Source organism: Clarias gariepinus, chromosome 20, assembly GCF_024256425.1.
Source record: "Clarias gariepinus isolate MV-2021 ecotype Netherlands chromosome 20, CGAR_prim_01v2, whole genome shotgun sequence".
Lineage (NCBI taxonomy): Eukaryota > Metazoa > Chordata > Actinopteri > Siluriformes > Clariidae > Clarias > Clarias gariepinus.
The window spans coordinates 23,271,977-23,416,155 of record NC_071119.1 but is presented as its reverse complement, the minus strand read 5'-3'; the positions used below and the strand labels follow the sequence as shown (position 1 = coordinate 23,416,155).

The following is a 144,179-nucleotide window of genomic DNA, read 5'->3' as shown; positions in this document are numbered from 1 at the left end:
CTTGAAAGAAATCCTGTCCTTTTCTGCCGTGTTCTGTGAGGGAGGTGCAAACTTTCGAGCTGGTCAACAGACCATTAAATTCGAACGTACGACCTGTACCGACACTGAAATATCGCTGTAATAGGTTTAAGGGGTGCGCAAACTTTTGCACACTGTAGTGATAGTGGTGAACGAGAGCGAGACGGGACTCACGGTTCTGCTCCTCGCCGAGCCCGACCAGGCCCTCGAGGACCCGGACCCCCTCCTGCAGGGCGTGCAGCTCGGCCGGGGTGGAGGGTCGCGAGCACTCCGCCGCCTTCAGCTTCTCCACCAGCACGGGGGCGAGGGCGTGGATGTAGGGCGTGGAGAGGGTGCGCGCTGAGTGCTGGAACACCGACAGCAGCAGCTGGTAACCCCGCGCCTGCACCTACACACACACACACACACACACACACACACAGGATATATAAATCATACGTATCATTATATAAGAAATGAATATCCGTGTGTCTGAGCGACATGTGAGCCTGATAGTGAAAGAGAAATAGTGTGTGTGTGTGTGTGTGAGATAGAGATGTACCAGAGGGTCGCTGGAGTTGAGGGCGTTCCTGAAACGCTCCATGCAGCCGTTCTGTAAGCTGGTGACACCGAGCAGCTCCGAGCCGGCAGACACGAGGAAGAGGGTGACGGCCGTCAGCATGCTCACCTCGTCCACACTGGGCCGGGACTCATCTGAGTGACAGAGACAGAGAGACAGAGGAAGAAACGGAGATAGAAAGAAACAAAAGGAGAGAAGAGTTTAAAATTTTAATAGATTAATAAATATGACGAATGTTTACCTTCGTATTGCCGAAGCTTAGAGATAAGTCACAAAAAAATAACAGGAGTAGAGAATAAAATGTTTTTAAAAACTATTAAAAAAAAGAGTAATAATAAATCAATCTACAGTGGAACCTTGGATTGCGAGTAACATGGTTTGCGAGTGTTCCGCAAGATGAGCAAAGACTTTTAATAAATTTTGAACAAGTCTTTTTTTACAAGCACAGAGTATCATGTATCACGCGTGCTGCTTGTTTTGATGTCGAGCGTCACGTGATCACAACTGAACTATCGATTTTTCCCTCTCTTGTGCTGTGGAATTGTGGTTAAACTGTCTTCCCTGCTGGGTCTTAGTGCTCGTCTCTTACTGGTATAATCAACATGCGTGCACGCGTGTACTGTTTACTATAATACTGTGACACCGTGTGCGCGCATCATTAGACAATGCAACACTTATCTGTTGGGATTTATTTTTACTTTTTTTGAAAGGTAAAGTACAGGTTAATTTGTTTTATTTTTACTTTATATTTTGTATTAATTATTTTTATGTATTTATTTTTTTGAGCTGTGGAGCGAATAATTTGAGTTTTCATTATTTCTTATGGGGAAAACTAAATTTGGTTTACGAGTGTTTTGGAATACGAGCCCACTTCCGGAATGAATTATGCTCTCAATCCAAGGTTCTACTGTATGTAAAATAAAAGAGTATGAGAATTTAGTAAAAAAAATATACATATATATACTCAGGGGAAGTGAAGCTCTGTCTCTATTTTGTTGCACTGCTGTCACGGTCTGTCTGTGTCCCCCAGTCTCTACAGCCGTCTCTCTCTCTGTCTGTTTTCGTATTTCTCTCTTTTCTGGACGTACATGAGCACACACTGTTTCTTCTCACTGTACGTGCTGACTGAGAGTGTGTGTGTGTGTGTGTGTGTGTGTGAGAGAGATGATCTCACCAGGCTGTGAGTACTCCAGCACCGATGCCAGGCTGCTCCTCACCAGGCTGCTCCACTGCTGCTGGATGTGCTCCACGCGGCTCAGCGGAGACGTGATGATGGTCTTGATGGCCTGCAGGGACGCGGAGACAGGCGGGGACACCGAGCCGTCTGCCGACTTCACCGCCGTCTCTCTCAGGACCCCGCAGATCAGGAACAGCACCGTCGGCAGGATGGTCATGCTCCCTGTGAAGGAGACCAGAGCGCTCTGAGTACCATGGGGTCATGGTAGAGCACTGTGTGTGTGTGTGTGTGTGTGTGTGTGTGTGTGTGTGTGTGTGTGTGTGTACCTGCAGGAGAACACAGAGAGGGCAGTTCCGCCAGGATGCCCACAGTGACGGCGAGCAGGCGGCTGCTGTGCTCAGAGAGCTGCTGGGGTTTGGTGGGAACGTGACTCGGGGAGTCTGAGGCCTTGGTGTTGATCTGAGGGAGGTGACGAACCAGGAGGAACACCAGCAGCTCCATGGCGGCGAACACCAGAGACTTCCCAGGCTGCAGCTCCCCGGAGTCTCCGCCCTCTCCGCCTTCCTCAGCGCCTGCGAGAGACAGAGAGGTCTGTTTACGGCTCAGAGGATGCATGTGCTTTGTAAACAGTGTGTCATGTGATGTAAATCTACTGTAGGTGATGTAACCATATGGTGTAGTGTTAGATTATAGGATCAGGAGGTCATAACAAAAATCGTTGTTACATGAAGAAACTGATGCCACAAGATGAAACGCGATGCCACTATAGGAAACATGAAGTCACGAGATGAAGCGTGATGCCAGAAAAAGGAACAGGATGTCACAAGATGAAGCAGGATGCCACATGAGAAAAAAAAAAACGTAATGCCACAAGACGGAGCTTAATTCCACAAAATGAAACATGATGCCACATGGCGAAACGAGATGCCAGATGAGGAAACAAGATGCTACAAAATGAAGCGTGATGCCACTAGACAAAGCGTGATGAAACATGATGCCACATTAGGAACGCAATGCCACAAAAAGGAACATGATGCCACAGAACCAAAAAAAAAAAAAAGATGCCACAAGACGAAGCCTGATGCCACATGAGGAAATGCCACAAAAAGAAGATGAAAAAGAAGACGCCCCAAAACAAAACGCGATGTCACATGACAAAACACTACGCCACAAGACAAATCGTGAGACTACAGGACAAAGCATGATGCCACAGGATGAAACTTGATGCCACATGAGGAAGCGAGATGCGGCAAGACGAGATGTGATGAGTCATGATGAAGCGTAATGTCACATGAGAAAACAAAACGCCTTAAGACGAAGCCGCGAAACAAGACGCCACGTGAGGAAACGTGGTGCCACGTTACAAAAATTACCGCATGACGAAATAAGCGAGATTCCACAAGACAAAACGAGGGGACACATGAGGAAGCGAGATGCCGCAAGACGAAAAGTAATGCGACCACGACAAAGAAATAAGACTTTGGACGCCATGCAATGTGAAACCACATAATCAAACATGACGTCGTGTGCCGTGATGTCTTGTGGTGTGTTCTCACTCTCAGAGCCCCTGAGCTTCTCGAGATGTTTGTGAGCCGAGCGGATGGTCTCCTGCACCACAGCCGTCACCTGCAGCTGCACACCGGGAGGGTCGCGCGTTAATAACAACCTGTGCAGGACGTTCAGCAGCTCCACGGCCAGCAACTGCAACACACACACACGATCAGACATTATCATAAAGATATCAGAGGTCTGGATGAAAAGACAACATGTGATTTGTTGGCTCATTAGCTCATCTGTATTCATTCTTCCTTCCTTATTTTCCTTTCTCCGCTGCTTCGGCTTACAGAGTGTCTCCTGTGTCTCTAAAGAACCCTGGCCGTGTTATTAATGTAAGTTATTGCTCACCTGATCCTCCGCGATGTGTTTACGAGCCCGAGGACACTCGAGCAGCGTGCTGAGGGCCAGCAGACATGACATCACCCGCTCTATGGGTTCCTCGGGCCTCGGGAAGCACAGGAACTCGATACTGATACCTGACAAGACAGAACGCGCATTCGCTATGTCATATTTATGGAAGAAATTAACCTAGAGTGAACTTTTCGATAGATAAAAAAAAGATCCGTACCCAGGAGCAGGTGCATCCTGTCTTTGACCAGCTCGTCGTGGCTCTTGCTTGGGGCTGGGGGACCCTGAGGGAACCCGGGAACTCCAGGGACGGTGGCGGTCTGAGGCTCGTCGGAACAGTCGGGGGCCCCGAAGTCGGTGGCGCTGAGCCAGAGGGCGACGGCGTGCAGGATGGGAGCCCACGAGCTGCGGTAGTGCAGACGCGCCGTGTCGATGGTCTCGGGAGTGTAGAACGCGCCGCCTGAAAAAAAAAAACATTTTGTCTTTGCGCCACTAAAACCGAATTCAGAATGTGTGTGTATGTGTGAGGTGAGCGCCACCTTCAGGAGGCAGTTGGCTGGCGAACTCGGGTGGCAGCGTGAGCAGGGCGTAGTCCCTCAGAGCGGCGAGCCACAGGCGACTCAGACACGGCAGCTCGGGCTGCACCAGCGTGATCAGACTGTCCGCAGGGAGCACGCCGCCTTCGTCTCCTACGTCCTCGTCGTCCTCGTCATCTTCGCTACTGCGCGCCGGGCGTGGCGGCCTCGACTCTGCCTCCTTCTTCAGCTTCATAGCCACCACGTAGACCTGAAAGAGAGAGACAAAGTCAGATGGTAGTAGAGACGTGATTGGTTTTATGATTTTATTTCATGTTGAACGTTTGTGTGTGTGTGTGTGTGTGTTGGGGTGTATAGTGGTCACCTCAGCCCAGGCTTTGAGCACAGCCAGTTTCTCCATGGTGGTGGCGCTCTCGCTATACAGCTGGCTGGACGAGCCTTTACCCGCCTGCACTTTGTCCAGAGAAGACACCAGCAGGTTGTGGACGCGGCGCAGGTCATTTAGGTCGCTCACCACGCCGCTGCCGATCCAGGCACTGCAGACCTGAGACAACGACGCAACAAGCGTTAAACCGGAGGCTACGAGCTGAATGTGTTATTTTAAAATATTAACAGTATATAATAGAAACAAAGGGAAAATATCTAAAAATATAAAAAATTGTAATCAGAATATTTATAAAATTGTAAAAATATACATCAAATCGGCTTCTAGGAATCATGGTAAAATCCTATCAGGTGTCTCCAGTGATTCCTAGCCCTAATAAACAGGTAGTCCCCGACTTATGAACGAGTTCTGTTCCAGGAGCACGTTCATAAGTCAGATTTCTTCTTAAGTATACACCTTTGATACGAATACACAATGTAAAGCATACCAATCCACTTGACTAAATCTCTGTCCTCTTTTCCCACACTGCCATCATGTGGGCAAAAACCGTAATCGCGCCTAAGAAAATAAATTTTATACAGTGTTGTCTTCCCGCCTTTAAATTGGGAGGGGAATCCCGGACACCGTTTTGTCTCAGAGCTGTTTTCTACTGTATTGGACTGTGAACTCTGTCTAGTTGATGATTTTCCGAAATTACAGCTTTACAGGACAGTCATCATACTCCCGGACCGATTCGTTGAAACTGACTCATTTCTACTGAACACACACACACACACACACACACAACATACGGACAGTTTTATACATTTACTTACACACTAAAAATATTATACATGGTTGTAAATATTGGTATCTGGTGCGCTCAAGTGTCCATTTTTTTTCCAAAACACACGTGCGCTACTTTCACGATTTGTTCACATCCACTGTACAAACGTTCTAGCACTGCGAGGACAACTTGTGTTAAATTCAAAAAGGGGGTGGATACAAACTTCTGCACTTTTTTAACATATTCGGTGTAAACTGCTTTAACATTTTTGTCACGTCTTGTGATCATGAGCGACTGACTATCTCCGAAACAGCGTGCTAGGAAAACAAACAAATGCCTACACACACACACACACACACACACTCCAATGGCTTTTATTGGGATTTCAATCAATCACAAAGATGACATCCTTATGGCTCGTAAATCCACGACCACAAGGACGAGCAGAGACGTGCAGACGTGTTCTCGCGTACCTAAAAACCCACCGTGTTGCTGTTTAACGCTCATGCACTAACAGGAATGTAACGTGTGGAATGTATCTCTCTCTCTCTCTCATGCTTTACCTGGCAGGCTTTGGCTGTGATGTCAGAGGGCGTGTCAGGCGAGAAGGCGGGTCGCAGAGCTGCACCAACCTGAGGGCAAGGAAAAAAAAAAAGTCAATTGTTTAAAAATAACAGTCACTTGGTCTAATACGTTTTTGTCGTTTCTATAGTAACGGGTCTTTCACAGGATCTTATGATGTATGATTTAACCTCAGCAATAATAATCTGTATATTTATCAGATGCTGAGATCTCGACTGCACAGAACTGATTAAAGGTTAGAAAGTGAACCCACGTTGGCCTGGTACTGCTCTAAGATCACATGACCAGGAAACTCCGGCTCGGGCACAGAGGCAAACTTCTTGATGATGTCCTCGAGGGCCTGCAGGCCCGCCATGCGCAGCTGGTGACTGTGATCTGTGGCAGCCATGAAGGCCATCCGGATCAGATCAGACAGATGCAGCACCAGCAGATCACCTGAAGTGAGGGAGGAAAAAAAAAAAAAAAAAAAAAGAGATTAAAGTGATTTTGAAAAAAAAAAAAAAAAAACGGCTGAAAATAATGACAATAATGAAAAATATTGATTGACGAACTTTTTCCCTGTGACTAAGATGAGACGATGACGAGACGTCACAGATATCAATGAACAGTGACGGTGACGAAATCAGCAGGCCATATCGTTTACAAAATATAAAACATCTGTCTTTACTTTTCAATCAACATATAATTTTGAACATAATTCACTGCGATAGTGTTCATTCTTTTACGGCAAAAAAGCTGATGTGTAGTAATATCGGAGGGGAAACAGTGTGGGAAACATTCGCTGGGAAAAATACCACAAACCTGAAGAGACTCATCAAGGCACAGCATAAAAATCACCTAGTTTTAAGCCTCTTTGTATGTTAACATAATTATGTTGTGATGCATTTTATTTTATAGTTAAACCGTTGCCAAACATATTAATCTAATAGGTTAGCAAATGACTGTGACCCAAAGGAGCTACAGTATCACTACAGCATTAATATTAAATAAATGAAAATATGCACACACAGCAGTTGTCATGATGGTAAAAAATAAACATAATTAGCTAAAAAACATCAGATAAAAAGATACTTTTTAAAATGTTAAGATGATTATTTTGTGAAAAACTTTTAAAAATGGTTTTGGGTTGTACTAGATTGACTGTTACGATTTTCATTGACTAAAACTAGACTGAAATACGTACAGTAAGGGTTCCTCAGACTAAAACTAAACTAAAATACTTAAGGGTTCCTCAGACTAAAACTAAACTAGAACTAGACTAAAATACTTAAGGGTTCCTCAGACTAAAACTAGACTAAAATACTTAAGGGTTCCTCAGACTAAAACTTGACTAAAACTAGACTAAAATACTTAAGGGTTCCTCAGACTAAAACTAGACTAAAATACTTAAGGGTTCCTTCGACTAAAACTAAACTAAAATACTTAAGGGTTCCTCAGACTAATACTAGACTAAAATACTTAAGGGTTCCTCAGACTAAAACTAGACTAGAACTAGACTAAAATACTTAAGGGTTCCTCAGACTAAAACAAGACTAAAACTAGATTAAAATTCTTAAGGGTTCCTCAGACTAAAACTAGACTAAAATACTTAAGGGTTCCTCAGACTAAAACTAGACTAAAACTAGACTAAAATACTTAAGGGTTCCTCAGACTAAAACTTGACTAAAACTAGACTAAAATACTTAAGGGTTCCTCAGACTAAAACTAGACTAAAACTAGACTAAAATACTTAAGGGTTCCTCAGACTAAAACTAGACTAAAACTAGACTAAAATACTTAAGGGTTCCTCAGACTAAAACTAGACTAAAACTAGACTAAAATACTTAAGGGTTCCTCAGACTAAAACTTGACTAAAATTAGACTAAAATACTTAAGGGTTCCTCAGACTAAAACTAGACTAAAACTAGACTAAAATACTTAAGGGTTCCTCAGACTAAAACTAGACTAAAACTAGACTAAAATACTTAAGGGTTCCTCAGACTAAAACTAAACTAAAATACTTAAGGGTTCCTCAGACTAAAACTAGACTAGAACTAGACTAAAATACTTAAGGGTTCCTCAGACTAAAACTAGACTAAAACTAGACTAAAATACTTAAGGGTTCCTCAGACTAAAACTAGACTAAAATACTTAAGGGTTCCTCAGACTAAAACTAGACTAAAACTAGACTAAAATACTTAAGGGTTCCTCAGACTAAAACTAGACTAAAACTAGACTAAAATACTTAAGGGTTCCTCAGACTAAAACTAGACTAAAATACTTAAGGGTTCCTCAGACTAAAACTAGACTAAAATACTTAAGGGTTCCTCAGACTAAAACTAGACTAAAATACTTAAGGGTTCCTCAGACTAAAACTAGACTAAAATACTTAAGGGGTTCCTCAGACTAAAACTAGACTAAAACTAGACTAAAATACTTAAGGGTTCCTCAGACTAAAACTAGACTAAAATACTTAAGGGTTCCTCAGACTAAAACTAGACTAAAATACTTAAGGGTTCCTCAGACTAAAACTAAACTAAAATACTTAAGGGTTCCTCAGACTAAAACTAGACTAGAACTAGACTAAAATACTTAAGGGTTCCTCAGACTAAAACTAGACTAAAATACTTAAGGGTTCCTCAGACTAAAACTAGACTAAAATACTTAAGGGTTCCTCAGACTAAAACTAGACTAAAACTAGACTAAAATACTTAAGGGTTCCTCAGACTAAAACTAGACTAAAATACTTAAGGGTTCCTCAGACTAAAACTAGACTAAAATACTTAAGGGTTCCTCAGACTAAAACTAGACTAAAATACTTAAGGGTTCCTCAGACTAAAACTAGACTAAAACTAGACTAAAATACTTGAGGGTTGCTTTGACTACAACTAGATCAAAATGTCCAGGCGTTTAGTCGACTAAAACTTGACCAAACAAAAATGGGATAAAATTGACTAAATATGATAAAAATTAACAAGGACAATTATTCCGGGACTAAAACTAAAATTAAAAGAAGCTGACAGAATGAACATTAGTTTGAACGGGTACATGAGGAATGTGAATTTGAACGTTTACGACTCGAGCGTCACCTTTAGGGTTTTTGGCTTTGGCCGTCCGAGCTGCAGCCAGGTCGAAGTGCGTTTTGTCCGCATTCTCGCACAGGTGGATGATACGGCAGAGACAGTCGGCGGCGAACACGCGGGTCACCCAGCGCGGGGCGACGGACGGTTTCGACTTGTCGTCCTCGCCCAGCCCCGTGAACATGATGTCATCGTCCATTTCGTCCTTCTTCTCCGAGTCTTCCTCCTCTTTCTCCACCTCGAACGCCACGGCGCCTCCCACCTCTGAGACGAGAGAACGACGGCAAACGGGTAAAAAATCTAAAGTCTCAACCATCACATGCAGACGAAAAGATGGAGTTTTAACTCTCATGGGTTATGAACCTGACCATTATGGCAGAATAATTAAAACTAAGGATCAGACATCGATATAGGAAATTTTGCAGGTAAAAAAAAAAAAAAGAAACATTACTGTTAAAGCCTTAGCCCCGAATTTTTTAAAATATTTTTATTGACTTTTTTATATTATTACATATGCCATATTATATAAACATAAATATTATGAGTAATTATGATTCTTAATTAACTCATTAAACCTGTGAAAAATTTTATGACTTGAACAGTCAGGATTTTCTTTATTTGTTTTCTTTTTTCATTTCTATTCTAAAATTTTCCAGTTTCACATAAATATATGAATCTCAGAGAAAATTTTTAAAAGTCCCCTTAAAAAGTCCCAAAGTCTTTTGAAACATTCTGTACATAAAAAAAATAATAAAACTACTCACACAGCTTAAATTTGTGATACATTTAACAATTATAATGGAAATTATAAATAAATAAATAGACAAACAAACTAACCTGAGAAATGAAACAAAGCTAAAACTAAATAGCAAATTAGGAAAATTTGAAAATCAAAAAGAGAGACAACGCAGAATAGTAATAATTAAAAAAAAACATGAAGACAAAATACTTAAAATACGTTCAACGGATAAAAATAAGTAACATTACAATTAACATTGAAGCACATCTAAAATAAATTCTACGACTGTTAGTTCCGACCGAGTGATCTGATTGGACGAGAGGTGTCCCACTAGTGGTCTGACTGGGAGGTTTAATAACTCTGTGTATCACTCGACATCCCAAGTCGATGTCTAACATTCTAATAATCGTTCATTACAGCTGGTGACTGAGAATAAAAACTCTCAGTCACCAGCTCTAAAAGCCGTGGTTAGTTAGTTATTTCCACCAGTTGTGGAAGGATGTGTGTTGGCGGAGCGTAATAAGTGGTTAAATAAAAAATAAAAATCTAACATTTATCTGTTGATAGTAAGGATAAAGAATAGGTTGATAAAAGCTATCGTTTAAAAGCAATATTACATTTAATGTTGTGCTCGAGTGTAATGTTGCTTAATTGTATCAGAAAAAAAGCCCCTCAAAAATGTTTTGGGAACATGCTGTACACGTAAAACACGACTCGCACAGTTTCACTTTGAAAAAAATTGTAATAGAAAAAAAAAAACGTGAAAAAAAAAGAAAGAAATGCTGCAAAGAAAATCAGTGACAAAAATGGTGACGACACAGAATAATAAAACCCTAATAAAATAACCATAATTTACAAGGTACATTAAACTAAATCTTAGGCATAGTATAAAAACTAAATTTTAACCTATCATGTAAAAGAATAGATTTTTATTTATTTATTATAATTTAATATATTTTTATCTATAATCACATATAAAACACTTTATAAATATTCAGCTTGTGCGGTGAGAGCAGGTTTCATATCTTTCTTCAAAAACAGAAAAAAAGACAAAAAACACTGACATAGTGTGCAATATTACTATGAAGTTAAATGACCTCGTTGCTAGGCGACCGTAGCTAAACGTGTCCCTGTGACCCACCTGTGGTGGCAGCGAGGACGTCTTTGCAGAGTTTGAGCCAGTGTGAGAGTTTGCCCACGGCCAGGGAGGACAGCATGTGTCCCAGCGTGTCGTGGATGTCTGAGCACAACTTCCTGTCCGTCTCGCGGTCCAGCATCCCGAACAGGACGCCTTCCAGCCCCGTCTCGCTGATGTTCAGGTCTAAAGCGGACGGACAAACGAGAGTGTTCGTGTGAATATGCATTTTATTCTTCTTCTTATTATTATTATCATCAATGGACAAAAACGATTTCAGCGGAGTTTAAAGGCGGTGACGTACTGATGGTGGCGCTGTCCTTGTTGTCTCCAGCCTTCCTGGCAAGGCTCATGGCGTACTCGCACACCTCGGCCGCCTCTCTCTGGACCAACTGCCTCAAACACGCCACGGCCGCACGCCGCAACAGCAGGTGGGAGCTGCATAGGTGCACCTACACACACACACACACACACACACACACACACACACACACACTTATAAATCACACCTACTATAACTTTTTACACCCAGAAAAGAACAAAATGTAATGAACACATGTCTTACACAGAGGCAGGGCACCAGGCTGGACAGGTTGACGTGGCGCGGTGCGAACATGTGCAGCTGCTGGAGGCAGGAGATGGCGGCGGCCTGCACCAGCGAGTCGGAGTGATCCTGCATGATGGCGCAGCCCACCAGACACGACGAGCGGATGGTCGAGATCGTCACACTGTTGCCTACACAAAAAACACAGGTTTAAGCTAGACACACACACACACAGACACACACTCAACATAGACATGAGAAAGGTTGGAGAAAATGTCACTTATTTCCATTTACAGTGAAACCTTGAATTGCAAGTAACGCGGTTTGCGAGTGTTCCGCAAGACGAGCAAAGATTTTTTATTTATTTTTTTGACATGGAAAACGAACAAGTCTTGGTTTACGAGTCTTTTTTAAGGTAAAGTGCCGGGTAATTTGTTTTATTTTAACTTTATATTTTGTATTAATTATTTTTATGTATTTATTTTTTTGGGCTGTGGAACGGATAATTTGAGTTGCCATTATTTCTTATGGGAAAAATACATTTGGTTTACGAGTGTTTTAAAATACGAGCTTGCTTCCGGAATGACAAACTTCTCCTTGGGTCGATCTTTGAAAGTTGGAAAAGTGAACTCTTTTTAAATATCGAGGCTTAGGGTGGGGCTGGGCGATAAAACGATAACGATATGTATCGCGATAGACACGTGATCGATATCAATAAAAAAATGTGTTCGATAAAACGTTCGATAATTTTTATTTTACCGTCCACGCTACAAGGGCTAACTGCTAGTCTTCTGGTCCGCTTCCGGTTGCTCGTGACAGTTGCATTAACAAAGGCACTCGCTCTCTGGTAACCTAGCAACGTAGGGAGTGATACACTAACGTCAATCATGTAACAGTATCACGTTTGGTTGAGCCATGTCGTTGTCTCATGCTGGTCTGCTGGATTCCTCTTCAAAAGCAGAAACTGCACTTTGCACTATTTTATTACACTTTATTAAGCATTTCTTACATTTTCTTTCATTTTGCACCGTAAATGTTAAGAGATAATTATTAAGTGTTCATTGTGACTTTAGTCTTATGTTTACATTTAAATTATTTAAGTTTTCCATGGTTATTGACATTTCTGTCTTAATAACTGAGGGGACTATGATCAGAGGAAGGTTGAGTTTAAAATAAAAATGGTTATATATTTTAAATGGGTCATAAGAATATAAATAATTATCAATATGGACCGATATGAAACACTGATATCATGATACAGTTTTTAGCCATATCGCCCAGCCCTAGCTTAGGGTCACAAAAACATCTCATAATGATTTTTTTTTTTGGTATGGTCACATGAGCATTAGTGTTGTTTCTAGATCTTTGCAGTCACGGTGTTTACCCTGGAGCTCAGGGCCGACGGTGGTGATGAGGGCCCCGAGGCAGCGGCCCAGACACTGGTGCACCTCTGTGTGTGAGGGAGGAACGGTGAGGAGCAGAGTCAGCACCAGGGACAGAGTCGGCTCCACGTAACCCCGGTACATCGGGCCGCTCGAGTCCACGATCAGAGCCAGAGAGTGTAGAGCCCATGTCTGTGAGTCACACACAAACAAATCATCATTCACCACAATACAAAAAACAAACAAAAAAAAAAAACAGTAATGTAATGAAGATATTGCTGTAGTCAAGGCTCTGATGTCTCAATTGTTTTTGTTCTCACCTGGACCTCGTGAGAGGTGGCGTCCTGAGCAAGGGCGAGCAGGATACTGACGCTGGTTTTCAAGTGCTGACCCGAACCGATGCCACCGACGTAGCGGTGCAGGCAACCCAGAGCCAGAGAGTGACCCGTTCTGGAGACGACGTCTCGAGCAGACTTCAGCCTATTCAGGGAAAAAAAACATGACAACGACAGAAACCTGAACAAGAGGAAAACAAATGTGGTACAAATGTCTAAATATCACCAGAACTCTATTGTACGGAGCCCCTGAAGGGTGGAAGAAAAATGTTGAAAAAGAAATCTGAGTAAAGGGGAAAAACAAAAATAAATAATAAAAAAAGGGACATGGGAGGGAAAAAACCAAACAAACAAGAACCTGGAACATGGGACCCGAGTCAAGTTTTGTGAGATCTCACAAAATGTTTGTGATACCTCGTGAAACTTGACTGAGAGCCTCTAAAGGGAAATGGGTGGGGAAAAAAAACTGTTGGAGGATCTGAGGTGGTGTAAACCCCCCCAAGAAAAAGGACATGGTTGGGGTAAACTTTTTGAAAAGAAAAAATCTGTGGAAGGGACAGGAAAAAAAGAGAAAAAAAAGATTAAGAAAAAAGAAAGAAAAAACAAGAAGAAAAAAAAAACTAGGTGGACCCAAGTCGAGTTTTTGCGAGATCTTGCAGAACTCGACTCTTCTGCGTTACCGATTTAGTTCAGCAGGTGGCAGTAACGGCAAACGTGGGGTGTTACCGATCCAGTCCAGTGAGCATCAGTAATAATAAAAATTTTTAATTATAAAAAAATGACGAAAGGCCAAGCGGACCTGATGGTACCCAGGTTAATGTTACACGTGCGTTGGAGAGAATTACTGAGACTTACTTCTAGATTGGCCTAAAATATAAAGATAATATAAAGACGTATTCTGGCACTGGAAGATTGTTCCGGAATCGTGATCTCTATGATTGTTATTTAAATTTCTTTCCACTTCAACAGATCCCCCACCCATGTCCCGTGTCAGGGGCTCCATACTAGTGCACTTTTATTTTATTTGCACTGAAACACCCTGGACATTTGTACAGTGTTCCTTGTGTCCCGAGCAGTAGCCGTGAGTGTTTACTTGTCGAAGCTGTGCTGCGCCATGCTGGCGATAAACGTGGCCTCTCCGACGACCTGCGCCATGCGGCCCAGAGCTTCACCCGCAGCGCACCGCAGGATGGGGTTCGGATTATCCAGGGCTCCCATCACCAGGGCCAGGGCTGACTTACGCACCTCCTCGGGGCCCAGAGTACTCTTATTCTCAGCCAGACCCTGCACACACACACACACACACACCATCATAAACATCTCAGACATATAGAATAAATTAGACATTAAAGTGCTCAGCCAAGCACATCCAGCAGAGAAGTTGATTTTTAAGCTAGAAGGAAAGAAAAGTTGTTTAATGTACAGTGGAGAACTTATCAGACTGTCTCACCTCGTCGTCTGGTTTTACCTTTAGTGCACTGAGCACGGCGGTGAAGATGTTGAGCTGCACAGCCTGCTGTCGCACTCCTTTGGCCTGTTTGATGCACTCGGCAAAGTGATCCAGCATCTGGAGCCTGGAAAGCATCACACAATTAGTTTTATTATTGTTCTTCGACTTGCCACTAGGGGGAGCGATTTCTAAAAAATTTGACATTTCTGGCCTTTCACCTGTGTTTGAAGGAGACGTGAGGGAAGACGACGCCGAAGAGAGCCACTGACGCGTCGATGACGGACACTCCGAGCGGGAGCGGCCCGGGCACGGCCTCGCCCACGGGGACGCGCAGATAGATCGAGGACGGGTCGTGCTCCAGGGCGCCGCTGCCCGAGGCACTGTTAGGCTGCAACTGATAAAACACACACACACACACATTCCCAGAACTTTATAAACCAGCTAATGATACGCTTAAACCAGGCATTAAAAGACGTGGCCTCTCTTACCTGGTCTTCGATGGACTTGTGATCCGTCTCCTGCAGCCAGGAGCCCATGAGGACGCTGTCGTCGTAGTGACAGAGAGACCGCAGCAGGGACGTGGTCGTGTTGGAGGAGTTGTCCGTCAGGGTGAACTCGGCGACCAGCTCCCTCAGGAGAGCGCTGAAACTGCCTGATCAACAGGAGACAGCAGTGTGAGGACAGCGTGAACAGAAACGATTCGGTCAGATAGAGGCTGCGCGGTCAGAGCTCGGAGTAAAGGAAATGTCTTGCCTTCGTATGTTTTGGGGGGAAGCAGGGCGAGGATGTCGTAGAGCCGGAGGCGAACCATCGCTGCACTGGCCTTTAGGTGAGCACCGTGGACCTTTATAACTGCAGGGACACTGTGGACAGAGCCATGTGTCAGTAACACCACCTCCAGAACCCACATCACAATCAGTACCACCACACCCTGAACCCAGCCCTTAATCAAGTACAAACGACCCCTTTAACTCATGAATCAGTAGAACTTCCTTGTGAACCCAAACCCTAACCAGTACCGCTACCTCCTGAACCCACATCTGAATCATGGGAAAATAAATTTGGTTTACGAGTGTTTTGAAATACGAGCCACTTCCTGAATGGATTACACTCGTAATCCAAGGTTCCACTGTACAGACATTTATGATATCTATTATACAGATTTATGGTGCATAATGTTGAGGCTTTAGTTAATATCAGATTAGAATGTTTTTTTAAGGACACATACTGAGCCATCATGGTCATGGCGCACTCGATGGGAGTCATGAGCCGGCGGATGACGTCCTCGGTGAGAAGCTCGGGACAGTGAGCCACGAAACTCCGCATGGCTGAGAAGACGAAGAGAGAAATCAACATGTCGTATCTGATGTGACTCGGACATGAGACAAAGTCATCTCGTGCTATCCCTTATGTTATAACGACTGCTAACGATCATCAATCATCTAAACTTCTCCTGATGTTCTGAAGATTAACAAACACCCTCTGACCAATCACATTCGAGAATTTAAACATTAGCTAACTGGCTAATTAATTAGCGGAGTGTGATCACCACAGAGCGCTCCGGCTCGGCCCTCCAGCGTGACCTGCCAGGTGAAGGAGTCTCCTCTGGCCTTCTCAGCCTCCAGCTCCTTCTGAGAGCGAGGGAACACGTTCCTCCACAGCAGCAGCATCTTGGGCAGGTGGTAGCGCACCAGAGACGAGCCTGAGCGTGGACACACACACACACACACACACACACACACACAAGGTACAGATGAAGACCACTTACAGAGCGGCACATAGCTGAAACCAAACCTTTTTATTAAGTGTTTGACAGATTTTTTCTGTCATATTTGGCTTATATTGTTGAAATACATATTTATGTTTTTAAAGATCTAGACTGTAAACGATATACAAAGAGCGGCCCGGACTTAATCCCTAAACTGAACCTGATGGGTATCTCAGAGACTGTCACAGTAAGTCTGATTTAAATCAAATAATCAGATATTACATCTCTCTCTCACTCAATCATCAGAATTATAGGATTATTTAATGTATTTTTTTAATAAAGGAAGAAAGGAAGAAATAAAGAAAAAAAACCGCTATAAATCAGAGAAACTAACAGCGGGGACAAAGGAAGGAGAAATGTTTTTTTTTAAGAATGGAAATTGTGAGAAATTCTCAAAAAAAACATGAGAAACAATGACTAGAGAGGATGAAATAAAGTGACAAAATAAGAAAACAAAAAAAGGAAGAAAGGAAAGAAAAAAAAAGCAAATGAGAAACATTGACTGGAAAGAATGGAGAGAGAAAAAGATTAAAAGATAGATTAAAATAATACAAAAGGAAGAAATCAAAAAGACAGAAAAACCAAAAGTAGAAAGATAAATAAGTTAAACAATAATTAAAAATGATAAAATGGCAGTTGTAGTACAAGATATTAATAAGGAATGAAAAAAAATAGAGTAAAAAGAAAGCATTAAGAGAACCAATGAATAGGAAGGATTTAAGACAAAAACACAAAAGAAGAGAGGCGATTTCAAAGAGATCAAAGAGAGGGACAACTGATAAAAAAAAAAAAAAACAGAAAAGCAAACAAGATAAACAATAATGAAAAAAATTGAAGGATGAAAAATCCTTTAAACAGAAGAAGAGAGAAAGAAAGAAAGAAAGAAAGAAAGAAAGAAAGAAAGAAAAAAAGAAAAGCAATGAGAAATAATGATTGGAAAGGATGGAAAGAAAAAAGGATTAAAAGACAGACAGATCAAGAGAAAACAAAAGAAAGAAAAGTAAACGATCAAAGCGAGGGACAGAAAGTAAAAACAAATAGGCAAAACAAATAAAATAAACAATAATGAAAAAATTATCAGAGGCAGAAAGACAGATAGGGAGATGTATTAAAAGAAATGAATATAAAGGGGGAAAAATCTGGGAAAAAAATCTTGGAAAAAATGAATAGGAAGGACGAAAGAAGAGAAACAAATATAAAGAATGAAGGAAAGGTGATAAAGAAATTTGATTATTTAATTAATAATTGTTAATCCTCATTTAATTCCATGTAAATTCTCTGGACTGAGGGGATCAGACGGTGATCAGACAGGTCCAGCTGATACCATATTATCACGATACCTGACTCCAGGTGCTGATTTGATCTGATTGTTTCATCATGACTTTATAAATATGACGATTGTCTATCGTATACACAGTTCTAAACAAACATGCCACACAGTATGCTGTGTAGTTTTGAGCGCCACCTGCAGGATTGTGGAGGAACTGCGACGTGAGTGAGAGCTGTACCTAAAGTCATGAGCGCTCCCAGGAGGAGCCAGCCGGCCTGCGTGCGGTGCAGGGACAGACGACTGTTCTGGGCGGCGGAGCGCAGCAGGTCCTCCGCTATACTCACCACCATCTGAAATCATCAGCACATCAGTGAGCGGCAACTCTTTACACCCCGCGACTTCAAGAATCAAGAGACACATCTACTAAATGATGAACTAAATTCACACCTTGTCCTTGGAGTGAGGGATCCCGAGCGGACACTGGTGCACCGCGCCCAGCAGGGCGGCGATGGCGAAGCTATACCCGCTCACGGCTTCGGGGGAGCTCTTCAGGGCTGTGATGCGCTCGGCGCAGCGGTCCAGCAGCGGGGTCAGCTGATTGGGCAGCGCCACGGCGACGCAGCGCAGACACCAGGCGGCCGCCAGACGAGCCGCCATGCTGGGGTGAAGGAGCACCGACATCACCGTCTCCAACAGGCCTGTAACGCGGGGGTTCGGATTATTATTATTATTATTACAACACAGTAAGAACGCGGCTCTACGCGTTTCGTATTCGGGTCTTTCTCACCGATAGACGGCTCCTGGATGAGGGGCGCGGCCGTGGCGCTGAGACTCTGCACCAGGCTGCCCAGCTCTTTAAGGGCGCACACCATGATGTGCTGGCTGGCGGAGACGTCGGCCGCCGTGCCCTTGTTCTCCCCGCTGCTGTCGCTCACCACCGCCTCTGTGCACGGGGACGGAAGAAAAACAAGTGGTTTTGAGTTTCCTCTGATCAACATCGCAAAATTTTATTTTTTTTTAAGTCTGCACGCGAATCAGATTTGTAATCAGATATTAACATGAATCAAGAGATAGTTTTACTTTCTCTTCAGTCGTTTAGATTATTCTTCCACTCACTGCTTACAAACTGTGACATACCCCCTGCACATGTACTGTATATACATTATAACAGGTCACAAACATGACACAGCTCTTTATACAACCATCTACCCACATGACCAAAATATATTCTCCCTCACACTTGTCACTAATCGCCCTAAATATCCTTGTGTAAATCTGATGTAAAGGCAGTGAAGGGTAGAATAATGTAAGATGACAGAACGAGGTTTGATCTTTCAGCTTAAAGCAATCACAGAGTAAGAGTCAACCAGAAGATAATAAATAAATCACACAAAACGAGAAGAGCCGCTGACGCGGCGCGGTCCCGATTCGTTTCAGCGTGAAGTCCGGCTGCATGAAATGCTGTCACGTGTGGCTTCTTCAGGAGAGCGAGACCAAATCTAATCACGTGAGAAACCTAATTACCCTACAGAGTGCTCTGTAATAGTGTGTGTTCTCACAAACGCTTTATTACACACCTCATGTGCAGTATTAACGCTGCGTGTTGTCATTTCATTTTTTATTTATTAATCACAATATCGTTAGGTTTAGTGGATCTTTAATTATATTTTTCTCCCTCATTTAATTATTAGCAGTCATTAAATTAGGCTTTAATTAAGTAACTAGAAATAAAATATATATTTAGCATGTGGGGAAAAATAATAATTTAAACTCCAGCTGTAATTATTTTTTTAAACATAATTCTATTAGATTTTTTTTCTTTTTCCAAGGTTTTGTCTTTTATTCATTTGTTTAATTATTATTAGTGGTTTGGCTTTTTCTAGTTTTATTAACTTTTTCCTGTTTTTTTTTTATTTATTTATATGTTTATTTATTACTTTTTGCCTTTATCTGATTTTTATTTACTTATCTTCAGTTTTTTTTTTTTTTACTTTTTTGTTTGCTTTTGTCTGGTTTTAATGACCTTTTTCAGTTTTGGTCTTGTTTTTTATTTATTTGTTTATTTATAACTTTTTTGTTTGCTTTTATCTGGTGTTAATTACTTTTTTCATTTGTTTTGGTCCTGTTTTTTAATTATTTGTATATTTATTACTTTTTAGGTTCATTTACTTTTTCTTCTGTTTTGGTCTGTTTTTTTATTTATTTGATCGTCTATTACTTTTTTTGCCTTTATCTGTTTATATTTACTTTTGTTAGTTTGTTTGTTTAGTACTTATTCTGTTAGCCTTTATCTGGTTTTGATGACTTTCTTCTGTTTATTTTTTGTTTATTTATTTATTACTGTTTTTGTTGGCCTTTATCTGTTTTCATTTGCTTTTTTATCTGTTTTGTTTTGTTTGTTTTGTTAATTGGTTCATTTAGTTTAATTCATTTTAACTGAAGTAATGAAGAATAAAATGGTAATTTGAAATTTAAAATGCAGTTTCAATTCATAAATTTTTCTTGTATTCAATTTTATTTCTTATTTAATTTTCATGCTTTTGTATGGGATTTATTTTATTTATTTTTTGTTTGTTTTTTATTTTATCCTGCCTTTACTTTTAGGTTTATTGTTCTCTTTTGTTCCTCTCTTCAACATTAAAGTACAATGTGTCCAAAAATGTCCAAATTTCTGGGTAATTCCCTGCTCGGTGTGATCATGATCCCCACGTCTCCTACACGGCTCCTACGCGTTTCCCGGCCAGGGCGTTTCCCCTCTCCGCGACGTGCCCGAGCCTGTGGGGCGGCGTTTTTTTTCTACAGAGTTTCAGCTCAGTGACAGCACAACATGAGCCGCGCGGACAGGACTGGAAGAGCGAAGCTCATGGAAGGGAAAACAAACCAAAACAATCCAAACCACCTCAATCAGGATTAGCAAACGAAAATGAGAGAAAGAGAGAGACGCACGAGGAACGAGATAAAACAAATGGAGAGTACTTACTCTGCAGTGCTCTGAACCTGGATATTTCCCCCCCATTTTGCTCCTTACCCACTGCCCTCATCTGCTTGCTGATGGCCTGACAGATGTCCTTGGCGGCGGCGATCTGGGCCTTCTCCCCGAGCAGGGCGCCGAGCGTGGCGCGGAGGGCGAACGAGACGCAGCGGCGCGAGTACACCGCCTCTACGTGGCTCTGTGTGGCGCGCGGGTGAGCGACCAGCTCCAGCAGGTGGCTCAGGAAGGTGGCAAAGTTACGCTCCAGCCACTGACCGCCCAGCACAGTCACGAACACGACGTACGCCTGAGGGACGGACGGGGAACAGGAGACACGTACATTTAGAGATATAAACTGTCTCTCTCTATAGGCTCAGTGATCAGATGAGATCAGACGCGTCTGTGATGTCTCACCTCAGTGACTCCTACGCGCACCTCCCTGCTGACCGACGCTCCTCCTTTCAGCATCTCTCCGCCGCTCTTCAGGAAGCCCGAGCCGCCGCGCAGGAAGCCCGTGGACATCAGCTCCAGGACCTCGTCCAGTGTCGCGCGCTTCACGTTCTGTCTCATCACTGACACACACACAGGATGAGAACGAGTATTAACAACAGGGATACTATGTGTGAAGGAGCAGAACAATAAGATGATGATGATGATGATGATGATAATGATGATGATGACCTGCAGCCTGTTTGGGCATCAGCGCCGTCGCCATGACGGTCCCCAGCAGTTTGGACACGGCTACGCGCACGCCGTAATTGGATCCCTCGAGAGCTTTGAAACACAGCGTGGCCACGTTCTCCAACTCCGCTGTCCACATGAACACCGCCTCGTTCTGCAGCTCCAACAAACACTACAGAGAGAGAGAGAAAGAAAGAGAGAGAGAAAAGGAGGGAGAGAGGGAGAATTGGTGCGATAGAAAGAAAGGAGAAGGGGACAAAGGGAAAGAGTGAGGGAGAGACAGAATGGGAGACAGAGAGGGCGAAAGAGGGAAAGACAAAAATACAGACATGAGTAAAAAAAAAGAGATAGAAAGAAAGAGAGAGATAGGAAAGAAAGAGGGATAGACATAAACAGCGAGAGAGAGACAGAGAGAAACAGTGAGAAAAAAGAAAGAGAAAGAAATGAAGGGGAAAGACAGCATGAGAGGGGGGATAGAGAGACAGAGATTTCATCATGTCCAGTTAACATCTTCACCAAAGTAAGAGACATCCATTGTGCTGACTTTTATCCTATCCATCAGTCTCTATACTTATTGATTTCATTTTTAATCCCTCTCTTCATCTATCTTTCATCCATAGGTGGAACTTTGATCCATCTATCTATCTATCCATCTGTCTATCTATCTAGTCCATCATAGAGTGCTGACCTTGGCCACGGCGCAGCGCACCGCCATCGACCGGTCTGTGAGGAGAGAGCGGGCGTTCTTATAGATGTCTCTGTGGCACGAGGCGGCTGCGGCCCCCAGACCGCTCAGCACCTTCTGCAGGCTCAGGAGGATCTCGCCTCGACCCTGAGACTGTCACACACAAACACAAAAACAAACACAAATACAGTTGCAAGCAGCGATGAGCGGGCCCAAGCACCCTGCCAAAAGGGCATATTTCAACACCATCATGACATCATTTAAAGGTAAAATTTTTTTTTTGTTTAGACCGCCTCCCCAGACGCTGGGAAAAAAAACTTCAATGTGATGTCACTCAATATGATGTCACACAGAAACTTATTAACCACTTTTTGGCGTAATTTTAAGTCAACGTCATGCGAGATATCAAAAAGCCCTTCGCAATTTGGCGTCCTCGATGTCTTGAGATCGCATCGGCCCGTTTTGGTGGCTATCGCGTAAATCCCTTAGAAGGAGTTGATCAAAATCCATCGACACAAAATAACTGACTTCCTGTTGAGTTGAGTCCAGGACACGCGATGCGGAAGTTGTTCAGCTCAATGAGCTCTAAATGTGTAGCGGGTTTCGTGTGCGTACATCAAAGTGTGTATGAGCTACGCAGCAAAATCTCTTAGGCATCCTACTGGCAGCGGATCTCAACCTGTCTGAGTTTTTGAGCTCGTTAAGACCCACAAAAAGCTCTGAATGGTGGGAAAAAAAGGAAACCAAAGGATCGACTCAGGATTTAAAAGACTGAAAGATTTAAAAAGAGTGAGTGACACCACTAAATACCCATCCCCCGCCCACAATGTGTATGTATAAACGGCGTGACGAGGCGGTAATGAGCAGCGGCGCCGTGCGGTTTCCACTTCACCTCAGCGTTCTTCAGGGCTTTCAGGAGGTTGTTGATGGTTTCTGGGAAAGAGCTGCCGAGCATGCGGCCCATCCTCTCGTAAAACGCTCCGACACACGCCACCGCAGCCCTGAACCAAACACACACACACACACACATACACATATATAGAGAGAAAAATAGAGCGTAATTTTTACATCTATGTTTTATTTCTTGCCTTTTTTTTTTTCGTTTCGTTTACAACTCACAGTTTGGTGGGCAGGTATGCCGGCGTGTCGTCTTTGTTCTTGATGATGTCATTGCACTTGTCCAGGGTCTGGAAGACGGTGAAGGTGTCGCCGATGCTGTACAGTGTGGCCAGGTTGGTAGCCAGCAGCTTGCGCGTCGGCGGTCCGGGGTTGCTGCTGATCAAACCCGTGAGCTGCTCCACCAGCTTCTTCTGCTTCTCCTTCACATCGACCTGCTCAAGAACATATTAAAAACGAGCAATTTAATTCTAAGATCTTGTGAAGAAGGTGAAAAAGAAAAAGAAGAAAAGAGCAGCAAAGACAGGATCTAATCCGCTCCCGAGAGGTGAAAGGGAAACGCGTTCGCTCTGTAGTCACGCACAATGACATCACTCTTAGAGACACCAGGTAATCATGCGGAAGCTGTGGTAGCAGGGACGGGAATCTCCCCTGATACGATATTATCACGATACATCGATTAAAATTGGGGTTCTATAAACATCCCGATTTGAAGGAACATTTTCATTGAGTTTGTTACAATTTTAATTTTGAAAAAAAAAAAATTAATGAGTAATTAAAGGTCACCCGTTCCTTATAACAATAGTTTGGTCCCTTAAAAACCAAGTGCAGCATTTAAACACTACAAACTAACTTGAAATATAAGGGTTTAACATTTAACTTCAAATTAGATTAAACAAAAAAAAGCTACATTGTTACAGAGCAGCGCGTATCTCTGTTATATCATCCGCCGTAATTATTATTTCTTAACAAACTTAGTTAATAATTCACTCGGACTACAAGGGATACATTTTTACACGCATAATAACAAGTGTGTAGTTCAGCGTGCGCCACCTGTAGAATTATAAAAAAAACTGTGACATTTTGCTGCCTCAAAACACAACTTGACAGTTGAGAGACTCACTCCAGCTTTTAATTTTGCAATTTATTTATTTTTTGACTAATTAGCGCCGAGGGTGTTTTGAGACGTGTGTAACGAGTTTGTTTGAGACTAATTCACTTGCAGATTTCGGAGGGAAAAAAAAGGCAGATCGAAGAATTTTGAGGCTCATGATTTTTGATAATATAGCGTCATGAAAAGGCATTTCTGTTGGACCGCTCCAAACCTTCTGCGCTCGGTACAAAATCGTGTATATCAAAATCGTGTATATTTGGACAATCAATGTGTAGTGAAGTCGCTCAACAGCTCATAAACTGTGTGTTACGTTAGGGGTCTCCAGTGTCAGTGCTCCCTTCATCCACGACTGTTGTACAAACGGATAAAAGCGTGTCGATCTCACGTGCGCGCTCGTACCCTGTTAGCAGCTACGAGGACCTTGTTGAGGAAGCGGAGCCACTCGAATATAAAGACGGGTCTCTTAGCCTCGGTGATTTGGGCCAAGGCGTCTTCATTAAGCAGCAGACTGTGTGCCAGCTCCATGGCGGCGGCACTGAGCGCGGCGTTTCTTCAGTACACCTGAGGGCACCTTAACTTCCTGGAAAAAATACATTATAATTATTACAAAGATAAATAAATAACTGCACAGAAAATCACACACTAATAAATAAAGGAATCATTCAGGCTAGTGTTTGAATGACACTTAGGGCATTTACATTTAATTAGACTTAACATTTCACTCTAACAGTTTAGAGCGCCACCTGCAGGATCATAAAGAAACTGCGGAATTTTACTGAAGTCTTCAGTTGTGAGGCTAATTAGCGCTCGTGATGTGTGTGTGTGTGTGTGTGTGTGTGTGTGTAGAGAAAAAGCCAGATCGAAGGCTTTTACCTAAACGAAAATAGATTTTTTTTATTATTAATTACATTTATAACAATAGAGACGCACCGATCGATCAGATACTGACCGGAATCGGTTGTTTTTCGAGCTCGTTCAGACCCGACCAATCGTGTCAGATATCACCGATTCTGTCCCGAGTGCCTGAGCTTCTGAGAATCACATTTCCTTGGTGTTACGTTATCAAAAGTTGTATAAAGCCTCAGATCTGCCTTTTTCTTCTGCAATAGTCTGCAATAGATTCAGTTATGTGGTACATCACGTAGCGCCACACTGATTTCAGGGTCGTTTTATTTATTGTTTTTTATACATTTATAACAATAGAGAGGTATTTGACAGAATTGGTGGGTTTTCAGTTTTTTATAGCATTACATTGTAAAAAAAAATCTAATTCATTAAAATCTTTTGATCTGCGCTTTTCTATCCAAACACACTCGATACACACGTCTCAGGAGTTTGGAGGCATTTGAGGAGGTAAAACATTGTTGTTTCTTTATAATCCTACAGGTGGCGCACTCTGAAACTTTTACACATTAAATGAAAATTAAAACTACACCTACAACTAACCATTCAAAATTATTGGAAAATATTAAAAATATTAAAGAACAGTTTTATTAACAAAATATAAGCTTAATTAAATCAACTTGGAGCCTCAAAACAAAACACTTTTTTTTATATTTCATTTTCATGACATATTTTACATAATACACAGAATTATAAATCTGAAGGGTTTAATAACGCCCCTCAAATCAAGCCCGGAGTGAATTATTTGCTTAGGAATAATAACCATGGCGGATGACGGAGATGCGCGCCGTATAGTTAAACGTTAAACTCTTGTATTTAAGGTTAGTTTGTGTTTTGTTTTTCACGTGAAAAAGCTAATTTTATAAGGAACGGGCTACATTCTATTACTCGTTAAACTTCTAACGGTTTAAAAATGCATCAAAATCTGAAAATCTGGGGGGAAAATGTAACATCGAACTGTGATATTTATAACATCGTGATATTTACAGAATCGCATGTGTAATCGAGGTATCGTGATAATATCGAATCAGGAAGTGACTCATCATTCCCATCCCTAATAACAGGTACAGGGGCGCGTTCCAAATACAGCCCTAATGGACACATAGTGCACTAGATAGTATGCGCGAGGCCGTGTATTACACAAACATAAAGGGCACTTATATAGGCTAGACCACGCTATTTAGGACACAGCCTACTTCCTTTTCTATAATACAGAAAGCTCTGTATCTAAGCGAAGCTTTTGTTTTTTACCAACTCACACACAAAACACATGATATTCTCCTGGATATAAAGCCGACACAGATGTTCTAATCACTCCCAGCCTAGCTGTCAATCAGGACAGGAACTGACATTAGGGATAGCTTTTTAGTGCTAAAGGCTAACATCCGACAGCCTTTAATACAAACCAAACAACCCGGCGGATGGTGGAATAAACACTCAGAGTGTGTGGAGGTGTTTAACTCCAGAGATATTAAACACATCCGGCATGTGAGGGTTCATCACCAACAGGATTAATACCCGGACAAGATGAGAATTGTTATTAGTCTTACCTGCTGTTGCTCTGCTAGCCGTGTGTTGCTAAGCTACCTAGCGCCACCTCTCCGGAAGTAGGAGGGGCTTCAAAATACAGGCACGAAATATAAATAAATAAATAATAATAAATAAATAATAATGATAATAATAATAATAATAATAATGATAAAAAATAATAATAATAAAATGTGCACGATAATAATAATAATAATAATATAATGGGCACGATAAAAAATTAAATAATAATAATAATAATTATTATTATTATTATCGTGCACACTATATTATTATTATTATTGTTCCCATTATATTATTATCATTATTATTAATATTACTATTATCGTGCACATTATATCATCATTATTATTATTATTATTAATATTATCGTGCACATTATATTATTATTATTATTATTATTATTGTGCCCATTATATTATTATTATTATTATTGTTATTATGCGTGTAAATAATTTTTTTTATTGTAAATTTTTTTATTGTATTAACAATTTTGATAAAACTGATCATATTATTCACATTGTAAATAATACACTGCTTAATTTTTTTTCTTTTATTATTTAAGACTAACATTTTTAAAGATTTAAACAGGCTTTATATGTGTGTTATGGTTCAAGTCAAACCAGGACAAAAAAAATTGTTCTCTTTAAAAAATTTTTTTTTTTAAATCTGATGAGTGATGATGACGATTATTATTAGCACTGTTGTCTTGTACCTTCAGGGTCTAGGTTTGATTCCCACTTCGAGTCTGTGCACCTGGAGTTTGCATGTTCTCCCTGTGGTTGGTGGGTTTCCTCCGGGTACTCCGGTTTCCTCCCAGAGTCCAAATAAATGCAGATCAGGATAATTACTTCTCCCAGCCTCCCTGTATACAGGATAAAGCAGTATAGAAGATAAATGAATAATTATAACAATTATTAGATTTAATTTAATTTACCTTTATTGTTGCTGCAAATGTATGAAATACAGTTAGCATTTAACCAGAAACGCAAAATAATTTGCGTATATAAACAGTATCGAGTTGGGATTTAAATACAATGAGGGCAGTGTTTACAGGTGGTGCAATAAGGATAAAGAATATTTTTATACAAATTAAGTGCAATGAAGGAGGATATATATAAATATATATATATATATAAATATATATATATATATATATATATATATATATATATATATATATATATATATAAATATATATAGCATGATAAAAATAATATGCATATGTAAACAATACACAGAAAAGGAGTTATATACAATAAGTGCAATGATTTTAGATGGTTGCTATCAAGGTACATATTGTTTACCATGTTCATAATATTGTGGTTTATAATATTAAAAATAATAATAATGTGAATAATTGATATTTACAATATTAATAAAAAAACATTATAATGATTAATATATATATATATTATTAAATTTGGTCATATAATAATAAAAAAAAGTGCAAATTTATTTAATATATCAAAATAAGTTGTAATAATAAATATAATGATATAAAATTTTGTCAAGGAAAATAAAATATATGTGGTCATTTTTTTATGACTTTAATTAATTTTAGGATATTTTATGCATGAAATGGAATCAGTATGGAATCAGAGCTAAAGACAAAGACCAAGGAAAAGACGCAGCCACCGTCTACATAAGAAGCTGGTGAGGGAGAGATAAAGAACGGCACGCAATGCGATTGGCGTGTGCGCTCGCGCTAAGTTAAAGTCTAAAAAACACATAAAATTACACATAAGCCCTCAGAAAATGTTGACTCGTCTAGAGAGCTAAATTTTAGTCCGGACTCGAAGTGAGAGTGGAGCTCGGTTTGAGTTTTGGTTGTCATTTTTCTTTAGTTTCTTTAGTTTTCAGTTCCCCAATTAATAACCCTATGCGTGTCACAACCTCATCCTAATAAGAGCTTATGAGCGTTATTACATCCCGTGGTGCGGCTCTCCAACCAACGAGGTGCCTATTAAACCCACACATCTCCAAAATATCATGGTCAGGGCCATCCTGGGTTCAGTCTGGATGGATAACTATCTTAGTGAGCGTAGGGGCCGAATGCCCCGGCAGGCAGGGAACATGTCCACCCTGCGAAGGCCGCTCCTAGTGTCTAGCCTGTAGCTCCCCCGGCTATAGGCAGGAGGCCTCACTTTTGCCCATTGAAACTGAGCCCAAGGCTTCACATCCTGCCCCTGAGTTAGAGCCTGAAGAAGCCACCACCAGGTTTGTAAGGGGCAGGTCCGCGAGAGAACACTCTGCGCTGTTCAGAATGGGCAGATTCGCGGTCACCCAAGTAGTAGCACCTGGTATGGTATCAGGCCCGAAGACAACAACAAAGACCAAGCACATGTCAAAATCTTTTCGGTTCCCCAATTGATAGCGTGAACCCACGCAACCTCTGATTTTGAAGGTCTTCCCATGCTTGTCATAAGCACTCTACTACCCTCCTACTGTATTCCACTAACCTCCTCGGAAGTGCTGTATAAGAGCTCTTATAAGCATTATTACATCCATTACATGGTGTTCACCAAAACCAGGTGGTGAGAAGTTGGAGTCTGATGCTGCGGTGCTGAGTGAAAGGGAAGTTCTTTGCGCTCTGTTCTTCTAGAACAAATGCGGAAGAAATGACGAGTCATTCACCAACCACAGAATGCTTAGCACTACGTGAGTTTACAGTATCAGCTTGTCAACTTAATTCCCTATGCCGTGCGACTCTTTAGAGACTGTAGCAAAGGGACACGGGCCATGACAGTACGTTGTCACTGGATTGTACAGTGATCGTAGGATGCTTCCGTCTCTTTGCTTCATTTTTCTTTTGCTCTTAAAGGAATAAAAGAACCACCTCCCATGGCGTGAATAGTGCCAGCATTTCTGGGGTTTTCTATATTACATGATTATTTATTATAATAATACTTAACTTTATATTCCTGTCCGACACTGAAGGTCACATAAATAAAATACATCAGCAATATTAGTGAATCATCCCGAAAACAACACTTTCAAAAACAACCGATACGCAAAGATGGAAAAAGAAAAAGAATGTTTGACTAAATATGGGCAAAATATTTTTTACTGGCAAAAAGAAGATGCAGTTTGTCACTGTATATCATCATCATCATCATTGTCGTCGTCATCATCATCAGGAGGTCTTCCAGCTGAGATCACTTTCCACTGAATTTCACAATTGCCAGAGCTGTTGTTTTTTTTTCTTCCTCAAGCCCACATGCTCGGCCGGAGACGGTCACAATTCTATCTAGTTGCTTTCCTTTTACAGTCATGACTGCTGGAAGGAAATACGGCATTTTTTATCATAATGAAAAAATGCGAACTCACCTAACCTAGGGCCTCAAGATCTAATTCTGTCTGCGCCACATCAGGGCTCTGAGATAGGCATAAGACGCTTGTTAGAAACATACACACAGTATGGAAGTCAAACGTTTGGAGACGGACAACTCCGTGGTTTTTTTCTGATTTTACTTCTTTCTATGTACATTGTAAAACAATACTGAAGGCGTTCAAAACATGCAATCGTCTGTAAAACTGAACATTCAAACAGATATTGAGATGTATATCCGCTACTTATACTCTGTAAAGCCTTTATAACGGCTCTAACCTGAGGTGCTGTTTGTTATTTAGTGAAAAGCATTGAATTAAAGGTGTGTCCAAACTTTTGCCTGGTGCTGTATATCCCTATCATTATGCATTTAACAATTATTATACCAGTTACGGGATTAACTACCTGGCATGGTGCATTTCTGCTCTGTCAGATACAGGAGCTGCACTATAATCATACAGACACAGAATCATACAGACACAAATAATCATACAGACACAAAACGCAAATTATTTGTTCTACACTCCAAAAAAATAAATAGATTAAAATAATTAACACAAAATATTAAGTAAAAATAAAACAAATTAACTTGCACTTTACCTATAAAAAAAGTAAAAAAATAAATCCAGACAGATATGTGTTTCCATTTATGCACGCAGGCGCTATGCACGTGTGTGTATGTGTGTAAAGCCCCTCCTGTCCCGAGAGAGAGTGTGTGAACCAGGACGATGTCAAATTACGCGCGCACGCACACAAAAGAGAGGGTGAGGAATAAAATGGATTTAAGAGAGAGAAAAACCATTGGCTCAGTTGTGATCACGTGACGCTTGGCGGCAAAACGAGAAGCACATGCGTAAAACATGATACTCGGTACTTGTAAACCAAGACTTGCTCGTTTTTCAAGTCAAAATTTATTAAAAATCTTTGCTCGTCTTGCGGAACACTCCCAAACCGCGTTACTCGCAATCCAAGGTTTCACTGTAGTTCCAAACTAGTACGTGTCCTCAATTCCCTTCCTTAAATATTAGGATACTTTTAAGCTAGCATACTTCTTAATTTCCTTCTTTAAATATCAACACACTCCCAAATTAGTATTATTCCTTAATTTCCTTCTTTAAAAGTTAGTGTATGTCCAACCCAGCATACTTCCTTAATTTCCTTCTTTAGATATTAGCATACTCCCAACCTAGCGTACGAGGTGGTATAAAAAAAGTTACTAAAATAATTTTGTAAGCACCAGCACAAGGCTGCAAGCACAGTCGGGTCAGCACCGACCCTCATAAATCAGTTTGCGAAAAGACGTTGTCCTACTGTACATCAGGAGCCGTGCAACCGGTGCTTTTCTATTCTATTTCTTCTTTATGTTAGAACAAAGAGTGAATGTGAAATTCTGCGTGAAACTGGACAAATCTGTCACGAAGACATTGGAAATGATTCTGGAAGTTTCGAGGTGTTTTGAGTGGCATGCGTGCAGTGGTAAAGTGCTCGCCCGATCATCTGGGTCGATTCCTGGGTGATGGCGCCTCCCGCTGAAGCCTTGTGCAGCCGAGGGCCTGAAGAGAGCTGATTGGGGAAAATCCCCCAAAAAAAGGCAGACAAGTTTGTCCCCAGGCTGCTGAAAAAGTTTTGAAATCGAATAAATGAGACGCTTGTTCTGTCAGCTGTGCTTCGTTTAGCTCACTGACGTCAATAGAGACGCAGTCAAACATGCAAACATGTTGTTTGTCTCTATTAATTGTCAGCAAAAGACAGAGTTTTTATATGTTTGTCCAAACGCCTGACGTCATGTACATCTGTTACTTCAAAGGCCTTAAAACATTTTATTATGCCCGCTGAAATCCTGAAGAACAAAGAGTGGAAGTTGTACAGATGTCCGTCCAGAGATGAACTGTTATTGGTTAGCTCTAGGAAAGAGAGAGAGAGAGAGAGAGAGAGCGAGAGAGAGACAAGAGAAAGAATTCCATTCCTCAGGTATTAGTGTAATTCTAAACTAGCATACTTCCTCAATTTTCTTTTTAAAATATTATCATACTCTATACTAGCATAGTTAGAGTTTTGGTTTAGAGTTTTTTTTTTCCTGTAATTAATTTTTAATAACAATGCATTTTAAAACTTTTTTTACAGTTTATCATTCAATAGAAATTATTTTAGTAAAAAAAACACCTAAATTTAATTGTAAATTGTGTACAGCTGTTTATTTATTTATTTATTCAATTATATAATTTTATTATTTAATTTAATATATTAATTTAAATTATATTTTTTTTACTTTCATTAGGTAATTAATTAATTTAAACTGTGAATAAAATAAAATTAAAATGTTTTCAAATTGTAAAAATGTATTTAATTAACTGATTAAATTTTACTATAAAATTGGATTAGTTTTTTTTATTAAAACATTAAACAAAAAATAAAAAACTGAATTCCAAAGCTTCTAGAAATAAAATCTGTATCGTAACACTAGAATGTTAAAAAAAATCTAGACCTCAATATTTTAAAACCTTTTCTTTGTAAACTTTTTTTTTCACATTTCTTTCACACTCACACACATTTCACACTCACTATTATTGAATAAATTTTATTTATTTCCCTTTCTAACTCGTTTCTATCTCATTCTCTACTGTATAGCGCTTATCCTGTACAGGGTCTCCGGCCGCCTGCGGTCTTTCCCAGGGGCCTCGGGGCAGTAGGCGGGGTACACCCTGGATAGACTGACAGTCATTGTAGAGCACAAACATAACCACACACACACACACACTCAGACACTATGGGCAGTTTTAAAACACCACTTAGCCTACAGTGTTTATTTAAAACCCAATAACCCTTAATTATTATAAACGATGATGATTTATTTCCTTTAACATTAATCCATGAGCTTTACACTGGATCCAGAATCTCAGGAATTCTGGTTGTACAAAACATGACTTAATACTTAATATCTTTTTAATACCTAAAACTTGTCAAGAATTTAAACTTTGCTCTGGATTATTTTCCTAAAGCAGCGCTCAGCCATGTGTGTGTGTGTGTGTGTGTGTGTGTGATTCCCTCTTACTTTAGGACATTAAAACAGTCCATCGTTCCTAAAATGGGATTTTGCTTCGACTACAATGTGACAGAATAACAGAACACAGTTCTGAGAGTAAAAACTCCCTTTATTTCTCTATATAATCCTCTGATACACTAATGCACTCATCCCAGTGTCACACTAGTGCCTGGACACCATCAAGGTTCTTTCTACTGAGACGCTGGCCTCCCAGGAACTCCTTTACATGTGGACAAAGACCTGAGTTCCTCTAACATCCACCTCACCGGATTGGCATTCAGGGACGTGCGGCCTTTTTTTTTAAAACTGTTTTTACAGCTTCATTCGCCAGAAATGTACAGTAATTCCCGGATTGACTCGTAGAAAGATATCTAATCTGTCTAGTCGTGCGTGTGTTTTGAAATTCCAAATGAATCATCGAATCCTGAACACCTTGGACGAACACACGTCGGCATTAATCATGCACACTGCTGTTGTTGATGTGATGTCTGTCTAGGATACAGGATTGGGAAATTGGGAAACGTCAGGGAACCGCTGCACGCGTGATCCGTCGGATGGGTGTGTCCGCGTGCATGCGTGCGTGCGTGTGTATTTTTGCGCGCAATGCTTTACCTTTTAGTACAAGTGAATTCATGCACCGCAGCAAATTAGATAAGAGATGTGAGCAGAGATAAGAGGAGAACGAGAAGACGGAGGAGGAGCAAAGGAAACCCCACCCATTCTGTCTGGTGTCAAAGCTGATAACTAGAGGAGGAAGGTTTTTGTAAGAGCGCATGAGAGAAGATCTCAGAGGGAATGATTCGAGAGGGAAAGGAGATGGAGGAGTGTGGAATGTAGAGATTGTAAAAAGTGTGACGAAAAAGAAAAAGAAAAAGAAAAGATAGGATAGCAGTCAAGACCGAGACTTTGCTGTGGTGGAGAGCTTCAGGAACAGGTGAGAGCTTGAGCTTCATGCTGAACGATCATGTTTAGTTTTAATCAGCTTTATTTATAGTTGATGAACTTTTCATGAACTTATGGAACTTGTGTGTGTAGGTGTATGTAAGTGTAAAAATTCTTGCCTAATGTCCAGAATCAAAGGGTGTAACCGTGATGGAAGATACACATCTGACGGAACATCTGGCTGTGACACAGCGCCAAACAGTTACGCTCTTCTAACAAACTGTATTAGTTGCATCATGTGCTTTAAAATAAGACGTTATTATTATTATTATTATTAATAAATATGGATCTTTTAATAGAAGGTGGAAAAATCGAACCTATAACGGTACACACTTATTCATTGCGTAAGCGTGCAGTTTGGTACAAACTCCGAATTCCTGCTGACAGATTTATCTCCAGTAAGCGCCTCATGCTGCCTCCGGACTCTGTCCTGGGGAAAAACATCTGAAAAAGCGATTTCCCAACTGAAAGAAATCTCACTCAGCACTCTGCTCAAGTCTGGTCTCGCCCGTCTTACCTGGTACGAAAACCTGTTCTAAGCTAATGACATGCGTGCACACTCGTGCACACACACACTCATGCACACACACACTCGTGCACACACACACTCATGCACGCACAACCTGAACACATGAACAGAGACAAACCCAGAAACCCCTGACATCTGTTTTAGTTAAAAAAATGATTTTTCCTGCCTTTTTTTCCCCCTTCTCTCAGTCGCGGCGTGTTTAACAAACAAAATTCCATCCTAAGCCGTCGAGTCGCGACAGGACTCCAGAAGGAACAGATGTTTTCTGCAGATGTTTGTCCCACTGGTGACCAGGAACGAGAGCAAATCTAAAACACACGCATGATTGATCATGTTAGTAATCCAGTCCGGCGAGTCGGGAATCCAGTTCAGCATGATTTCGTTTCTGCAGAGGGAATGTTCGGATCTCACTCAGTCCTGCACGAGTGTTTCATTTTAATCTCAGATTTAGACCTAATTACTGTTCCTGCAGTCAATAATACTTTAAATCATAATGATTCATGCTGAAGAACCTCAGCACTGTTTGTTGTTTTCTCACCTGCACCTGGATACTGGCGTGATTTATAATCTCACCGTACACAACTTCACACAATGTAGAATTCTTCTGAAGATTTTTGCAGAAACTTGCGAGGCTCATTTGATTTGTTCGTCCCTCTAGATGTTGCACAATTATGTAATGCACGTACAAGCATTTAATAACTCACGGATAACTTGTATTTATAAACCGACTGCCATAAGGATCATAAAAAATTGACATTAAATATAACAGTTTGTAAAAGCAAACAAGCTTCTGAAACTCACTTACACTACGGGCAATTTGGGATAACACCAATTAGCTTAATCTGCATGTCTTCGGACTGTGGGAGGAAACCGGAGTACCCGGAGGAAACCCACCAAACATGAGAAGAACATGCAAACTCCATGCACGCAGACCTGAGGTGGGAATCGAACCTGTACCCTGAAGGGTGTTAACCACTAAGCCACCAACCAATTTCACTGAAGGACTAAGGAACGGAAAGAACTTGTTTGTAAGCGTTGGACTACCTGTAGCTCCATCCAGTTCTCATTAACCCTAGTGGTCGGGACTGGGAACTGCAGCAAGAATCCAGATATCGCGAGTTTGAATCCCGGACGATGCTGTAGACTCCGCAGCCAGGGGACCTGGAGAGATGGGTGTGTTACGTTACCAGTTTAACAAGCTTCAGTTGTCCGGCGTCGTTTGACACGTGACAGTCTTCGGCCCTTCATGAGTGGTAGTTGTAGCCTTAATGAGGGAGTTCGTTAATGATGGGTTAAAATCTGCTACAATTAAACTAGAGAGAAAATTAGGGGAAATAATCACAAGTGGGATGGTCCAGAATGATATATTAGTTAATTTCTTTACATTAGAAATGCGTGCACATCATTTTAAAGTGCTTTCTTTTTGAAAAGGTACAATAACATTTAAGATGTTTTTACGAACAGGTCTATTTGCTTCTGTAGTGTAGTGTAGTTTCACGTCCTCAGTCACAAGGTGCAGTATGACTAATGCGAACTTAACAGCAATTAGACATCCAAGGCAAATTGCCACTAACTCAACACCCACACTAACTAATGAGGATTAATCTGTGTAATGAAAGTGTTGATCAAACGTGTCTAAGCTACCTTCCTGAAACACAAACTGTCACAACTTGCGTGACTGTGACTGTATGTCAAGCTGCTAAGCAAAGACTTTTGAAATTAACTGCAACTGTGAAGTAACATCCACTGCATCTTGATTTATATCTTAACAAAGGACAAAGCTAAACTTTTGGCTCCATTACACAATGGTTTGGAAATAAATACTTCATTAGGTGCAACTTACAGTATGAGTTAACAACACTAGGTATAAACTTTCCAAGTTTATCAGGACATAATTAATGTAAAAAAATAAATCACTTTTAATCATTTTAAAAGTAATGTCTGACCAAAAGTAGTGTGTAAACTAAATATTACACCATTTCTACAGTAATCTCCATTTGCATAATCTTTGCACAACAAAAGAGAAAATTTTCACATAGGGCTAAACTACAGAGTGCATAGTAACATGATCAAATTCTGTTCGAGATCCTGCAAGATCTAGACTTGTGAACTCAAATAGACCGGAAGAGTCAGATTGCAACGTCATCACAGTGATACCTCGGAATATGAACACCTCACTTTAACAATTTTCTCCTTAAGGACTGAAATTTGCAAGAAATTTAATCGCCTCGACATACGAAGCATTATCAGAATACGATCGGCCGAACCGAACGCCAAACTGAACTCGCAGGTACGTCTGGGAGCCGTTTAAAACCTGTTTGCATCAGTAAAAAGCCAGATAAGTTTACAAAACTTTTTTACATTTTGTTTAAGATTTAGTGAAGACATAGCACCGCGCGTACCAAGAATGGTAGCGAGAAGAAAAGGGAGTCGCTTTAAGTTTGGTTTTTACAGCAGTTGTTGCCAAGATCATAAATTAAGATTAATTGAGGTTTAGTATCTATTTATTTCATATTTTACTTCATTGTTTGATTGTTGGAATTTGGTAATATTGGTAATGTTATTGGGTGGCTGGGACAGATTATCTGCATTTACATTACTGTATATGGGAAAATGTGTTTTGCAATATAAAATTTGAACTTATTTTAACAATATTTATGGAAACAAAATTTTGTAAAGCAGTGCAAGCCCTTCATTAGCATCCAGCCCAAAAATAAATATATAAATAAATAAAAGTTACATTCTATTTAGAGATTTGGAACAACATGAATAAATAAATAAATAAATCAATATAACGTTTATAACAATACTTAAAAAAATACAATAGTATTACATAAGGCCTGCAACATACAGTAGCAATGCAGGTTGACAATTATAAGAGTATAACTTATTTAAACTATTGAATGACATGAATGATAATACACTCACACATAACGTGCTGGTATACTGTAGCTGCATGCAATTATCCTTTACCAGTCTTCCTCTTTTTTCTTTTCATGTTTTTTTGTTCCTAAACTGGGACGTACTTGGACCCACCCCCAGGTAATGAGTCAGGAATAAACCATTTCAGGGGTGTGTAGACAGCTTATATATAGTTTTTAGTGCTATAAATGTTTGGTTGTTTATTCAACAGCATTTTATAGTGTGAGTGACGTTACTTGTTGGATTGATGTGAAAAGTGATTGAACTTAAATTTTTTCCTGCATGCTGTGTGCCAAGGTGCCGCCCTAGCCACCTGTCCGTGTCACCCATATCTAACCCCGCCTCAGGGGAAAGTATTTACACATGTATTTCCTTTATTTTGAACACATGATGAGCCTGTAGTACATTTTGTTTACATTATGAGACATTAGAAAGACAGGTTTTTTGTTGGGTTTTTTTTATTCGTAATTTTCCTTCACTCAATTTCTTTCAACATATCCTGAAAAAAAATCGAATCAAATTGGAATTATAGAGCCAGGCTCGTGAATCAGTTAGGAGTTTGGTGATCATTACACTACGGTAGCCCTTAAGTACAAAATACAACAACATTTCACAAAAAAAAAAATTCACAACAAATTCCCAAAACATAAGAACAACATTTCCCCAAACACAAAGACTTTTCCTAAAAAACAACAACGTTTCCCAAAACAAAGTTACATTTCACAAAACACATAAACATCTCCAAAACATTTCCCAAATGTGTTTTAGGAAATTATTTTGAAATGTAATTTAATTCCACAAAACACAACAATGTTTCCCAAAACACAACATTTCACAAAAAAAAACTTTTCCCTAAAACATAATGACATTTCCCCAAACACAAAGACTTTTTTTTAAAAACACACACAAAAAAAAAAAAAAAAAAATTCACAAAACAAACAAACAAAAAAACAAACAAACAAAAAAAATCACAAAACATAATTCCCCAAACACAGACTTTTCCTAAACCCATATTAATCCCCTAAGACTAGGACTATTTTCACTGAAATTAATAATAGTTTTAATCGTCATATTAGAAGATTAATGCAATCCTATAAAATGAAATATTAAATTAATCTGATTATAATTAAGATATTTTTATTTGATAGTGACATTTTCTAAAATTGTTTTTCACACTGTTTGAACAGAAAGTTGTTTTTTCATTTCTTATTCAATGCAACTCCCAGTGGCTGTCCTGTTAAATACACAGTGCTGCTTGTGACCTCAGTGCAGGTAGTGCAGGTAAAAATCACTTATTAACTCATACACAATAGGCTGATCTGTGTCTCTGTGTGTGTGTGTGTGTGTGTGTGTGTGTGAGCACTCATGCATGTTTCAAACACAAAGCCTGCATGTTTTCCAGAAACCTGTGTTGACTCATTTCCTCACCGCAATCTACACAAACCATCGTTCTGCCTCTGTGTTCCTCCTACAGAATGTGTTCCCCCCCACTCCTCTAACAGAGCAGGTCATTTTTAAATCTCGCCTGGGTTTAAATTCCATCCTCCACCACATATGGCTTTGGTCTGCTCCTTCTCTCCCAAACATCCTGCTATCGCCAGACGCTCGGCTCCGAGCCACATCTGCTTGCTGTAATCTTGTAGGCGCATCTATTAAATCAATATTATTGATCTAATGGATGCGTCTACGAGGTTATAGCAACCAGACCAGATTATGGTTTTTGCTAATACCGCCGCTTGAGCACTAATGGATTTTCATGGCCGATATCACAACGGTAAAAGAACAGTAGCGCTTTATTTTACAGCATTAGCCATGGTTTATAATTAATAAGTCATCACTCAGGCATACTGTACATTGTGTCTCGGATATTCAAGCTTGAGGTGTTTTACAAATGAAATTAAAGCCATTTAAAGACTAAAGTCAAAGGTCTAATCAAAACACAAGAATCAGGTGAAAAAAACAAAACAAAACACTGATAAAGTATTAACTCTTACCTTTGCAAATCCTATTTTTCCTGTAGTTGAACATGATCATGGTTTTATAATCAGATTTATTAAATCATTTCTTCTCATTCAAAATAAAACTGCACGTATCCCACACACATCACAAGTGCTCAGACACCATCAAAGGTAGAAAGTTTCCTCACTACATGAGTCATGATCGGACTGCCTGTCTGATTCTCGTCCGAAACGCCGGCCTCCCGGGAACTCCTGTACATGTGGAAGTGGTCAGGACTGCATGGAGGACGTGGCAGTAAATCCCTGTTGAGATCGGTCGAGTGGTGCTGGTGAACGTTCACGTGTACAGTTCACTCACACAGATGCGTAAGTCGGCGACATCGTTTCTCGAGGCTCAGGGGAACTCCTGCAGTGGACTCCGAGCCACCTCGGCTGGGATCGTCATTCACGGACGTCATTACGGCCTTCTTTCGAACGTTTTCACTGTTAACATGTTTTACTGCGGCTAAGAGTTTCATCAAGGTGCTATGCTTGAAATTTTAAAAACTGGGGCAACTGGAACTGAACTTTGTGGTTACGTTTTGATGTACATTTATTTTTTCACACATTGACTTAGTTCGTGGAAGCAGATGTTGTTTTTTTTTGACAGAACCTTTTAAATCTGATCTTATCTGTGCTCATGTATAATTAGTACATCTGACACTTGTAATAACTGTTCCAGATTGCACCATAACTATCGTGAACTGTTTGATACTCATCTTGTTTTGCCACATAGGCCGGGCTGAATTGGCGCAGTGGTGACTTTGACCTATTTGGTGGTTTGTGAAGTGCCTAGTTTGACTAGAACATGTAAGGGCTGTGGTTTTTGTTTCTTGCTCTGAAGAACTGTGATGTTAACCTGGGTTACCACCTGGGAGTGAGATCCTGAAAATAAGGGCATTGGGTTTGAGTTTACACACACGTCCCCGTTCTGTCTAACACTAACCGTACACCTTACCCTGCATGGCTTAGGTTCGCTATATTTTAGTATTGCAGTGTTAAATAGCATGCAAAACAGATGCATGTGACTGTATTTATTCCATTTATAGACATTTGAAATATTCACCCAAACAAATAAATGTTATACTGTAGGGCCTACCGGTCAAATCAGCTACTGTACATACTCTCCATTTAGGGCAGCAGAGGCCTAGCACAGACCCTGGGACCTGTACATAAGCGGCGTCATTGGGGCCTCTTCCTTTCTTGAGCCATATCTCTCACGTTTCCTTCCTGACTTAAAAGAGCCCCTTCCGTTATCAGGGACCTGGGTAGTCAGTCATGCTCCCCATAAAGCCCCCAACACCCTCTAACACTGAATGCATCTGCATTTACATACTCAATCATACGGAAAGGAAATCCATCGCTAACGCATTTAAATGTAAAGGTGCAGCGGCTTTGCTGTGAAGATAGCGATTGCGTAATGGGGGGCGGGGGTCAATCCATCGGCCGACTCATTCGTTCGTTCAGTCATTCATATGTATACAGGGTCATGGGGGTCTGGAGTCAGGGGTACCTCAGTGGTTAAGGTGTTGGACTATGGTTCGGAAGGTCCCAGGTTCAAATCCCATAACCACCAAGTTATCCTGTTGGGCCCTTGAGCAAGGCCCTTAACCCTTAACTGCTCAGATGTATAACGAGATAAAAATGTAAGTTGTTCTGGATAAGGGTGTTCGCCAAATGCCGTAAATGTAAGATGTCTGGAGCCTTTACCATAAGGCAGGGTACACCCTGAACAGGGCGCCAATCCATCTCAGGGCATACACAAACACACAGTCCAAACTGGGAACTCCAGTTAGGGCTAAAAGAAAAAAGATTGTACATGTATGGTTGTGAATTCCTCTCTCGCTTGTGCATGTTTCTATCATAATTACGTTTATCAGCCCTTGAGTGTCATATGAATAGAAAAGTGCTGCCGCCGCGAGACACCTGTGCATGTATCGATTTGCCTTTAAAATAAAAGCTGACTCGTCAGAAAGAGTCTGGAGCTCATTGAATTGTTACGAATGTGAAAGCGTGGGAAATTTGATTTGTAAAATGAGACATTCTCACGCTACATGATGTGGCTAGTGTTATAGCTAGCTGTGCATTTCTAAATGTGATGCTTGAGCCACCAGACTGTTTTTGCCGTGATCGTAATTACCCCTGGCGATTTACTTCTGATGAAATCATTAGTCAGGTTGGAAGACTAAAAGAGGTTTCAGGGACACAGTGTCGTGTAGCTGCTTTAAATCAAAACCAAAAGGTCTTTTTTTGTCTTAGTTTGCATGCAAAAACATGCAAAATTTCTGCTATGCAAAACCACAATTTTCTTTTTAATGCTTGACTGCAATTTACACAATCTTCATTAAATACATTAATTTGTCTGCAAACTTCTTCTTTTTTTTTAATTGAGTCAGATTTTGAAACATTATGTATATTTTTGGGAAATGTATCCCGCTTTCTCTTGTGCTCTTAGTGGTTTTTAATTTTTGAAGTGGTCACTAATGGCATATTGTTTTTAAATACGGCTTAATAGAACAATGAAAATGGTCCTAAAAGCGAGCCTTGAGTCAATCCAAAATGGTTTCCGAATAGATTTATTGGCCCTAGGAGAGTCTGGTGGTCTGTGATGATGGCTTTTAGGTAATAAGATGCGGTTTTTAATGATAATTTAATCGAAGAAATGGACTTGGGTGATGAAACCCGGTTTGGGATACAGAGATTTTTTTGAAGTAAATGTTAGAGAAACACAGACAGACAGACTTACCACTGATCACTCAACTGTGTTTCACTTTATGTCAGCTGGTGATTCTGATCTGCTGAGAACAGTAGCACATGGTCACAAAGTTTCATCTACAACCACTGCTCTTTATCACGCACCTTTAATGTCTGTGGTGTATCTGAAATTCTGTGCCATGCAAACGTTATAAACATCTCTTAGAGCAAGGTTTGCAATCCAACACGCTGTACTTGTGCCGGATCATTTAGCTTGCAGGTTTCAGCTAGTTGCGGCATCTCTAAAGGAAACCTGATGAATCATATCTTGAGATCATCTAGTTTTATTTCAAGCATCATAAATGAAGTTTGTTTTTGCACCAAAGATCTGAAAAATAACCATAAAAACAATAATCACACTTCAGGCGCCATCTTCTGCTGATTAAACAAAACAAAAAGATAAAAATAATCCATATTTTTCACTTTTATTAAAATTACAAAACCATATATATTCAGTATATATAAATACAGTACAGTTTTAGAATTGTTTTAACTTATATAATCAATGTTTTATATATGTGTTTTAACTTTTATATATAAAACTAATATATATATATATACACACACACACACATACACACTCAAAAGTAACAAATTATATATATATATATATATATAACAATATAGTTTTATAATAGTTTTAACTGTTTAATAATTCAGCAATTAATAATTGGGATAAAATTATTCCATACTGTTTATAATATATTTTTTAAGTTCTTTCTTATGTATACATTTTATTTGTTTTCCTTTTTTAAAAATTTAGCTTTTTCCTGTTTTTCTTCTTCCTTTTATGTTCTTTTTGTTGATGTTTTTCTTCTTCTACCACTTCTACTACTACTACTTATTATTATTATTATATATTATAGCTAGCTGTTGGAAAACGAGACAATGAACATGGATTAACGATACTTGCCCGCCATGAGATTCAACCTTATCAAGTGTTTCTTTTTCCAGGGAAACATCATCATCATCATCATCATGGCCTTCACATCCATGCTAAGAGCAAACTCCTCTTTAACCGCCCCAGAGGCCGCGTTGACCACCTCCCCCTCCCCCTCGACTATCATAACCAGCTACGGAGCAACCGTAGCAGGAGCTTTGATCCTTAGTGTCGCCTTCGTCCTGGGCATTCCCGGTAACCTCTTCGTCATCTGGAGCATCGTGGCTCGAATGCGTCGCCGCTCGGTCACCAGCACGCTTATCCTTAACCTGGCCTGCGCGGACGGCATGCTCATGGTGCTCACGCCGTTTTTCATCATCTACCTCGTCCAGCGGAGCTGGAACTTCGGTCTGGCCATGTGCAAGATCCTGTATTACTTCTGCTGCGCCAACATGTACGCCTCCATCTTTCTGATCACGGTGATGAGCCTGCACAGGCTGGTGGCCGTGGTGTGGCCGCAGCGTCTCGGCATTTTCAACACGCACAGGGCTATGGTCCGGGCACTTTGGGTGATCTGGGTCCTGGCTCTGGCTCTGGCGGTGCCTGTTTTAATATTCCGAAAGACCGATAACAACGCCACAAGCAATGGAACTGTGTGTGACTGTCTACACCCCGAGCCTAAATATGTGAGCAGACAGACATGCTTTTATAAAATTAACCGATATAAATTTATAACTTAAGTAAAATCTTACATTGACATTAGGAGGCTTTGTGTAAGTCGTTGCTATAGAAACAATACCATATCACATTGAAAAAAAAGCTTTTATTTTATTAAGTACAGTACTCTTGCTAATTTGTCTCTCTTTAAATTTAATTTACATTACATGCACGCTATTTTCATGCACCTTTAGGCTTTATGTGGGATGTGTTGTGTGTGTTTGTTTCAGACAGTGATGCAGTACACCATGGAGACACTCCTGGGCTTTTTACTGCCGTACAGCTTGATTCTGGTCAGTTACGGACAGATCCTTCTCCGGATTCGCAGCACGCGCTTTCAGAGACGCATCCGCAGCGAGAAACTCATTCTGGCCATCGTGGTCACCTTCGCGCTTCTCTGGCTGCCGTATCATATCGTCAACGTGCTCCAGGTCAGTGTGTGTGTGTTTGAACACCCCGTTGTTTCCGAGGGATTAAATTTATACCGATACTTAAATTAGAACTTTTTGATAAATGTTAACATAATAAAACCGTTTCTAAATCTCTCTATCTACAGGTGTATGAGGCGTTGCTTGGGAACCCCAAAAGTAAAATGTAAGCTGCACTTGCACATACAGTTAATACACCCACTCTTCACAATTTATCTATTTTAGCATAGTCGTCGTTCTGTAAAAGAAAAGTGCGATCTGCCCTCTTACTCATAAACGAGCTCACAGCCTCCCGTGATTGGCTAGAGTCGCTGTGATTGACAAGGGAGACAGGAGACGCCTTGGAGACGTTTACCCTTCAAGAAGTTCGACAGCAAGCTAAACTCCATCCGCTACACAGTTGAAAGACTTTTCTGCGTTTTTTAAAACTTGAATCAACTCTACAATGGATCAGGGTAAAACTAAAGGAAAATAAATATAATCTCTTATCAGTCACATGACTGAAACATGTTTAAATAAACATGTTTAAATAATTCAGGTTACAAGAAAGCGGTTTCTATTAAACATTTGTATTTAAAAGGCTTCACACATTAATACCAAAATTGAACATCACTCAAAGATAAATAAACAAGGTAAACCTACAGCTATTGCTTTTCAAACTCTTTAAAAACAAGGATTAATGAGGATTACCCGAAAAAGCATCCATACCGTCAGCCATGTGGTCAGCTATTCACTTCCTGGTTTTATAAATTATCAGCAGTTCCTTAAAGAGACCACTAGATGGCAGTTACGCAAAAGATTAACCCAAACAATGCCAAACAAGACTGAACGTTCCTTTCCTTATATACCAAAACAGATGACAAACCCTCACCGTTACAATGCAGAGACCTTTTTCAAGATTTTTTGCACAGTCCTGTCCATGTGTAAAGTGACCAAGCTAAACTTTCCTCCCTTTATTTTCTCAGACATGACATCAGGACGATGATGAGACCCTTCGCGGCTCCAGTGGCCTTCGTCAGCAGCTGCATCAACCCCGTCCTGTACATGTTCGCAGGGAAGGCGTACATGCGCCGGGCGGGTCTGGGCTTCATGGCGCACCTCTTCGAGACGACGGGACGTGATTCGGCGTCTCGTAAATCTCAGAACCATCAGCGCGAGAAGGGAGAAGACGATGGATTGCGTGATAAGGAGTCGGAATCCTCGACGAGCGCAAACACGACCGTAAACGCCAAAGCTATGTGCATGATAAATGGGAAACAGTGACTAATAAGACCACCGCTTGAGATGTCAGGATAAGAAGGAGGAAGAGGAACGGACATTCCAGGAAGTCGGGAGGAGGTTTATACTGATACTGTGTAGCAGAGTGACTGGCTGGATCAGGCGAAGTCTACCTTCTAGTGAAAGCATCCTGCTCGGTTAGGTTGGGGTTCAGGTTTACGTCTGCGTCCATCAGGTGGCGACAGAAACCTGTCTTTCACTCAGGACGCGGGATAAGCGGATCAGCAAAGAGATCACGAAATGCAAAGCTAAAATATAAATTGGAGTAAAATCTCGCCGAATATTGTACAGTTGGGAGCAAAAGTTTGTGCGATGACAAAATTGTTCATCTTCTTTTCCAAATGTAAAGTGAACACTGAAAAATATGATATGATGCTCATTTAATGGTATACAGACTTGTCAACGTTTAAGAAAGCCCTGGACAGGTTCAGATGCCCTTTATTTAAATTTTTAGAGCTGACAGGAGGAGAACCCGATGTGGTCTTCTTTGTTTGTAGGTACTGTTCAAGGTAATGCGATGCTTTTACCTAAACCTTCCCAAACCACTCTAGTCATTCTCCTCCCTCTTAGACCATCTATTTAAAAATCCACGCTGACATGTACAATAGTGACGCCTTGATCTTGATCTGCTACACGATTGGCTGACCGAATAAAATCAGGACTACGCTGGTGTACAGGTGTTTCTATTACAAAGTGGCTGATGAGTGTATATGCATGACGTCACTGCATAAAATCTAGACAATATGTAAATATGCTATATATTCTATAAACATATCATATGTATTGCAGTTTCGATTGTATGTCCTGGATTGTTGTCATGTTGCTGGACACGTTTCATTCTTGTAATTTTAGAATCTGTGTCAGGGTGGATGTGGAGACACAGGTACAGGTAGAGAAAAAGCTCAGGGGAACACCATGAAATCAGAATCCCCTTGCATGGGACCTGGAGTAGGGTTTGACCTGTGATGGCGCTTAGAATGGGGGCTGGCAGGCAGTAAGACTGAACTTGAAATTGGAGTTATCCCAGAATCTGGATACGGATAGTACCTGGGACAGGAGAGGCCATCCTGGACCCCCACTGGTAGGTTGCTGGGGCAAATACAACATCATCAAAGCTGGCAGATGGATTTGGCTCATTGTCCCTGCATCATCAAAGCTAAGGGATGGAGCCAGCTTGGAATTTTTTAAACCAGACGGCACAGTTAGTATGATGTTTTTGAAACTGGGCTGAAGCCAGCATGCCAATTTTCATTCATTTTAAATTTAGTTTCCTAATTTGGTCATAGCCAATTCCGACCTGTCATTAGGGCACATCCACATCAAGGCTACAACTACCGACCTGTGGGGGGATTGGAGACTATCACATGCTTTGAGCCTTGTGACGCCACCAACCACATCTTTTCAAACTGCTCACTCACACACCGTTAGGAGTGATGAAAAAAAAACACTGGTAGGACAGCGTTATCTGATCCTTCCCCTTGCATGAGCTCACAGATGCCCGTGATTGGCTGTAGATCAATCAGCACTCTCTAGGTCCTCGGCTGCAGGAAAGTACAGCATCACCAGAGATTCAAACTTGTGATGTTTGATTGATAGGGCAAGCACTTTACCGCTGTGCCACTCGGGGGCAAGCACGCCAATTTTAAATACAAAGGGCGGAGCTAGCATGAGATTTGATAAGTCAGGAAGTGGAGCAAGCAGGGTATTGCAGGGCTTGGTTACGATGGTGCATAGCATAGTTTGGACAAACAAGACCCGGGTAAGGCAGAGCAACCCTTTGTTTAAGGAGAGCAGGGATTGGTCTGAACAATAAAGGACATCAAGTTTGCATGTTGAGGGAGGCCAGCTTGTCAATCTGGGCTGTGGGCTGTGTGTGAAGGAAGCCTCCCTGTTGGCCTCACCATGGTGAACCCAGTGACCCAGTGCTGGTGATCCACTGCTTCCCTATTTTCAGTGAGTCAACTTGACTAAATGAGCGAGAGATAGAGAGAAAGATAGTGATACTACGGCTTTGGGAGCTTTTCCAAGAAACATAATGGAGCTTAATTAAGGAAAGAAAAATAGAAAAGGACCTCCAATAGCTTAAGAGCACGATGGAAAATCATAATAAAATCAAAATAATGTCGTACAAATACAAAATAAAGTAATGAGTCAAAATTAGGGGGATGCCATGACATTTTTGTATAATTCAAATATATTTTGCTTTTTTTGCACCTATCATTTTGCACTCCTATAAAACTGATAACATAGTAAAAAATATGATAAATGTAAAATAATTTATAATTCTTATTTTTAATTGTTTATTAATTTAATAATAAGTTTGAATGTTTTCTTTTTTATACGCCATTCTCCTCACTATGAATATGTTAATGAGGGGGTGTGGTCAAAGACAGGATCTGAAAAGAAAAAACTAAATTTTGTGTGTGTATATATATATATATATATATGTATACTATTACTTCTATAAGTATATAGAAGTAATAGTATTAAAACAAAAGAAAATGTATTGTTTTTAGTTTTATTATTTTATTTATTATGTTATTCACTTCATATTTGTTGGATAACCAGTCTGTTAGTAACAGATAGTTTTGAGGATTTGAAAATAAAATAATTAGCAAAAATATTCTTTTCCACTCATACTCAGATTCTTGATTGAGTTTGTACAGGACGTTGTAGATGATGTTAAAAATGATGTTATACTGTATGTCACTCTGTAAACAGTGTTATAATCGATCGACGTTATGAATTGTGCCCTGAATGACTTTATGAATGTTCTTATGAACTACATTACAAATGATGTTTATGAATGATGTTAAGAATGAAAAATGCCATTAAAAATTATATAAATGTTTTGACATGATTGACATTATCAAGAATGCTGTTAACGATGCTATAAATTAAGTTTGAAATAGAAAACTCCACTAGGAAAGGGAACTCGTGGTGCTACAGTATAAAAATTATGTTGAAAGATAAAATAATGTAATTATTAAGTGACTTTCTTTTGGGAGGGGGTGCATTTCTGTGAAATGTGTGTAAGAGGGATCCGAGAAAGAGAGAGAGAGAGAGAGAGAGAGGGAAAGTGAGCCAGAGAGAAAGAAAGAGAGAGAGGAAATGCAGAAAAACGTTGACTGTGTGTCATAAAGAATTCATGCAACTTTTGCGAGTCAGGACAGACAGAAACACAAAGCTCTGCTGAGTTCGCAACTGTGCAGGAAGTGAAATAGTACTCTGTGTATGTGCAATACAGGGACAGTCCAAGATAAGAGGAAGCATATGTGTTATGTGTGTGTGTGTGTATGTGTGTGTGTATGTATGTGTGTGCAGTGGTTTACACCAGAGTTTCAAAATAAAGAACGCAGAAGGAGGGGGAGGACAAAAGATAGATAGATAGATAGATAGATAGATAGATAGATAGATAGATAGATAAAGAGATAGTAATAAAATAAAGAAATAAAGTAATAAACTAGTAAAACTAGTAATCCAGTGTTAATAAATATTTAATGATGGAAACTTCAAATTACTTATGTAAGTTGCTTCAGATAAGAAAGAAAGAAAGAAAGAAAGACAAAAAAATGCCAAGGAAGGAAAGAAATAAAGGAAGGTCAATGTTAGCTAGCTAGTTCATTTGTGTATTAAGGGTGAAAGAAAGAAAGAAAGAAAGAAAGAAAGAAAGAAAGAAAGAAATGCTAATCCTAGCTAGCTAGTTTATCTGTGCTGTAAGGGTTAAGGAAAGAAAGAAAGAAAGAAAGAAAGAGCAATGTTAGCTAGCTAGTTTATATGTGATGTAAAGGTTGGAAAAAATAAGGAAAGGATGAAAAGAAGAAAGACTGTAATACAGAAAGAAAGAAACACCAATGTTAGCTAGCTTAGTTGTGATATGAGGGGGTGAGAAAGAAAGAAAGAAAGAAAGAAAGAAAGAAAGAAAGAAAGAAAGAAATGCCAATCCTAGTTTATTTGCATTTTAAAAGTGTGAGAAAGAAAGAAACATTAATGCTAGCTAGCTGGTTTATATGTAATATACTGTAGGGGTTGAGAAAGAAAGAAAGAAAGAAAGAAAGAACCCAGCTAAATACTTTTAAGTGTGTTGTAAGAGCTGAGAAAACAATTAAGATTTACATTTACATTTAGGCATTTGGCAGAATCTCTTTTTTAAGCGACTTACAGGAAGTGCTTTGAAGTTTCTGTCACTGGTTAGATACTTACACTGGGTTACTACAATGGGTTACTAACTAAGTGCCATCATTGCCAAAGACTCTGCTGTATGGACATCTAGAGGAAGTTAATTTCAACACCTACAGTAGGTGCCAGAACAGAAAAGAGTCTGAATGAAAGTCTTCCTCGATCCCTGAGAGATGGTGGGACGAGGCGAGCAGTGCTGGAGGATCGGAGGGAGCGTGGTGCAGTGCATGGTGTGATTAGAGCAGAGAGGTAGGTGGGTACTGGGTCATTTTTAGCTTTGTAGATGAGCATCAGGGCTTTAGATTTGATGCGGGCAGCTACAGGATGCCAGTGCAGGGAGCGGAGGAGTGGGGTGGTGAGGGAGAACTTGAAAATGGAAGGTTGAAAACGAGAAATTCGGGAAGGTTGATCCATCCTGGATCAACTGCAGAGGACGAATGGTGGACAGAGGCGGACCTGCCAGGAGTGACTTGCAGTAGTCCAGTCTTGAAATAACAAGGGACTGAACAAGCACCTGAGTAGCCTGTGAAGAAAGAAAGGGGCGTATTCTTCTGATATTGTAAAGAAGAAATGGACAAGAGCGAGTGAGGTTAGCAACATATTGGGAAAATGACTGATGATTGTCCACAGTTACCCCAAGATTGCAGGCAGTGGCTGAAGGAGTGATCTGATTGTTGTCCAGGGAGATCACAAGGACTTGACTGGGGGATGAATCACCAGGGATGAACAGCTTCGTTTTTACTCAGATTGAGCTTCAGCTGATGAGCTGCCATCCAGGTTAGATATCTGGCAGACATTTTGAGAAAAATGAAAGAATGAAGGAAATTAAAATGAAAAAAAGAAATGTCATGAGTAGCTACCTAGGTTTTTTGTGCTGTAAGGGTGCAAGGAAGAAAGAAAGAAAAGCAAGCAAGAAAGAAAGGTCAATGTTTAGCTAGTTCATTTGTGTATCAAGGGTGCAAGAAAAAAAAACCATGCCAATGCTAGCTAGTTTATTCGCGTATTAAGGGTATGAGAAAGAAAGAAAGAAAGAAAGAAGGAAATGTTAATCCTAGCTGGTGAGTTCATCTGTGCTGTATGGGTTGAAGAAAAAAAGAAAATAAGAAATGGCATCGTTAGCTAACTAGTTTTTTTGTGATGTAGAGGTTGAAAAAAAAGAAAAGATGAAAGAAAAAATACAGAAAGAAAGAAATGCCAAAGCTAGCTAGCTAGAAAGAAATGCAGATGCTAACTAGCTAATTTATTTGTGTTATTTGTGCTAGCTAGTTCATCTGTGCTGTAAGGGTTAAGAAATTTTTTTTAAGAATGGATGAAAAGATGAAAGAAAGAAAGAAAGAAAGAAACACCAATGCTAGCCAGCTAGTTTACTTGTGATATCAGGGTGTGAGAAAAAAGGTGGAAAAATGCTAATCCTTGCTAGCTAGTTCATCTGTGCTGTAAGGGTTAAGACATTTTTTTTAGAATGGATGAAAAGATGAAAGAAAGAAATACAGAAAGAAAGAAATGCAGATGCTAACTAGCTAGTTTATTTGTGATATAAGAGTTGAGAAAAAGTAAACAAAGAAAGTTAGCTAGCTAGGTTATTTGCCTGCTAAGAGTGTGAGACAGAAAGAAAGAAAGAAAGAAAGAAAGTAAGAAGGGAAAATTTAAAGAAAGAAACGAACAAAGAAATGGCATGGTCAGCTAGCTAGTTTATTTGTGATGTAGGGGGTGAGAAAGAAAGAAAGAAAGAAACAAACAAACACCAATGCTAGCCAGCTAGTTTACTTTGGATATCAGGGTGTGAGAAAAAAGGTGTAAACATTTTTATTTTAAGAATGGATGAAAAGATGTAAGAAAGAAAGACAAGCCAATGTTAGCTACCTAGCTTATTTGTGCTGTATTCAATAAGACCTAGCTAAGTAGCCAAGTGTAAAAGGAAATTAGCAAAAATTTTACTGCTTAGCATGACCTGAAAAAAAAGAAGGTAATAACAGAAGACTTTAGTATCTAGAGTAACACCAGGCAACGCTAACCACAAAGTCTCACTTTGACCTCAGCATGCAGGACAAGCGCTAACGGCTTACATCACAGATTATACATCACTAAGCAACGACGCAGCACTCGAATTAACACATCACATATACAGTATTGATTCAAACCGATAGCTTTCATGTGATATGAACTGTGTTAATCAAACGGGTTGTAAGATACAATGTTGTTTTATTTCAATTAGATTTAATAAGAAAAACTGCTGATTAAAGGACTGCAGGTTCAATGTTACGGTTTCTTGGGTCGTGCACCGTACGATTTGGGTTTACTAACACCGTTTATAGAGTGGACCATCACTCTGCAGCTGACCGTATCCGATCAAAAGTATTGGCACCCTAGACCAGAACCGACCCCGATATATGATTTAGACGGTCCGTTGCTTTCCGTGTCACAGCGATAATGACGTACTTTGGAAGTTTGTGTGTAAGGGGGATTTCTTTATGTGCCTGGATAAGGCACCACATGAAAGTTCTTCCTGCTTGTATTACACCACTTTCCTGTCTCTTGTGAAAGACACTGACTGTAATTGTGAAGCTGACAGAGGAAGCATAAATAGAAAAAGGAAAAAAAAAAAAACAACAGCATGCGATAATAAAACACGTCTTAAGCAGCGCTCAATGAGACACACCCACACACAGACGCTGGATACTCAGAAAGACAGACGCTCCTTTCTCACAGGCTGGAGGTAAGAGTTATTAATGCTTTGAAATTGTTGCATTTAAGGACATTTGTGAGTAAATCTTGTATTTTTTTTTTGGTGAATGTCATTTCTCTTTTCACTTCAAATAAGATTTTAGATTAAAGTAATTTCTGGTGTTCTGGTCACTTTTTGAGCAATGATGAAATGTATACTGTATCTACCTGTATGTGAAATGCAAGCTTTCGGTCTTCCAAGGAGAATTCCTATTCGTACTCTCTCTATCTCTCTCTCACCTTCGTCTTTCCGAGTTAATAATAAAAAAACTGGCATAGTGGATTCTCGATAATGAGATCTTATTTTGCTTGTCCGTCATCTTTTTTAATGTCGCTCAAACATTAAGTGTCTAACCTCGCTAGCTATATGCCTGGTGGGTATCAAACATGCATGTGTGCGCGTCTGACTTTGTGTGTTTTCACACTTGGTTTAAAAAAAACAACAACTAAAGCAGCCATACAGCCGTAAAACAAAAACAGCCGTTTAAACTTCCTGTCCTGTCTAAAAAACATTTTCTTATCATTGCATGTCTCATGATTCGACAAGTCTGGGGTGGATTAGATTTCAAACAGTCCCTTTTATATGCAATCAAATGAATTACAACTTGTTCAGACTTTACCTTTTAGGGGAAAAATAGTCTATGGAGGGATCATATTCCTGCATCAGAGCTAAATACACTGAAATTACACTGAAGCTGTACGGCAGAATAACAAACGTCAATTTGATTCCTTTTTAAGGTATTAAGTGACACGCAGTACACCATGCTTAATATTGAGGGTGTTAAAGATGAAAGCTGAGATTTTTTCTTGTTGATGTTAGTGTTAGAAACTGTACATTGTGGCTTGAAAGTGAGAGGTGGAGTGTGTCATCACCTGATCCTGGTTTGCTTCAAAATCTATTACTGACTCTTGTGGAAGCAAGTCTGTTTGATAGAAAACCTTTATTTATTAGATTACAGAGAAAAGCACAAAAATAACATGGGGCGTGAATTATTTACAAACTTTAAACATCAACCTGAATGAATTACTTTTATTTCTTTAACTCAAATTTAACTAATTTTTTTTAACTCAAAATATTAATGTTTACTTCAAAAATCTAATTGACTGATGTTTATATTGAGTAGTATATATTACTTTATTTTATATAAACTCAACCTGAGAGATTTACTGTATATACTTAAATAGTATGATTTACATCATTTCAGTTTTTAACTCAAATGATTTTTATTTACTTTAAATGTCAAATCAAATGATTTATATAGACTTCAAACTTCAAGTGAAACTATTTGTATATACATTAAATAAAACTTATACAGTATGGACTTTAAAGTCAACTTCTACTGATTTACTGTATATATATTGTACTTAGAACTCAAATACTTTTTATATACTTTTAACTTTAAATGTCAAATGGTACCTATGAAAGTAAATTATTTGTATGTTTAAATGTCAAATATACAGTACAGTACTTCACATTTATTTACATACCTCACCCATCACCTAATTTAAATACTTTAAATATCAACTTAAATGTATTGGGTTAAAAAAAAAAAAAAAAAAAAATATATATATATATATATATATATATATATATATATATATTTTTTTTTTTAGATTGTCAGTTATCAACAATTTAAGTATAAAAGCCCTGTTAAAAAGCACTATATACTGTTATATACTGTTGTGTGTGTATATATATATAGAGAGAAAGAGTGCCGGTATTCAGTGTTTTTTCTTTATTTTTATTATTGTATTCAACATTGTGTAATTCTGTAATTATTTAGTCAACAAAATTAAATAATCCAGATTATGTTTTACATTTTCGATTCTTCAAAGTAGCCACCTTTTGCAGTGATAAAAGATGGAATACAAATGACCCACTGAGTTCAAATTCTACAGTATGTCATGGTGCTGCAAAATGCTGTGGTAACCATGATGGTTAGGTCGGCTCTCAATTTTAACAAAGTAAAGCATCACCACACCATCACACTTGCTCCAACATGCTCCACAGTGGGAACCACACATTCAGTAACAGTCTGTTCACCCTCTCTACGTCTAAAAAAGACACAGTGGTTAGAACCAAAAATCACACATTTGGACTCAGACCAAAGGACAGTTTAGGATGAATGAGGTCAGTTTTCTACTGAGCTATTGTTCATCCCTTGTGTTCCTTGGCCCAAGCAAATCTTGTCTTGGGTTCGTATTCCAGAACACTCGTGAATCAAAGCAAATTTTGATAAATAATGGAAAGAAATAATGGAAACTCAAATTATTTGCTCCACAGCCCAGAAAAAAAAATACATAAAAATAATTAATACAACATATAAAGTAAAAATAAAACAAATTAACTTGCACTATACCTTTGAAAAAAAAGTAAAAATAAATCTCAACAGATAAGTGTTTCCGTTTATGCGTGCAGGTGCTGTGTGTGTGTGTACGTGTGTGTGTGTGTATGTGTGTGTGTGTAAGGTTAGAGGAGGAATCAGCCTCCCGCTTCTCATCTTACACAGTAAACCTTTTTCCTCTCTTATTCGAATTTCACACAAACACACACACATTAACGGAAAGACTGTTTTGTCTAAAAAATTAGCAAAAAACATCGCTAATGACACTCGCGTGAGCGCATACCAGTGGAATCACTGCTGTAAAGAAAACTTACAAACAAATGAAAATATGCACAAAATACAATACACAAAATAAAATATGTTTTACACACACACACACGTGGTCACAGTGTTATAGTAAACAGTGCACGCGTGCACGAATGTTAATTATACCAGTAAGAGACGTGCACTAAGACTCAGCAGGGGAGATGATTACCCACAATTCCGCAGCACAAGAGAGAAAAAAAACGTTGGCTCAGTTGTGATCACATGACGCTTGGGGTCAAAACAAGAAGCACATGAGTGATACATGATACTCGGTACTCGTAAACCAAGACTTGTTCGTTTTCCAAGTCAGAATTTTATTGAAAATCTTTGCTCGTCTTGCAAAGAAAGGCGAGAAATGTCACAGATTAACTGACATCTAATGAGAAAATGCCATCAGTGTGCCGAGCTAAATAAAGTGAGACAGATAAATGTAGCAACTTTATACAATCTAAAACATAAAGAATATTGTGGGATGTTAGTTTTTTTTTTTTTGCTAACTATTGTTACTTTGTTTGGATATGTTCATATATTTATATTTGTTCAGTAACTGTAAATTGCGAATTCAACAGAGTCACAGAGTGGAAAGATTGGCTGGTAGATTTTGCAAAAGCAAGTTTCCTGTTTGTACAAGATCAACTGACGCATTATATAACTAGTAGGATGAAATGTGAGATAATTTCACAAAAAAGGAGAACAGTTGATTCATTATATGAGCACGTGTTTTGGTGTCTGTTTTGCATTTCTTAATTGCATTTGTGATGTCTTCCCCCCCTTCCCCATAAACCTCAACTTTAGCCAACACTGAGCAAGCCACAAACAAACCAAACCAAATTTGACAACAATCTTCTAACAACAAGTCCAATGGCCAACATAAGTGCCATCTCCAACTTAACCACAGCGGCTTCCCCCAAATCCGCCTCGTACTCCCATCAGATTGGAATCGCTATCCTGGTCCTTGCTTTCGTCTTTGGTTTTCCTGGGAATCTCTTCGTGGTGTGGTCGGTTCTGTGCCGTGTCCGTCAGCGCTCTGTTACATGCCTCCTGGTCCTTAATCTTGCTGTGGCTGATGCTCTGGTGCTCCTGAGCGCCCCCTTTTTCCTGCGTCTCCTGGCCGGAGGGAAGGGCTGGGAGTTCGGAGATGGCATTTGCAAGACCATACATTACCTCTGCTGTGTCAACATGTACGTATCTATTTATCTGATCTGTCTGATGAGCCTGGACCGCTGGCTGGCTGTCATCAGGCCCTTCCTGTCTCAGAGGCTGAGGAAGAAGAAGAACCTGTACATTGCCATGTTGGGGATCTGGATCATGGCTTTCCTCTTGGCGTTGCCTATGCCCTTCTACCGCAGGTTTGTATCTGTTTGTGATTTACAGCACAGGCTTTCTCAATACTTTTGCAAGCTTAACCTGTGATGTCTCAACGTCTTTTGACCAACCACAGCTTATATGCAATCTACTACCAGAGGATGACCTGGCAACAAGAACATTTTGAACTTTTTGATGATGTGCACAAAGCTAGTCAGTAGTCAGTCTGCCTATTAACCTACCTAATTTACAGTAGGTAATCTTACCGGTGAATGAAATTGTGGTTGATTCTATGAATAGATATGTTTTTGAAAGTTAAAAAATACAAGCTAGCGTAGTGGCTATTGACTAGCCGCCTAGGTATTTGCAATGATACAGTATGAAGACATTTCACGGTCAGATCAACCAAAAAAACAAATCTTACTACAGAATAATCATATTTCAGGGCAAATTACAGTAGACTGAAAATTTGATTGCAGCTCCCTCAGAACCGTGTTTGTACAGTACATGAGTATATAACTACAAAAAGTCCCCCACATACGAACCAGTTCCGTTCCGAGAGCTCATTTGTTAGTCCAACAAACATTGTCTAGGTACTACGATATTAACACAATTGGCTATACCCAGTACATAAAAAAAAGAATGAGCAAAAAAATTTAAGAATGAGCAACGTCTGAAAAGAACGAGCAATGTCTGCCATCTTTTCACTAGGAAGCAACAGTGTCTGTCTCATGAGATCTCAGGAGACATGTGGGTTGGCTCATTTACTGCAGATTTAGGATCAGTTTTTTCGTGACATGTGATGACAGAGATGCTGTATATAAAATAAATAACCGAACTGGTTCTAAATCAGACCCACGCTATTAAACTATGACAACAAAAACTATGACAGAAATGTATCTTACTTTTAGGGTTTTTTTCCACGATTAGTGATCATACATCATACAGAGACCCAAATTATTATTTAAAAAAAGTACGATGTTTTTCATACATCCTCCAACACTGGGAATTTAGCAATTTGTGTGTCACGGACATTTACGATTCGTGAAATAGAAGTTGGGGACACATTTGAGAATTCTTAATTCTGCTTTAGATTTTCATGATTTTATTCATATTCATTTTATTCATTCTCTTCATCCCAAAAGCAACATTCAGCCCTTCCTGAAAAAGAACATTACCATTTACCTCTGCGTTCCCTACCACTGGAACAGCATGAACCACGAACTCTTCCAGTACCTGATGGAGACGGTTGCGGGTTTCCTGATCCCCTTCACATTCATCGTGGTGTGTTACTGCTCCGTCATCTGCCGCCTCCGCAGCGCCATGTTTCATGGACGCGTAAAGGGCAGCCTCCTCATCCTCATCATCATCATGGCCTTCGCGGTCTTCTGGCTGCCCTACCACGTCATCAACATCTTACAGGTACTGTGTTTCGCAGGAGATCCAACCAATACTATCATGGATATCAAAGTTAGAGGGTCACAATAGTACTTATACCATTGTATCCTGTACTTATGATGATATTGTATGGCTTTGGCTAATGGACAATAGAGACATCCAAAGTACAGTATATTAACATTTAAATGCTGTCGATTGCTTTTTTCTGGCTAATTGTAGTCATGGAGTCATAATGTTCATGCAGGTTTTACATTGTTCGATCGCATTGTTCAGTTTATTGAGGACATTTGCTCATTTTTAATTCTTCAATTTAAATAGCCTTCTGTCTGGTAAAAATGTGTAAATCATGATTTATGAATTAGGTCTTGGTCAATTAAAACCTAAAATATATGTTCAATATAAAGTTACCCCCTCACTGTCTAGGGTGTGGGGGGTCTGGAGGCTATCGCCGAAGACTTTGCGGGGTACACCCTGGACGGGGTGCCAATTTATCGCAGGACACACACACATACTAACACGATGGGAAATTTGGGAATGGCAAGTAGCCTAATCTGCATGTCTTTGGACTGTGGGAGGAAACCGGAGTACCCGGAGGAAAACCACCAAGCACAGGGAGAACATGCAAACTCCCTCACAACAGGCACACACAGACACTGAGGTGGCAATCGAAACTCGACCCTGGCGGATAAGGGCGACAGCACTTACCACCTCACAGCCCCGCCCAATATTTAGACATTACAAAAGAGTTGTTACCAATATAGAGTCGTTGGCAAAAATGCCATATGGGGAAATTGGAGTTCCTCAAAGTCTCTATGCATTACATCAGTTCTTGCTAAAGTCTTTAATGAGTCCATTAAAGAGACATGGTCAGGTTTAAAAGAAACTACAATTTAGGATTTTTTGACCTTGTGAAACGTTACCCTGCTTCCATTTTATGAGGTATATCTCAGTAGGTTTAAGTTTCCTTCAAAGCCAGACGACAGCAATAAAGAAACATCCTAATCTAATTTCTTTTTGTAATCAATGAAGTCTTGTCTTATCTTATTTTATCTCACATTATCTTATCTAGCTAACTGTATTACAACTTAAACATCATTTTTTTTTTTTACCCAGGTGATTGGGCTGCTGCAAGAGAGCTCTCATACTTACAAAGTGGCGCTTAATGCTCGTCCCAACGTGACGGCGTTTGCGTTTCTGAGCAGCAGCGTGAACCCTTTGCTCTACGTGTTCGCCGGCAGCTCGCACATCCGCCGCGCGGGCCTCGGCTTCATGGCCAAACTGTTCGAAGGTACTTACTCGGAGAACTCCGTCTCTGGACGACGGTCCACGACTACATCTACCGGCAGCTCGATCCTGGCAAGGTTTGCGGCAAGATCGGTGCGGAGTGGAAGCGTGCCAAGAAACAAGAGCTTTGCGGAGGATGGCGGGAAGGAAGTGAAGAGCGGCTATGCGGAGGAGCTCAAGACTCTCACCACCAGCCCGTGACCCTGAGATTTTTTTTTATTATTGTGTGATCTGGAACTTTGCATGAACAAGCTGATCTTGAAATTTTAGACCTCAGTTATTGAAACTTTTGGGTATTTGTTTAACATGTTTCATGTTGTTATTCACTCTGATATGCTTTTTTTTATGCTTCAAAGACTCAAGACTACCCGGATGCAACACAGCAGTTTGGGTGATGTCACTGTGATGCTGTCGTTGCTCGCAGTCATGTGACATTTTTATTTTTATTTTATTGGCAGTCTTAATTTGTTTGTGGGATCCTGTGACAGTCTGGGCATAAATCATAAATCCCACCTGCACATTTGTTCCAATCTGATTAAAGTTGTTGTAGCTTCTCGTATCGTATTTGGCCACATGTTGCCCTGCTTGTGACAGAGTAGAAAGTGTACTTTTGGAGACAATTGAAGTAAAAGTTTTAGAATTTTGATTATGAAATATACAGTAATAGCCATACAGTAATATCTCAAGGCAAAATCTCAAATCTCAAACTGTATCTCGCTTTGAAGATGAATAACGATGAACACTCCTCTCTAACCTGCTGCTAATTAAAATATTTCCGCTACTGGTCCAACAATACCTGAGGAAATATTCACAAAAACGTAGACACGCCTTTTCGAGTTTTGTGTTGAAAACAGAATCAGTGGTTTAATTCAAATTGTGCATATAGGCTAATCAGCAATGTTAGCTGGCACATGTTAGCTTGGCCATCATGCTAGCCAGATATCCGATCAGGTTTACGATATCTAACTAAGTAAGCTTAACTAACATTGACGTTGTACCTAAACTAAATCAATATCAATTCAACTCACCTTAACCTGCTGTTTTAGGTTGAAAGGGTTTTCAGTTTTTGAATGCTAGTATTTCAACGACTTTCAGTAGCATAAGAAGCGCCTTATCCAAATCTTAAAATCCAATACACAAAAGACACTCACAGATAAAGCGACAGGTGTGTAAAAGTTCAGCACGGTACTCGGGGCGGTCGTGACCAGTTAACGTAAAGTAGTTTTAACGTTATAGCAGCAGATGCTATGGTACCGTACAGTATGGGACTTGTGCGCCTGGTCGGGGGGCAAAAGACAGGAATCGCGTTAGGAACTCAAACTTAGGGAAAATGTATCCAAGTAAAAGTACACATCTTATTTAGTAAATGTATTGGAGTAAAAGTTAAAGCTGAAAATCTATAAATAACAAAGGAAAGCATTAATATGTGAAAATTCTACTTAAGTCCCATAAATACTGCAAGTGTTTGTATTTGGTTACTAATATCTAAAGTTTACATGTGTTTAACATTTAAGCTAAAAAAACCTGCCTTTTTTCCTACACTGAAAAAAGAGAACAGAAAACCTGTTTGCTAATAATGTCCGTATCATAGATGTCACATACTGTAGGAGTGCAGATGCTGACCCTCATAAATAACCATCTGAAATACGCGACTAGGGATTTAAACTATGAACCATTGTACTGAATAAAGCAGGTGAGGATGAAAAGGAGGAAGAATTCACTCAAAATTCACTCTTATTGCATTAATAGTGCCTTAATGCGCTTTTTTTATCGACGGAACAATTTATAAACGAACTAAAGTCGAGTAGTTGTAGTTAATTCAATGCTTTTCACACGTTCACTCAGGCATCACTTAAATAACCACAACTTCCTCCCTGTAAGCAACTACACCAGCTCAGAAAAGATCAGTTATACACAGTTTACAGTTTACCGTGGTTACATACGACTTACATGCTGTGTGTTCATGACCGTACTGTACACACACCAACTCCTGGCCTTAGACCTCCATTATAAAATCAACTTCTTTAAATGATTTCTAGAAAAATTCTACAAAAAAAGGTCGGTTCCATCCACAGATATACTGTAATACATACTGCGAACTAGAGCAAGCCTTTCCTTGAAGGACATGAGAATATCAGTGTGTTGTTTTAAAATAACGCAGATGTTTTAGATTTTAAAGTCAAGCAATAACGTTATAGAGAAAACCGGAATAAGCTCTGTCTTAATTGCGTACTTTTTGCATGATTTAAACGATACTGAACAGAATTTCCAGTGTGAAATGTTTGTCCTTTGATTACAGATTAAATGTATTATCTGGTTATCTCACTTTCCCAGCATGCTTTGCTCATGATATAAAACATTTATTTTTATTTTTTTTACAAAGTGCAGTGTTATAATGCTGGGTAAGGTGTAGATTAAAAAAAAAAAAAAATTTTTTACATGTTGAAGTTTTTTTTTTTTTTTTTGCATTTTTTCCCCCACAAACGATTAAATCTGAAATGAATCAAAACAGAGAATACACATACTGTAAATGAGCATCTCTCATAAACAGGAACCGTTAATAGAAACAACTTCACACCTCATGGGGGGGCGATCTCTGAACTTTCAATTCTCTACTTTCTTGGAAAGTATTTTCAGCAGTAATAAGAATAAGTGGGTTTATTTGAAAGCACTGGTTTGAATACATTACTGTTGTTATAGTGGCAGCTCATCGCTAGACGCTCCTTATAATCTAAGCCTTATAATAAAGAGATTAAAACATGTTCTAGATAATGTTCTAAGATGTTCTAAGATAAAACACATTTACAAAATTTGTAGTAGTTTTTGTTTAGAATTTTTGAGTTTCGTGTTTTTTTTTGTACAAAGTTTCAATTTCTTTATAAAATAATTATTTTGCAGATTTCTATTTGTCGTTTCCACGCTGGAGCACAAGATGGAGGTAACGTGCAGTACAATTATATTTGTCGTATAAAACAGAGTCACAGCTTATTTAGTTACTGAATACAGAATGAACAACACTTCGTCTTCTGATTCAATAGTCGAAATCATCCTGAATACTTATTGAATGTTTTAAAAAACTGAAAAAAACAAGAACGTTGAAACATATGTCTGGTAAAAGCCTGTTTTCCAGGAAGAGAAGTTGAAAATTAGATAAAAATTTTACTGTAACTTGTCCGTAGTGAAATCACGTCCCACCAGAAAGCGACAGTAAAACCACCAACACTGTTGAAAATATGATACAATCAACTTTCACATTGACCTCCAAACCTCCATCTGCTCTAGGGTTAGAGAGAACCATTCCTCTTAATCAATGAAACAAATAATCAAGGCTTGGATGACACCAATACAGTAATTATACAAGGATAATTAAGGCTGCGCGAGACAGGTACAGGTAGCTCCATGGCCTTGGATAAGAAGACTCTGCCATTAACGCAGGTATCACCTTGTAGCCAGAGATCTAATATACAAGACGTCATTTTAGAAGGGGTCAAATTGTTGGTCCGCATTAAGCAAATCAAACAACTAAGGAGAAGTGAGACTAGGCTCAGCACATTATCAACACCTGGAAGTACAGTGTAGTGCTGAACCGCCAACTTGGGGGAAGATACGGTACATGGTCGGAAAAGAAATCAAATGCTTGGTGAAGTTACATGGTTATAAAATCAACATTTAAAAATCAGAGCATTTCCACACACACACACACACACACACACACACACACACACACACACACAGTGTGATGAGAACTCACTGGACTGGGACTAAACAGCTGTGTGTCCATAAGAAAACCACTTGTTAGTGAGACTCATCACAGAAAAGCCTTCAGTTTGTTATGGATCATAAAGACTTTTGAGCGATTGGAAAAAGGTCATGTGACCTGATGAGTCCAGACTGATCGTATTCCAGAGTAATGGGCGTGTCGGAGTTAAGGACATGAAGCCATCATGCAAAGTGTCCACTGTACAAGTATCTGGAGACAGTCTTACGATCTGGGGTCGATCAGTCGCTCAGGTCGAGACCCAACAAAGTTATGGGGCAATAAAATGAAGTCAGCTGACGACATGAATGTACTGAATGACCAGATTATTTTGGGTGATGGACTTACCCATCATGACTCACCACAGTCCTTCCTTTCCATCAGGCATGTGTATCTATAAATTTTTCTTGCCTGATGGGAAGGAAGGACTGTGGTGAGTCATGATGGTTAAGTCCATCACCCAAAATAAAGTAGAGCTTTTAGCCATCCGGCTCCTGCTGAGAGTAGCTTCAGCCATATTCAAATGAATTTCTTCTTTAGAGAGTAGAGACGATTCGTCTTACAGTAGATAACACCTCGAATATGACATTTAAACTACATTTTTCATTCCAAAGCAACATGTTTTTATCGCTTTTTAACAGGTTTCATCACTCACACATGCTCTTTTTTTTTTCATGACAAACTCCAAAAGAGTTTAATTGTCCAGTAAATAAATCATGCTGTTCATGCCAAACCTCTAAAAAATATTCAGGACTCATTTAGTTCTTGCTCTTGTCTATTGTTACTAAAATAAATGAGGTTTGTAATGTATTTAATTCTACTGAATTACCCTAAACACACCATTTGGTTCTAAACTTGATAAATGGAAGAATGACTGCATGATTGTAGCAAACGCACAAACAAACACACAAACACACACATCAGATACACCAGGGTAGTTATGTGCAATACTATAGTGGAACATGTACAATTTTGCTTACATACTGTATTACTTACAGATGTCCATATTCTATATCCAGATTGTACTGTATAGTGTATTTTATACTGTTAGTATTCGATTTTTCTTTCTATTTTATTTTACTTTATTCTTCATTTTTCACTTTGTACTGTCCACTTTCTGCCGTGGCAAAACTTCCCACTTGTGGAACCGATAAAGGTTTATCTTATCTTATCTCTTAACATATGATGCACCTCGACACACACACCGGCCGGCCCTGAAAATGGACAGAGGGACGAACTCACATGCACGCATGATGTGGCTGAAGTTCTCCGCTTATTATTATTATTATTATTATTATTATTAAAAAAAAGCCGCATATTAAAGCTATCTGGTCAGGAAAACTAAATGAGCTTTAAAGAAAAACTGTAAAAAAAAAAATAATAAAAAAAAGGCGTGGTTTTTTTTAAAAAAACAAAACAAAAACAAAATGATATTTACAGCAAAACTAAGAGCAAATGAAGCTTTAAAGCAAAGGTGAAAACAAAGCAAAGCAAAGCAAAACTGAAAAAAGACTCATTCTGGTTCTGATTTTGCTTAAGCAAATAAAAACTGGTTATGTGTCGCCCCCTAGTGTAAAAGCTTCCAGACACAACAACAACAATAACAACACACAATACCAAAAAAAAAAAAAACACAGCAAATGGAATAGAATGTGCGGTATTATTAAATAAATCAATAAATCAATAAATATCAGTGTTATTGCACCAACTGCACATATTAATAGACAATTTTACTTTTAGGTCTATTTATAATATGGAAAACCTGAAGAGTCTAACTAACAAATATAATGAATATAAATGACGCACATCTTTAAAATAATACAATTGTAATAAATAACATTTCAAATTAAAATACGTAAATAAAAAGTACACATTCTTCTCTTATTATTATTATTATTATTATTATTATTAGTGTTAGTACAATATAGTTATGTATATTTGTGGTATTTACGTTATAAGAATTCGACTCAACTCATTGTCGGTATATTGACCTTTATTTCTTTTATTACATACTTTGCATTTATACATTTAGACTCTTTTCTTTTACACAAGTTACATGATCCAGTGTGTGTATGTACTGTATATATGTACACATTCAGTGATGAGAATGACCCGTGTGAGGCGTTAGTGTTTAACATGTCTCACTGTGATGGTGATGAACCATGTGAGGCATCTTTCTGCGCTCATGCTAAACAGAAAATCACACATCCGTGGGTGTGTGTGGATACAAATCGTCCTGTGACTTAAACAGAAGTTCAACTTATTTTGCTCCTAATGAACTTCAGAAGTGAATTCGACGCTGCATTCCAGGTGAACATCGATGTCCTGCAGTACATTACAGTGCTCTGCAAATGGGGATAAACATGGAGTGCTTAAAAAAATCACGAATGGGGTTATACGATCATTAAGTGTGAGGGTAATTAAATTAAATTAAATTAAATTAAATTAAATTAAATTAAATTAAATTGAATTAATAAACTGTGGTTCAAAAGTCTGGAATATATTTTACTTGTAATATATATTTTTTATATTTAGCGAATAATAATAATAATAATAAAAATATTAAAAATAATACATTTTCTTAAAAGCTTGAATAATTTTTGGATTTTTTTTTATCAATTACTGAGATATTTTCCAGAATAATCATGAAGGTAATAATTACACTCAAGATTTTATTTTTCCAATCAAAACGTGTTATAAATCTTCATTTTACTATAATATTATTTTAATTGTTATATTTCTTACAGCATAAATAAAGATTGACCTGTAAACCTGTAAAGTCACAAACATGCTAGAAAAATTATAATAAAATCTGCAACAAAAATGTACATTAAATTAAGATCATTAATTGTAATTAATTAAAAGAAGTTTTCCTCGCTGTCAAAAGTAATTACTCAAATGGCAATAATCATTTAGCAAGAATTTCATGATTTTCCACATACTGTAGCAAAGCTTAATAATTTTGCATATTGCAGTTATTATTATTATTATTATTATTATTATATAATGAAATTATAGTTCATGAATTACAGTTGAGTTAGAATCATAGTTTATGTCCTGATTATGGTTCAGTATGTCATTACTACTCTAGTCACGTTTTAAAACACACCCTTCACACCTCACTAGTGTGGTATTTTCAAAGGTGGGGCCAAGTGTATGTTTAAAGAGTGCTGAGTGGGCGGAGCCAGTCAGGTAGCTTCATATATATTAAATAAGCAAAATCATGCAAAATAGTCGTCTATAACTCTGAAATAGAACTTTAAACATATAAATATTCCATAAAATTTCCATTCGCAAAATAGAAAATCAAAATTTAAAGGCATGAAAAATTAGATCTTCTGATTTTCTGTTGTGTTTTTGTCTCATCATGCAAATCGTTTTCCTTTGGTGTTTCTATGATGTTTCAAGACCTCGTCCTCTACAATTAATTCTCTGCCTTGTTTGTCTTTTTGTTGTTTTAAGAAGCACGAGAGGAATTTCGCCCCATACAGTAACTCCTAATTCATGCACAAGTGCTTCATGATTTCACCCCAAAAAAACAACGTAATTTAATTTTTACAACATTTCACATTTCAGTTCATGGTTCCATGTGCAAAAATACATTGTCTAAATCGACACAAATTTGTTTGGATATTTGAAGAAAAAAAAAAATTACATTTACACAGGTTACACAAGTGATTACTTTTGGTAGAAATGTACCTCCTTCAATAAATTACCTGCACATCTAAGTAAAAGTTAAACTGACTATGAACTGCACTGTGTGTGTCATGGGTTAGAAATGGGCATGAAATAAACAAGGTCCGTGTACATACATACATGTGGATTACAGATACAGGTACATGACACCAACCATGCCAGCTTCTACTTGTAATATCTCTACACTACAGTGGGTATAGCTCAAGAATTTACAAAATAGATTTCAGCTTTCTTTCATTTATGCATATAGTGAAGAATGAATGCAGTCCAGTGTGTCCACACCTACTAGGAAAATTTCTATTAAATTCCCAAATCTCTATTGGAAACATTCAGTCTGAAGCCCATGGTGAATTTTATTTGTAGAGTTGATAATACACTACATAGTGCAACGTTTGAGGGTCTACAGGTGGGCCATGAGAAGTCATTTAGAACAAATACATGAAACGGTTTTAATTGTTAAACTTGTAATTAGGTTTCCCCCAAATATTCTTGTTTAAGTATTTACATCTACTGTAAATGACCAAAACCAAATTTAAACAATGTGATACTCTTTATTTAACTAGTCTTGTGTGTTGATCAGGGTACGAGTTGTGATTAAAGGTCCGGGTCGAATGCAGAAGATTATCACATTTCAGACAGTGATGTTGTGGATTTTTATGGTCAGATTTCAGAATGGGTTCTTTGATGACATCCTTTTGGATGTGTGTGAAGATTCTGAGTCATCCAGGTCATGGCTAACCCAAAGATGTTGTTCAGTGGCAACAGGACGTGCTGGATGAGAGGTGAAACATCATCAACAAACTTAAAGCAAGTCCAAGGACCACTGAACAGCAATATTGCGATAACAAAGATCTGGATGCCCGAGAATCTTCACAGACATCCAAAAGGATCCATGTTAGAATCACTAACCCATGAAATCAATAATGAACCATTTGGGGAATCTGCACCAGCACCTTTGGGATCCTTTTGGTTTTGGACGCTCCTCATTTTCCCCATCGGGTTGTATCCATTGTATGGATTTCTGATGGATTCTGTTCCATTTTTATGAGCTCGTATCCAAAACCTTATTTTACTCACTAATGATTTTCTATTATTTTTTCTACAGTTAAATTTTCTATAAACTCCTACTAGAGATATCTGGCTCTGGCTACTACATGACTCTCTTTACTACATACAGTATCTTGTACAGGGTCACGGAATTCCTTCTTGGGGCAAAAGGTGGGGTATAATCTGGATGGGGTGCCATTTCATTGCAGGGCATACACACACTTACACATTATGGGGAATTTGGAAAACACCAATTAAGATGAACTGGAGTACCAGGAGGAAACCAACCAAGCACGTGGAGAACATGAAAACTCCATGCACACAGACCCGAGATGGGAATTGAACCCTCAACGTGCAAGGTCAAAGTGCTAACCCTCTAAACTACTATGCTGCCTTTAATTCCATCTAAATCATTTAAATTGATTTAATATTAAAAAATAGGGGTGGCTCAAGTTTTTTCGCACAGTACCGTGTGTGTTATAATTTATTTATTTATATCAGTAACTGTCTAGAATATGGTTGGATTATCTACAAGGTTCTTATTAGATTTTTGTACAGTAGTTCAGCCATTTTGTTCATTTTTGGGTTGCTGATCTGTAAAATGGCTCATTATTGGGTTTTTATGGTTTAATCATTGGGAGAGTCTCATTTCTAGGTGTTCTTATTTAAACTAGTTTTATTGGTTGCAATTGGAATTTTAAGGAAGTCCGGTTGCATTTTATTCCTTGAAAGGGAATTTTTGTGTACATTTTTAAGATTGCATTTTTGTGTTTTCTTGGAAGTTCTTAAAATTTAATTGGATTGCTGTTGTGTCTCTAATCTACAGTACTGAGCCCTGTGTCTCTATTCCTTCCGTCTTTTCATCCTCCATTTTTTGCTCATGTGAAACTATAGCAAATTATGATTACCTGAAGGACTCAAAGACGAAACATCTCAGGGAATATTAATGGAATTTTCCATTAGCTGTATAACAACATGCACACTTTCAACCCTTCGCCATAAAAAGCGAGTGTGTCGGTGATGAATCACTACTGTATATCTAAACGAGCGTACTGTATTTACTCTATAATCGTGTGTCGGGTCAGTATGTACCCCTGTGTACTAGTGATTAGTCATGATGTCACGGTGTGTTTTCGAATCAGTGAGACTGCAACGGAGTGTAAAAGTTTAATACGATACAAGATCAGATCCTCGTCCAAACCTCATGCTCTAAAACCACAGAGCGTGTTTAAACAGAGTTTTTTTTTCTTCCCCATATAGAAAACATGAAGGAAATTTCCAGAGGTGTCTTTTGAAAACGTGGCTTGTACAGGAGTATTAAACGTTAATATTAATGAGCATCGATGAATTAGGCTACGTCAGTGTGCATGTTACGGCACAGATGATCTGGAAATACTTTTCGCGCTCAAAAAAGTCCATTTGCGCTCCAAGCTTCGAATGAATATTTAATGAGATTATTGCACATAGCCTCTTCAGTGCGAGAGATTATATAATCTATATATTCATTTATATTTATTCATTCATATATATATATTTATATAAGAACTATCTACAGGCTAGTTTGACACTGAACTATGTTCTGTTCTACAAGCGTCTACTCAACAGTCCACTCCTTTTTTTTCTCCTCTTGCATACTATTTTTAAAGGCTAAACTAAGTTATTTGGATACACCATTACATACTTGAGTGTGAAATGGGGGCGTGCCGAGTTACAGAACATGAATTTTTTTTTTTCCTTTTTGCTTTTTGTAGAGTGAGTATTTTTGATGTTGTGATTCAACTTGCAATATCGGTTATTGCAGCAACAGCCAGGTGGAATTGTTACTCGGCCACTTGATGCACAGGCCAAAAAATATCTGAGGAGATGAATTGTAAAATGAAGGAAAGGGGCGGGGGGAGGTGCTAAGGAGAGAAAAAAAATCCAGACATACAAAACGGTTCCCCAGAATTTAGACAAAACCTTCTGGTCTTCGGTCATCATTTTTGTTTGTTTGTTTGTTTGTTTGTTTGTTTGATTGAGACTGAATGACCATTGATGGTTTTCATGAACAGTAAAAAGATCAAGGTGTCCTCTGAGCGTGTTTTTTGTTTTTGTTTTGTTTTGTTTTGTTTTTGAGAACATCTCCAGCCGACATGAACCTGCACAGTTTAGCATTCGTGCAAAATGTAGCTGCGGATTCAACCTCGGAAAGGTGAGGGAAAAAAAATTCGCCAGAAGCAAACACCGTGCATAGGACGTCCCGATTATCTCTCTCACGCGTACAGACAAACCGCTAGTGCTGAGCGATAGAATTTATGCGCTGGGAAATAAATTCAATAAAAAAAAGCTTTTCTGATTAACAGCCCGAACCTAAAAGAAAGTACAAATACAGTGGAACCTCAGCATACGAATTTAAAATGTCCCGGAGGCGAGGTCTTACTGTAAAGTTTCATACTGCGAAACGCATTATCCCAGAGGAAATAATGTAAATGCAGATAATCCGTTCCAGCCACCCAAAAAAAAATTACCAGTATTACCATTTTCCAACACTATAATCATATTTTTGCATATAAAAACAATGAAAACATTTAGAAAAGACATGTACATAAAGTAAAATATAAATAAATAAACAATAAACCTCAATTAACCTTAATATATGATTCCTCTTGGCACAGACTACTTTAAAAACCAAACTGAAAGCGGCTCTGTTTTCTTCTTGCTACCGTCCTTGATAACATTCTTGGTACCCATGGTGTTACAGTATGTCCTCACTAAACCTTGCACTAAATGCAAAAAAAAAAAAACACAAAAAATGAGAATGCTTCGTATGCCGAGGCAAATTTCTTGCAAAAATAAGGTGGGGTGCTCGTATGCCGAGGTACTGCTGTATACTGTTTGTTTTCTGTTAGTCCAGAATTTAGAAGATTAACGTTCATGAGATTTCTTACACCACCATTTTTTTCCTTTTCATCATTCATTTTGCACATTTAAAACAAATTTTTTTTAGACTAAACAGGTTCATTCTGCCATTGAGTCCAATTAGAGTAGGAGAAAATAACTGATTTATGTTTACATCCTCTTTTACCTCCTTGATATTCTGTAATCACGTCATTATTTTAGTAAAATTAATAAAATTCAGTAGAAAACATCTTACTGTCAATTCAAAAAGTAACCCTCTTATGTCAGCTTATTATTCAGTTATACATCTTTTAAGTGTTGCATTTAATAATGCATAACTACAAATTAATACCTTACTTTCATCACCTCACTAAAGATTGACGCTCTCTGTAGAATTTAAACATAATGGACGATTGAGTGTTCTTCCTTTACTACAGAAGCTAAATGGTGTAAAGGGTTGTACTGGGTGTCATGGTTTCCATAGCAACAGCGCTGTGTGGTTTTTGTTCCAGTTTCATTCTTGTTATTAGATTTAGATTTTAATTAGATTTTTGCTACCTGACTTCTGTTTCTCCCGACGTAATAGAGTTGTGATGTCTAGTCATGGACAAATTGTCCCATTTTGCATTAGTGTGATGGGAAATGATCTTACTGACTATATTGGAAACCATTAAACTGTTTGTATTTTTCAGATTTCTACGTCCTGTTGATATGATTTTATTGCTGTAACTTCTGACATAATGGTTTAACTCCATTACAGCTACAGTAGGTTTCATGTTGTCCTAATTATTACTGCATTCTTAAAAAAAAGGTAAACGAAAATTGAGTAGATACATTTCTTTAAAGTCGCCATTTTACGATTCTCTACCTTTAAAATTTTAAAGTATCGCTCAGCACTAGTATTCCTGGGTAAATAACTTTCCAAAAAATCCACTACAGAAGATCCAGAATCCAAAAAAGTCAAAAAAATTCACACAACATCCAGCCATTCCAGTTGAAGGCCAAGAAGAAGTCTTATGTGACAAACGCAGGGTTTGAATGGACATGGATGAGGATTCTGGCGAAGACGCTGCAGTATGTTTATATAGGAAATGTTTCGAAAGATATGGTGAAAAAAGAGACGCTGAGGTCTTAAAGGGGTAGATTTTAAAGGAACTACAGCTGAGGTTTAGGTTCGATTTCAAGCTCCTGCCATGATGAGAAGGGGCGGAGCTTCGCCGAAAGGGAGCTTTGCTGGACTGCGTGAGTGAAACGGACTGCGTGCATCAGATGGAAACGGGGCAGACGATGATCTTGTCCTCGAGCATGACGCTGACCACCAGGAAGACGATGTAAAGGAGGAACATGATGAAGCCCAGGAGCTTGCTCATCTTCCACTTGCAGGCGGCAATAGAGATGATGACGAATATGAGCATGATGAAGAGGAGAACGATGGCGCAGAAGAGGCCGTTGCTGCTCACCACCACGGGCTTCAAATTGTTCGCCAAAGTGTACATGAGCCATGGGAATGGTAACCTGAGGAGAGAAAGGAAACACGTGAACATGGAACCGTTTGACAGCAAAATGTGATAAACGTCATTTTTGGACTTTCCTCGATTTGCCAAATTATCATTCTCTGGCGCACAAGAATTTCTAAAACAAAATGTAAAATTGGAAAGCTGCTATATTACCTTTTTTAAAACCTTCAAACTTAAAGGCCACACCTACTGTAGTGGCTGCATTTTTGAGCATAACTTCACATGCCATGACAAGCCTATCACATTGCTTCTTTCTGTCACGTGATCAACAAACTGAAACTACTTCCTGTGCAAAACAGCAGCTGCTATGAGTGACTTTTGGAGAATGCTGAAGCCACGAAAAAGGACCTTGACACCTTGTTACTGCCTTTGCAGTCACCCCGGCATTAATGGACTACAGGTACTGTATGCGTCTCTTAAGCACTGCAATACATTCTGTAAAACAGGACATTGTGCGATTTGGATGTTGTTCAAACACCATTTTATATACAGTATTTAACAAAACTATGTGGCGTAAACACTCTTGTCAAGCAAATAAATAATCTGCCAAAACGTAAAAAATGCATGAGCATCTTTGCATGAACAATTTGTGTACCAGAGATATGTAAAGTATGTGCTGTTTGTAGAAAGCTGTTGTATTTGCTTTGCTGTCTTATGTTATGACTTTACACGACGAATGACAGACAAGTGGGTGGTTGATGCATAAACAGATATTATACAGTGCATTCTTGTACTATTATAACTGAAACTGGTAACTGGAAATTAAACTGGTAACAGTGGTATTGTTTATAATGTTAAGTAACAATCTTTTACCCTATCAAATTTTCTGTCACTACTTTTTTGATGTTTGATTAGATTCCTTGGCGGAAAAAAAACTGATTTTGATTCTGATGCATGCTTCTTAACACGCAAAAAACTTTTAAACTGGAGTTATCCTACTTTGCTGTCAAACTGGTCGTTTCTGCCACTGGGAATAATCATTTTTGCAAATGCACCTGGATGCAAAACATTGGAAAACCTTATAAACTGTGAGCAAGGACAGGTTTTATAGTGCAGCGTACATACACACATTCTTGTATGGTACTCATTGTGAGGACCTTCCACTGAAATATTTAGTACTGTAAAGAACTCATTCAAAGCTTAAATCTAAACCTGACCTTAACCACATAAACATTTTAAAATGCTTTTAGTTTTTCCAAATATCTGTAAACAACCTTTTTTTTTGTCCTGCTAAGATAGTTGACTTTATTTCATCATTGTGAGGTCCAAATACAGCATGACAATTCGACTTCTTTTTAGCCTGGACCCATATCATCTAGCCAATATATAAAAGCCCTTTATCAAATCTAAACATAGTTGGATGGAGTTGTTGTTTAGCTCTAATGCAGCCAGTGGTCCGTGTTTCTTACCCTACGGTGATGTCAAAGATGTTAGAGCCGACCGAGCTGGACACCGCCATGTCCCCGAGACCTTTTCGGGCCACGATGACGCTGGTGATGAGATCCGGGATGGAGGTTCCAGCTGCCAGGATCGTCAAACCCATGATCTCTTCCGTGATGCCTATGGTCTCACCCACCTGCGCAAGAGACGTGCGGTGGTGTGGAGTTAGGACAGAATCCAAAATAAGACAATTTCTCCAGAGTAAAGGTCGAAGCTATTGACTCTAAATTCAAACCACAGCTGTGTGACTGCATTTCATGTAACCATAGCTGTACAAAACGCTGGGCTAACATTAGTTAGTCAAATCATCAGTTAGTCAAATAATTAAGTACAATTTGTTGAATTTTGTTAAATAATGTTTTTAAATGAATAATGAGTATCAGTTTCAATATGCGCTTTTATGCTGTATATCTAAAATGTTGCATAAGAGATAATGCATGGTGTGTCACACTCAAGCTACATATGCACAGTTCTGAGATATAGCATTGAGTATTACAGTCAGAAACGTGGTGTGTATGCATGTATATATTAGCACTGTCGCCTTGCACCTCCAGGTCCCCGGTTTGATTCCTGCTTGGGGTCTTTGTGCAAGGAGTTTGCATGTTCTCCCCGTGGTTGGTGGGTTTCCTTCCACAGTCCAAAGACATTGGCGTTTGCAAATTTCCTGTAGTGTGTGAATGTTGACTGGAGGTCCTACCATGGTTGCACAAAATGGGAATAAATACAATAGTCGCCATATATATATACATCCAATTAGGGACCTCTGTAGTCCAACTTGGGACTCCAGATTTCTACAATTTAACACCCCACTTCCAATTTAAGCATCTCATCTTCTTTTTGTTTTTAATTATTATTATAATAATGCGACAAATGGTAAAAATCTTTTCCTATATTATCACAAACATCACTCAATCATTTTAAGTCTGAGTGGCGTTTAGATAATACAATGGTGTAAAGGCAGTTTCTTATGTAACGCCATATGTAACAGCAAATACGCATGAGTGTTTAACACCTTTAAACAAGTTCTTGAAGATTGGTTATGGGTTTTAGAGTAAGAAAAACTTGGAATGCACACAAAACGACAGTCTTTGTGCGAGGATAAATATATTGTATTGGCTGTACTAATTCCCACCGCTTCCTAACTTTACAAACTGCCAAACTTTCCTCACTAGACACATCAGCCTACACTCTGTTACCGAGAAAAAAAGAAAAGAAAAGAGAAAGGCGTCGATCCGTTGCTCATGAAACCAATTTAAGTCGCTGAGTCATTCCTCCACACGTCGATGAATCACAAAGCAGCGCCGGCGTTTTTGGCAGCCGAAGCATGAGGTGTCACTGATCCAGCTGATGTCATGTTCTAGAATTAGTCGAGAACTTCAGCTCGCACTCATTACAAACTTGTGAAAATCGTCCCGGACTTCATTATCTGCTCACATTCGCTCCCTTAACTGCAGGTCCCTGAAGCCCATTTTACTGAAGCTCTACTTTTATAATAGTCTTGTCTAGCTGCCCTGTGTGTGTGTGTGTGTGTGTGTGTGTGTGTGTGTGTGTGTGTGTGTGTGTGTGTGTGTGTTTACGTGGCATCACAAAACAATGTTTTGCCTCAAGCACTTTCGCATATTTGTCTCATGTGCTGCGTGTTTTGCTTCCTGCACCTGGTGAGCCATCCACACCATCAGGTAGGAGAAGCAAGCGATCCAGCAGATGGCGCCCAAGAACGTGATGGGGAAAAACTTCTTGGATGTCTGCGATAATAATAAAAAAAGAAATAATGATCGTCACTCTTCGATTTAATTCCATACTCTTTAAAAAACTTGCTAAACACTTTAGGTTGCCTTTGAATACTAACAAAAAAAATCACTCTTTTCCTTTTTAACCACTGGCTCATCAGTGGGAATGTTGCCTTAAACCTTCAAAAGGATGGGTTTTTATTTTGCAAATATAATCTCAACAAAGATGAGCTTTTTTCCTGCCATTTGGCCTCCGTACACCACCACACTGAATTTCAAATGAAACACAAGATGTGAGTGAAGACAAGACTTTCAGCTTTAATTCAAGGGATTTGGCAAAAGTGTGGCATTAACCATTTAGGAATGACATTTGGGGGGCTCATAAAAAATGGAACAAATGACTGACAAGCAGTGGTCTGTTCTCTTGTTACTCCATGACTAATCAAGCAGATAAAATCCTGGAGGTGGTTCAGCGCCTTGCAAAAGTATTCATACTGTACCCCTTGAACTTTTCCCACATTTTGTCATGTTGTAACCACAATGTATTTTATTGGAATTTTTTTGTGGCACATCATTGTGAAGTGGAAAAAAAAAGATGAATAATTAAAAAAAAATAGAAATCTGAAAAAGAAAATAAAAGTATGAAGAAAGAAAGGAACAGCTCATGATCCAAAACAAACCACATCATCTGTCAAACATGGTAGAGGAAGCGTTATGGCATAAGCATGCATAGCTGCCAGTGGAAGTGGGTCACTGGTGTTTATTGATGACCAGGATGAATTCTGAAGTGTACAGAACTATACCCGCTGCTCAGATTCAGCCAAATGCTGCAAAACTGATGGGATGCTGCTTTATATGGCAGATGGCTAATGACCCAAAACATACAGTTAAAGCTACCCAAGGCATAGAAATGGGATATTCTTCACTGGCCAAGTCAGTCACCTGATCTCAACCCAATAGAGCATGCTTTTCACTTACTGAAGACAAAACCGGAGGAAGAGAGACCCAAAAACATGCCACAGCTGGAGTAAAGGCCTGGCAAAGCATTTCCAGGGAGGAAAATCAGCATTCATCATGTACATGTGTTCCAGACTTCAGATAGTCACTGACGGAAAAGGATTTTCATCCAATATGTTTGGAATTTTGTATGTTTGTTCCATTATTTGCCAAAAACCTTTGTCAAACCCCCTAAAGCTGAAAAGCCTGATGTCGCTCACATACACACAAATGAATGCGGTGGTGTAAAGTATAGAGATATAATGTATATATATATATAATCCTTCTTAAATTTAACGCCTGACTGTAACTGACCAATGATGGCAGAGGCATATATTGGAAGTCCTGTACTCAAATTGCTATTATTTTTTTATGTTAATTTGAACTCATTGTTTACTTTTGTCTGTACATTAAAATTTTTTTTACGTTTTTGCAGCCACAAATCTGCTCTGTGCATCTTTGTACAAAGTCCTGCTTTACCCTGCAGAGCTCTACGGCTCCCCTTGTGGTTATAAGGTTACACTGCACACCTTTGAATCCAGAAAGCATCTCAAACCAAATTTGGAAACTCCTGGGTTTTTTGTTTTGTTTTTTTTTTCTTTCAGAACAGTAGTAGGATCTGTTGAAACTCACAGGCTTACGGACATCCGGCAGGGTAATCCACAGCGGTATAACGATGGGGAGGAGGAAGAGATACGTGAAGCGTTTACGGCTGCTCTCGGGCCACGACAGACTCAGGGGCTGATCGTCCTCGTCATCTTCGTCACCCTGTTTATAAAGTATAAAGTCAAACCATCATAAACAAAACCCCCCTGTCCAATTAAACTGGTGTAAATTCCCACTTGGACAACTAACACGTGTCTGAGCATGTCGCGTCAGCTAGCTGTGCTTGGCTTGCGAATTGTCTTCTTAGGAAGAATCAAATCAATACAAAGTACTTCTAGCTTATCGCATTTATCATTAGATAGAACATTTTCATGTTAATGGGCGTGGTCTCTTCCAGGACTCTTCCTCCACTCCATTCACAAGAGACACTTTATGAGAATACAAATAATGCAATTCATTCACTATGACTTTTACACTAATCACGTCTGAACCCATGAGTGACATGTTATTACCCATGTTATCTTATTGCGTAAGACAACTTTCCCCTTAATTCGTCACCCGTCTGTACAGGTTGGTAGAAGGATCCTGCTGAACTGATTGGCCACCTGGTTACTCGTTGTAACCTTGGTGATCAGAGCCAAAGTGAAAAAAACCTTCCACACATACACACACACTCTAACACTCTTTCAGTCTCAGATGCAAATGCATACACACTCACTTTTCCATTAACGTCTCTGACAGAGGGAACTGAGCATCAGGAAAAATGGGTCAAGAGCCTGGAACAGGCGGTGCAAAGACAAGTCTGACAGCATGAGCATGTTCCAGGGGAGGATTTCTCTTTCTTTCTGTCTCTCTGTGTGTCTCTCTCTCTCTCTCATATATACACATACACTTTTTACTAGGCCCTTGAGTACGATTATATATCACTATAGTGCTATAGCCGAATTAATAAAATGTAATTAAATACATAATTAAATCATCTTAATGAACGAATCGCATTAATGAATGAATCAATAAATCAATTAATACTTCCATAAAACCTTTAGGAACTATTATGTTTAGTTATTTAATGATTTCTGATTAGAATATCCATCATTATATTAAAGAGGTGGAAAAAAACAGGCACACATACTGTATACACACAGTGGTACCTCGGCATATGAATGGCCGCCTCATGATTTTTTAAATTCGGAACTGAAATTTCGCAAGAAATATTGCCAACAATATACGAAGCATTTTCGGCATACGAGCGAACAAACCGAGTCGCACGCACATCCGGTAGCCGTTCAAAATCTGTTTGCGCCAGTAGAAAGCCGAGAGAAGCAAGTGTACATATTTTTCCGTGGCTGTTTTTTTGGCATTTTGTGAAAGATTTAGTGAAGACACAGTAGCACCGCGGGTCCCAAGAATGTTATCAAGGATGGTAGCAAGAAGAAAACTGAGCCGCTTTCAGTTTGGTTTTTAAATCAGCCGGTGCCAAGAGGAATCATAAATCAATGTTAAGTGAGGTTTAATGTCTATTCATTTCATAGTTTACTTTATTTACATGACTTTTAAAATGTTTTGATTGTTTTTATATGCGAAAATATGATTATAGTTGAAAAATCGGTAATATTGGTAAGATTTTTGGGTGGCTGGAACGGATTATCTGCATTTACATTATTTCCTATGGGAAAATGTGTCACGCAATACGATATTTCGACTAAAGAACTCGCCTCCAGGACGGTTCCGCTGTATATAATGTCGGACACATTTTCACACCCAGGTTGTCACGGTAACTTTTCAATGATTATATTTTATATATTGTTTTCATTAATCAACTGAAATCAATCTGAAATTCCAGATTATCGAATTGAAAATGTAGGACTGTATCCCAAAATCTGACATGAACAATATCATAAACAATCTGTCTTTCGTACCTAAATGTGATCACTCCATTGTGTGATTTATTTTTTTATTTTATTTTTTTATGATAAATAAATGTTTTGAAAAAAAAGCATGTTTACAGTACATCCCATATCACCGATATCTGATTACATCACTACCATATTACATTATATTATGCCCTAGTCTATGTAGTCAGCCTATCTAGTGTAAATTGACTATTGCGTGTTGGTTTAAAGATTAAAAAAAAATCTGAGACAGTTAAAAAAGTTCAAGGAGTAGTTTTATCTGCAGAATCCTCTTGTTTGTTTTGCTGTAATTTGCACAAGTCAGTTTGTTTCAGTGTGAAACATTCCAGCAAACAGAAAGCCATGAAAGAAACAGATGGCATGACAAGACTAACTCGGGCTGGTCGCTTCTGTGATCATGAAGTCTTTCAGAGACAGAAGGAAGAAATCTGCTGATAACTTAGGAAGACAATTTAGGAAGACGATTCTTTTGTGTAGTGCTGCTAATAATGTTCACTCTGTCTGTGCTAGAGTAAGTAATACTCGAAAACGATTGCTTATAACTTCTAAATATTTAAATGTAAAATAAATTTTAATGCAATAATGCCCTGGAGGCAGTGTTATGATCTGGGGCTGCTTCAGTCGCTCAGGTCTAGACTCAGCAACATTACTGTATGTGGCAATAAAATAAAGTCAGCTGACGACCTGAATGTACTGAATGAAACCTCAGTCAATTGTTTTTTTCTTCTTTCCTGATGGCACGCACATTATTCCAAGATGGCGATGCCAGGATTCCTGAGGCTTAGATTGTGAGAGAGTGGTTCAGGGAGCACGAGACATCATTTCCACACAGAATCCAGATCTTAACACCATTGAGAATCTTTGGGAAGAGCTGGAGAAGTCCTTAAGCAACAGTCCGACTCTCACATCATCCATACAAGATCTTGGAGAGAAATGAATTCGACACTAGATGGAAATAAAATGTTGTGACATGGCGTAAGCTGACTGAAATGTGTGGTTTTTTTGGGGGCCGGACAGTGTAATTAAATATATGTATCATAATGAAAAATAATTAAGAAAAAAAAATATATATACAGTGAGGTTAATAAGTATTTGATCACCCTGTGATTCTCAAGTTCTCTTACTTAGAAATCATCTACAATTTTCACCATAGGTGTATTTCCACTGTGAGAGACACTCACATTTCTGACCCTTAAAGACCTGTTATTTTGCTTTTAAATAGTCCGTATGCTTCTTACGGAGCCACTCCTTGGTTTTCCTGGCTGTGTGCTTTGGGTCATTGTCATGTTGGAAGACCCAGCCACGACCCATCTTTAATGCTCTGTCTGAGGGAAGGAGGTTTTTGCCCAATATGTCACAATACATGGCCCCGTTCATCCTCTCCTTAATACAGTGCAGTCGTCCTGTGCAGAAAAACATCCCCAGAGCATGATGCTTCCAGCCCCATGCTTCACTGTAGGTATGGTATTATTGGGATGATACCCATCATCCTCCTTGAATGGAGTTAAGACCGAAAAGTTCTACTTTGGTCTTATCTGACCACAGGACTTTCTCCCATGACTCCTCTGGATCATGCAGATGGTCCCTGGCAAACTTTAGACGGGCCTGGACATGGGCTGACTTAAGCAGGGGAACCTTCCGTGCGATGCAGGATTTTAAACCATGACGTCTTAGTGTATTACTGATAGTAGCCTTGGAAACGATAATCCCAGCTCTATTCACGGCATTGACCAGCTCCTCCCATATAGTTCTGGGCTGATTCTTCACCATTCTTAGCATCATTGATACCCCATGTATCTACTTAGACTTTGGCTGATTGTGGGGTGCACAGGTGTCTTTATGACAGCTAACGACCTCAAACAGGTGCTACTAATTTAGAATCATGAGCAGAGTGTAGCTGGACTATTTAAAAGCAAAATAACAGGTCTCTGAGTGTCAGAAATCTGCCTGATAAGCAAATACTTATTTGACACAGTAATTCATAAATATATATTTTTTTAAATCATACAATGTAATTACCGGATTTTTAAGTAAGAGAACTTGGAAAATCACAGGGTGACCAAATACTTATTGACCTCATTGTATATATACCGTATATATTATATTTAAAAAAATCTCATCTTCAGAAACTATGGTTATCCTGTAAATTATATCAGGTCTAATCAGTCTGGTCTAGAATTCAGCCCCCTGTTGTTTTTACAGCCGGGTTACATGCAAACACTCTGGCTGGTGAGTATTCTATGCAAATCATTCACAGGTTGCTGCGCTCATTAGTTATGCGCCGTGTGCTGCACGTTGAGCTGCGCACACTGTTGTTGTTCTTCTTGTTGTTCTCAGCTCATTAAAGGAACTGCTGAATCAGAACAGCCAGTTTGCTGTACTGTAGAACAGCCTGTGTGTGTGTGTGTGTGTGTGTGATCTATGCCTTTAACACACTCCCCAGGTGATCAGGCGCTCCTGGTTTGCATGAGATGGGAAAAGCTTCCTGGAAAATGAACCGGAAGTTCACCGGAAGTTACACACAAGGTCATGGCAAGGTCACTAACTCTAGGAATTTAAAGAAATAATAATTAAGTAAACTTATAGTAATTTGAGGGTAATTTTAATGAAATGTATTTTATTTATTTAAATGAATGTTTATTTTTGATCTGTCAACAAATATCATAATGCTATAAAATATGAAATTGTAAACAAACTATACATAAATAAATAATATTAAAATATTAAAAATAAAATTTAGACTTACAAGAAAAAGGAAAAAACGGATTAAAACAAAATTAGAAAAATGTGATGATAAAAAAAAAGGAAAAAAACAAAAAATTCAATGTATATAAAATGTTTTAAGGAGGAAGTGATTTTCCGGAGAGCAGTCTTAAACCTTTTTGACGTTAACTGAAGTAAATCAGCGCTGTGTTATTTGTTAAACCCGTCTTGGCTCCTCTCCGGGGTGACGGGGGTGAGAGCTCGTTTCTTTGCTATTTCCAAGTAAAAATAGCTGCAGTTTGAGGTGTTAGCTTTTTAAATTGACCTTGAGCTCATGTGTTATCTCCATGTGAATGTGTGTGTGTGTGGGAGCGTGTGATGAGGGGCAGTGGGCAAGAGGAGGGGTGTAATTATCGAGCAGGAACACTCGCATCACTCACAGGTGCCAAGCCAACACCGCTGCTTCCTGCCAGACGCACAACGCAGGTGCATGGTGGGACGGCAGCGTGCGTGGGCCGACCAAAACACATCCAGCTGGGGTTTGGCAGAGGGGAGAAGAAAGTATCGGCAAAAACTATCTCTCTCTCTCTCTCTCTCTCAGACACACACACACACACACAACACACACAGCGAGAAACCCAGAAGACTGACGGAGATAACAGCGAGGCTTTGAAGGTTAATCCTAATGGTGATTTGAGGTTCTGCTGCAGATGCAAACAGCAAGGACATGAAACACAAATTTACAGACTTAAAGCCACAAAGGTTATCTTTCTTTGCGACAGAGTCAGGTAATGAAGCCGAATACGATGTGAGTCTCTGCAAAACAAGAGGCGGAAATACAGACACGATCACGCTCATTAGCCAAAAAAAGTCACGCACTCTTAAACTCCATTGAACCACCTTTAGTTTTGATTACAGCTCACACTGTGGTGTCCGGTTCATGTGCGGAAATGATTCCTCATGCTTCCACAACCGCTCTTTCACAATCTGAATCCTGTTCCATCAGGGAAGAGGAAAAACTCCATAGATGTGATAACCTGGTCATTCAGGTCATTCAGGTCGTCAGCTGACTTCATGTTTTGCTGAGTCTAGACCTGAACAACTGAAGCGACCCCAGATCATAACACTGTCTCCAGACGCTTGTACTGTACAGTGGACACTATGCATCCATCGGTCCGATATTTATGCTCCCCAGCGAATATAAGTGTTTTATATTCTAGACACACAGCTGTTTAGTCCCAGTCCAGTGAGTTTTCATCACACTGTGTGTGTTATGTGGAAATATAGTGTTTTTAAGTGATCTCTATTTGGGATTTTTTCCCCAACTGGCCATATTACTTCCACGAAGTTGACGGTTCAGCTCTCTCCTTCCAGGTTTTGATAATGTGTTAAAGGGTTCTTAACCCAGTTCCAGCTTTACTTCATGCAGTTTAATAATTTGACCCTTTTGAGACGTTGCCCTTTATTTGGCCAGGCAGAGTGTTCAGTATATACACCAATCAGCCTTTACATTACAATGTGCTGGTTCCTCTTGTGCCCTCGGGTCATGACTCCATAGGGTCCATCGTTCTTTAGTTTTTGGCACCAGGATGTTGGCAGAGGATCCTAATTGGTGCTCTGGGTTGTGAGATGAGACCCCTGTGGATCAGACTTTTTTCGTTCCAGATCTGGAGAATTTGGGAATTTTGGACGGCATCCTCGGGCTCTTTGCCTGCTGGGCCCAGTGTGCGGTCGGCTGTGGTGCAGTGGGTACCTCTCTGTCATGGCCAGCGCTGCCTTTTTTATGTGCACTGCGAACGTCTTGGAAGTGTCTACGAGAAGCCTTTAATGGTTTAAATCAAGGGGTTACGATCAGGCTGATACACACTTCCTGTTTGTTTGTTTGACTTCTGATTTCAGACTGTGTGTTTGTGTGTGGGTGTGTGTGTGTGAATGGCAGGCTGTATAAACCGATGCTGTGTCTAAGAGAGCTGGAACGGACTGTGTGTGTTTTCTGGCCCCCGGTGACCCGGTTGTCACGGTGACATTGAGAGGGCGCTGTTCCTGTCTGCACGCAAACTGCGCCATCTGCTCGCCTGGCACCGTGCTGCGCCAACAGGGGGCAGAGGGTGGTAGGCTTTTCATCAACCAAACAAGAGGGAAGCCAGGGAGTATTTCTGTGTGTGTGTGTGTGTGTGTGTGTGTTGTGTGTGGGAGAGTAGGAAGGTTAAATATGAAAAGTGTTTTTCCCTTTGAGTATAAAGTGCAAACTCATTACCTTCTGTTATTAGCTAGTTTGACCTCTTTGGTCACCACACACATACACACACACACACACCATTCCAGTCTGCTATGTTAATGTTGCAAAGTAGTTTTAAGTACAAATATCCCAGTACAGGTGGCACAGTGGCATAGCGGTTGGCACTGTGGCCTCGACCTCCAGGACTGAGGGTCCGAATCCCTCATCGCGTCTGTGAAAGTAAAATTTCGGGAGGATTTTAACATTAACCTCACGCCGCAGTTTCTGAGTGAGCTGTTCTCTTACGATCCGCCACACCGATTTCGATCAGATGCAGACTGTTTGTCAGTACCTCGTATTATAATAGTAACAGCCAGGGGCAGAGCTTTTTCTTGCAAAGACTCAAAGTTATGGAACAGCCTTCCAATTTATTTTCAGCACTCAGACAAAGTCTCGGTTTTTAAGTCTAGGTTAAAAACCTATTTATTTAGCCGAGCAGTTTTGCGAATAAGAGTTTGCAGTAAAAGTGTGCACCAGATCACACTGGCTATACAGCTTCTGTGCTTCGGGAGGCAGGAAAATTCATAGCGCGGCACAAAACAGCCGATGACGAGATCCTAGTGTAGTGTTTTTTCTTTTTCTCCGTTCCATGCCCCCTAGCGAACCATGATAGGTCATTTAATGTCCATTACATGTCATTTTAAAACAACTGTGTTACTATTCACATTTTGTAATTAAGTTTAAAAGTAGAATTGAATTGAATTGAAAAGCGCTATACAAATAAATAGAATTGAAAGTAGCTTAAAATGTTTAAGATTCAAAGTAACAAGATTCAAAGCCATTGGATTGTACATTAAGTTTCATTATTCATTTATTTTAGACTTGGCACTTAAAGGTAGAAATATTGCCAAACTTAGGAGCATCCTATCCTTATATGATGCAGGAAAGCTAGTTGATGCATTCATGACCTCCAGACTGGACTATTGTAATGCATTACTAGGTGGTTGTCCTGCATCCTCAATAAACAAGCTACCTGTACAGTTAGTCTAAAATGCAGCCGCCAGGGTTCTCACTAGATCCAGAAAATATGATCATATAAACCCAATATTATCATCCCTGCACTGGCTACCTGTTCAATTTAGAATTAATTACAAAATAGTACTACTAACATACAAGCCTTTAAATGGTTTAGCTCCCTCATACCTAACCAGTCTTCTAAAACGCTATAATCCACCACGCTCCTTAAGATCACAAAACTCCGGACTTCTGGTAATTCCCAGAATTTCAAAATTAATGAAAGGGGGTAGGGCATTTTCATATTTCCAGACAGTGTTCGGGGAGCAGACACGGTTTCCCAATTCAAAAGTAGACTTAAGACGCATCTCTTTAATCTGGCATACGCGTAACTCATCCCATAACCTCATACTCCAGTACACCTATCCTGAATGGCAACTACGCTAATTCTCTCCATCTTTTCTGTATTTTTCTACCCATCCTGAGGCATCTGGAGATTGTGCCAGCTTTAGTAGACAAAGGCCAACCCTGCGAGGTTTTTGAGGCATCCAGAGAAGGACTAGCTCCAGCTGGATTCTGCTTTATGATGGCTGGAGCTACACAACCTGCTCCTGTGCTCCCAGTGACCCAGACCCCATCTGCCCTCTGCACCTACTGACTCCCTGTGCTGAACTGGACTTCATGTTAATCTACACAACTTCTGTTATATTGAACTTTCACCTGCACAACACAAATGATGTTATTTCTATCTGTTATCACCCAGATGAGGATGGGTTCCCTGTTGAGTCTGGTTCCTCTCAAGGTTTCTTCCTATTGCCATCTCAGGGAGTTTTTCCTTGCCACCGTCACCGTCACCCTTGGCTTGCTCATCAGAGACATTTCATTCATCATTCATTCATCTAATTATTATCTAGACACATTTTTCTCACACATACACACTTCCAAATATTTTCTTTTCAAAAAATAAAAAAATTCTTTCATTTTTGTGAAGCTGCTTTGAGACAATGACCATTGTTAAAAGCGCTATATAAATAAAATTGAATTAAATTGAATTAAAGGTGTGGGTTGGGATTTGAAATCGGACTTTGGCGTTCTTAAGTTTAGGAATGAAATGAAATCAAATGGTACATGTAAATCAGACCTTAATTGCATCCTCTGAATAAAGAAAATAAATACAATTAAATAGCTACAGATTGTTTAGTAAATCAATTACAAGGACTTTGTTTAATGTGTGTGTTATGTGTGTGTGTGTGTGTGTTGTGGTTGTATTGACTCACCACGTCGCCATCTTGCCCCGCGGTGCCATTTAGAGGTGGAGAAACTTCCACCTCCACGCTGGAGCTGTTCGGGAGGTTTTTATCTGAAATAAACACAACACACTGTTGGAGCACAGTCACCTGCGGAAGAGGTGTGTGTGTGTGTGTGTGCATGTGTGTGTGTGAAAATAAGAAAGTGTGTGTGAATGGCAGCGTGCCATTTGAGTTGTGTTAAGATGTTAATATGGTAATGTGGCGTAATGTTAGCATAATTGGTGTGTGGAAATGAGAAGTGTGTGTGTGTGTGTGTGTGTGTGTGTGTTCACTTTGATGAGGATCAGAAGGGAGAAGAAAGCAGATTATGTATCTATGTCAAAAATTAACCTGGGCATACAAATAAAATTTGTTGTGGAGTCGAGTTTGTAAAGCAATACAGATTTTCCAATAATAAATAATGTAAATGCGTCTAATCCGTTCCAGTCAACCAAAAATATGACTAATATAACAGAATAAGGTTGAAAAGTTAAACAGCTTCATTTTAGTGAGCTAATTAATGCTAACCCTGGCTAGTTTATGTTAATGCTAGAGTATTAACGGCTGAAAATAATACTCAAGTGAACAGACAGTAGGGTGATGTTTTAGCTAAATCTTACTTAGATAAAGTTTATCTAGTAATACTTACAACTTGATGTGCTGGTTGAAATGTGTTTGAAAATTAAATATCAATCATTTATTATTAAATTCTGATGGAGATTGGACATTTTGTTTTATATTTTTGTTTGGTCTCAGACAAAGTTAATGTTAACATTCGTTTAGTTTTATTCATAACTTTTTTTTTTTTTTACCATTTATATTATTTAGAACAATGGTTATCTTTGGAATGCTTGTGGTGCACAAACTCACCACGTTGATAAAATTTGTACTTCTAAATAAATTAGAATGTCTATGTTTTCATAAACCTACCATCTAGCTATAAAAGATAGCGTTGTAGTGCTGTCTCATTAATATTCAAAAGCATTCAAGTACTGAATAAAGAAACCTGACAACCCTAATCCATAGTATGTAAAGGCTAACTGCTAATATTAGCATCTAGCTAGTAAGCAGAGAATGTTTAGCATTATCTTCTGTGTGTGGATGTGATGCAGGTGTTAATACACTCAATTCTATCGTTTATCGTGATTTGAAGTGTGTAATTTTAGCTGTGGAGTCTAGCGGGTTAACATACCGGCTACTCCGTTAGCATCTTCCACTTGGCATTTCTTTTTGGCAATTTTGTGTAGGATGGACGCTTTCTCGCGGAACTTTCCTGAAAAATGAAGAAAAAGTAAAAGTTTGCTTCGAACCAAGGTTTGGATTATGATGTCATATCAGTAACGCTAATCTATGCTACATAATCTGCTAACTGAATTCTATTTGTGTGTGTAGGCCTGTAGATTATTAATGTTAGCATAAAAGCTAGCATTTTATACAGGATACAAGATTAGCATTGATGGATTAGTGGATTAGTATGTATCAGAGTGTTAGCGTCACAGACACATACACAATCTGTTTCTTGATAACACCCTGATTATCACTTCATAACCTACCTAACAAAATCATTAACTCCTGTTGGCTCTCGGCCCATCCTGCCGTCTGTAGCCATCAGCGGTGGTCCAGACTGGCTAATCTTACCCCTACAGATGTGCACATCTGCATCACATGACCTTTTGGAGGTCAGTGAGCTTAGTCCTCAGGCTAGAGATGCTCCAGTTGTTGCCAAATATCGTAACCTTTGCTCGGAGAACATACTGCATGGGATCATGGGTGGTCCATTACTTAGAAGCATCAAACACTTGGAATGATGACAGAACTCCTCATGTCTGCTTAGCTATCAAGTGTATCTCTCGGGGAAGAAAAAACATCTGTACAAACATTTTGATACCACAGGACTGGTAAATGCTTAAGTCTAAAAGGGTTAAATAAGTTTTTGTAACTTATAATTTTTGACCAGACGACTTCACCAAGCATTTAGTTGATCTCCATTCATGATTTTTTTCTGGCCAGATTATTTCCACAGAGTTGACGGTTCAGCGCTATCCCTTAGGTTATAATACTGTGTTGAAGGTTTTTTTAACCCAGTTCCAGTCATTTCAAAACTCCATAGTTGTTTTTCTGCTTGATGTAGGCCAATAATTTGACCCTTCTGAAACGGTGACCTTTTGTTTTCCTGGACAGGCATTGTGTGTGTTTATACACACACTATAGTGCTGTTCCTTAACATAGAAAAATAACCAACTGTTTATACAATTCATTTTTTGTAAAGAGTTTTTAAACATTTAAGGAAGAAGTCTTCGCTGTCTGCTTTGTAACAGTCAGGAAATATAAAAACATGCAGTCGTTTTGTATTGGAGGCAGAAAAGAAATGTATAGCTACTTTGGTTTCATTTCTTACTTGGTCCTGTATATCATATTTTGTGCATTTCTTTTTTCAATCCTAGAGCACAAAAACCTTAACATTCAAAGACTACTGTGAAGGAAACTGATATTTATGTTATAATGTTTTCTAAATTTCATTCAGATGGGTCTCAAGTGTTTATGTTCAAACAAAAATGTAAGGAACAAATGGTGCAATCAATGTAAGTAATCAGGACCAAAATCCCAACCCTCGTTCCATACAAAAAATGCTTTTCAAAATTCTGCTGAGATTTATATGAAGCTTCTGCAGTGTCACTGAGATCAACTGAATTGATATATTTTAATGTTATAATGTATTTAGTACAAATGTAACTCTTTTCTTTACCGAGAACAAGTTGTATAGCTAACCGGAACTAGACTGTATGTTCCATATAGCTAGTTTTAGTTCTAAATTTTAATTTTAATTTAGCTCAGTTGGGCTGCAGAAGCTTCAGATGAGTCTGAGCTAAACTGTGAAATGCATGTTGTAGAATTTGGCCCCAATACCTTACAGTGTTCTCACATTCACGGTCGGTGTGCAGAGCAGGAGAATTTATTTGACCAACTCCAACCGGAATTTCCTTACATACACCTAAATTGTGATTTAAGAAAGACTTGAAAAAAACCAAACTATCCCAATGATGATGTTATATTTGATTTGTTACATTAAGAAATTCTAGATAAATTTGACTAGATCCAAGATAAGAGTGCTAAGGCAGTAAACCAAAATGCGCAAACGTTTCTATCCTGAAGGCCAGACTGTTATAAAGATGACCTCCATAAAGGTTACAAAAATGTCAACAACAACAAAAAAAAGCCTTTCGGACAGAAGCCTTGTAAGGTCTGCCAAAAAGTGAAACATCTTGAGTACAGTTTAATTTACTGTACCTACATGTTCTTAAAATTAAATTACGACAAACTGAATATAAGACTATTACGTTTATTTAAAATCAAATTTACTAAACATTTAAGGAAAAAAATCTTGTTCTATTGGCCGAACATTTTAGGTTTAGAAATGGAAAGATATTTTTTGCTTAAACTTTCAGTAAAAATTGATAAGAAATAGATTTAATAGTTTTATGTTAGGTTTGTTGTAATTAATATTTTAAACTAATTATTTGAAATGAAAGGTTTGACTAGATTCAATAATATTTAGCAGTTTTAGCTGTTTACACTGCAAAAACTCTTAGCATGTTAGCATGTTAGGAAGTGAAATATTATTGAATATAGCCAAACTTATTATGAACTGCTTGCTCACGCACCATTAGGGGCGGAGTAACACACTCGGAGGAAAGTGCTAGCCGCTCCTTCCGCGTGCGCGAGCTCACAGACGCCCCTGATTGGCTGTAGAGCCGTTATTAATGTGGGAGCACTAGGTACCTCTCATCCCTCCCCCCTGAGAGAGCTCGGCCAATCAGCTCTCTCTGTGCCTCCGGCTGTAAGAGATAACAGCATCACCCGGGAATCGAACCAGCGCTCTCCGGATGATACGACGAGCACTTTACCACTGCGCCACTCAGAGGCCATAAAAGAATTTTTTTTTAACAAACTACAAAATTTTCTGCCAATTAAAAAATATATTTTTCTGCTTGCAATTTTAGAAAATTTTTATAAGTTAAAAAATCGTATATGTGTTTTTTTAGAGGCTTATTTTAAGAAATTATAGATAGATTTGAATAGACTTAGGAACATTTCACTTGCTAAGATATATATTTTTTTTTTGCAGTGTATTATAAAAACGATAATAAGTATAGGCAGAAAAAGCACGTTGATATAACCTTAGTGGACCACTGTGATGATACCAAGGTCTCACCTGGTTCGCTTCAAAACTGGTTAGCTGAAGTGAAGTCACAATAAATTAAGACTTAAAAAGTCGCACGTTTGTTACAATTTGTGCAAAATCTCCATCTAAACTCCAAAAACGCTGCTCTTACTTGTTCTTATTCGTACACGTTCTTTGCGATCATCCTTTTCACTCTTTAGCACTTGGAATCGAATTTGAGACCCAGAAGAGGACATCAAACGAGAAGACGAGAACGCAAGAGCAAATAATAACGCATTATTGAATTGAATAACACCCCCATTTCCGCCATGGGGCAAATTAGCAGGTGAAATGATGCTCTATTATGCAACATCAAAGAGTGTGAAGAGTGTTTAGCGATGAGGACGGGGCTAAAATTAGAAGCCGGCGTCGGCTCTTTCTCTTCAACATCAGAGGAAACGGCACAAGCCGATTTGTCACCGTGCTGGCCATGATGCGAGCCGAACCCGTCCTCGAAGAGACTAAAGCAATTCGGCTGTACGAGACATCCCAGAAGTGCTATTATTGGTTCAGAGAGAGAGAGAGTGTGTGTGTGTGTGTGTGTGTAAGTGAGATAGTCGTTATTACATTAGCTGTATGTTGCTTCTACTCCATAACTCCTCCCAGAGTGACTCACACTATTCCTCACATCAGCTCAATGACGGGCTTGTGTGTGTGTGTGCGTGTGTGTGTGTGTGTGTATGTGATGGTTTTATTGCTTCTAAATATGAACAAGGTCGTGTTCTCAGGTTTTTTAATTTACAGGAGCAGAAACACCCCCAAAAAAATCTTTTTATCCAAATGACGAAATGAAGGTGCGTGAGGCTCGGAGGAGGGGGAGAAAAAAAAGAAAAGAAAAAGATGAAGAAGAAAAAAAAATAACAAGAAAATGAAATTGTCATACACGATTTGCACTTATGTTAGTGAAATCTCACCAAGAGAGGCCGTCAAAGCAGGAGTGTGAAAACAACACACACACACACACACACACACACACATACACACACACACAGTGTGATGAGGGAAGAGATGAGGAGGGAAGATGAGTATGCGTGATAATTTGCACATGGAAAGAAAGGATCTTACCTTCTTCGGTCATTGAGTGATAATATTTTAGCTTTCCATAAGTCCCCAGCTCTACAACATCACACACAGAGACAAGTGTAAGCCAACACACACTCACACACACACACACACACACACTAAGAGATGGAGGAGAGCGTGACGGAGCAATGTGACATACATGGTTTAGGAAAATCTTTCTCCCTAACCCAGGCTCACTAACATAAGTGCAAAACATTAGCAACAACACACACACACACACACACTTTTGGAATCATCCATAACAAAGCAAACTCAATATACAGTATATAGAAAAGATATTTTCAGTTTGGTATTTAAAGCAGCCAATCATAAATTAAGGTTAAGTGAGGTTTAATGTCTATTTATTTAATATTTTACTTCATTTACATGTCTTTTGTAAATGTTTTAATTGTTTTTATATGCAAAAATATGATATAGTGTTGGAAATCGATAATATTGGTAATATTTCTGGCTGGCTGGAACGGATTATCTGCATTTACATTATTTTTTATGGGAAAATTTGTTTCGCAATACGACATTTAATCTGTGACGGGTTATCTCTGTAATTCTACAAAAGTTCTACTGTTTTGTGTGTTTAGTTTAATGCCAGTTCATGTTTAATCCTGTTTACCTTAATGCCTTTAATCTAATCGTGAACGTATTGCAAAATAATGAAATTCTGAAGTTTTCTCATAAATAAGCAAAATTTTATGCCAAGTCTCGTAAAATGTGCTTTCATCATTTTATACCATTTTCTTTGATTATGTGTGTGTGATTTTGTCACATCACACATGCGGCTCTGCTCTAATCTTCACTGAGGGCAATAAGCAGTTAAATGCGATGAAATACTTACTTTTAATATGTTCGTATTGTTCTCTCAAACGAAAAGTCAAACGAAACGAAATGTCTTATAAATGACCCTGAAATTTCTGTTTATCCTAAGAAACTTGCTGATGTAATCAGTGACATCATGACTATCATTACTGTCTTTCTTTAATAAAGGATGAACAGCTTTAAACAGATGCAGTAAGTACATTAAGCACTCATTATGTATTGTCTGATTCTCATCAAATTGTTTGTTGTTTGATGCTGTCGAGATTAATGTCCTCCCTTTCATAGTAAAATATTAATAAAATTTATTTAAAAAAAAAAAAGATAAACAGCACATAGTCACTTTCAACAGTAAATCACTTTGCTAACTAAAGCTCAATCGTGTGCTCATTAAATGCTAACTCTGTTGTTTGCATGTTCTCCATGTGCTTGGTGGGTTTCCTCTGGGTACCCTGGTTTCCTCCCACAGTCTAAAGAGTACTAGAGGATCGGGGAGAGCATGCAAACTCCATACACACAGACCCCGAAATGGGGCTTTCCCGAGGTGGAAATCAAACCAGGACCCTCGAGGTGTGAGGTCAAAGTGCTAACCACTCAGTTACTCGGTTGCTGATCTTGTCTGCTTACTTTGATGCTACAGTAGTTACTATTTGTAAGTGTCAAGTAATAAAGTTAGTTAATGTTTTAGCATGTTAATAATAATAATAATAATAATAATAATTATTATTATTATTATATGCACTGTAAAGTTAGTTTAAATTTAAGCCTGGCTATAGCATTTGTTAACATTCTACGGTATTTATCATTCTAATTCAAGTTACATCCTGTTTAATGCAATGCTAAGCGATGACACGGCGCATGTTTAAATCTCATGTGAAGATCGCCTGGACTGTTCCTCATGACACACCGTCAACGGCAGGAATGTTGTGGATTGGTGAAGGTCTTCCTGATCTCTCGTTGTCTTCTGGTAATGTTCTTATTGAAGCATGCGTGCCACTTAAAACACCTCAAACGACTCATTGCATTTAACTTATGTCAAATGTCTTTGTGGCAGATTTTACGTTGGGACTTTTTTCAAGCCTACTGTCCATGATGAAATATCACTTGACGTGTTACAAAACTAAGTTCTGAGACTTTTTGATACGCCCTCGTATAGTATCACCAACCCCTATGAGATCTACATGGGATACAGGCAGGAGGGGTACAAACACAACTACATCAAAAAGCACCAGTTATTTGCATGTTTTATACAGTAGATATCCAGCGAAACTAAGATCGGGCTGTTTTATAGACATTCGGTGGCGAACCATGGGATGAGCTGGACCACAGGAAAAAAAAAGACAGATTTATTAAATTTTAAATTTAATGTAATATTGATGTTTCTGTCACAGTCTTGCAACTGTCTCGCAAAGTCACCTTCAGCTCAGAAACCATGATCCATTAGACGCACTGTTCTATGTTTAATGGCGGACCTTTTTTTTTTTTTTAGAGCTCAAAATCCAAATTTACCATGTAGCGACTGATCTGATCACGAAGCAAAAATACCACGGCTAATGTTATTAGCTGCATATAAATATGGACGTCTGCCAGACAGACTGGCTAAAGTCCCAGGCTGCTCAGAGATCATAAATAACTCGCGCAGCACCGCCGCTCTTTTATAACAGAGAGTCTTCATGGTCATGAAGTAACAATATAAGACTAAAAGCCGGCGAGGTGAATTTATAACAAGTCACTGGATAATAGGCAGCATAAATGTATGGCGGATAAAGCTAGTGTCTTCAGGGCTGTGTAGTAATTCAGTCTGTCTTCCAGACAGCTTTGTAATGTAGTACAATCTCCATTACACACACACACACACACACACACACACACACACACACTATGATAATTAGCTGTCTGGGAGCTAGCATCTCTTTTGCAATGTTAAAATGCAGCACAAGATGGCTCACTTGTCCAATCGCCTCATTCTCTCAATCTTGAGGAATTCTAGCCGTAGCTAACGTTACCAAGCGCTAAAAAAACAACATGCTTCTAAAATATTTAAATATCAAAACTTCCTAATGCTAATACATATTTTACCCTCTTTAACTTCTATACTGCTAATTTATTATTAATATAGATCAATACATATATTGTTTATTGCAATATTATGCTAGTTTAGATCTTAGCTTGTTTAGTATTTCATTTGTTTTGCTAGTTCATGTTCATTGTAGCACTAGTTCACGTTTTTAACTTGTTAACCGTAATGCTAGTTCTCTTTTCGATTTTCATTTAATGCTAGTTTATCTTTTAACTTGTTTACTGTGACACTAGTTCATCTTTTAACGTGTATATTTTAGGGCTAGGTTATTTTTTATCTTGTTTACTGTAGCGCTAGTTCATCTTTTACATCGTGTACTGTAATGCTCGTTTTTTTGCATCATTTACTGTAACGCTAGTTCATCTTTTACATCGTTTACTGTAGCGCTAGTTTATCTTTTACTGTGCATTGTTTACTTTGACGTTAGTTCATCTTTTAGCCTGTTTACTGTGATGGTAGTTCATCTTTTAGTTCGTTCACTGTAACACTAGTTCCTTTAGCTTGGTTTGCTATAATGTTAGCTCCTGGGTTGGGCTGGAAGATTATAGTATACAGAGGTTGCAGTTACCTTAGAATTATGCATTCTCCAGTGTTATCGAGTTTTAGATTGCATTTTTATAGAAAACAAACTATTTATCTGGGATGGTAATACAGCTTATAATTAATTGCTATAATTAATTAACTTTAAATAAAAAAAAAACAATAATAAAGAATATCTCCACTGGTTAAAAAAACAACAACAAAAAAATTACCAAGCCATAAAAACCTAGAAAACTAGGATGATGTATGTGTGTGTGTGTGTGTGTGTGTGTGTGGTTGTTTAACAGTGATGCTGATGACCTTGCAGAACGACCTGCAGAGTTACAGCCTGCCGGGAGGCAGAAAGCTTTTAATATTGATTCAGCCTTCCAGCGGGAGAGTGTGTATGTGTCTGGGTTTGTGTTTGCGAGTGTGTGTTAACGCTTAAACGTGGGCGTGTGAAGAAATGTTGCATAACGAACACCCAACCCAGTAATCAGTTGATTCGTTAATCATTAATTAATTAGCGTTTGGCTACGCTTGAGTATACGTTTGTATAAATACGGGGTTGGGGTGGGGGGATGGGCGAATGACAAGGTGATCAGAGACAGCATGTGCACTTGTGTGTGTGTGTGTGTGTTTAATTTAAAAATAGACAAATGGAGCGCAGGTTCAGGGGTCAAGCAGAAGAATCGATATCCACTACTGGGCAACAGGCCAGACATTGAAACAGACATGGCGTGTTGTGTTTGTCTTGTCTGGTTTGTACTGTCTATTTATTTATTCTGGAACGCTCTTAGCTATAGGCATGCAAATGTGTGTGTGTGTGTGTGTGTGTGTGTGAATGCTGAGCATCAATATTAGTCTGGTCTCGTTACTCATAAGGGACTCAACACCAATTAACAATATCTAACATCAAACGGGTCCTGACGGGCCGCAGAAACTCTCCTCACACACACACACGAGAGCACGTGTGTATAATCTTCTAACGCTTGTGACTCGGTTCGAAGAAGGATACGGTATAAAAGGATATTTTATATCACAGCGCTAAACCGGATCGGTCAGAAGGTGCTGACTCATTTTCTTTATCACCAGCTCTGACAGGACTTGAACTAATGCGTTCATTTTTGTTTCTACGGTAACGGCTAACACACAGGCACTTAGAATTATATAATCTATATAAATCTATAACGTCAATACTGTATAATCTAAGCTGAATAATGGATGGATTGAAAATCAATAAAGTCATTATTTTAACTTTTAAGAAAAGCATGAATTGTTGAGGTGGAACTTTAATTCCCCCCTGTCATGACGTTTATTTTCCATGTCTCACAAAAGAATTTAAAACCCTTTAAATGTTCTGGAATGAGCTTTATTCAGCTTTGAGTTTAAATCATCAAGTATGAAAGATATACGTAATAAATATTGTGTCACAGTCATGTGACAATCTGTGCATTTTCTTGCCCATGACAAGAATGAGGTTCAATAGTTTCATAAAAATTCAAATTTTACTTTATTTACATGTCTTTTCTAAATGTTTTGATTGTTTTATATGCAAAAATGTGGTAGAAAATTGGTAATATTGAATATTTATGGGTGGCGTAAACAGATTATCTGCATTTACATTATTTCCTATGGGAAAGTAAGTTTCGCAATATGAATTTTCGCCTCCGGAATAGATTAAATTCGTATGCTGGGTAAATTGTTTTTAAAAAGCATGTTTTTTTGTAGCTAAAAGTAAGATTCATTCTTTTTAGCAATTCTAATGATTTAATAACATCTCATATTTTGTATTTCACCTGTTCTGTCTGCATTTCTTAAACAATTTGATGAAACAAATAAAAATATATATATAGCTGTAACATTTGTCACATGATGTAGGGAAAATGAAAATTTTAATTGTCAGGGAAAATGCCATGTGATGTCTTTCTAAATGTGCTCCATGTGGTCTGTTTGGTCTGTGCAATAATCCCCATAATTGTCCCTTAAAGGTGAAATGGATCTGGGCTCTTATGGGTTAAGGAAGGAGTCTCCAGTGTCAGGACAGAGGTGTTTTTGTCTTTTTCAATTTCAGAAAGAGGCCTGTGAGGGAAACTTTTCAAAGCTGCTACAAAGATTTTAACCAGATTGTTTTGTGGATGTTCAAAAATATTAATATATCACTATAAATGGATAAATGGCTGTGTGTGGTTTTATTCCAGTCATATCACCTCCAGTCATATTCATTCATTTATTCATTCATTCATACCATTTATCCAGTGTACAGGGTCAGGAGGGGGCTGGAGCCTATCCCACGAGACTTAGAACATGAGGCGAGGTGCCATATGGAGTTGGAGTTATATGAGATGAAGAAAGGGGCGTGGAAACATGTCCTAAAAATCAAGTAGAATTTTAAAAGTCAAATTGCACCAAATCAACTACTGGACTACTGGTCTTAGTTTAATTCCACTAGGCACCTGATTGCCATAATATGTTTAAGCTTGTTTTATATTTTAGCAGTTGATTCTCAAGAAAACTAAATCCTAAAGAAAGTTATCGGCTGGAAAAGAAACGGTAAGTGGTTTGTTTAAGAAGTTCAGTTTGCTCTATTTCAGGACCATCAGTGAGGCAACACTTCGTGTGATGATTCATCATCCACAGTCACAAACAAATCCCCTGCTGCTTCCAGTATTTCCAGAAACAATGTCAATTCTTCACACAGGAGCAAGTAATTAACACTGACTCAGCCAGCTGTTCTGGAAAGCTTGTTCTGGATAAGCTTTAACGTTAAAGCTATTTTAGTAGCGGTCACGATTTTTCGGCTTTAACAGTAACTGTTTTTTTCACGGCTTCTCCACCCAGTAGTGTCCAGTTTTATCTGCCAAGGGCAGTTGTGACTGCAGGAGTTCATTCTCACCATGCAGAGGCAATAGGAAGATAAGACTAGACGCCCCATGCTGCAGTTTCTTTCGGATAGACATGAGAAATCAAAAATCATTGCAACACGAGTTGGGTGAGACCTAAAACAGCCAAACAAATGGCAGGACAAGCACGATGAGAAAGTAGTTCTGAGAAAATAATAGTTATGGTAATACATTGCCGCAAATTTAGGTATGTGGTATTTTAAGTTGTATTTGAAATGAGCAGATAGATAGATAGATTGATAAATTGGTTGATTGATTGATTGATTCTTTTTTGATCCTGAGGGCAATTCCAGAAGATGAGGATTAAGACTCTTGAGTTGATTCAAACTGTACTGAAGGGTTGAGTCGGTGCTGCATAGCGACACAACTTTTAAGTTATTCAACCATGTGAAAAGGCAGCATAAAGTGCTACATAAAGAATGCATGAAGGCAAAAACGGCTGCTCTTACCACACAAAATCCATTTCACCCATACTTGAAATCTTGCGCAATAAAACTTGGTAAAGTCCATACAATAATTCTATTGTCTGGTTGTCTGGTGAAAGATGGTGGCTCAAATGCTTAAGGCTGTAGGTTACTGGTTTACTGATTGGATGGTTGGGGGTTCGAGCCTCAGCACTGCCACGTTGCCACTGTTGAGCCCTTGAGCAAGGCCCCTGACTCTATCTACTCCAGGGGTGCTGTATCCTGGCTGACCCTGTGCTTTGACACTTTCCTAACTGGGATATGTGAAAAAAAAATCCTTTCATTCTGCTGTAATGTACATGTGACAAATAATTTAATATTATTATTATTATTATTATTATTATTATTATTATTATTATTATTATATAATTAATACAGAAAAGCTAAAGTAAATTTTAATATCCCTTTTAATACCCTCTTAATATCCTCACTAAGAATAGAGAACGTCTTTATATTTCTTGTTTTGTTATAAACAGTATAAGTATAATACTGTATAAGTATCATTTTGTCAAAGTATAAGCCTCTTCCAAACGGTTGAGATGTCACATCATGGTAAAAGTACCAATACACTTACAAATATACTCTATATATGACACATATATAAAATTATATATATATATTTTTTTTTAACATTACAAATGTTTTTGGACGTTATATCTACTATATTTCTCCTTGGTATGCTCCAACTCCATCATGAAGGCACACCGTGACATCTACTGGATTTTTTTTTAACATCATACCTTAACTGAGTGGTAGAGATGGCTGAATCAGGTTTAGTTTAACTCTCACTCACTCATCGTCTATATCACTTTATCCTGTATTTAGGGTCGCGGGGACCTGGAGCCTGTCCCAGGTGGCTTAGGGCACAAGGCGGGGTACACCCTGGACAGGGTGCCAATCAATTGCAGGGCACACACACATACACACACACTCATTCACACTTTACGGGCAATTTGGGAACGCCAATTAGCCTAACCTACGTGTCTTACGACTGTGGGAGGAAACCCACCAAGCACATGCAAACTCCATGCACACAAAGATGGGAATCGAGCCTGGCTGGGAATCGAACCCGGACCCTGGAGATGCAAGGCGACAGTGCTAACCACTACACCACCTTCAGTTCAACACACTTTTTTAAATAATATACAGTGACTTAACATGTGCTCTAACATAAGGTTAAGCAGAACTTTAAAGGGTTAAAATTTAAAAAAAGATTAACACACTTAAACAAAACAACAACAAAAACAGTCAGCCAAGCTTTATCCAAACCCAAGAAAGCAATTATTGGTATTATAGGAACAATATCATTCACAAACACATTGAGGTTTTGACCCTATGTTTGCAATGATTCATTTAAAATCCAAGCACTCATACCTTCCACATTTCAACATAACAAGTTGCTAAAGACTTATTGGGTGGAGCTTAAACGGTTTTTAGATGCTTGTATTTTGAGCTGCGGCACTTTTTACACTAAAACTTTGATGCAGTTGCTTTTTTGTCATCACTGTTACTGTTTCTCAAGTTGAACTCAGTTAATGAAAAAGTGTTAACATTTATTGTTACTTGTGTATGAGAATATATCATATTAATATACAGTAGGTTTGAGTGTCTGGCCTGATAGATGGCTAGATAGAAGGGGTGTTCAAGTCAAACCGGGACTTTTGGCTGTGCAGAATAACAGAACACAGCTCTGAGAGTAAAAACTCTTTTTCTCTCTTTATGCCTCTATATAATCCCCTGCTACACTAATGCGCCTATCCCAGGGTTTCACTAGTGCTCGGACAACATCAAGGTAGAAAGTTTTCTTAGTAAGCGGGAGCCATGATTGGACGGGCTGTCTGATTCACGTCTGAGATGCTAGCCCCCCAGGAACTCCAAACGCTCCCAGCTGAGGTCCTGTAGTGTTCAAGTGGTGTCAGCGAATGATTGTGTGTATTCCGAGTCACCTCGGCCTGGATCGTCATTTTATCATTCAAATGCCTTACTGCTACTATGGGTCTCATCACCGTACTGTACTGTAGTGTAAGTCTTTGATTTTACACCTTCATTCACTAGAAATTTCATCACAAGTCCCAGTTTGACTTGAGCACCCCTTGTAAATAAATAGATACATAATTAAAGACCTAGATAGATCGATATATTCCCAAGAGATTTTCAAGTGGTACAGAGGCCCAATATTAACCATAGTAATTGTAATTGTCGTTTTAGAATTAATCATGCAGCTCTATTGATTATATAATAAGAACAAATGTCCATGGGCATCTGTATTTAAAAAAAAAAAAAAACATCTCTAAGCAAATAGTCAAGCATGCGGTCTGTACTGTGGCTCTTGTCAACTCAAGATACCAGAAAATTGTATTATACATACTGTGTTAGGTATATATGCACACATTTTTAAAAATATATCATTGTTTTTGTTTTATATTGTAAAGATGAGCAATATAAGGACCACTTCAATTTGGGACCACTAAATTTAGGATTTCATTAGCATTTTTTTCAGCAAATACATGAAAAAAAAAATATATATATATATATATATATATATATATACACACACACACAGTACTGTGCAAAAGTCTTAGGCACCATATTATATGCTGTACCCATTTTGTTCTATATGTTTATCATCTCTGCATAATTATGTACAAAATCATTTAGTATTTCCATATGTAACTTAAAAATTATTAAATAAATAACATTACAGGAGAATATATGCATGGCTGTAAAGGAAAAAAATATATACTACAAGACAGACCAGTTTTCAGATCTACCTAATTTACGCTCCTGAGATTTTCTCCATATTCTCCAGCAAGCTCCGTAACACCTAACAACTGTTTTACTTATAAAGCTGCACAAATCTGTCTATAAAACTCCTGATTCAAACAATTGAGTTTTCACTTCAAATATTGACTGTTTATTTTATCGCTCTTTATAAAAGTTTCTTTTATGCAGGAATGTTTTCTAAAGCATCTTTTGCTCATGCCATATTTTTGTTTGTGCCCAAGGCTTTTACACAGTACTATAAGTAAAAGAGCTGTTAGGTTTTACTGAGCTTGCTGGAGAGAATAGGAGTTCTTCTGGTAACTTTGTCACACACTCACTCCTTTATCTTTTTATGCAAATCCCAGGAGCGTACATTAGGTTTTTTTGTTTCATCTGAAAACTGGTCTGTCTCGTACTATATATTATTATTATATAATTTTTAAGTTTTATATGGTAATACAAAATTGAAACAGCATATAATATGGTGCCTAAGACTTTTGCACAGTACTGTACAGGGGATTAGAGACCAGACTGCCCAGCCCTGAAACACTCATTTAACCAGTGAGAAATCAGAGTGAAGGTGTCCGCTGATGAACCTTCCTCCCTTCATTCACACAGTCAGAGTTGGTGATCTCGTGCTGCGTCCTGCCGAGCGTCTTTCTGTGCCCTTCGTCAATTATTAAGCGAATCCGATTTAATCTGATGTGAGCTCTATAGTGAAGAGTTGAAGTGCACACTCGGCGTGAACAGCTACAGTGATGGGTCATGGACTTGATCAGAGGGGAAAGAATATCCAATGAGGATAATCGTATAAACACACACACACACACACACACATGGATAAGCAACACCCATATGAATGAATGGCAACAAAGCAAAAGAAATGAGCGAGAACCAGGAGCACAAACATTATTGATGATTATCAGTGAGGACGCACAGTCACTGTCTCACTGTCAGTGTGATACACCATACTGGGATGGAGGGAGAAGGACAGGGTGGCAGTAGTGACAAGATTTAGAGAATAACTCACTCACCGGAGTCAGCGAATTCTGAGGAAACAGAAGGACAGAAAGGAAAGACAACACAGAGAGAAGAAAGTGATGAAATAAAGCAAGAAGCTCAGAAGCACATCGTTAATGAACCAGACCACCAGCGAAAGATACAGTATGTACCAACACGAGTGACTCGGGTCATTGCCTTCAATCTCACGAGCCTCCCTGCGGGACTGAACGTTAGCTCTGCTGTAGAAACGACATCCTTTAACTCAACACCAGGACATTCCTGATTAAAACGCGCCAACCGTGGGGTCATTTTTTAACCACAGAAAAGCTTTTAAAATGAAAAAAACAACAAAAAAAAAAACGGCCTGCAGGGGATTTCATGTCTTGGCTAGAGTTCCCATTATACTGCGGACGCTCTTATCGATTCACATTAATAAAATGCGGTTCTTTGGAGGAAACGTTAATTAACTTCATTGTTAAAGGGTGAATGATGACACGATATGGTTCTGTTTTTTTTTTTTGAGAACGACGTAACTGCACTGTTAGCTGTGCAACTGATTAGCGTTAAAACAACATGGATCATGATGTTAAATAGTGCTAAAATAGTTTAAACGAAAAAAAATGGTAAAAACTAAAATACACACAATATTAAGAAAAATATATTGTTTCATTTGATGATGCTATCATGGTATCATGTGTTTCCAACCTTAGCTTTTTTGGCATTAAATAAATGTTTATTTCACATGGACCCTAATGTTCCACTAATATTAGGACTAAAAGCCCAATTGGAACTGAATCGGAATGAGAGTGGCGGTTTAAACATTCACTAATTCATTTAATAGGTAACTTTTATCCATGTGAACACGTGATCCGATCGTTTCTCTCTTAAAAGAATAAATCTATCATTTCTGTGCATGTTTGCCGCACATAGGGGGAACATTAGGCGACTTTTCAAGTTTCCCAGGAAGGAATTTTTTCCCTCCTGCTTTTATTTTCATCCACTGGATCACTTGATGGGAACGAGCACTGATTGGCTCACAAGCAGTAAAGCATCTAACCAATCGTAGATGAGAACGAATTCCGGTAACCAATCACAACGCAGAAGGCGGGATTTATCAGAAAAGAGGGGAAGCCTAAAATCGGAGAAAAGTACTTATTTCTGTTACATTTTCAGCAGATTAAACACTTTAATTAATAAAAATTCAAGGCTTTAGGGATGTATTATCAGATCAGTGTACATGTAAACAGTAAGGCTAGAACCTCAAATCAGAATAATTAGAAAATATGATATATATGATTGGCTGGTATAGCTGTGATTGACAGTGGGTGGAGGTAGAGATGCCCCTCCCACCCTAACAGCACGGACAAATTTAGCTTTTCTGGACTCCTGACCATGACTTGCTACGGCATTATTGGATATGCATCACAAATGCAATCTCTTCATGAGCACAGTTGCTTTTTAGCATTCTTCTTATTATTATTATTAATAATATTATTAATATTATTATAAAATTAAAACTTTCAACACATCCAAAGACACCAAACCTGCTGGCAAGAGAACGGTTCACATATAATATAAAACAATATGTACATCATATTCATAGATGAGCTACAAATGAATTCAAATAAATAATACATATCCTCCTTATTGTGCCAATTTTAACAATAAATACACAGTGTGAGTCATGCGTACAGTACACACACACACACACACACTTTCTCTTCTATTTACACACAATCAGCTCTTATACACACTCTAACACTGACACCACAGCTCTCTTTTTACTCACCACATTTATTGACTAAGTGTATATAGAAATATTATTTTAAATTGCATCAGTAACAGAAAAGTGTCATTAACATTTAACCTCCTGCACCTGCTATCATTAACAAGCCACACACTTTAGAATGAACTAACTATTAATTCATCTTAAAAATAAAATAAATGCTTTAAACGACATTGAGTTTATGACTTTGTTCTTCTTTTAATGATTATTAAAATCGCTTATACGAGAAGACAGGAAAAATATAAAGAGTAAAGAGAGGGGGAAATATTGCAAGTGTGTGAACATGAACATTAAAGAAAAAATATTCACACAAAAACAAACGTGAAAAACTTAAGAAAAAGACAAAAAAAAAGAAAGTAATTATAAAAGCTTTCAAAAGAAGCTTTAAAAATCAGGTATTGTTAAAAGTTTTGTTATTATGATAAATAATAAATTATTACTTTATTAAAGTAAGAACGGAAAAGAACACATAAAGATTGAGCTTGATAAGAAATAAATACACATCCAATGTTTACTTCAGTAATAAAAATAAAATAGCTATTATTATTATTATTATTATTATTATATAATTATAATACTATCATTATTATTATTATTGTTATTATTAATATTACTATTATAAGTGATTATAATAATGATAAGAACAATAACATCATGTTGATATTGTTGAATAAGTATTGGCACCCACTGCCCAGCCAGAATTAACTTGACAGTTAACCATCACAAACAAATCATTTGGATTAGATTTATGGAATTCTACTATTAATTTTTAAGTAAAAAAAAAATAAAAAAATCTTGCACACAAATATGTATAAACATAAATAAATTATGCATATAGTGCCAGTCAAAAGTTTGGACCAACCTTCTAATTCAATGTTTTTTTGTTAAGTGATTTATTCCCTACATTCTAGAACAATACTGGAGATTTCAAAACTATGAAATAACACACGTGAGATTTTGTATTTGATTAACAACAGCAACAGTCACAGTCAGTTGTTATTTTAAGAAGTGAAGGTCGACTGTTCTGGAAATGGAAGTTCTTGTAAGAACAGTATTGTGTCGAGTGCGTTTGCAAAACCCATCAAGCTCCATGATGAAACTGTCTCTCATGAAGACCTTCCCAGGAACGCAAGACCAAACCTTACCTCTACTGCAGAGGAGACGTTCATTTAGAGTCACCAGCCTCAGAAATCACCAATTAACCTCAAACAGCACCTCAGATTAGAGCCGTTATGAAGCTTTACAGAGTAAATGTAGCAGATACATCTCAATATCAACTGTTTAAATTTTAGAGATTATGGTGTATTTTGGATAAACAGTATAAATCAGGAATGAACATGGAGTTAGAAGGGGGTGTACAAACTTTCGACTGGTATGGTATGTGTATTAATGCCTATATTCATGGTTTGTTAATGTTAACTATTATAAAGTTTTTAAAGAATCCTTTTTAAAGCGATTGCATTTTCCAAAAGTTTTCTTAACGGAAAAAAATAAAAAGAATTTTGGAAACTGAAACAGAAATTCCCTTTATAGATCACACTAGTTTTTAAGTGATAATAAGATTCATTTAGTGCTTCTCTAATGTGTGTGTGCATATATGTGTGTGTGTGTGTGTTACCTTCGCTAAGTGGGTCTAGTGTGTGGATCATGAGCTGGAAGATGCTGTTCCTCATCAGGCTGTTGTGCAGCGACGCCGAGCTTCCGCCTCTCTGCAGCCTCGGCTTGGCCTACGATTGGATGAGAGAGAGAGAGAGAGAGAGAGAGAGAGAGAGAGAGAGAGACATGTCAATCAAACAACTCCCTACCATGGCTGATCATGATAATATGGCGGGGTGTAAAATCCTGATTGATCAGAGAAACATCTGGTACTAAACCATGTTAGAATTAGGTCACAGGGTTTAGGGGTTAGGATGTAGGGATTAGGGGGTAGGGGATAAGGGGCTAGGGAGAACGGCTTGCTGTAGTGGAAACGCAGCTCGGCACTGCAGGGGGAGTAAAGGGCACTGTTCGGCTCGCCACCATGGCAACTCTGTCAGCGCTATTTGAAGGAGTCAGCTGCAGGGACTTGTGCAGGTGTGTGTGTGTGTGTGTGTGTGTGTGTGTGTTTGATTAAGCTTATTCATAAACCTTGAAGCATTTTAAAGGCAATAATAAAGTAAATAGTCAGCATGAAATGTTCCAACTCCAAGAAATATAAAGCCTCTATGTAGTTTTTTAGGTAAAGTAAGGGGGTACAGTATAAACATTACAGTAATAATATTGAATTTTTTATCTATCTATCTATCTATCTATCTATCTATCTATCTATCTATCTATCTATTCAATAGCAGCGTCAGGAATTTTTTATTTTTTTTTGTATCTGCTTGCATTGGAAAACAGCTGACCATTCTGGACATGATGACTAAGCTATGCTAATGTGCTTATTCTGGCATTTTCTATCGATCGTCAAATAGCTTTTGGAGCTTGAAGGTGAGTGCTTCAGAAGCTACTGAAGAACTCAATCTCAGAAGATATTACTCAAGTCACATTTATCTTGGAATGTCGTCTGATTAAAGACCCCAGAAAATTATGTTAGCTGTAATGTTGTGGAAAACAGTCAGAAAATATTTTTTTTTCATAGTATCGATGTTTTAGTGTACTGTATAAAATTCACTTTATAATGTTTGTCCTCATGTAACATGAAAACAGGTGTTGGAGTAAATGACCTCAATCTCTAGGACTCGCTAAGTGGAACAGGCTTCGTTAACTTTAATCATTTAGATGTTATCAGGCTATTCAGAAAGAGGTGTAAGTCTCTGCTCAACATTCTGCTCAACCGTTCGGTAGAGCACATTTTGAAGTGCTGTGTTTAACTAAAAAAAATGTGTCGAACTTTGACATGATTAAGTTATCTCTACCACTTGGTTCAGGTATGGTCTAGTAAATAAAATCCACTGGATGTCACTAAAGAACACATTAACAATGGATTTGTGGTATACTACAAAAAAAAAAAAAACAGTTTTTATTGTATTTTATACATATGCTTTTACCATGATGTGACATCTCAACCATTTGGTAGAGGCTTAAAAACAAAGAAATGCAAAGGATGTTTTAATTCCTAGTGAAAATATTAAAAGGCTAGTATAATGGGGCATTAAGTTTAAAAGATGTGAGCAAAAATTGATAGAAGGAAAGTTTAAAAGTCTGGACAGATTCTAATGTCGCCTGGGAAACCTGATTCTGAATATCTTTGAATTTCCTTCAGGAATAATAATGTTTCTATCTATCTATCTATCTATCTATCTATCTATCTATCTATCTAAACTTTAGTATAATTGTAGAACCTATCAGATCACATAAAATACAAAAGACACAGACAACACTGGGACAAAAGTGCATGCAGACAAAAGACGTAGACTGGACCTACCGACAGCTTGCTCTCGTCCTCCGTAGGCACTGGACTAAGCTTTACAGAAACAACATAGAAGTGTGGGAGAGAGAAAGAGAGGGAGAGAGAGAACAGAAGACAAGGACGTGAGACAGGAACAAGTGTACACCGGTAAAGACTCCACGAAACAGAACAATACACAGAAGAAGAACATGAAGGACTCGAGTAACCTGACATGGATTGTTAAGATCCTCACAGGGTTTTCCGCATAGTACGTGAGTGGAAACATAATGTAAAAGAAATCCGAACGCTACTCGTGTAGTGTGTATCAGTAAGGAACTAAGAACACCATGGTAATGGTCAGTAAAACAATACAATACCACAGAATTAAACAAACCAAAACCATTAAAAAAATCAAAGTAGAAATAGAAATTTCCCCATAAAACACAGTTTTAAGTGAGTTAAACTGAGAATTAAGCCAAAAGACAGAGCTGTAGTGCTAAAGAAAAACATCGTATTCTGGTCCTTGATTAAGTGGCTTCTTTACATTAATAATAATAATAATAATAAACTGCAAAATACTTATAAATGCTACGTTAAAAGTGTGGAAGCCATATTTTTATTTATTTAAACTAAAACTATATCAGGTGTGTGAATTCTAAAATTAGGCCGAACAACAAAGCTGTAAACAACAAGTTTTCAAAGATTTTGAAAAAAATTAAAATCTGGATGCGATACACAAAACGTTTAAAACTACTTATTTACAATTTTTATTTTTTTTTGGTGCTGTTTCAACATGATATTCGGTTTCGTTTGATGTGGTTTTTTTTTTGTTTGTTTGTTTTGTTTTGTTTGTTTTTTTTATTTTCTTTTTTTCTTTTTAAGGTTTTGCAAAACTACCCTAAAAAGGTTTTGGAATGCAAAATGCAACAAACTGAATAAAAGCTATGAAACTAAATAAATAGCTGGAAAGTTCATGTCGATTTTCTTTTAACAAATGATTTCCTCTTAAGGCCTGTCCACACGGAGACGCGTTTCGCTGTACACGTATAATTTTTTTTATCGTATTGGCGTTTCGTCCACACGGATCCAGCGTTTTAGGAGACTGAAACCGCTATTTTTTGAAACCGAGTCCCAAAGTGGATGAATCTGAAAACGGGACCCTTTACGTCTTCGTGTGTACGGCCAATCCGTATATTTTGTGAAACAATGATGTCATCACATCATGTGTCGGCTGCGTCACACATAACAGCAACAACATTAATGGCGGACAACATGATTGTGTTCGTGTTGCTACAAAGCCTACTAGCTTTATTACAGCTAAATCTATTGCTTCTATGCAACTGTTATGAGCAACAAGCGATAATGGACAACACCATCTTGGTTCGTATACAGCGCGAAGGTTATGCGCATAATCAAAGTCTTCTTCTCCGTGTATAGTGTATCTCTATGGCAGAATTACAGCGCCCCATACTGGTCTGGCATATATACTACACCGTTTTCAGTGGTTTTGTGTGTACGCAGATATTTCTTGAGACGACACCGTGTTTACGCAAAAAAATGATCGGATAGGGAACGCACCGCCTTCGTGTGGACGGAGTCTTAAGGTGGAAAATAATTACCCCGGGTAGGCACGAAAAAGTTTGACTGCAAAAGGTAAATTAAATGAAACTATTTAAAACAATCATTTGCTTACTTCTTCTATGAGAATTATTGTCCAGACTAAATTGTGTGATATAAATCAGACACACATATGGATTTTGCGTCTCTAATTTGGTTTGGATGCGTCTGAACTCCAGAGAGCTCTCACTCAGAATCCTGGATGTTTGCTTATCTAGGACGTGTGACCATTTGTCTCCCCTCATTTCCCCCCCCTCATATGGAAAAACTTCAGATATGGGAGGGGGTGAAGCGGCATTAGTGCCGAGCGCTACAGTACATTAGCCTCAGCCGAGGTCCCGGGAAGGTCGTATCCCACAGGTTTTAAATGCATCAAAATCAATTCTGTGCCTCTTGATGCTCCGGCTCCCCGAAAGACTTTTATTGAGCTGCAATCTTGCAGACAGGGCGAGAACGTTCAGTGTGTGCGGGAAAAAAATAACTGCTAAAAATACAGCTGCCCATCACGACCCAGCGAAAACACAACACGCTGAGCTCATCCATTTGGAAGCTGGTGGGCGGAGGTGCGTGTTAAAGCTTTGCTCAGCAGACTGGTAGAGGAGCGGCGCTCCTGAGCTGGGGGTAGATTGAGATCAGTATTTTAAAAATGCCTTGTGTGAGGAGCTTGCATCTCTAACATGGTGTGTGACAAACTGACAAGACAAACACACACACAAAAAACACACTATTACAGGGGACTCGGGGAACAAGACTCGGGGATGCCAATCGATTGCAAGGAGCACACACTCACACTCACACTCACACCCACTACGAGCAATTTAGGAACTCCAAATCACACTACTCTGCGTGCCTTTGGACTGGGGGAGGAAACCGGTGAGGAACTCCCAAGCTTGGGGAGACACAGCTACTTAAGCCTAAAAGTTGCTCCTATTAACGAAATTCTAAGAAAATTCTTAGAATTCTGACATTTTCTTAGAATTTCCTCTTAAATTTAGGACTAAATCTTAGTAAAGATAAAAATGATTAACAAAACATCTTAGCCCTAAAAACAGGTAAAAAATTGTTAGGAGTAGAGAGGAGGACTTTTAAGAAGCTTAAGTCTCTATAGCAGAGGACAAAATAGTGAAAAAAAGAAATATTCTCACACACTAAACATAAAGCTAAAAGTAAACACTGCTCTTCTGTCCTAACAGAAACTTTGCATAAAGTGACTGTAGTCATGATTATACAATTTCATCTATTAATTCTATTATAATATATTCTACTTTTACAAAGAGCGCATGAAAGACTTGTACAGATTTTTTATTAACCAATCACAGTCCTTGAATTCCTGCGTCATCCCTAGTAATGGGGACAACCACACCTCCTCAATCAGATAAAGGTTTTTGAACTTTTCCTCCTCAAAGTTTCTCTGAGAAGTTTCCTGAATCACTTTTAGTCTAGGACTCCCAGCTAGGACTTTTTTAGGTAAAATAAGAGCTCTCTGAGAGAATTCTAAGAAACTTTTTGAATACGGGCCCTGATTAGTATTCCAAAAAAAAAAAACAGGTAAAAAAAAGAAAGCAGCATATTATGTAAAATACCACTTTTCAGACATAAAAAAAAGCCTTCTGGGTTTTGCTGCATGAAAAAAGTTCCTGATGAGAAGGTCAGCTGTTCGAGCCCTGGCTCCACCAGGTTGCTGCTGTTGGACCCTTGAGCATAGTCCTTAACCTTGTCTGCTCCAGGGCACCGTATAATGGCTGACCCCGCGCTCTGACCACACACTACTAACAAGAAGCTGGGATATGCGAAGAATAAATAATTTCACTGTGCATTAATGTATATTTGATGAATAAAGGCTAAACTTAAAACTTAGTCAAACTATGTGCCTCATTTCCTTATAAAACTGCACAAATTGTACCTGAGACTATATTTTCAGTAAAAACTCGTCACACCAATTACTGTTTTTTTTTAAGCAATGTTTCCTGCTTTTTTTAGCACAGTAAGTCCCCGGACATTCAAGTTATGAACTTTGAACTTTCGTCACGTGCGTGCATCCCATTAAGTCTGGAAGCGAGGGTAAAAGCAGCGGCGATGAACCTGACACTGCTAAAAAGCAGCAATCGATAATGATAAAGGCAAAAGTGAAAAAGTGGCAGACATCGCTTTTTGACATGAATCATTTAACCGGGATGATTCTAAAGAACAAGGACATGATCATGGAACATAAAGTTTTATACTGTGTATAGCCAATTAGCACCTAGACAGTGTTTGTTGGACTTACGAACAAATTCGACTTACAAACGAGCTTTTAGAACGGAACTCTGATACTGCTGATAAAAACGGTGTGTAGAGGACTCACTGTATTTATTGCATAATATGTATAATTGTTTTAAAAGACATCCGTGCTCTCCAGCAGGCATTTGCTCGGTACTGTTAAAAAGCACATGAGTTTGAAAAATGCATCAACGTTCCGGTTTAATCTGGATCCAGCAGCTTTTTTTTTGGTCTTGTACAAACTTAAAAAAAAAAATTCATTAGGAAGTAACTTGACAACTGTGTAAACTATGATTCAAGGCTAATCAAGTTTTACAATATGATGTTAATCACATTGTACACACAGACACACACGGCACACTCTCTCTCTCTCCCTCTTTCTCTCTCTGCCCCAGTCTCTAAACCATTCAGTGATTTCTTTTCATTCTGCCCCTTAAAGACTCCTGGTGGACAATCGACGACTTTGAGATGCGGAAAACACAAAACGAACAACACGTGAATCAAAATGGCTCGCTAATTAATGACCTGCTTTTCTTCAAGTAGAACTCATTAAAGGAGAATAATTATAGGACCTAATTACAGACAGTCCAGCCCCATTACTGGCAACAAAGCAGCGCAGGACACTACAAACCCTAAACACACAACCACACACACTCACACATCAGGGCAGACTCCTAAACGTACAGCAGGTCAAATTCGCAGCATTAATTCGTGTTGATCGTGGCCAAAGTTCTGTGCGTGCATGGCGTCCAGTTAAAAAAAATAAATAAATCAAACCGACAATGTTTGTTCAAGAATCTTTTGTACTGTGGTGAAACGGAGTTGACGGAGCTTCTTGAGCGATCATGCTATGTTAATTTATCGTATACTACATGAGTAATAAAACAGGGTTCCGTGTTGTATAGTACAGTGTGCGTACTTTAATCAAAATCCAAACCAGAGTGACGGACACATCTGGTTTGTCCTTCTGCTACTGTAAAATGAAAGTTTTGTAAATAAATTTTTTTTCTCCTTCACAATATGATCGAAGTACGGCTTTTGAAGCAGAAACGTTTATTGTAGCAAAAACATCTGAACGCGTTCCTAATTATCATACTGCATGATTTCTGTTCTGCCAGATGCTCACCACAATGGTGTCACGTCACTGTTCCCATAGTGACGAGTTTGTTTTGTTCTCTGGTCTAATTCTGTGTCTAGTCAGTGGTTTGTTGTCTAAGTGTGTGCGCCTGTTTTGTGTTTAGTTCTTGATTGGTTTGCCCGTATTGAGGAATTAGTTACTGTAACACCTGGTGACTTTTTTATCTTCTGTTGTTTCGTAGATGTACAGTAGCTTGGCTCTCTGGTGTCCCAGCCACTGATGGTCAGAATATGAGCCCAATCAATACTGTTGATGCAACTTTTCCAAGAGTTTTTAAAAAAATAATAATAATTTATCGACCACATTTCTTCCACAATGACAGTTCAGCACGATCCTTTAGGTTTCAATAATCTGATCTTAACCCAGTTCCAGTCATTTCAAATCTCCTTAGTTGCTTTCTTTGCTTGATGCAGCCCAATAGTGTGACCCTCCTGATATGGTACACAGTAAGTCCCTGACTAACGGACGAGTTTTGTTCTGGGGGCGCGTTCGTAAGTCGGATTCGTTTATAAGTACAATGTAAATGCGGTTTTCGCACCGTGGCTCTTGGTACAGTTTATCGCAATTTACCACAAATTTCCTGCAGTTTTTGGATAGTGTTCAGGTTTTCAATCGTTCTGTGCGAAAAATTTAAAAAAATTTATTTATTTGGCGGCCCTCGTGGAACACCGCATCTCACAGCAAGTCAAATTCCATAGGAGAGATAAGGGTTGTTATACACCATCGACACAAATATACAAGGTAAAGCATAAAAAAACGAACACACAGGTTTGGTGTTTTGGTTCCGCAATACACTCTTATGAGACTGAGCCGCCAAATCGCAAGGGTAATCCTGCTGATCCTGCTACATGGTGTTTACAGTACAATTGAACATTCGCCATTTTAATTAAGAGCTGTTCTCCACTGTATTGGACTGTAAACTCTGTTTTGTTAAGGATTTTTTCGCTAATTATATGATTATTAACTGCTTTGCAGGACAGACATTTTCTATCATCACGTTGCTTTCTATCATCGTGAGGACCTTAGACATTTTACACATTCACTTAAACACTGAAAATACTGTATATGATTGTAAATATTGGTAACTGGTACACTGCAGTGTCTGTTTCTTGTACAATACACGTGAGCTAAAAGATTAACTAAGGATATTTTTCTAGCACATCCTTAGAGACTTAGCTTATTTATGTCAGTAATAAAATTCTGAGTGTTTGAATGTTACAGTGGCAGACAGTACAGTTTGTACTCTAAAGCCATCGATCAGAGCAGTAACGGTCTACTCAAACTGAATATTAATGTGGATGAACATAGCCATATTTTTTTTTATCTGCATTTTGGCCTCTACATGAGTCAACAAGTCCAGCATATGGCACCGTAGCTGAGAAAACAAGTGCAGTTTTAATTTGTGCATCTGTTTAATGATGAAATCAGCACATTTTACAGAAACAGTGAGTCAGCTTGTAGTCCTCACACACACGCACACACACACACATGCAGTGCTACATGCATGTCCAGATCACCTCGAAGACGGTTCCTGAGAGCTCCTCTCTCGCGATCAGGCTGAAGCCTCTGGACGGATATTTGTGCGAGTTCAGTGACTTCAGTTCGGTCATTTCGATAATTAGCCTTTCTCAGAAGTAATTAGTGCACCTGATTGCAATCAGCTCTTTCTCTGTAGCCAGAACCAGACGAGCATCACAAACCACACACACAAGACAAGGACAGAGGACCGGAAAAAAATAATCAGATTTCCAAGCCACACCTTAAATCTGTATGAAGTGAAACCGGGACTTGTGATGAACTTTTTTTGAATAAGAATGGTGTAAAAGCGATTAATATTTACAGAAGACTTTAAGCACAGTCCGGTGATGAGACTCTTAGCCGCAGGCAGTAAAACATGTGAACAAACACCCAGATGAGGACGCGTTCCCTCTCAAGGTTTCTTCCTATTACCATCTCAGGGAGTTTTTCTTTGTCACCGTCGCTGTCGTCCTCGTCTCGCTCATCAGGGACAGTCTTATCATTTTGATTCATACACGTTCACATTTCATACAAACTTAAATAATTCTGTTGTGTGTAAAGCTGCTTTGCGACAATGCCAATTGGTAAAACTGCTATACAAATAAAATGTAATTCGAATTAAATTGTACGGAACGGTGCTAACGTTTTACATCCGTGAATGACGATCCCACCAGAGGTGGCTCGGAGCCCACTGCAGTCGTTCTCATGAACATTTGGTGAGTGGAACGCCTGATCAGTGAAAATATACATCACCAACTTGCGTAAAAAAAGAGACGTGTGTGGGAACTGTTCACACGATCATTCACCAGCACCACTTGCACGTTACAGGAACTCAGCTGGGAGTCATCGCCACGTCCCCCGTACAGTCTGGACCTCGCTCCAAGCCATTTCCACGTGGTAAGGAGTTCCTGGGCGGCCGGCGTTTTTTAGAGGTGAATCAGACAGGCTGAGAAAACCTGGTGTCCAAGCACTAATAAAAACACTGGGATACAAAGGAAATTTTTTTGTGTTCTGTTTGTATTCTGCGCAGAAAAATCAAATGTCACACTTTGACTCGGACGCCCACTGTAATAAACCTAATCAGCTAATATTCTGAGTTGGTATCGGAAAAGACAAAGTGGTCTTGAGCCTTTGTAACTTCTGATAACTGAGTTTGAAGAAAACAAGTGTGTGTGTGTGTATGTGTGTGTGTGTTAACACAACACACTACAGATGCTGGATGAATCATTTTTTTAAAGGATTTAACCACCAAGGACGATGAGTACTACAGCCTTAAGATAACAGAGCATGCACACACACACACGCACACGGACACACACGGACACACAAGATCATATGATGCTTCAGTAAGGGAAAGCCGTGTCCTTGGTGCAGGGGCTGTACAGTGGCTACTACATTAGCTTATTACCTCATCTTTTAAAAATAGCTCACATTGATTAGGCTTCAAATTTCTCACTCTCTGTATCTCTCTCTCTCTCTCTTTCTGTCTTTCTCTTTCTGTTTTGCTCTCCTCCCCCATCGCCATCACCTACAGGTGACCTTGTCAGCCTGGGATTAAGTCGAGATGTGAATTGTCCTCACACACACACACACACATGATGGACTGGTAAAAGAAGTAGACAGGATACAGAGTTGTATTAGATCTGATGAGTACATCTGTGTATGTGTGTGTGTGTGTGTGTGTGTGTGAGAGAGAGAGAGAGAGACAAGTCTATGTTTCAGTGTTCAGAACCTCATGCTGCAGCTCCAAGCTGCACATTTCCATTCATTCATCATTCGGAGCATTTTATGATGGAGATGAGCTCTGGCACCGACACAATGATTTCCAGCAACTGTAATTAAGTCCAACATACAATGAACACACACACACACACACACAGAGGCACTCATGCATACACATCAGTATACATGCATACGTGCACAAAACATGCATGCAAAGGTGCCCAGCTGCATGGCACATACACACACATTCACAAACACGGTTAAGTTTCCACGGTGACAGGCTTTTACTGAAAGCTTATTAAACGAATGAAGTCTCATTAAAGCTTCACAGATAGAGAAGTCTCTCGCGCTTGTACGCAATAAATGACTCGATCCATCCTCGGAAACAAATCCCTGTGTACGTTGCTCGTAAGGTTCACCAAAAACGTTACATTTAACACGTCATGTCGCCCACGCTTACTTATTTACTTTCTTTCATCTGGATGTTCATTAATAAACCTCGGCGTGTCACGTTAACGAGACTCTCTTGTCTCGGAAAACTCGCTTTTTATGGTTACCAGGCGCTGACACCGAAGACTCATTCTTTAAAAAGAAACAATAATTAAGCGTCTCCTTACAAAAAAAAAAGCTTCATCATATTGACAGTTATATGTTTTTTTTTTTCTTTTAAAGGTCTTGTATTTTAGTATTTTTTTAACAAGTTAAGTGTGTGTGTGTGCGTGAGAGTGTTAATGCTCTTTATACATATATTTAACCCTTTATATCACTCCTTTTCCGAATGCACCATTTCAGTGTTTATCCACGAGCCCTTAAGAGAACAGCAGAGCTGGACAACAAGCTGAGGGAGGGGCTTTTCTTATATGAGGTCACATTAGTTGAAAAACATAACCGTAAAACATAAAAAAATAGTCTTTGTATAAGCACACTGGGCGGGCGGGGCAGGAGGGTAGCTCGGTGGTTCAGGTGTTGGACTGGTCTCTGGTTCAAAGCCTTGACAACGGCAGGCTGCCACTGTTGGACTTTTAAGCAAGGTCCCTTACCTCCAAAGTGCTCAGATATAATCGGCACTGAATTAGTGATCGGGAGGTCCCAGTTTCAAACCCTACCACCACCGGCAAGTTGCCACTGTTGGGCCCTTGAGTGAGGCCCTTAACCCTTAACTGCTCAGATGTCTAAAGAGATAAAAATGTAAATCGCTCCGGATAGTAAGGGCGTCTGCCAAATGCCATAAAGTGCTCGCCCTGTAACCTCTCGCAGCTGGAGGTCTAGAGAGAACTGATTGGTGGAAGGAGCGGATAGCGCTGTCCTCAGAGTGTGTTACACCGCTTCCAATGGTGCGTGAGCAAGCAGTTTGAAAAAGATGCGGTCGGCTGGCGTCACGTGGTGCGGAGGAAACACATGATAGATGATAGTCCTCGGCCATCCCTGACTGAGTGGTAGTAGTGGCCTTGATATGGGAGCTCCCTAGTAAAGGGTGGAAATTGAATATGACTAAATTAGGGGGGGGAATAAAAAAATATATAATGTAATGTAATGACCCTGTAAGTAGCTGAAACAGAAACAACGGATATATCTCCAGATTGAGGTGTATCTGTCGCCTGGTGTGTCAGGGGGCAGGTACAGTAGACGGACCCTTTCCCTATCCCTATCAGCACAGTCTAGACCCACTTGAACGTGCAGTCCCTGTGTTACTATAGAAACAGCACTGTACGAACACCTCGCACTCGGGCAAATTAGCACATGGCAATATATTCAAAGCCTAATCCAATATGAGAGTTCAATTTCAAGTCCTCGTGAAGTTTATTTCCAAGACTAATATAATCAGCGCGTGTAATCAGCGTCGCCTGATTGCGCGCTTTCACGCCCCACATGGGCTATTTTATAAAATCACATTAGGCTGGAAAGAAAATTACCTCTGGCAGGTAGATATCATCTGCCAACCTTACACTCCGAGCTGACTGAAACTGGATTTTAATTAGGATTTAAACAACCGTATTCAATCTGCCAGCCGTGCGCGTAATCTGTTAGGGTGATCTGTGTATCTGCGGGATGTTTTAGCTCGAATGCTGGAGTGTCTGAAGCGTTTTTGCACCCAAGACACCTCGTTAAATTTCTAGATCAGAGGTGGTGGAGGCAGGGGGAACCTGTAGCAATAAGGTGAAGGTCATAAAAGCGGTCAAGAGCATGGGGCGGAGTTACAATGGGGCGGGGTTACACCTGGTGGGTGGAGTAGCATGTTTATCCATCTTAAAGGTGATTGGATGAATCCTTGAATGTTTTCAATTATTAACTCATGAAATTAGACATAAAAAAAAATGCCTTTTGGAAGTGTAAACATTGTAAAATAAATAAATAAATCAATAAAAACAATACCATCATATATATTTTTTAAAACATGCACAACTTTCAGCAGACTGAAAATTCTTCAGAATGTTAATTTAATTTAATTTTGGCACCCTATCGTTCTTGTTGTCCTGTGCAAACCCCAGTCTGATTAAAAAGGGTTCGATGCCGCTTCACCTCTCTCCTTTGCACAATCTGTTCCTGTTTGCTGGCTTCTCTTTCTCTTCAGATTGATTCTAAATCAAACGTTATAATCAGCCCTGATCATGTGCAGCTTTTAGAAATTAAAATGATCCTTTGATTCTCTATTTTAAAAATCTTTAAAAAGGTTTATTTAATCACATTTATTTTGGATGAATTGGTCATGTCATACAAATTGTACTAACTAAATAAATATTTGAATTATTGTTAAAACATTACAATGATCATACGTTTATTGTGGTTCCTTTAGATAAAATATAATCTGAATGCACCTTTAAAGGTCTTATATGTTACCAGTTAGGTCTCAGAGCTCCATCTGTTAATTCCTCCATATCTCAACAAAACCTAACACTCCTTCTGCAAACACTCTGTTTCAGTGTCTATTAAACAGACTTACTGCTGAGCCACGCCCCCTCCAGAGAACAGCAGAGCTGAGCAACTTCATGGTGGAGGAGCTCTACATGTGTGAGCTCACATTAATTAAAAAAAACAACAATAATGTAATAACTACAAAAAGCAGGTAACGTTTTTTGTGTTTGTACACACACAGAACACCCATGTAAACGTCAAAACTGTTGCAAAGCATAGATGAGCGGGCCCAAGCACCTGTGCTATCGCTGCCCGGACGCGACACACAACCTGTGTGCTTTTTTAGCACCTTTTTTTTTTTAAAAAAAACCTCCAAAAAGCCACAAATGCTGGAAATAAGCATTACACTATGATGTCACTCAGGTTGTTAGTAGCCACTCTTCTGCATAAGTTTAAGGCTTTGGCATGGCTGAACCGTTCGCGATATAAAAAATCCCTTCACAATTTTGCATCCTCAGTGTCTTGAGATCATATGGGCCCAGTTTGGTTTCGATAGTATAAATCCCTTAGGAGAAGTATATAAAAATCCATTGGGTGCATTTTGCAAACAACCCAAAATAACTGACTTCCTGTTGAGTAGAGCCCATGACATGCATCGCAAAAGTTGTTAAGCTCTATGCCAAAGTTCGGACAGTGTGGGTGAAGTTTTAATAAAATAAAAACGACAGATATTTTTAAAAAGCCGCCATTATAATGAAACTCGCAGGACAGCTAGAAACACCCTGGTGACACAGGCGCCATGTAAATGAATGAATGCTCGTTGATGACATGTTCAGAACCTAGCAATTTATCGCTAATCACAGGTCTATCGTTAGAGGATCTTCATCAAATAATGTGACATGGAGAACATGCTATGTTATCGCTCTGTCTGTCAGAGAATTCAACCATGATTTCATTAGGACGTTCCCCAGTGTGACATGTTATAATCTTACTAATAGAAACCTGTAATTGCACAAAAAATAGTGAAGTATTTTTTGTTAATTTTTAAAATTAGATTATGGAAAATATGCCATAAACAGGTTTTTGTTCACGGAAAAGTATTCATATTCACTTATATAACTTTTTTAAAAATTAAAAATAATATATTTTTAATAAAGGATTTTTTTTTTATTATATTTTCATCGGCATAAATGATAGGTTTTGATATTAAAGCCTTAAAGGAAATCATTATGACTATGTAATAGTTATGTAGATGATGATGTACTCATGAAAAGGGAAAATGCAAACCAGAACATGCTTTAAAAAATACTAATAATAAACATAGTTGCAAGCAACGATGAGCGGGCCCAAGCACCTTGCGCATTGCCTCCCGGGCGCACCACACGACGACTTCTTTTAAAATTTTATCTTATTTTATTTCTTAAAAAGGATCTAAATACATTAAATAAAAGTTCAACTCTTACTGTTGGTATCACGCTTCTAAACTTCTGGATTGCGTTGCAGATTTAATTTTTCCACTTCATGACAACAAAGAGTTAAGTGCTCCATCGACACTTCAGGATCTAGTTAAAGGTCTTCGTCTGCTAAATATAAATCCTAATTTGGTTACAGACAGATTTATGAATCATATCTCTAAATCTCAATCCCAGCTCATGTATCCTAAATCCATCAGGGATAATCTCAGCAAGCAGGATCACTGCCATGATCCGGCACATGCACCATGTGTTTTTACAATATGATGTCACCTTTCCCTCTCAACACACACACACTAATTTTTATCTCATAATAAAACATTTACTCGTTAACAAGTTGTACTCTGATTCGTCAGGATTCTTCTTTTTTTTTTTCAATTACATTATACAAACGATGACTAACTCAGCTGAGAGAAGTTCTCTCAGGAGGATGATTAAGATGTTAGCAGACAATGTGTGTTCCTGTGTCTATGGAGACATTATACGTGCCCCTACACACCTTTAAAAATCTATGGATCGTGCCAGAACTTGTTATTCCAGGGTTCTAGAGATTTACACACAATGCAACACCTCGCCTGTAGTCTTGATTACACACACACACAATGTGGTGTCCGGTTCATGTGTGAAAATGATTCCTCGTGCTCCCAGAGCCATTCTTTCACTTGGAATCAAGGAAAAACTTCATAGATGTGATAATTTGGTCATTCAGTACATTCAGGTCGTCAGCTGACTTCATTTTTTGCTGAGTCTAGACCTGAGCGACTGAAGCAACTCCAGATCGTAACACTGTCTCCAGAGGCTTGTACAGTGGACACTATGCGTGATGGCTTTATGCGCTTCCCTTTTTACCCGGACACGCCCATTACTCCGGAATAGGCTCAGTCTGGACTCATCAGGTCACATGACCTTTTTTCATCGCTCCAAAGTCCAAACTTTATGCTTTTTATGCTTTTTACTAAAAGTGTTTTTTTTTATGGACACACAGTTGTTTAGTCCCAATCCTGTAAGTTCTCATCACTCGTTTCATTATTAAACATAGCCTTGATTTCTTGATCCATTTTTTAATTATTATGATGTAACTTCACCAAGAGTTTAAGTGATCTTCAATCATATTTTGTTTCGACCCCATTAGTGGTTCAGCACTACCCATGCAGGTTTCAATAATGCAATAGACAGTTCTTAACCTAATTACAGTAATCTCCTTAGTTGTTTTCTTTGCTTAATACCGACTGATAAATTTAATCCAATCAGCATAAACTATATTTTGTCATTGTCCGTCTTGGGAATGAGCGCAAAGCTTTTATTGCTAGTACAAAAGTTTAAACTTTTCATCTTAATCTTGTATAAACTGGACAAAGCACCAAATTTCTGTAAAGTTCTAGCATTAAGATCAGGGCCTAAAAGCCTGTGATGAAAATAGATTAATAAATGCAAAACCAATCTATGACCCTTGAAGGTTTCGCGTTGATTTCTCTTCCTGAATTAGCGAGCACCTAACCATCCAAAAAACAACTGGGTTTAGAAGTTTTTTTCCCCTTCTAAAGGAGCTCTGAAAGCTTTATAATAGAGATTCATGGAATTGTTTCGATGTCTTCTTAGATTTCTACTTCATGACGTTAGCAGGCATGTTCAGGCTCCTCAACGATTCCAAGACAGACACATTTCATCCAAACATTTGGAGAAAACATGCACGACAGACTGTCTCCGAGGACTGTTTTAAGTAGGACACAATTTGTTCAGCTTAAGACACAGCGGCTGCTCTGGCGTTCGGCGTTTGTTCGCAGTAATCCCACAAGAGCCTCATGGGCTACAGTTTCCGCTGATTTAGGGAGCGCTGACTCGAACCCCGAAACCGTGCCATGTGAAATGTATTCCTGTGTGGGCCTTCACTGCTTCTTGGGCTTCGGGTTTGACATATCGATGTGACGGATCAGACTGCCATGGACAGATCATCCATCTGCAGCTGCCAAAGCACAGAACATCGACAAGATCCTCCCATGTTCACCTATCACTACCACACACACACTGCAATGATGTTCTGTCACTTTCACACACTCCTACACAAGCAATAACATCTTGGGTGTAATCAAAGATTCCCTTCCCCTCTCTCTTTTTCACACACCACACACTCATGTCACACCAAATTTAAAATTTAAATGAGAATTAGTAATTCTCTAATGTGATCCTGCTGAAATGTTAGCAGTAGCGCTACACTTTAATGACTTGCGCGCCTGTGGATTTAAGTTTGATTGTTTGTGATTGAACGTTCGTCTGTTCAGTCATATAGTTTGCTGATCAGTCAAAACTCTGTCCTAGAACCGAAGCCTTGCATAACCCCAGGATGACACTTTAGACCTCGCTAAACATTAGCAACACACACTTTCCTTCCTTCGGCTGCATTTGCGCATGAAAGGTGAAAAAGTGCAGATGGTGCCTGGTGTGTTTAATCTCCACGCTGCTCCATAAGAAACATAATCGTCGACGATTGCAAGCTCAAAAGCGAATAGAGCCGTCTCGCCCGCTAACCAAACCGCTACCTGTTGCCAGGCAACCTAGAGGGTCGACTCTTTGGTGTGCGAAGTGCGCTGGTGAAAATGTTGTGCCGCGTGAAAATTTCACCGCCAGATCAGAATTGCTTTGTCAGTATCACTCAATCATTTTCACTTCGTCTCTCTCTAAGGCTCCATTGTTTCCTATCAATCTGTCCCTGCATCACTCTATCGCCCCCCCCTTACTCTCTCTCTCTCTTTCTCTCTCTCGCTGTCTCACTCCATCAATACCAGGTGCTCAATACTGAAACGCATGCAGACATGCAGATCAGTGCAAGATGCAGTGAGGGAGGGAGGAGTGGAGAAGTGGACTGTGAAAGTAGCGAGGAAGAAATTGAGAAGGTGAGAGGAAGAGAGAAAAAAAAATGAAAGGAGTGAAACATGAGGTGAGGTGAGGACAAGATTGAGGAAACGGAACAATCTTAATCAGCAGGAAGGAGGGTGAGAAAGGAGGGATAAAGAAAGGAAAGTGGTTGGAGACAAAAAAGAACGGAAGATAGGAGCTGGATGAAGAGAATGAAAGGGAGAAAGGAGAAGGAAGAGTGAAGAAGGAAAGAAGGAAGGGATAAGTGTACGCAATTTTGAGAAAAGGAATAAGGACAAAGGAGGGAAGGAGACGGCGTGAACGAGGAGATGAAAGAAGATGAGAGGTGAGTAGAATGCAGGACAGGAGAGGAATAGATAAAAGAATCGATATAAAGAAAAGGAAAGAGAGGAGAGAAGAGGAAGAACGACGAATTTTGAGAAAAGAGAAGAAAAACCAAGATAGGAGAGGAGAGGGGAAAAGGAATGAGAAAGAATTTGAGGACACAAAAGGACAGAAAAATTAAAGAAAAAGAAGGGAAGAATGGGGGGAATGGACGTAAGAAAAGAAAAGAAACAGGAGTGGGAAAAAGGGAAGGGAAGGAAACTAAAGAAGGGTTGAAGGAGAATAGAGAAGAGGACAAGAGTGAGACAGGAAGTGGGATACAAATGGAACTGGCTGCCAAAAAGAAGAGAAGAGAAGAGAAGAGAAGAATATGAGGAGAGGAAGAAAATAGAAAGAGGTTCTAATGAGAGTGGAAATATGTCAGGAATCATGAAGCTGGAAAGGGAAAAAAGCAAATACAAAAAAAAATTAATGCAGATTAATGAAATAAAAAAGGAAATGATAGGTGGAACGAGAAAGAAGTAAAGGAAGAACTGGCTTGTGAGTTAGTCAGTAATGATGTAATGGGAGAAATGGTGAGTAGAAGGAAGAGAATGGAATTATAGGGAAGAGAAGCGTGAATAAATGAATGATGGAGATGTAAGGAAAAGAGGAGGAACAAGTGGGAGTAGAAAGTAAAGGGAAGAAAAGAAGGAATTCTGTGGTGGGGATAAGTGAGGAGAGAAGATACTGATGAGTAGAGAAGAAGAGGAAAAGGAGGAGAATAGCATCTGGCTCACCTTGGGCTGCGTCTCGGCCACCTCCACCACCTGGTTGCGGTTCATCAAGCCCTTGACAAACCCCTCAACCTGGGCATTGTACTTCATGAAGAGCACATAGGCGGCGTAGGACAGCAGCAGGACCACGCTCTCCCAGCAGCTGATGAAGTTATCCAGGAAAAACACAATGAGCAGGATCAGGTCGAGGATGTAGAAGGAGACATCACGGAAAAGTGGCCACCATGTCAGGTTGAGGATCTCGCGCGAGAATACGGCACACATGCCGATCACGAACAGGATGTTGAACACGGCCGAGCCCACAATAGTGCCGATGCCGACGTTGCTGTGCGAGATGAACACGCCGATAACGGAGGTAAAGAGCTCGGGGGCAGAACCTCCGGCTGCCATGAAGGTGGCACCAGCCACGTCGTCTGATATGGCCAGCTTCTCGGTGATGACTGTGAGTGCTGGCACGAAGAACTCATCACACACGATGGCCAATGCGATGAACATGTACAGCATGCCGAGCATGTGCAGAATGACTGCACCTTGGCGACGCTGTTCCAATGTGAACAAGTCCTCAGGATACTCGCCTTGGTTCCCTGATGCGTTGGTGATACTAACTGAGAGGAGAGTCCTGTGAGGAGCAGAGCCATGAGGCTCCTCTGACTGGGAAGCAGAGCTCCCCAAGGAGGAGGATGAGGAGAAGGCACCGAGGGTGGAGAAGGAAACTGAGCTTATTGCCAAGATCCCAAGGAGGACTGCAAGCACCCGTGCTGGACGCAGCTTCTTCCGGACGACGTGGCGCGATTGCTGACCCATGATGCAACACTCGTCTAGTATGGCTTAGGACACAGGATACATGCCGCTGCTGTGGATGAAATCTGGAATGACCTTTACCACACCAGTGGTTTCCTCATAGTACCCTGGAAAGACAAGGGAAAGGACGAAAAAAAAAAAAGAATTAGTCAAAAGGTTTCCAGCTTGGAAAACAGTCTTTCTGGTAAGGTTCTGCAAACAAGCTTTAAGAAATCCCACAGACACAAAAAAAACAAAAACAAAGAACACCTTTTGCTCCTATTAGGTGTCACCACAGCATATTTGATTTGGGACAACTAATTTGATCTAGGCTTGGGACCAGCAACAAGGGTGCACTGACTTGTGACCTGTCAGGGAATTAAACCACAATCATCTACTGGACAAGCAGAGATACTCCCACTGTACTAACATGGCATGTGATTGGTTTGTAAGTTATAACTTGTTTCTTTTAGAGCCCTGTGCTGCCTGGGAGGTAAATTGCAGTCACATTATCTGTATAATTATCCATCCATCACCCTGGATGGGGGACTAACCCATTGCATGGCAAAAGTAGCACACATACACAGACTCACACACTCTTTCCAACACTATGGACAACTTTGAAATTATGTTTCTGAACTGTTGGAAGAAAAACAATGTCTCCATAGGAAACCCACCTAGAAAGGGCAGCACATGCAAACACGGACCTAAGGTGAGATAAAAAAACACCAACCCTAAAGGCGTTTAGTAAGTCTTGGGACAGAATTAGGAATACACCCATTTTGCATGAAGACACATACTCATTCACACTTGACTTGCTGATCTACCTATTGTATGACTTTGTGTGAGGAACCAGGAACCCTGGAGAACAATGCATTGACAATGCTGTACCACCATGATTTACTCTTTAGTTACAGACAAACATGGGGCTGGGATAAGGCAGACTGCTTCAGCTGAGAACACAGCCATGTTTTTTTAAGGCAGACATCTAAACATGAAGCCTAGTGTAATGAGAATGAGTGTGAGAGAGAGGGAGAGAGACAGAGAAAGATTGCACATACAGTACAGGCCCATGGGAAAGTCCCACAGCGCTGCCTGGCTCTTGTGCTCAGCTGTGCATGTACGCTCAAGGTCACCCTGAAAAGATGCAAATCTGATTCTGAATGAAGAGATTAAATATGGCTGAAGGCATTTACCTCAGATTCATCACTCCTTAACATTCGTGACTGTCTTGGGCAATAAGTCTGCGGCGGTGCCAGTACGAAAAAACATTCATGGGCTGGTGGACACGGGCAGGTCCGGAGAGCAGGAGCAGCACAACAGCTCTTCTGTCTTACTGTAGGAATGGCTAAGGACCGGCCAGTTCACATTAGCTACTGATGACCTCTCTGTAACGTACATCTTTCAGCAGCCAGCTCTCACCCAGTGAGCCGGAGTAAGGTTACATTAAAGACATGGTTAAAAAAATAAATAAATAAAAATCAGACTCAGTGTTAACGGATGGAGCTCGGGACATACATGGAGATTCAAAGCATCGGACAGGTCGAGACATGTACGGGCTCACAGTACAGTCGACACATACTGACACCACCCGCATAGACACACTCACACACACATACAGACAGTGCTATATGTACTGTGTTTCCATGCAGGACTCAGCTACATCAACGTCATGCCTAGTGCAAGGAATAACACCGGAGCATCTCTCGGGGTGCCTGCGCCGCCTTTTAACCAGTAAGGTCTCAACAACACAGAAACTGGTGAGAAACAAAAAATAAAAAAAATATTAAATGTATAAATAATAAAATAAATAAATAAATAAATAAAATTAAATACTATAACGTATTGGTATAATTGATTTCCAAGTAAATGTTAATTAAATAAAAAAAACATAAATAAATGAAGCTTTTAAAATCTATTATGTGCTATAAGTAAGTTTTATAGTTAAATAAATATCAAGAGATATTTAAAAACAAAAATTATTTATATTCTAGTCCAAATTACAATTATTTAATATTATTAAATTAATTGTATATTACTTAATTTTATTTTTAAGTACATTATTTTTCACAAATGCATTAGTAATGATTCTATACTAGCAAATAGCATATTAAAGAAATTACATTTATATATTTTAATTATAGTTATAATAAAAACCCTTAATATAATTGTCCTACCAAAACCTGTAAATGTTTGATAAATACATGAAGATTAATCAAATTAAAACTTTAAGCACTAGAAACTTTTAAGGACTAAGAATTATTATTATTATTATTATTATTATTATTATTAATAATAATAATTAAACATTACATCAGTGTCTTCTAAACAGTGTTTAGCAACTGTCCTATGTCATAACCATCTCACATGTTGGGGCCAAAAAAAAAGTAAAGATTAAGATTAAAATTACTGATTTTTAAAAAAATAATAATAATTATTATTTATTATTATATATAAGATTTTTGATAAAATCTAAGAAATGTCCAGCACTCCGGCCTGCACCAGCTGCAGCTTTTAATGAGCATGATTTCTTTCTTTTTAATTGTCCAGTCATGTCTTTCCGAGTTAGCAGAGCTGCGTGCATGTGTGTGTGTGTGTGTGTGTGTGTGTGTGTGTGTCAGAGCTGCTTTATAATGGGATTAGAGGAGAGCTTTTTCACCTTAAACCCTATAAACCCATGCAGCACGGCTTCAGCGGTGTAACATGAAGCCACAGTTCAGGATGTGCACGTTTACACTGAAGGACATGGGACACTGGGTCACACACATATGAGCTAGGTGTGTGTTTGTGTGTTGTTGTTGTTTTTGTTATTGTTGATGATTTGGTTGCTTTTGCATGTGGTACGCAGTGTGGGCAACCTGGATCAGAATGCTGCATCTGTTCATTGAGCAGAATTTTTTATATAAAAAGAAAATAAACCTGAAGTATGACATTTACACTGAGACCCGTGAAGATTTCGTGAATGCATGTGAAGATTAGGCTTTGATATGACAAACTGATTATGTCATGAGTATTTCATTCTTTGAAAATAAGCAGCAGTACGTAAGGATACTTGTGTACAATAAAAGCCATGAATGAAACATGCATTAGTTATTAAAGATGAACAGGATTGAGTGGGAGAGTACTCACAGGCATGGAGAGGAGCGCCGGCAGCAGCAGGTTGTGAGCCCAGGAGCTCTCTCTCTCTCTCTCTCTCACCGTGTCTCTGTGCACGATGCTGATGCTGATGCTGCTGACGACGGTGATGGTCATGATGCTCCTGGGGGGTGGAGCTTGTTCCTCCTCTCCTTACAGGATACCTCTGTGTTGCCAGATTCGCAGTTCTCACCCAGCAGACACGTTTTGCCTCCTGCATGGATATAATGTCAAGCGCTCCAGTATAAAATAGGGGAAGGTGTACCAACCTTAAGGGGTACATACAGTACGTTGTCACTCTGAGCATGTGTGTGTATATAATCATGCAGCTATAGGGTGTCACAAATGTATATATGCATATCTATTATTATGCATATATACAGTATATTTAGTTATTTTTAGTTTAGTAAAGGAAGATTACAACTATGTAATACAAGATTATTACGCGTATTTCTAGACATATTTCACTATTTTTTAAACAGATTTCTTTTGTTTTATTGGCAGATAATTTAGCATAAATATTAACTAAATATTATGTCTTAGGTTTTTAATACATAAGTATTAAGCATTTAATATTGGAAAGAAGCAAAACTGTCTGCCAAGACATTTGCAATTTATGGTTCTTTAAATCATCTATCCTTAATCTATAAAAAAATATATAGTAATGCATTTGAATAAAGTAAAGATTAGCTAAGATAAATTTTTTCAAAATGTAGAGATACAGTGAAACCTCGGATTGCAAGTAACGCGGTTTGCGAGTGCTTCGAGCAAAGACAAGCATAGATTTTTTTTTATAAATTTTGACTTGGAAAACGAGAAAGTCTTGGTTTACAAGTACTGAGTATCATGTATCATGCATGCGCTTCTTGTTTTGACGCTAAGCGTCACGTGATCACAACTGAGCCAACATTTTTTCTCTCTCTTGCGATGCGGAATTGTGGGTAATCGTCTCCCTTGCTGGGTCTGTTACTGGTTTAATCAACATCTGTGCACGTGTCTACTGTTTACTATAACCCTGTGACCACGTGTGTGTAAAACATATTTAATTTTGTGTTTGTAAGCGTGTGTGTACAGTACGCGTGGACTGTTTCTTATAACACACGTGTGTGCAAGCGTGTAAAGCAAAATAAAGTCTCATTAGAGAGGTTAAAGATCAATTTTTCCCCTTTCTGTTTCAGCCTGTCGTTATGTGTGCGCGCTTGTAATTTGACACCATGTTCCTTCACACACACACTCACGCCTCTACACCCCTCCCCCCCCCCCCCCCCTGCACCACCTCTTGGCTTCACGCACACACACACACATACACACACTCTCTGCTCTACACAGAAACACTGCTCTTTCGCGATTCGTTTCAAAGGTAAAGTGCAGGTTCATTTGTTTGTTTGTTTTACTTTACATCAGTGATTCCGTTAGCATGCGCTCACGCGAGTGTGACCGATGTTCCTTGTGACCGATGTAACCGATGTTCCGTGTGACCGATGTAAGATGAGAAGGGGGAGATGTGAGGGGCTGATTTCTCCTCTTCGCTTACTTTAGATTCAGAAACACACACACACAGCGCCTGCGCGCATAAACGGAAACACTTATCTGTCGGGATTTATTTTTACTTTTTTTAAAGGTAAAGTGCAGGTTAATTTGTTTCATTTTTATATTATATTTTGTATTAATTTTTTTATGTATTTATTTTTTTGGCCTGTGAAACGAATAATTTGAGTTTCCATTATTTTTTATGGGAAAAATCAATTTGGCTTATGAGTGTGTTGGAATACGAGCCCGTTTCCAGAACGAATTACGCTTATAATTCAAGGTTCCACTGTATTTAACAAGCTTAATGTTTATCTTTTCCTGATCTGGCAACTTTTCATTCCCAATTCCATAACCAACCAGAACAATGTTCTGTTTTCATCTCATTTTCTCATGTTTACTTAAAGGATACATTAAATTGTATAAACAAATTCCTAAAAAAGAAATCAACAACAGAAACCTAATAATAAATGTAATTTTTATATGATTGTTTACTAATTTACTTCCTGGGAAGATTGGAAACATTTTATAAACCAAGAAACAAAAAGACAAAAAGACGATGGAGTGTCAGAGATTCCTGTTACTGTTTCAGGATTCAACTGATTATAAATGCCCCCCAAAAAAGGTTAGGAATACCCAGGATGCTTAAAAGCACACATACACACAAACATACACTCACACACACCTCACTGACTGACACTGTCACGAGCAGACATTTCTAAACACACACTCCTGATAGTCGTCTGATTAATGAACAGCTCAGGGTTTTTTTTGTGCCTTAGCATTTTCTAGTCTATCAGCTTTAACTTAGTCATCCATTTCTGTGTGTGTGTGTGTGTGTGTGTGTGTGTGTGTAGGTGGGTGTGTGTGCGTGTGAGAGAGAGAAAGATGATGCCATCAGTAACATCTTCAATCAATTTAATCAATTTTAACATCTTCAAAGCGTTGAAAATGTGGGTAGATAAGTGTGTGTGTGTGTGTGTGTGTGTGTGTGTGTGTGTGAGAGAGAGAGAGAGAGAGAGAGAGAGAGAGAGAATTTTTACAGTAACTGGAAGTGTACAATGAGATGTGGATCAGTCAGTCGATGGGCAAAAGCAGAACACCAATGACTAGCCAATTTCACACACCACACACACACACACCCACACACCCACACACACACACACCTACCAATTCCCCCCAGGCTAAATCCTGCTTTTGTATTCTTGCAGTTTAATAGTTGGTCAGCAATGCGGTAGCGGCTGGGTGTGCAGTGCATCATGGTCCATTCTGGTAAAAACACAGGACTTTGAAATCCACAAATACACAAAAGAAACGATGGACAACCACGTGAAACACATTCAAACGCACAAAACACACGGCTTTTACCAGCAGATTACAAATTACAAAAGTTCTGAGTCAACTTTCACACACAAGCGTGTAACACATAAAGCAGCACAAAGCAAACAGTACCGTCCAGCTTTCCTGTCACACTCAGTCGAAATGTCAGTGAGGATCGCTGTGATGCAAAGCTGACACGCAAGACCCAAACACTCAACAAGCACATTATCCACAAATACGAGGGGTACAAGTCAAACCGGGACTGATGTGATGAAATGTCTGGTGAATGGAGGTGTAAAAAACAGACGATTGACATTCAATGAGTGGAAAACCTGATTCTTGAAATTCCAAGGAGTTCCTGGGAGGCCAGTGTTTCAGACGTGAATCAGACAGGCTGAGAAGATCATGGCTAAGAAAACTTTCCACGTTGATGGTGTCCAAGCACTAATGAAACACTGAGATAAGTGCATTAGTGTAGCAGGAGATTATATAGAGAAATAAAGAGAGGTTCTAACTCTCAGAACTGTTCTGTTAATCAGCGCAATCAAAAGTCCCAGTTTGACTTGAACAACAAAAACAAAACGCAATTTAAAACCAAGCGTACAACCATTTTAACTACGCAAACTAAACCACTAATACTGTACACACACTACATTCATACAACTGTGCTAACAGTTTGTCTGGGACAACCGAATAAACATTCAAATACAGAAATAAATTACAAGAGGACAGAGCAGTAAACATGTCCATGTTCCTCAGGACCAGAAGGAGAACACTGACATCTGCAGGACATCCGAGAGAGCGAGAGAGCGAGAGAGAGAGAAGCCTAATGGATGCAAAATATTAGACACTTTATATCCATTAATCAATTAAAAAACAGCACTAAATTAATGAAAAGATTTCCTGATGTCCTTAATAGGGTGCGATCATGACTGAGCCTGAGCCGTATATTATACGTATATATAAGTGAGGACAAAAGTGAATCAGTCACACAGTTACACAGAAATAAGCGCCTTCAGTAAGCATGCCTTCAACAAATTCACAAATTATGTTTTTTAAGTGTTTCACGGCTCTTGTTTAAGATTGTTCCCTAAACACGTCCAGTCCTATGAAATATTTGGACTGTTCCACAAGTCACATGTTCTACATAAAGATCCTGAAGATCATGGGAACTTCTGTTTATCCTCTATACAGGGTCACGGGGGCCTAAAGCCTATCCCAGGAGGCCGGAGTGAACATGCAAACTCCACGCACACAGACCCCGAGGCAGGAATCGAACCCGGACCCTGGTGGTGTGAGGTGATAGAGCTGCCGCCTCCAAAGTAAATCATTTAAAGATAATCATTCATATCGTTCTTACTGCACAAGCATGAAATCTATTACTGATTTGTCGTTGTTAATTCTATAATTAAAACATTGTCAATCATATAACATTTCAGTAAAACGCTGTGTATTTTTGCAAGAAAGAAAAAGAAAAGGTGTGAAATAGCAGAAGCATTTCACTGCATATCATTCTGTGTATGTGACAAATAAAATGTTCATTTTAATTTGCATACAGGAGGTTCTCAGCACGCCTATGTCACATTCAGAGAATTTAGTATAAATACTGGGTCTGGTTCTTTACACCATCACTTCAGACACAATGACAACGTAGTAAGGATGTGATAAACACCTGGTGATAGTGTTAATTCCTTACAACTCAGTTTGATCCCATCAGACCTGTAAAGCGGATGATCAAGTGCATGATAGATGCATTGAGAACCTGATGTATTGAAAACTTGATGCATTGAGAACCTGATGTATTGAGAACCTGATGCATTGAGAACCTGATGTATTGAAAACCTGATGCATTGAGAACCTGATGTATTGAGAACCTGATACAGTGAGAACCTGATGTATTGGGAACCTGATGTATTGAGAACCTGAAAGGAACATGGGTAAGATGTTTTTGCATTTTAACCACTGTGTTCCTCAATGCTGGAAACTTGTTCAACTGTTCCATGGTCTATCACAATGTGGTTTATTATACATGGTGACTCTGGAGCCTAACTCAATAAAACTGGCTGTAGTTAATTCACTAGAGCATCCCAGGGCACACACACACACACACACACACAGATGACATTTAACCATGACTATATCAGTCTATCAGTATGTTTGTGTGTAGACATGTAAAAACCCTGGAGAGGAGAAAAGAATCCATAAACTCTACACAGAGAGTAGATGGCCAAATGTTTGAGGACTTCTGACCATCACACAGCTTCAATCTTCTGAGAGAATTTAAGCAGTTCCAGTTAATCCCAAAGGGACTGATGGCTGCAGGACACACAAGTTCTTCCACTCCAACACACTCTTAACCTGCCATGTCTTGATGTAGCTGCTTTTGTGGATCAACATGGTCATGCTGGATAAAGGGGTTGTTCCAGTGAAGACCACCAAGCTGACTTGCTGTTGAGCAGGATCTTTAAGCCCTTTAAGCTCTAAGTCCTCAGGTCTGACCTGTTTCAACTTTAAGTCTTTCATTTTCATTCATCTTCGACACTGCTTATCCTGTACAGAGGATAAGCCTGGAGCTCATACCCAGGAGACTTTGGGCACGAGGTGCCAATCTATCGGGATGTGCCAATCCATCCACGGCACACATGCGCACACTATACACACACTCCCCTCGAATTGAACCCTCAACCCGTGCCAGCAGGGGGTTGTCATGTCTAACAAAAAATATTCCAAAATTTAAATAATGGTTTACCATTAAATGATTAAACATTCATTTCGATTCTTTGAATTTATCTGTAAAGCAGACACCACTTTATGACCCCTCCCTTCCCCAGGCCTGTAGGTGGCGCTGAATGACATCACTCCTGAAGAAGACGACATGCTGCATTTTTTCCAAGCTGAGCTTTCTGTTCCATCTACTCATCTTTTAATAAACAGTGAATCTCCATGTCAGGGTTCCACGAGGGAAAATAGATCTAACTGAGAGTATAAAACAGCCTTCCCTTATCCTAGCAGTGTTTTAGGAACGGCCCAGCTTTAGAAAGAAAGGTGAGTTCAATAAAATCAGGACAGTTAAATCTACATCCCCAGTGGATTAAGTGTCCCGCCTGGGGTGGAAAGGGGCAAAATGGCGTAGTGAACTCTGTGTGTGTGTGTGTGTGTTGCATTTCGGAAAGTTTAATTTATAAACAGGCAGGTGAAATTAACTACACTGCTCCTGGTACAGCGTCGCGTGCGATGACCGTTAGCGGTTTAATTTGAATTCATTTAACGTTAACGGTTTTCTAACGGATTCCCATTTTTGAGGTTTAGAGAGCGCGCGCAGTGGGCGTGGCCATGGTTGGCGCGCGTGCTTGACATTGAGCATGCGCCTTGACTTAATTGCACTTAATGTATTAGTAGTGGACAGTTTGAATCATTTTAGAGACTCGGTTCTTTGAATCTCGTTCACCACAATCTTTTTTTTTTTTTTTTTTACTCATTTAGTTCACTTCGTTCTTTTGATCAGAAATAAAATAAAATGTTACATTTCCAATAAACAGACACCAACACGTTTTGTTTTAGACCCCCACAATTTTTGCCTATAGTTCCAGTAATGAAAATATTACAATGCAGTTAAGGACGCATTATAATAAACAGAATGAGTAGCTCACCTCTCGTATCTTCTAGTCTAAGTCGTTCGTTCTTTTGAATCTACTGCACTGCATAGCGTCTATGGGAGTCACGTGACAAAAGAACGAACGACTAGGAGTAGAAGCCCCTTTAGAAGAAACGTGCAGTTCTGTTTCCTGTGTACTTTATTGCATAGCGTCTATAGGAGTCACGTGACAAAAGGACGAAGTATTCGGACAAAAGACTCAAAGGTAACTACTCATTTCTGATTCCTGAAGGAGGTTTTGCGATGCTTTGCGCATGCGTGCCCAATAGAAAATGAACAAATCACTCTCCGAGACGACTCGTTCTTCTGAGTCACGTTAACAACTCATTGAAAAAGAATGAATGGGGGGAAATCCGTGGCAGGGAGGCATTTTAGGGCATAGTGTGTGTCTTTTTTCGATACTTAAAGTCATTTGAAATACCCTTTTTTAAAATAAGAATGTATGTCACTGTAAAGCACTTAATTCATCTCAGTCAACTTTAAGCTATTCCTTGTATTGTGAATAATGACAATGTTTATTTATTATAAAATGCTGTATCCATTTAAAAAATAAAAGTAAATTTTGTCCGATTAATCGATTACATTTTTGGTAGAATACTAGATTACTAAAATATTCGATAGCTACAGCCCCAACACACACACACACACACACACACACACATTTACTTTTTGCCATAGGTCTGTTCTAGAGACATTTTGTTACACCTTTACTAGGTGATTTTTATTAAAAATTTTTGCCTTATTTCTGTTTTAGAGACATGTTACAGGTCTTTGATAAAGATTTAATTGTTTTCCTTTAAATAAAATGTTTCATATTCACACTGTAAAACACGCGTGTGTCAAAATCGTGATTAAAATCGAAATCGCAATATTTTTCAAGAAAATTGTGATAGGTTTCATTTGTCCATATCGCACAGCCCTAATACAGACGTAGTCACTTGTTAAATCTACACTAACCAAGCAGATTGTTTTCTTTTAAACGAACATCTGATGTAGCTACATAGCATGTGTAATGTAAACTGGTGAATAGAAGAACATGAGGTCTGGTACAAGCCGTTTACTTTAACAGGCTAAACATCAAGCAGCTTTTTCAGCAGCAAGCATCATAGCCACACCCTGAGCAGCAGGCATCTCACCACTCTACCATCTTAACTCTACAGCACTGATTACCAAACCTTTTGTTTTTGAAAAATGACAAACCATCATGTCTTAATTCGCATTATTTAAAAATATATTTTTAAAAGCTGTGCGTAATGTTACCTTGTTACCTTGAATGATAAACCAGCCATTTCTGAGATTGGATACATATGATAAATCACAACACCATATGCATGTTTTATTGAAAATGTTAACTTTTCACCAATAAAACTTTACAAATGTTACCAAATTAATGCATTTATAGGAGAATATAGACAGAATCTGCTTCCGTACCTGCTGAGAAAAAGAGAGAAAACAACAGAAGACACAACAGCAGAGAAATTGCAGCCACAACCAACATCTGTATGATTCGCAGTAAATCATAAATCCTAAACCCTGTTGAGCAGCGCACATAATAAAATATTTTGAAATAAACATTTTGTTTTGAAGCAACAGCAAAGACAGTGTGCGTGTGAGCACCTGTTTGTACACCAGTGTGAACGTTTGTGTGCACACCTGTGTGTGTGAGTGCGCTTGTGTTCATAAGGTTCCTCCATGTAAATGTTTAATAGTGTGTTTGGGGAACCACAGTCCCGTCCCGCAAGGCATGGAGCAGACACGGCGGAGACACGGGCCCCAGACATCCAGAGGCCCCCCAGAGCACAGGAGTCCCAGGAGAATCACCGCAAAGAAGGGACAGCCCTTCCACCCCGAAAGGGGCAGCGGAGAGCCCAGAGGGGGGTCATCCAGCAGCCCCAGTGCAGACGCCCCAGGGGGCCGTGGCGACAGGACTGCAGGCTCCGCTGGCGGTCGTCCACTCCGAGGCAGTCCGGTCCCTGGGTCCAGAGATCCCAGGGCCCCTCCACCCCCCAGCTGGTGCCCAGCCAAGCCGGGAGAGCCAGATCTCGCCCAACGACCGCCATGAGTGAGCCAGCGCTCACCCGAGTGCCCCGCCCTGGAGCAAGAAACCACCAACCCACCAGCGGCCGGGGGCACCCCACAGCTGGGTGTGGTGGCAGAGCAGGGGGGGCCTGGGATGTTAAGTGAGGTGGAGTCTAGGACCTGACCTGACACCTAAACGTAGACAGCCAGGCACACATATACACAAACATACATTCCCACCCTCATACACACAAACAACTATTTACACACTCACACATGTAGACACACAAAAATAGACACAGTATACACACTCACACTCCCCATATACCCACTTCCCTCCGCCGTGGGGACAGAAAGACCCCCCCCCCCCCCCCCCCCGGACCCCGCAGCAGCGGAAAGGACCACCAGCCCAGACCCCGACCGAACGGCCAGCTCCTCCTCTCAGCCCCCGGCCCTGGACCGCGGACAGAGAACGGGGGTGTGAAAAAAAAAAAAAGGAATCTATCTATGTCTTATGACAGAAACTGTGACAGTGTTAGAAAACTAACTAGTTCCCCCATTTGATTAAAGAGTGTACTGCTTACATAAATAACCCAAATAACCCAAACGACCCAAATAACCTGTCGGTGTGACCCAGTGTTTGGGATCCAATTCAACTTGTAATAACTTTAAGTGCCCTCTAGTGGTACAAACATAGTAGACACTTAAATCATAGGATAAATCTGATATTTCCAATCTGTAAAAATTCCACGTCTCTAAAGTGATATTTAAACATTATGCTAAGTCCTCATTAACATGCTGCCTGTTCCTTAAATTATAATTAACTGAATTAATAGAGTGATTTACACATCACTAATTAAAGCCCAGAGGGGGGTCATCCAGCAGCTAGACCATATTAAAGCTAGACCACAACACACACAAAACCAAAAATCCTGTACTGAACAGTATGAATACGAATGTCTATACCATTACACCTCTGTCAAGAGAGTCCTTTTGTACTTTTTCACCTATGGATTTGCCATTCAAAGGATATTGAACTGCATACATTATGTGTTTACTGTCATTAAGTTATTGAATGATCTATAGCCAAAACACTCTCCTGGCAAAGATGATTCGATTTCTCATTTCTCAAAGAATGACCCAACTGTGACCTAAGTGTCTTGCGAATTGAAAACAAAAGCCAGCATAAGAAGCTGTTAGATGCAAACAAGCATCTCTTAGCAGGTCTAGATGAGTGCAGCCAGTAGATGATGGCCCACCGGCATCAACTGATGGAGAGACTGAGGCCCACCGGTGACAGGGAGAGGGATGCCTTTGTTGACTGGTTGAGGTCTGTAATCCATCAGCTGGACCATGGGCTGTGGAGGCGCTGCCAGAAGGATATCACCAAAACTCTATACGAATATGTTGAAACGACAGGAGGCACCAGAAGGACCTCTCTCCCAAGGTTCCTCTCAGACTTGCTCTGCTATCTGCTACAACCATCAAAATGTCCACCCCAGCCTACACCCCGAGGGTCTGTGAGGTAGTCCCAGAATGTAAACTGGATCCAGTAACAGCAGCACACCCTGAATGAACTGCTGCCCTTGTGACTTGCATCTGCACCATCTTATTCCATGGTCTTCACAAGGGAATGGCACACCTTGTCAAGCCCACCTGTCGCCACAACCTCACCCATACCGCAAGATTCCCTGGATTCAGTCTTCATTTCATCTTGAGGCAATTCACCAACATTGGCCATCTTGATGCTGATCAGCAGCAAAAACAAAAGGAGTGAATTGTGCATTATAGACAGTGTTATATGTGTTAAATAAACCATTAAATTTCAAATCCTAATGCTTTTAAAAAATAAAAGCTTGAATTTTTATTTGTCAGCCTGCAGCAGCATCCTCTGCCCCACTTTATTTTTTTTGGATCTCATGACAGTACCCCATGGAAACTTGTGAGACATCTTTTACTACAAGTAACAGATTCAACCCTTGTTTTTTGCCATTGTTGTAAACAAACATAATATTATATTATATTATATTCATTATATATGAAATTATATTCTCAAGGTTCTGATCAAACTGCTCTGGGACAAACTTGGAAATATGGCCACTGGATTAGGGTATAGGTCAGGAAAGGACTACCCACAAGCATTATGTTATGTTTTAGGCCATGGAAATACTGTATATACCGGTGGTCATTTGCATTAATGGATTTTTTCGCAGATATACAGGAGCAGACAAGGTGATGAATATATAGATGCCAAGAAAGAGATCTATGCTAACTGGATGAGATAAGTATACCCTAGCCACATCCTGCTCATGTCTTTTTGATCTTTTTTAGTCATTGATTTTTAGAGTTACTTATTTCAACTAGACCAGTCTTTCCCATATTACTTATTATATCATTATTGCAATTTTTGCTTTTTCTATGTTCACTCCTTATAGTATAAGAATTGTGCTCGTAAGGGTGAAGAACAGAATCTTGTGGCTTTCCAGTATCAAGGTGGAATTCACTACCGCTGCTGTTAACCCATAAAACTAGGACAGGAGCTCTTAGTGTGTAGGGAGAAGAGTACCCCAGAGATCACAGCCAAGAAGTCACTGCAAGAAGGAATTTAATGTCCACAATCTGTTCAGATTGCAGGAAGGGTTTTACTCACCCAAATGATTTCGAAACACACCATTGCATTAACAGAGAAGAAAACCTACAAGTACACCAGCACATTCATGTAGAAGAGAAACTGTACCAGTGCTCAGAGTGTGAAAAGAGTTTTGCTTTCCATAGTACTCTACAGATTCACCAGCTCATTCACACTGAAGAGAAGATGCATCATTGCTCACAGTGTGGGAAGAGTTTCAGACAGCAGAGCAATCTCCAAATCCATGAGTGCGTTCACATGGGAAAAAACCATATCAGTGTTTACAGTGTAAGAGAGTCTCTACAGTGTTCACACTGGAGAGAAGCCGTATCAGTGCTTGCAGTGTAGCAAGAGCTTTGCACACCAGAGTTCTCTCCATACACACCCAGGCGTTCACCTAAGAGAGAAACCGCATTGATGTACGCAGTGTGGGAAGAGTTTTACTCAACAGAATCATCTCGAGGCACACGAGCGTATTCACCCTGGAGAAAAACCATACCGCTGCACACAGTGTGGGAAGAGTTTTACTCGACAAAGTAATCTCCAAGCACACCAGCGCATCCACACCGGAGATAGGCCATTTCACTGCTTACAGTGTGGCAAGAGATTTACCCGACAAGGCAATCTCCAAGCACACCAGCGCATTCACATAGGGGACAAGCCGTATCAATGCTCACAGTGTGAGAAGAGTTTTACTCTGCAAAATTATCTCCAAACGCACCAGCTCATCCACACCGGAGACAAACCATATCAATGCCTAGAGTGTGGAAAGAGGTTTGCTTTCCAGCGCAACCTCGAAATCCATCAGCGCACTCATACAGAAGAAAAACCGTTTCATTGCTCACAGTGTTTTGCTCACCAGAGCAATCTTCTAAGGCACCAACACATTCACACAGGGGAGAAGCCATATCGCTGCTCCGAGTGTGGGAAGAATTTTACTTACCACAGTAATCTGCAGATACACCAGCACATCCACACAGGAGAGAAGCCCTATCACTGCTTGCAGTGTGGAAAGAGTTTTGCTCATCATTGTGCTTTCCACGTTCACCAGCGTCTTCACACCGGAGAGAAGCCTTTTCATTGCTTACAATGCGGGAAGAACTTTACTCATCAGAGTCACCTCCGGCAACATCAGCTCATACACACAGGAGAGAAGCCGCATCGCTGCTCACAGTGTGGGAAGAGTTTTAGACGCCAGAGAAACCTTTGGATACATCAGCGTATTCACACAGAAGAGAAACCGCATTCCTGCTCAGAGTGCGGAAAACATTTTACCCGAAAGAGTACTCTCCAAACACATCAGCGCACACACGCTGGGGGGGAGACGTACATCTGCTTGCAGTGCGGGAAGAGCTTTCCTTATGAAAGTCAACTTCAAGTGCATAGGCGCATGTATACAGGAGAGAAGCCGTATCACTGCTTGCAGTGCGAGAAGAGTTTTGCTCACCAGAGTCATCTTCAGGCTTACCAGCGCATTTATTCCAAAGAGAAACCGCATCACTGTTCACAGTGTGGGAAAAGTTTTAGTCAAAAGGGCACTCTGCAACTACATCAGCGCATTCACACTGGAGAAAAGCCGTACCATTGCTCTCGGTGTAGAAAGAGTTTTAGAAGGCAGAGTCATCTTCAAATACACCAGCGCATTCACACTGGAGAGAAGCCGTATCACTGCTCAGAGTGTGGAAAGAAATTTCCACATTCGAGTTCGATGAAGACGCATAAGTGTGTTATCATTGAGCCATCAGTTACTGTGGTTATATGAACACCAGATAACTTTCAGCTGTGGTTCCCGTTTGTTCCTGCTTTTAAAGACCTTGTGACACTGATGTACAGTAGTATTTGCTAGAAATTCTGTCTTCCTACAGCCATCTCTCCGTGGAACCATCATGTTCCTACAAGACTGGCAATAGTTTTGATAACAGGGAACCTAAATATTTGTCTTATGCTCATTGAACCATGGTTACGTATATAACTAATGTTATATTTCAGCAGTTCTAACCTCCTGGGTGGTTAATATTACCTGAACCATCTAAGCATTTTGTAAAGTAAAGTCACTTTAGGGGCCAAGGACATCTGGTCTCCCTTTATGCCATGACCCAGTGTGTGAGATAATGTTTGAACCACCTCTGACCAGGACATATAGTACCTCAGGGTGAGATTCAAGGTCACCTTGTAAACAAAGAGAAATTATATAATTTTGGGGGTTAAAAAAAATCAGGCCAAAAGGTTACCCTCAAATCAGTTGGCCATGAATCTTAAATGCCAAATCATTTAAGAGGTACCTAAGTCAGTTAGGATCATGCATATGCTCATAGTTAGAGGTCTTAGGGGACTACTGCTGAAGAAGATATTGTGCTAAACTGTTTTGGGATCACATATACAGATTTAACAAAAACTTGACCTTTCTACTATTCTGACAGGAAGACTCCATCCACCCATCCATCTAGGAACCTCTGTAGTCCAACTAGGGGCCATAGAGGCCAATGGCTAGCACTGGAGACCAATGGTCACCACTGTATTAATTCCCACTTTGTACGATCGTGGTAGGACCTCCAGTCAACATTCACAGACTTTATGCAATTTGGGAATGCCATTTAGCCTAATCGGAATGTCTTTGGACTGTGGGAGGAAACTAAACTCGGAGGAAACACAGCAAGCATGGGAGAACATGAAAACTCCACACACACAGATCTGACACAGGAAACGAACCCAGGATATGGAGGTGCAAGGCGGCAGTACTAACCACTTAGCCACTGTGCCGCCACGGGAAGACTACAACGTCATTCAAGAAATAAAAAAGCTTTCTGATTGTACTTTACCATGAATTCCAAACACGCAGCCATTGTCACCTTGGCTAAGGCTGCCAAATCTCTGTCCTAAAATTTTTTAAGTTTTGCATTTTCAAGAATTGCTGAAGTATATACAAAATGGGCAAAATCAGTGTTAGTGATACAAAATCAATAGTAGACATTGAGGCCAGTCATGGGCCAATACACCCTGTGGGTATGCTGACTGTGTACATAGAATTTTTAATTGGATGCCTATACCAATCGGAACCCGTTATTTAGGAAAAGTTTTGTCTCTTAAACTGAGACAAGGACATGATATGATGTGATGTTGTCGACTTTTTCACTAATAATCGCCTACTGGAAGTTTAACATGCCCAAAGTTGCTGCACTCTAGCATCTTCACCAGCAGATGGAACCACACATAGAGTTGTTTGGCAATGATGATACACTACCACACAGTAGAATGACAGGGTAGCTCAATGAACAGCCTCAATGTGCTTTATGCTCCTTCAGTGCTAGGTAGCTTATTTCCCTAGTTTTGGATAGGCATATCATGCCTATCTTGTGGCATATTGGAGACTAAACACTGTAGTGCCCTGATGTCTCTGACTATTAGAGGTTGGCAGGGCTGTCAAAAAGGTCTATGACAATGGAAAATGGTGGCAGAGACAGATCTTCACTCACTGAAGGTATAAATGGAAATAGAATGAAATGCAAACTTTATCAACTTAATGCACATTAGTCATATCGAACTTACATTACTTGCTTAACAATGGTTAAGACGTGCGGTCCACTCGATTATACTAGCAGTATGTATTCACAAGCTTGCAGGCAGCGAGCTATAGAGAATACAGTACCTTGCCATGTGAAGTCAAACCGCGGCCACTAAGGAGGACCCCACCAGGCAAGGTATGGAAAGGTAAGTGCTATACTTAAGAGTAGCAACAGTAATTAGTTTTGGACAGGGTGGTTTGTGATATTGAACACAAACCGACAAAAATATTCGCAGTTATATTTATCAAAAAATATAACTGCTAATATTTTTAGCATGCTAAAAAGAGGACTGACTCAAGCCTCAAAAGTTCTGTTCTGAAGCAGTAGGTAAACGACAATCATCACAGGCAATGAGGTTATTGTGCCAGATGATGCTAGTATAAAAGTGGTATTTATAGCAAATATACCTCATCATACGGTTACTTTTTACTGGCATGCTTGCACGTGTGCACATAAACATATACAATTGATTCTTACTGCTCCTGGTGGTTAGGAGGAGTAACATCAAACTCAGATGTATTATTGAAAATATGACTGGCTTCACATGTCTTAGCTTGATCCTTGATTAGCCTGTTCGTGGACTATCATGTAATATTAAAAAAAAAGGTAGCAGGTCGAAATTTAATGACTAGTCATGTGTAAAATGAGGTAAAACAGAGAGTATACCACTTTTTGTCCTAGAATTAATCAGTGTTTTTCTTCCATGGCCATTCCACTACAGTAATGTTTTTGACAATTAGTATTGAATATAAAAATTGTATTGAGTATTGAGTATATAAAAAACTGTTACAGAAGTGCTAGTTACAATACACTAAAGTAAAGACAAAGCCAATAATTGTATTTAAGTTACTGTTTGTGTACATGTACGGACTGTTCTTATTAAATTCAGCAAAGTATATTAATACGGTAACCGTGTACGGGAATTAAATCCAGACCCTGTAGGTGCAAGGCATCAGTGCTAACCGCTAAGCCACAAAATTTCTTATTTTATTCAAGATATTGTATCATGTATAAATCAACACTAAAATTATTTATTATATATCAACAAGTCTTTTTTCTAATTCTTAATATCTAATGGTCTCTGTAGTATGCGAGCCACGGCTTTTATTTTGTAAGAAAGGTATATGTATTTTTTAATGGTGCATCATGTTGTTTAGCTTTGTGTTGCTGTATTTCCAGTTTAAGCTGCATTAGTCCCTCATAATCCAATTCATACATGCAAATGCAGTACATACCCACACACACTTACAATGTGACCTACAGATGTCAGTATTCTACTTTAACACACTTTGCTCTGTGTGGTTTATACTGTGCTGCCATAGTGCATATAGTTTAAATAAAGACGCCATTGTGTGAACATTTTGTGTGTGTGTGTGTGTGTCTCCAGTGTCTGGTTTTATGCGCTGTATGTATGGTGTATGTATTGTATATATTAATTGTATTGTGTTTTATAATGTTTGTGGCACTGTTGTGCTGTCTGTGTGGTTTGTATTTTAATGTTAGTTGGTAAATTTGTTCTTCTTCTTCTTTTTTTCCTGGGGACAGAACTTAATGAGTCGCTAAAGATGAGTTTTCAGGTGGCCCACGCTTATTACATTTCCCCACCAAGTCGCTATGGGAGCCCTAATCCATTACCATGGTAAAACCATGGTTAGCTTTCCACGAGGGAAACTCCATAACGAATGGTACAGGTGTGTATTTTGCACCGTCCTCCTTCCCATGAGGTCCCACCTACCAAAGTTTGAAGGTGTAACTGAAGCAGAAATTGGTTGTTCATTATCAGCTCAATTCTTTTGCTTATTGTGTTATGTTTCAGGAGACCACACACGCTTACTTAAACCAACAATCAGTTTGGAGAGGTCAGCTCACATACCTGTGTACTACAAAAACAATAAGTGCATTAATTTAATGAAATAGCACAAAACACCATAGGGTGGCACAATCCAGTGTTTTCACCCACAGTCATCCTATAGAGCCAGAAAATTAGGAATGTAACAAAAAGACAAAATGTATATACTTGTAAATATATTCAAAAACCATGCACTATTTTGCAGAAGAAATTCTTAAAATGAGTTTAAGCAATAACAACCTGAAAACCGAAAAGGTAGCATTCAGGAATCTTTTTATAAACTACTCAGAAATTACAGCGCTCTCTAATCTCACTTTGGCGCGGTAACCTTGGAAATCACCATTACAATTGCCATCCCTTCCCCCCAAACACACACATATGTGTCCAATTGAAACCACTGCTTCTGATACAGTTACCATAGTGATCAGGCAGAAAATATTATTTCCTTTGAGCGTTAAAGAGTGCATGTGTTTAACTGAGTGATGGGGACATGACAACTCAACATGTCCACACTCTTTAATCATGTCATGGCATTCAAATCTTCCACAAACTTCAGAGCTCACTACAGAATGG

The 144,179-nt window shown here is 39.2% G+C and overlaps 4 protein-coding genes across 5 annotated transcripts in view; 2 read left to right on the top strand and 2 right to left on the bottom strand.

Moving 5' to 3' along the window:
- The window catches only part of heatr5b (HEAT repeat containing 5B), a 27,491-nt gene extending 1,030 nt beyond the window's left edge, over positions 1–26,461 (bottom strand). Inside the window, exons 1-35 of one of the 2 annotated variants that reach the window (XM_053479683.1) lie at positions 26,412–26,461; positions 24,358–24,538; positions 23,067–23,278; positions 22,840–22,948; positions 21,951–22,100; positions 21,263–21,434; positions 20,996–21,153; positions 20,591–20,888; positions 18,398–18,553; positions 18,058–18,308; positions 17,849–17,960; positions 16,122–16,274; positions 15,801–15,900; positions 15,326–15,435; positions 15,061–15,224; positions 14,791–14,966; positions 14,591–14,696; positions 14,216–14,406; positions 13,108–13,267; positions 12,790–12,979; positions 11,427–11,596; positions 11,166–11,313; positions 10,868–11,047; positions 8,997–9,251; positions 6,182–6,363; positions 5,910–5,978; positions 4,560–4,739; positions 4,199–4,445; positions 3,880–4,119; positions 3,660–3,787; positions 3,311–3,455; positions 2,081–2,326; positions 1,752–1,976; positions 560–711; positions 193–406 (exon numbers count right to left, since the gene is read on the bottom strand). In XM_053479683.1, coding sequence (XP_053335658.1) covers positions 193–406; positions 560–711; positions 1,752–1,976; positions 2,081–2,326; positions 3,311–3,455; positions 3,660–3,787; positions 3,880–4,119; positions 4,199–4,445; positions 4,560–4,739; positions 5,910–5,978; positions 6,182–6,363; positions 8,997–9,251; positions 10,868–11,047; positions 11,166–11,313; positions 11,427–11,596; positions 12,790–12,979; positions 13,108–13,267; positions 14,216–14,406; positions 14,591–14,696; positions 14,791–14,966; positions 15,061–15,224; positions 15,326–15,435; positions 15,801–15,900; positions 16,122–16,274; positions 17,849–17,960; positions 18,058–18,308; positions 18,398–18,553; positions 20,591–20,888; positions 20,996–21,153; positions 21,263–21,434; positions 21,951–22,100; positions 22,840–22,948; positions 23,067–23,278; positions 24,358–24,483 — 5,875 coding nt within the window. In that variant the 5' untranslated portion in view covers positions 24,484–24,538; positions 26,412–26,461. The remainder of the gene's footprint in view (positions 1–192; positions 407–559; positions 712–1,751; positions 1,977–2,080; positions 2,327–3,310; positions 3,456–3,659; positions 3,788–3,879; positions 4,120–4,198; positions 4,446–4,559; positions 4,740–5,909; positions 5,979–6,181; positions 6,364–8,996; positions 9,252–10,867; positions 11,048–11,165; positions 11,314–11,426; positions 11,597–12,789; positions 12,980–13,107; positions 13,268–14,215; positions 14,407–14,590; positions 14,697–14,790; positions 14,967–15,060; positions 15,225–15,325; positions 15,436–15,800; positions 15,901–16,121; positions 16,275–17,848; positions 17,961–18,057; positions 18,309–18,397; positions 18,554–20,590; positions 20,889–20,995; positions 21,154–21,262; positions 21,435–21,950; positions 22,101–22,839; positions 22,949–23,066; positions 23,279–24,357; positions 24,539–26,411) is intronic. The other variant, XM_053479684.1, reaches the window with a different exon arrangement.
- A 6,850-nt stretch (positions 26,462–33,311) lies between these two features.
- On the top strand, positions 33,312–48,085 carry ltb4r2a (leukotriene B4 receptor 2a). The gene is made up of 5 exons (XM_053480088.1): positions 33,312–33,717; positions 42,882–43,493; positions 43,755–43,955; positions 44,081–44,118; positions 44,918–48,085. Exons 2-5 carry the CDS (start codon positions 42,906–42,908, stop codon positions 45,213–45,215), a joined length of 1,125 nt encoding a protein of 374 aa, XP_053336063.1. The 5' UTR covers positions 33,312–33,717; positions 42,882–42,905; the 3' UTR covers positions 45,216–48,085.
- Positions 48,086–51,630: 3,545 nt separating this feature from the next.
- On the top strand, positions 51,631–61,181 carry ltb4r (leukotriene B4 receptor). The gene is made up of 4 exons (XM_053479411.1): positions 51,631–52,125; positions 55,580–56,133; positions 57,235–57,511; positions 58,601–61,181. The coding sequence occupies exons 2-4, from the start codon at positions 55,646–55,648 to the stop codon at positions 58,970–58,972; spliced, it is 1,137 nt and encodes a 378-aa protein (XP_053335386.1). The 5' UTR covers positions 51,631–52,125; positions 55,580–55,645; the 3' UTR covers positions 58,973–61,181.
- Positions 61,182–70,429: 9,248 nt separating this feature from the next.
- LOC128508637 (sodium/potassium/calcium exchanger 2-like) lies at positions 70,430–127,095 on the bottom strand. The gene is made up of 12 exons (XM_053480043.1): positions 127,039–127,095; positions 123,143–124,037; positions 120,604–120,628; positions 111,399–111,422; positions 104,825–104,933; positions 90,862–90,912; positions 86,767–86,847; positions 85,563–85,645; positions 76,465–76,599; positions 74,761–74,850; positions 73,075–73,241; positions 70,430–71,663 (listed from the first exon to the last, which is right to left on the bottom strand). The coding sequence occupies exons 2-12, from the start codon at positions 123,931–123,933 to the stop codon at positions 71,414–71,416; spliced, it is 1,806 nt and encodes a 601-aa protein (XP_053336018.1). The 5' UTR covers positions 123,934–124,037; positions 127,039–127,095; the 3' UTR covers positions 70,430–71,413.
- Between the last annotated feature and the right edge of the window lie 17,084 nt (positions 127,096–144,179).

Excerpts from the sequence above, each read along its gene's own strand:
- LOC128508637 (XM_053480043.1), bottom strand. The coding sequence starts at position 123,933 with ATGGGTCAGCAATCGCGCCACGTCGTCCGGAAGAAGCTGCGTCCAGCA. Across the intron at positions 76,600-85,562 it reads CGGGGCAAGATGGCGACGTG|GGTGACGAAGATGACGAGGA; the intron begins GTGAGTCAATAC and ends CTTTATAAACAG. Across the intron at positions 73,242-74,760 it reads TGGTGTGGATGGCTCACCAG|GTGGGTGAGACCATAGGCAT; the intron begins GTGCAGGAAGCA and ends TCTCTTGCGCAG.
- ltb4r (XM_053479411.1), top strand. The coding sequence starts at position 55,646 with ATGGCCAACATAAGTGCCATCTCCAACTTAACCACAGCGGCTTCCCCC. Across the intron at positions 56,134-57,234 it reads CCTATGCCCTTCTACCGCAG|CAACATTCAGCCCTTCCTGA; the intron begins GTTTGTATCTGT and ends TCATCCCAAAAG. Across the intron at positions 57,512-58,600 it reads ACGTCATCAACATCTTACAG|GTGATTGGGCTGCTGCAAGA; the intron begins GTACTGTGTTTC and ends TTTTTTACCCAG.
- ltb4r2a (XM_053480088.1), top strand. The coding sequence starts at position 42,906 with ATGGCCTTCACATCCATGCTAAGAGCAAACTCCTCTTTAACCGCCCCA. Across the intron at positions 43,494-43,754 it reads TACACCCCGAGCCTAAATAT|ACAGTGATGCAGTACACCAT; the intron begins GTGAGCAGACAG and ends TGTTTGTTTCAG. Across the intron at positions 44,119-44,917 it reads GGGAACCCCAAAAGTAAAAT|ACATGACATCAGGACGATGA; the intron begins GTAAGCTGCACT and ends TTATTTTCTCAG.